This window comes from Populus alba, chromosome 10, assembly GCF_005239225.2.
Source record: "Populus alba chromosome 10, ASM523922v2, whole genome shotgun sequence".
NCBI lineage: Eukaryota > Viridiplantae > Streptophyta > Magnoliopsida > Malpighiales > Salicaceae > Populus > Populus alba.
Window position 1 is genome coordinate 8,714,349 of NC_133293.1, and position 142,321 is coordinate 8,856,669.

At 33.0% G+C, this 142,321-nt stretch overlaps 14 protein-coding genes and 1 non-coding gene across 18 annotated transcripts; 4 read left to right on the top strand and 11 right to left on the bottom strand.

Moving 5' to 3' along the window:
- The first annotated feature begins 6,389 nt into the window (after positions 1-6,389).
- LOC118048868 (phosphate transporter PHO1) lies at positions 6,390-14,086 on the top strand. Its single transcript, XM_035058705.2, has 15 exons — positions 6,390-6,717; positions 7,857-7,937; positions 8,133-8,352; positions 9,802-10,141; positions 10,359-10,407; positions 10,719-10,790; positions 11,061-11,190; positions 11,520-11,640; positions 11,968-12,217; positions 12,382-12,486; positions 12,590-12,634; positions 12,747-12,899; positions 13,049-13,339; positions 13,431-13,567; positions 13,681-14,086. Exons 1-15 carry the CDS (start codon positions 6,487-6,489, stop codon positions 13,769-13,771), a joined length of 2,316 nt encoding a protein of 771 aa, XP_034914596.1. The 5' UTR covers positions 6,390-6,486; the 3' UTR covers positions 13,772-14,086.
- A 5,528-nt stretch (positions 14,087-19,614) lies between these two features.
- LOC118048867 (long-chain-alcohol oxidase FAO1) lies at positions 19,615-23,390 on the bottom strand. The gene is made up of 3 exons (XM_035058704.2): positions 23,079-23,390; positions 22,612-22,884; positions 19,615-21,423 (listed from the first exon to the last, which is right to left on the bottom strand). The coding sequence occupies exons 1-3, from the start codon at positions 23,301-23,303 to the stop codon at positions 19,690-19,692; spliced, it is 2,232 nt and encodes a 743-aa protein (XP_034914595.1). The 5' UTR covers positions 23,304-23,390; the 3' UTR covers positions 19,615-19,689.
- A 10,132-nt stretch (positions 23,391-33,522) lies between these two features.
- On the bottom strand, positions 33,523-38,193 carry LOC118048866 (KIN14B-interacting protein At4g14310). The gene is made up of 3 exons (XM_035058703.2): positions 36,398-38,193; positions 35,311-35,927; positions 33,523-34,296 (listed from the first exon to the last, which is right to left on the bottom strand). The coding sequence occupies exons 1-3, from the start codon at positions 37,985-37,987 to the stop codon at positions 33,765-33,767; spliced, it is 2,739 nt and encodes a 912-aa protein (XP_034914594.1). The 5' UTR covers positions 37,988-38,193; the 3' UTR covers positions 33,523-33,764.
- A 6,664-nt stretch (positions 38,194-44,857) lies between these two features.
- On the top strand, positions 44,858-49,156 carry LOC118048865 (kinesin-like protein KIN-10A). The gene is given in 7 exon segments (XM_035058702.2): positions 44,858-45,209; positions 45,212-45,778; positions 46,421-46,576; positions 46,680-46,787; positions 46,874-46,984; positions 47,078-48,649; positions 48,749-49,156. Coding segments are annotated over 7 exon segments (2,892 nt in total). The 5' UTR covers positions 44,858-45,116; the 3' UTR covers positions 49,034-49,156.
- A 74-nt stretch (positions 49,157-49,230) lies between these two features.
- On the bottom strand, positions 49,231-51,277 carry LOC118048864 (uncharacterized). The gene is made up of 4 exons (XM_035058701.2): positions 50,983-51,277; positions 50,641-50,738; positions 50,268-50,358; positions 49,231-50,125 (listed from the first exon to the last, which is right to left on the bottom strand). Exons 1-4 carry the CDS (start codon positions 51,134-51,136, stop codon positions 49,635-49,637), a joined length of 834 nt encoding a protein of 277 aa, XP_034914592.2. The 5' UTR covers positions 51,137-51,277; the 3' UTR covers positions 49,231-49,634.
- Positions 51,278-53,869: 2,592 nt separating this feature from the next.
- Positions 53,870-57,384, bottom strand: LOC118048863 (glycolipid transfer protein 1). 2 transcript variants are annotated; one of them, XM_035058699.2, is made up of 7 exons: positions 57,079-57,384; positions 56,837-56,993; positions 56,182-56,237; positions 55,637-55,767; positions 54,999-55,134; positions 54,436-54,567; positions 53,870-54,088 (listed from the first exon to the last, which is right to left on the bottom strand). In XM_035058699.2, exons 2-7 carry the CDS (start codon positions 56,967-56,969, stop codon positions 54,053-54,055), a joined length of 624 nt encoding a protein of 207 aa, XP_034914590.1. In that variant the 5' UTR covers positions 56,970-56,993; positions 57,079-57,384; the 3' UTR covers positions 53,870-54,052. The 2 variants fall into 2 exon arrangements, with proteins under 2 accessions (XP_034914590.1, XP_034914589.1); XM_035058698.2 differs by having other exon boundaries at positions 57,201-57,383.
- Positions 57,385-59,026: 1,642 nt separating this feature from the next.
- LOC118048862 (uncharacterized) lies at positions 59,027-60,112 on the bottom strand. Its single transcript, XR_012170796.1, has 2 exons — positions 59,748-60,112; positions 59,027-59,362 (listed from the first exon to the last, which is right to left on the bottom strand). It is a non-coding gene; the product is annotated as an uncharacterized protein (transcript).
- Positions 60,113-62,387: 2,275 nt separating this feature from the next.
- Positions 62,388-71,988, bottom strand: LOC118048861 (cysteine-rich receptor-like protein kinase 26). The gene is made up of 7 exons (XM_035058696.1): positions 70,860-71,988; positions 70,384-70,491; positions 69,953-70,074; positions 69,203-69,413; positions 63,346-63,583; positions 63,024-63,174; positions 62,388-62,827 (listed from the first exon to the last, which is right to left on the bottom strand). The coding sequence occupies exons 1-7, from the start codon at positions 71,731-71,733 to the stop codon at positions 62,501-62,503; spliced, it is 2,031 nt and encodes a 676-aa protein (XP_034914587.1). The 5' UTR covers positions 71,734-71,988; the 3' UTR covers positions 62,388-62,500.
- A 1,378-nt stretch (positions 71,989-73,366) lies between these two features.
- On the top strand, positions 73,367-75,023 carry LOC118048860 (large ribosomal subunit protein eL14z). The gene is made up of 5 exons (XM_035058695.2): positions 73,367-73,526; positions 73,623-73,724; positions 74,265-74,394; positions 74,483-74,595; positions 74,824-75,023. The coding sequence occupies exons 1-5, from the start codon at positions 73,524-73,526 to the stop codon at positions 74,878-74,880; spliced, it is 405 nt and encodes a 134-aa protein (XP_034914586.1). The 5' UTR covers positions 73,367-73,523; the 3' UTR covers positions 74,881-75,023.
- A 335-nt stretch (positions 75,024-75,358) lies between these two features.
- On the bottom strand, positions 75,359-80,507 carry LOC118048859 (uncharacterized). Its single transcript, XM_035058694.2, has 6 exons — positions 80,373-80,507; positions 80,155-80,260; positions 77,683-79,048; positions 77,039-77,323; positions 76,042-76,298; positions 75,359-75,957 (listed from the first exon to the last, which is right to left on the bottom strand). The coding sequence occupies exons 1-6, from the start codon at positions 80,425-80,427 to the stop codon at positions 75,747-75,749; spliced, it is 2,280 nt and encodes a 759-aa protein (XP_034914585.1). The 5' UTR covers positions 80,428-80,507; the 3' UTR covers positions 75,359-75,746.
- A 2,760-nt stretch (positions 80,508-83,267) lies between these two features.
- Positions 83,268-85,890, top strand: LOC118048858 (putative protein phosphatase 2C-like protein 44). The gene is made up of 5 exons (XM_035058693.2): positions 83,268-83,514; positions 84,038-84,322; positions 84,700-84,952; positions 85,306-85,439; positions 85,537-85,890. The coding sequence occupies exons 1-5, from the start codon at positions 83,485-83,487 to the stop codon at positions 85,672-85,674; spliced, it is 840 nt and encodes a 279-aa protein (XP_034914584.1). The 5' UTR covers positions 83,268-83,484; the 3' UTR covers positions 85,675-85,890.
- A 151-nt stretch (positions 85,891-86,041) lies between these two features.
- Positions 86,042-94,574, bottom strand: LOC118048857 (COP1-interacting protein 7). Of its 2 annotated transcripts, none has more exons than XM_035058690.2 (13): positions 94,256-94,574; positions 93,659-93,832; positions 93,068-93,188; positions 92,952-92,991; positions 92,551-92,603; positions 92,408-92,463; positions 91,651-91,803; positions 91,301-91,521; positions 88,917-90,517; positions 87,742-88,695; positions 87,097-87,499; positions 86,434-86,496; positions 86,042-86,343 (listed from the first exon to the last, which is right to left on the bottom strand). In XM_035058690.2, exons 1-13 carry the CDS (start codon positions 94,312-94,314, stop codon positions 86,276-86,278), a joined length of 3,966 nt encoding a protein of 1,321 aa, XP_034914581.1. In that variant the 5' UTR covers positions 94,315-94,574; the 3' UTR covers positions 86,042-86,275. The 2 variants fall into 2 exon arrangements, with proteins under 2 accessions (XP_034914581.1, XP_034914582.1); XM_035058691.2 differs by having other exon boundaries at positions 91,316-91,521; positions 94,256-94,573.
- Positions 94,575-106,766: 12,192 nt separating this feature from the next.
- On the bottom strand, positions 106,767-113,018 carry LOC118048856 (casein kinase 1-like protein 10). The gene is made up of 14 exons (XM_035058688.2): positions 112,119-113,018; positions 111,951-111,991; positions 110,989-111,058; positions 110,737-110,885; positions 110,523-110,618; positions 110,044-110,114; positions 109,007-109,068; positions 108,845-108,908; positions 108,671-108,755; positions 108,373-108,499; positions 108,148-108,221; positions 107,991-108,051; positions 107,613-107,743; positions 106,767-107,482 (listed from the first exon to the last, which is right to left on the bottom strand). The coding sequence occupies exons 1-14, from the start codon at positions 112,192-112,194 to the stop codon at positions 107,201-107,203; spliced, it is 1,389 nt and encodes a 462-aa protein (XP_034914579.1). The 5' UTR covers positions 112,195-113,018; the 3' UTR covers positions 106,767-107,200.
- Positions 113,019-117,994: 4,976 nt separating this feature from the next.
- On the bottom strand, positions 117,995-120,063 carry LOC118048855 (uncharacterized protein At4g14342). Of its 2 annotated transcripts, XM_035058685.2 has the most exons (4): positions 119,891-120,063; positions 119,694-119,779; positions 119,475-119,598; positions 117,995-118,261 (listed from the first exon to the last, which is right to left on the bottom strand). In XM_035058685.2, the coding sequence occupies exons 1-4, from the start codon at positions 119,894-119,896 to the stop codon at positions 118,214-118,216; spliced, it is 264 nt and encodes an 87-aa protein (XP_034914576.1). In that variant the 5' UTR covers positions 119,897-120,063; the 3' UTR covers positions 117,995-118,213. The 2 variants fall into 2 exon arrangements, with proteins under 2 accessions (XP_034914576.1, XP_034914577.1); XM_035058686.2 differs by lacking the exon at positions 119,891-120,063 and having other exon boundaries at positions 119,694-119,785.
- A 3,938-nt stretch (positions 120,064-124,001) lies between these two features.
- Positions 124,002-135,134, bottom strand: LOC118048854 (uncharacterized). Its single transcript, XM_035058684.2, has 14 exons — positions 134,883-135,134; positions 133,488-133,903; positions 132,054-132,228; positions 131,708-131,791; positions 131,379-131,620; positions 131,059-131,278; positions 130,474-130,553; positions 130,311-130,395; positions 129,849-129,980; positions 129,628-129,741; positions 129,493-129,540; positions 128,540-128,624; positions 127,976-128,032; positions 124,002-124,417 (listed from the first exon to the last, which is right to left on the bottom strand). The coding sequence occupies exons 2-14, from the start codon at positions 133,706-133,708 to the stop codon at positions 124,314-124,316; spliced, it is 1,647 nt and encodes a 548-aa protein (XP_034914575.1). The 5' UTR covers positions 133,709-133,903; positions 134,883-135,134; the 3' UTR covers positions 124,002-124,313.
- Positions 135,135-142,321: the final 7,187 nt, after the last annotated feature.

The following is a 142,321-nucleotide window of genomic DNA, read 5'->3' on the forward strand; positions in this document are numbered from 1 at the left end:
TAATATAGTATTCAAGCTCCACTTTTTTTGTTTAAGATGCCACTTCCAATATATATTAATATTAAAGACATGTATTTTACTATTATAAGATAATAATAATACAGTTTCTTTTTTTTTTTAAGGAGCATTTCATGTTCTAAGCAGTTTTCTGATTTTAGCTAATGGAAAAAAAAAAAAAAAAAAACAATACATAGAGGTCTATCATCCACCTTTGCAATCTTTTTAAAATACGATTAAGCATGACTTTGAGAAAGAAAGCCTTTATGTTAGAATATAGTAGTGTTGTTAGTCTGTAATCATAACTAGGGCATCATTAAAGAAAAATCGAGATTCTACTATTTGATATTTGAAATACTGTTCAAGTTTATCATAATGATTTTTTTTCCTTATTGTTTTTGTTTTGATCACTCCATTAATTCTTTAAGGCCATATATCGAACGTGGTCTTCTCTTTCTATCTCTACCGTCCAAATTTATTGGATCAATATCGAATAAAATATAAAAGAAAGAAAGAAAGAAGAAAAACAAGGCGAGAGATGGCCTTTGGAATGATCGATGGGTCTTACGATACATTTCTCTCATTTCCACTAGAGAGCTCCATGGCTCATATGTAGCCGAAGATTTTCCCACTAAATGAGGACAACAACCTATAGTGCCTTCAATGTTTGTTACGTGTACGATTCCAAGATATAATGAAGAAGTTTAGCTAGGTATGATTTGGATCTTATTTTATGTATGTATAAATATATATTTTTTTCAAATACAAACGAGCGAATTATTTGGTTTGAAAGATAAAATGAAAATTTGTGAGATCGATCATAATTCATTTTTTATCCGCTACATGTAAGAATTATATACATCTTATTTCAATAGATAAATGTGTCGGATTAGCTATGTACGTATCTGTTAATGGTTTATCTAATCAATATTAAAGAATTATATATCGACATTTATTTGTGCAGGGTGTAATTGTTTACGTGTATCGTATACCATGCGTGTTGATTTATTAATGTAGAATGTGGTTGTTTACGTGTATCCCATGGAAAGCATATATACCCTACAAAATTGACTTCTTTGGCATGTAGACTTCAAGTTATTTCATGCACTAAAATTTTAATATTTTTTTTAATTTATATGGATGTTTGGTTCAGCTTTTACGAATCTCGACTAATCTTACATATTTTAAAATTAATGATTATGTAAGTCTTTAATAACTCTAAGATTTATGAAACTCGAACTAATGATTTATAGGGAATAAACTTAGAGTCTGACTAGTTGAGTTATACCTATTATGGTTACTAAAATTTTAAATTTAATTATATATGAATGTTGTTGTTGGAATTTGAACTCCTAATCATTCAATTAATTAGTTTTTAAATGGTTAAAAAGCTACCAAATTCAAAAACTTAAAACATTAACTAAGGTTCCAAAAAATATTTTGATACAATATATACACTTAAATATTTGCAACCTGTGGTATATTTTGAGCCAAGCAATCGCGCATTAATTATCCAATAACCAAAAGTAGTTCGGTTTATACTTTCATAGAAACCTAAATAAATCATAAAATTAATGGTGTAACACCTAATTAACGTCTGAGAAACGAGATTAGTCTTGCATTCAGATGGACAACAATTTTAGATAATTTATATTATTATCCTCTAGAAGAAATAGATAAACATAGAGCAGAGGAGATGACTTTTTAGAAAACATTAGGTTTTCTCTCAATTTCTTTATAATTTAGGCTGAAATCTTACGACGTCTGAGAACTTTAGCTTCTATTCATAATATACTTGGTGCCACGGTCCCTGAAAAAAATGTATAATTTTAAGAAAAAAATACAACCAAGATGATGAAAAACAAAACAGTAATCCCGGTTTAAACAGCATGCAGTAATCAAGAAAAGGTTGCCAGTCTTAGTAATCTACGTTCTTAATGGCCAACCCGACGTCTTGCACTATCATAATTAAAAGTTTAGCGTGTCATTGTTGATGTCTGCATTGATTGGTCATCTTTGTGATGAAGATAAAAGAAGAGGTTCCACTGAAGTGGAATTGGCGTTAATGTGCGCAAGCTAGACTTAAATTATCTGACAAACGCAATTCGTACAGATATTTACTACATCTTTTATTAAAGAATCAAATGCTACTTCATCTAACCCACTTCCCTTTTTGATCTAACCACGTTCACATGCTTGTGGAATTTGTATGTGAGCCAGATCAGAAAGATTGACGAGAATCATTTTGAGCAGCACATACCAATTAATATCCATGCAGCAGTGGTTTATCGACCAGAAAAGTGACCATGTTTTTCCCTAAAACAATACCTATTTAAGTACCAAAGGAAGCCATATAAGGCTGGTTAAATGAAGAAGTAGTAGAAGAGAACAAGGCGTCCTTGTAAACGCAATGAGGATTAATGAAATAAATAAAAACATATATTAGCAACTCCCAGTAGTGGGATATGCATTAATTTTCTTTTTTGTTGCAGAAAAATACGCACTTAAATGGAAAGGTGACCTAGAAAGGTCTCCATAGACTTAGACAAATATTATTTATACTTCTCTCCTCTCTCTGATGGTGGAAATTAAGGTCATGAGCACTCATGACCAGAACAAAGAGGGACATTGGAATTATTTTCTATTTTTTTCTGCACAGATTCTTTAATGTTACTTCGTTGGTGAAGGTGTTAAGCTACAGATTTATGGCTCTTACGGCCGGATAGGGTCATTTTCTCATCAATTAAAGATTCAAGGACAGGGTCCACCACGTTCAATTATGTACTGTTCTTAGCGACAGAATCTTGTATCTTCCCAAGAGGAACAGCACCTGGGCACTATCAAACTCAAAATTACGCTTAAATAAACAGGATACTTTCGGAAGTTGCTAGATAATTAATCTGTATTAATATTTCTGTTATGGCTGCATGCTGCACTTCGCAGCAGCTCTTTATGTAACTTTCCCTGTCCATTCTGGGATTTCTGCTACCTAATATATTATCCCTCGACTTAAAAGAACAAGAAAAAAAGGTTGGACATTCTAAATCTTCAGTCTCAATTGAAATATTCCGATTCCAACTGAAGTAAAGTACATTCTTTTTTAAACCCAAAAATGTTACTATGATTCAAGGACAACATTCTCACAAGTTTGACCTCCTGTTTCATCCAATTGCAGACAAACCTTAAATACTGCCCTTAAAAGGGCATGTAACCGCGTCCCAGGAATTTGATTTTTGCACTGCATGTCCCACGTTACGGGCAATCTTTTAAGGCTCAAGAGTCAAGCTTTGAATATGTTTTCTTCACCAAAAATGGGTTCCCTATCTACATACAGTCCACTAATCTGATAAAACGGGGGCTTGTTTTAGTGGGGGAACACAAAAAGGAATACACTGTTCCAACGTCACCAAACACTCAAAAAGAAAAAAGTTCTGGCAAATCTGGCTCCACGGCTTATTCATTTCATCAGCAAATCCCACTAGAACCATTGTTCTTGTCCCTTGCACTGTACAAAACAACTTCTCAGCAGTGCTCTTCAGATCCTACAAGGCCCCTCGATCATTTCCCAGTTGGCAAAACTGAATTTATATTCTGGCAAAGAATCTATCCACGTGTTTTAAACGCACTGAAAGAGCCACTGGTTGGTTTGTTGCTCCCCATACCATCAGATGCGATTCAAAATGAAAAAAAAAAAAGACCTCCAATTGTTTTTATTTTAATTGAGAAATTATAAAGGAAAGTTCAAGTTTTCAAGACCCCATTGTTTATATTTTAATGGAGAAATTAGAATAAGCTAGTTCCTTAATGGCAGAACCACTTGTTTAACGCTCAGCTTAGCTATGTTTTGATGACCCATTGCATCCTATATCACATTATCATGATAATTACCCATATCTTCTGTGTTGAGATGTTAGAAAGTCAAATTGAACTTTCCTGTTATCTTGTAGCTAGCATCTATATATGACATATAATTTATATTTTGATTCTTAATATGTCTAAAATGTATACCTTTAATATTGAATTTGAATTTGGTCACGAGATTCCATGCAAAAATTATATTTTGATTCCTATTTATGGAGAAGATGTACTCATATCCAAGCTATATTTTGAATTTTAAGATTTTCACAATAGGTCATCAATGTAGCTAGAGCTCTTTTTTACAGTTTAAATATTGACTAGATTTTTTGACTCAATTACTTTTTCTTATGTATACCGTGAAAGTAATAATTTGATAAATTATATAACTAAGCAAGGAGTGCGAAGACTAAATGATTTTATTGCTTGGTTTTAATCCTATCTATCATATTATGTTTATCAAACTGCTAAATATACTTCTCTTCATAGATCCAAATTTACTAGAGAGATGAATTGGAGACTTTTAGTAGTAATTTCCCCAAGATTTTGCTGTAATGGTTATTGTGTGTAGATTCCAATGTTGTTTTCTTAGGCTATATATGATGTTTTTGTTTTTTTTATATGGACCTTGCTTTGTTTGGTAATTTCTGCAAAATTGATATACTATACATGCTCTGTAATTTTACATGCCATCAGGTTACGATGTTTAATGAAATCATATATTTCTAAAAAAAAAAAAAAAAGAATCGCACTTATTTTTTTATAACTTTTTTTTTTTAAATCAACTATTATTTTAACATTATTTAATTCAATTTTTAACATTAAAAAAACCCAATATAACACAACACATTATGAAGCCTTTATCTTGAGACTGGACAGTGAGGTTTTCTAAGAAGAAAACTTTACAGTGCCGATGCATTGTTCCTTAACATATAAATCGCAAAACATGTACTTATAATCCTATTTCTCGGAAACTACAGGAATGATTCATATTAAACAATTGTTACTATTTTTTTTTTTTTTTGGGTTATAGTGATTCATTGTAAAGGGAAAGTAGAATTATATATTGACCTAGTTTACAAAAAAAAAAAAAAAAAACATTTTTTTACGGTCCTGGTATCTCAAATTTTGGGATTTAACTTGTTTTTTTAGCTTTATTTACATCATTTTCTCTGATTTAATCTAGTTGCATCCTTCAAATGAAATTTAAGATTTTTAAAATATTTTTGAATAAATTTTTTACATGTTAAAATTAAGTTTTTTTTTTTTTTAAAAAAAAAATTAATCTAATCACAGACGAGTTATCTATAACTCATGGTGCATTTATGAGAATTGTTTTCCTCTCAATTTCTCTGTGTGTATAGAATATAAGCATAAAAAATTAATAGTAATGCTATATAAAAGTTTGTTTTTAAATTATTTTCTTTAAAGAAATAATTAATAACTTAATACCCGAATTTATGAGCTCAATTCGTCATTTATATAATCAACCAGACAAAAATATCATATCTTCTTTTATTTTTTATAATGAAAATGGATGAGATTTTTTAAAGAGATTAACTCTTAATTTCTCATGTTATATATTGAGGGGATTCAACTAAGGGAGTTTTAAAGCATGAGATTAATGTGAGCGTACTTTAATACATAAATTAGATAAAATAATGTGAGTTTAATTAGAACATGAGATAAATGAGATTGTGCATATATTAATGTACAGATTACATAAAATAATAAGCACATACAATTTAATATTTCTTGTTTGATAAGATTGATTTTCCCTGTACTTATTCTTCCACTATACAATAAAAATATTTGAAATTGTTAGATATATTACTGTTAGATTTAATTCTTTGTTGTATTTGATATTTTGTCGGCCTGCTTTTTGACCGATCAATTCCTTCATCTATTGATATTTAGGTTTACTGATAATTTTTCCAGGTACTACATAGATTGATTTTAATATTGTTGAGTATAATTTTGTCTAAAATGTATCTTAATAATTTTAATTTAGTGTTGTTTTGTGGAAAATACCGTACTATTTTGATTGTTGATATATATATTAGTCAAATTAGGATTAACATAGGATTAGTTGTGAGTGTTTAAGAAGTGTGGTAATTTTTATTTTTTTTAATGTATTTTATTAAAAAATATCAAATTATTTTTTTAGTGTGTTTTATGATTTTGATTTGTTGATGTTAAAAATAAAAAAAATATAATTAATTTTAATATATTTTAAATTAACAAATATTTTTACAAAAGCATCATGAACCATGTTATATCAAACACGCGATATTTTATATAGACACCTAATACAAGTGCATATTTATTTATTTATTTTAATACAAATGCCCATTATTTTTACCTTATACACTGAAAACTTATTTAATTTTTATTTTCCAATTTTCACTTCTGGCTACCTAACTTAAGTGTGCAAGAAAAGATTGCCATGTTGTCCATGAATACTAACAAACAACCTCGCTTCATTTCCCCCTACGTTTCTCTCTTTCCCTCTTTTATATATATATATAAACCTCCTTAATCCCTCTCACACCCTAGGGCCTCCTCTCTCCTTCTTCTTCTTCTTCTTCCTATCTTTATTCTCTCAACAATTCCTTTCCATTTAGAAAGAAGAAGATGGTGAAGTTTTCAAAGGAGCTTGAAGCTCAACTAATTCCAGAATGGAAGGACGCCTTTGTAAACTACTGGCAACTCAAAAAACAGATAAAGAAGATCAAACTCTCACAAAAACCCGCACATACAATTGATCATCAATATGGTCTCTCGATTTTTGATCCCATTCGCTCCCTCGCCAATAATATATCCAGCAAGCTCTTCCACTCTGATACCATGGCCGAAATCATACAGGTACTTGTCAACTTAACATATATACACATACATGCATGTATATGAACACACACGTATATCATGTGCACATTGGTGTATGTATTATCCATGTCTTCACGTGTAATCTTCCATCTTCATTTGGGTGAAGTTGGGTTTTTTTTTGGGTACATAAATAGTTAAGCTGGGCTTTTGGCAATCAATTGGCTTTCCCGGTAAGTTCACAAACCGAGAAATCGGAGTATTTCGATTAGATTTTTGTTTTTGTTTTATGAGGCTAATATTATGGCGCAATTTGAAGTTATTGTGGTAGTGATTATTTTTTAAATATTTTTATTTAGAATAATATTAAAATAATATATATTTTTTTATTTTTTAAAATTTATTTTGAATACCGACATATTAAAAACAGTCTAAAATTAAAAAAAAATATATATATCAATTTTACAGCCATAAAGTATCAGGTTTTTCGGATGTATAGATACATGCGCCGATACATAAATTCCTCCACCTTTCGGTTTTCATCATTTTTGGGTATATATCCTCGGTTTTTGTTCCTCGTCCTCTTTCAGTCTATGCTGACGCACCATCGTACCAGAAAATAATAGCTTTCTCTACAAAACTCCAGGTGGTTTTTGGTTTTATTTAGGGTATTTTTGCTGTTCTCTTATTTTAAGAGTTCCCTTTAGTCGACACCCGACGTTGAATGAATGGGTCAGGCATCTTTACTACAGCATCTGTCGCCGTTCTTTTGAGGTCACAAATCTATTGTTTTACATATGTAAAAGTCACAATTCTCTCCACTAAATTAAATATTTAATTAATTTCTCTCGCTATTGCATAAGTGGAAGCTCTTCTGTTCCTCAAACCTCCACTAAAAACTGGTAATGATGATACATGGGACTCGAGGAAATGTTGTTATAATCCAGCAAGTGAGGCTTCTTTTTGTATTATTTTTTTCATCTAGCTTTGGTAGTTTTCCCATTCGCTCACGAAATCAAGGAAACGGTTATATAGGGTGTTCAATGTCACGATATTATTGTGAATAACATAGAGAAGAACAGGCCGGACTCCGATAAAAAAATATAAAAGAAAAAGAAAAAGATCAGCAAAAGGAAATTAAGGAGGTCGTTTAGTAAATATTTTTCGTTGGTTAATTATAGGTAAGGAGCAAGAGCATGGAGGATGGTGATGAAGAAGTGTACCAAACTGAGCTTGTTCAATTGTTCTCAGAAGAAGATGAGGTATATATTAAATAGTCGCATGACCTCAGATCAATGCTATAAAGCACTTGTTACTCACTAGGTTTTACTTAAAAAAAAAGAAGTGGATTAATTTTACTAACTTGTTTTATGATGTTCCTTACAATTATGAGGGGGAGAGACACATTTAGAGCTTTTGATTTCTTTGTCTTTGTATTTTTGCTCTTCATATTTTAGGTGAGGTTGTTTTTCGAGGGATTGGATGAGGAGCTAAATAAAGTGAACCAGTTTTACAAGACCAAAGAGAGTGAGTTTCTTGAAAGAGGAGAGATTCTGAACAAGCAGCTAGAGATTTTGCTGGACCTCAAACGGATCGTCAACGAACGCCGCCGTAAGCCGAACGCCGGGGTTCTTTCTCGTTCTTGGTCATCCTCACCTCGGAACTCTAATTTTTCTGGTTAGGGCTTCCTTTTCTTTTCTTATCATAAAATCATATAATATATATATATATATATATATAAAGAATGATTTAATTAGAGGCCTTGATGCATCTTATCATGGACCGCAATAACAAGTGAAGTGTTCTTGATTTAGGAGGAATTCTAATTTATGAGAGTTTTAATAGCAAACTAGTTTCATTAATAATATATTAATTTTTATAAAAATAAACATAAAATCAGTAATTACATAGGAACAATTGATATGTTTTTATTTATTCTTGTTCGGTTTTAAGTGATGAGAACACATATAACACGAACGTATTAAACTAAAACAATGGTTGTCTGATGTCATGCCATGATGTGATTGATTTCAGAAAGAGATGTGTTGATTCTAGCTATTTGTCTTACGTGGAATCTTTGAATTTTTTGTCAAATGTTTCTGTGATGCTGATTGTCGTATGGCGTCCGTGTATACACACACACACACACACACACACACACACACAGAGTCCAAATTGGAAAAAAAAAAAAAAATCCCATTTCATGCTCATGGAATAAGTAGAAAAAACTTACAAATTCCTTTCGAACGTTATTCTATTTTGAATTTTCCTTGATCCAAAATATCTACGTTTCTGATAATTAATTAGTTACTGTTCTTAATTACAATTTGGTTCTTGGAGGGTATGAGACCACACAGCAGGAGTATATCTCTTGTTTAATTCACGATTGTCAAACTACAGTCCATAGAACACTTTTCCAGGGATGGGAAGAGAGGGAGTACATCTAACACTAGTAATTAATGCATTAAAACAAAAGCTAAAAACTAATGAAGATTGTAAACAGAAATTTGGCAAGACTCGATTAGAACACACGAAAGAAGAGAAAATATTGGATGAAAAAAAATAATTAGTGTGTTGTAGTGGCATGTTTTCTGATGATAATCTTGTGCACGGAATATCATATCAGATGTCTTGTTTCTAAAAAGAGAGATTTTCTTGATGTTTGATGCTTAGCGAATCTAGTTTGATAGGAGTAGATAGATAGAAATGTTGTTCATGCGGAAGGCTTTGATGGATAGAAATGTTGAAAGATAAGGAATAAGATAAGAGGACAGCAGTTTTCTTGCTGTCCATGAGAAGAGAAACTGGTGTCCCTAATCTTATCAGCCCAGCAGCATCTAGCCACGACCCATCACATCTTCACAAATTTAATTCAGTTTCGTAAAAATTCTATACTCATTAGACCGTTTACACACGAAGTTGAATCTCTAACTTTTAGGCTTCTAGCATACGAGAGAAAGTGACAAGACGAGAAGCAAATTTCCACAAGGCCTGGAATTAATTTTGCATACGACTGTATTTGCTAGCTCCTTGCAAATTAGCTTGCTTTTATGAGCAATATATATATATATATATATTTGTTTGTATGCATAGTACGTGTTTCTGATAGTGCAATCATGCATGCAGAGAGTGGAACTGAATTAAATGAGATCTCGACAGATTCACAAACTGATGAAATCATCGCAGCACTAGAGAAAAATGGTATCAATTTCATCAATTCGGCGACAAGAACGAAAACAAAGAAAGGGAAACCTAAGATGGCAATGAGGATTGACATTCCGGCGACGACACCAACACGAACAATCACAGCCGTAACATCGATGTTGTGGGAAGATTTGGTCAATAATCCTAAGAAAGAAGGAACTGGTGATTTCATTAGTAGAAAGAAGATCCAGTGTGCTGAGAAGATGATTAGAGGTGCATTTGTGGAGCTCTATAGAGGCCTTGGTCTACTTAAAACGTACAGGTTAATTCCTACTCCAATATGTATTCCTGACCAAATCAAGTACTGGCGCCGCTGCTAAAATCCTTCATGCATGGACTGTCGTGTATAAAATATTTTCAAATGATTATATTTATGAAGTCTCAATTATTAAAATACGCACGGAGAGAGAGAGATGCAGCTTCTGAGGATTCTTGTATCATGAAATATCTTAATATATATGTTTCCCTATTCTTGGCAGCTCATTGAATATGGTGGCCTTCACGAAAATATTGAAGAAATTCGACAAGGTAAGGTGGTCCTATCTCAGCTCTTTCAGTACATGTTGGTATTATGATTGGTAATGGAAGGAAGAAATCGAAATATATTTTCCATTAGTTTGTTGTAATCTTATCTGAGCTCATTTCTTTTCTTCCTTTTTTTTTTTTTATGAATGAAAAATTATAATAATCAAAATCAAATAAACAGGGTAGAGCCCTATACAAAATCAGAACAAGAAGATTAGTGATGCAATTTTAAGATTTTCCTACTCTATATGTCATTTGCATAAACTTCGTTTGGTGTTTATAGAATTAAAACTGGATTTTTTATACATGAACAGGTATCCAATCAGCAGGCATCGGCAAGCTACTTAAAAGCAGTGAAGAGATCCCACTTTATTAGCTCCGACAAGGTAATAAGATGCCTTGATGCGCGCATGGTGCTCTTACATCCTTTGATCGATTGCACGTGATCATGCTTTGGTTCCTATATAATTCTTCTACCACTAACAAATGTCTGTGCATATCGAAATTAATGTCTGTGCCATCTTGTGGTTAGCTGATCTCCACAGTTATGTTATTAATTTGCGTTTTGTTTATTGGTTTTAATTAATTACATTTGGAGAGTGGGATTAATGGTTTTCTAATAAGCATTACGGGTGATAATATATTTCGTTGATAAGGTTGTTAGGCTAATGGATGACGTGGAGTCCATATTCACAAAGCACTTCGCCAACAGTGACAGGAAAAAGGCTATGAAGTTCCTGAGACCCCAGAGACAAAGAGAGTCTCACATGATCACTTTTTTTGTTGGTAACTAGTCTTTCCCTCTCCCCTCCTCTCTTATACTGGATCGTTAGTATTTAAGAGCAATATATCAGTGTAAGCATTATCTTCCATGATTGGTCCAATACGACTAATCACACTGCATGATATAAATGGAACTAGATTATGTAGCATCTCTGCTTTCTTTCAACTAATGACAGAAGCATCACCTTCTGTAATGGAGAAGAAAGGGTGCTGGCAACTAATCCCATTAGTAGAATATTTAACCCTCATCCATGCTTGTTAGTGCACTTGGAATTGGACTCTGTTTGTGTTTATCAATTGAAGTTTTCCCTTTTTGTTTTTGCTTGTTGCAGGATTATTTACTGGCTGTTTTGTATCACTGTTCAGTGTATACGCAATCTTGGCTCACTTGTCTGGTATTTTTAGGCCAAATTCTGAGAGATCGTATGTGGAAACTGTCTACCCTGTTTTCAGGTGACTATTATAAACATTATCTTTAATCCACCGAGTAATTCTTCACATACATTGTCTACATGATTTTTAACTTTTTGCAGACGATTTAAAAAAAAATCTTAAATTATGTACTAATGTTGCAATTAGCAGTCCATTTACTCTAAAATCTTTTTAACAAAAAAATGTTTGGCAAAGAATTGGAAGCACTTGATATGCTTTAATGGACTAGGTGACTAAAACGGCATTCCTTGTAACTGGATTGACAATTAGAACTGAAGGATTTATTAAGTAGGAAACGCAGATTGTAAGCAACAACGCCATTGATGAACCAAATGTGATCTTATGCAGTATCTTTGCCTTGTTAAGTTTGCACCTGTTTATGTATGGGTGCAATCTCTTCATGTGGAAGGGAACAAGGATCAACTACAACTTCATTTTTGAATTCCAACCCAGCACAGCCCTCAAGCACAGAGACGCCTTTCTCATTTGCACCACCTTCATGACCGCGGTGGTTGCAGCAATGGTAATCCATCTTCTCTTAAGGGCTAGCGGTTTTTCGCCAAACCATGTTGACGCCATTCCTGGGATTCTCCTCCTGGTAAGTGTTACTGGTTCCTGTTTTAAGTTTTCCTACGAGTCTGTATGCACCAGCATTGAATGCTTGCAAAAGTAGAAATCATTTTCCTTTGAAGGTCACCGGACCTGTAATTGGATGTGATACCCAACTAGAGATTGATGCTGATGTACGAACACATTTTTCAGATTTTTGTTTTCGTGCTCATCTGCCCATTTGACATCTTCTATCGTCCAACACGTTATTGCTTCATCCGTATTATAAGAAACACAGTCTGCTCTCCATTTTACAAGGTATGCTTGCTTGCTTATTTTGTTGAACATTATAAAAACTTGTCAGTGTAATAACACAAAATTCTGTTTTTTGGTTTGCTTGATTGAAACACCATATATGCAGGTTTTGATGGTCGACTTTTTCATGGCAGACCAACTTACTAGCCAGGTGATTTCTCTTATTAGCATATAACTTACTGCTTGAAGCCTTCTATATTTTCTTCTCTCTTGATTTTTATTAGTTTGCAGCCTGGATAATCCTCGTTTTGATTTTCATACAGATTTCATTAATGAGGCACATGGAAACCACAGCTTGTCACTTTCTAGCTGGGAGTTTCAAGACTCATAGATATGAAACCTGCAAGACGGGAAGGCTGTACAGCGAGCTTGCTTATGTCATTTCATTTTTGCCTTACTTTTGGCGTGCTATGCAGGTATAATATATACCCCTTAACAACTTTGCACTTTTTTGGCTGCAATTAACACATTTTTTATTGGGTATTGAAAAATCATTTAGTTTTTAGTCACTCATAGCCAACTCTTTTTTTGGCTCCAATTAATACATTTTTCTTGTTAATGAAAGTGTGCAAGAAGATGGTTTGATGAAAGTGACCTGGACCATTTGGCTAACATGGGGAAGTACGTTTCTGCCATGGTGGCAGCCGGTGCGAGGATTACTTACTCTAGGCAGGAATCTCTTCATGTGAACTACCTATGGCTAGGTATAGTCCTGGTTACTTCTGTGTTTGCTACCTTATATCAATTGTACTGGGATTTTGTTAAGGACTGGGGACTTCTCAACTCTAAATCCAAGAATCTGTGGCTAAGAGACGATTTGATTCTAAAGAACAAAAGCGTTTATTACATGTCCATCGTGAGTTCTCCCTCCATTTAAATCCTCCATGTCCTTCCTGTCAAAAGTTTAAATATGGAAGTTCTTAACAGATTGAGAAATTGAATTGCAGGCCCTGAACATAGTTCTTAGAGTTGCTTGGGTGGAGACTGTCATACGGTTCCGCCCTAATGTGGTTGAGTCAAGTATGTTAGATTTTGTCTTGGCTTCTTTGGAGGTAATTCGACGTGGCCATTGGAATTTTTACAGGTACATTTGATTTCAAACTGAAATAACTTAGGAATGTTGATGACAAGAACTTTGTGATCTATAGAGACGAGAATTTCCGATCTTCTAATATTCGTCAGAATGTGTCGAAACAGGTTGGAGAATGAACATCTGAATAATGTTGGAAAGTTCAGGGCAGTGAAGGCAGTTCCGCTGCCATTCCGCGATACTGATTCTGATGGCTGAGATGTTCTTCCATCAAAATGTATAGAGTTCCCTTGCAAGTTCATTCCAGGTGAAGTCCCTGGAAGGCGGACATAATTCATAAATGGGCCATATTCAGTACTTCTTATGATGACATATATGGAATCCGCATCTTATAAGAAAATGCGCGAGTATCCTTGTCATTCTGCACAGATCCAATTGATTCTGCGATTGTAAAGCTCCGAGTGTACTGAAGAAAGCGAACATCAAGTTTACTTTGTATTATCTTGTACAATATCTGGGAATTCTAACTTCGATTGGATTATATTAATGAAACTACCAAACATTTTCGTTTCTTGTGGTAATGACTCGAAGAACATCAATTGGTAGCTACAAAATCCACATTACTCCTCTGGTATGTTTTAAGTAGAAAATTTCAAAAACTTTCGCTGCCCTTTCAACAAAAATTTTACATGATATAACAAATAGTTGCGTTGAGTTGAATGAAGTGGATGTTAGATAACTATTATTGTTAACTCATCTAAAAGTTCAAATTTTTAGATAAAAATAGTTCTTTAATATGATAATTAAACAATTTCGAGTTTAAATCTTAGCACCATTCACTTAACTATTTAAGTTTTTGATTTGATAACTTTCAATTGAGGAAGTATGTTAAAAAGTAATATTAAACTATTTTTTGAACATTGATTAACATCTTAAATTTTTTAGTTGAGATAGAAGATCTCCCTTTTCGAAATGCTGAAAGTTCACTTCACCCAACTCTATACCGAGCTCTTTCTTCCCTGTTTCAGGATCGCTCAGAACAACTGGCTTCTTCACTCGTTGATTCCCAGATCTAAAATGCAAACCGGCTGCTTCGCGCAGTTTTTTAACGATTATTGCCAAAATGAATTTTAAGCATTTTGAAGATCAAAAAGAGACACGAAATTCCTACCGAAACAAATTAATTTTTTGGACAATATTGAAGATTGCTTAGGACTACCAAAAGTCCATGTTACTTTTCTTTTTTGTTTGCTTCAAATTTATTGTTTCTAGTGAATAAAGTTGTCCTAGTTTTTAGAAGTTATTATTTTGCTGGCAGATCATTGCATGATTTGTGGCTATTAGTTAGCATTTCATTTTTCTTTTAATATTATTTAATTGTAAGGATGTTTATTAAATAATAATAGTAATCAATTATCCCTTGTTTGTTGCAAATTAGTATTTTTATCCTTGCAGTTTTTAAATTTCTTGTGTTTCTTCCTTTACTTTGGAAAAAAAATCATCAATTCGTATCATAGCTTTCTTTTGAAGGGACCTATGATGGAAGTTAAAACCAACTTTTCTCAAATTGCTCCTCTTGTCTTTGATGAGAAAATTGCTAGCTTTGGAAGTGAAAATGGAGATACCTGAAGGCATTAGATCTATGAGAAGTGGTGGAAGAGGATTGTGAAGTTCCTCCATTGCCAAACAATCCAACCATGACTTAGATCAAAAGTCACAAGGAAAAAAAACCAAGAAGTCAAAGGCAAAAGAATGTAATGGATTTTTCTCTTAAAATTCAAGTTTGAAGTGGCTAGAGTTTTCTAGAAGTTCAAGAAAGCTTTGAAAGTGAAAATTGAGATACCTAAAGGAGTTTAATCTATGGAAAGTTGTGGAAGAGGATTATAAAGTTCATCCACTACCAAACAATCCAACCATGACTTAGATCAAAAGTCATATGGAAAGAAAAACCAGGAAGTCAAAGGCAAAAGAATGTAATGGATTTTTCTCTTGAAATTCAAGTTAGAAGTGGCTAGAGTTTTCTAGAAGTTCAATAAAATGATGGAAAATTAAAGTTGCTGCGAAATTCAAGTTGTAAGATCAGATAATGAAAAGGAGTACACCTCAACAAAATTTAATTTGTTTGATCAAGATGTTGGCATTGAGCATCAATACATTGTTCCCTACACTTCATAACAAAATAGAGTCAGCAAAAGAAGAAACAAATATATAATAGAGATGGCTAGATGATGTTACATGAGAAGGAGTTGCCAAATGAGTTTTAAGCAGAGGCATCTAATACAGTAATTTTTCTTTAAAATCAACTTCCAACGAAGTTTTTGGAAGATAAAACACCATTTGAAGCTTGGTGTGAATACAAACCTTCACTACACTTTCTTAAAATGTTTGGCAGTATGTGTTTTGCTCATATTCCACAGTTTAAGCGTGACAAACTTGACAAGAAAGCAATTTTTGACATCTTTTTGTGCTACAGTTCAGCCTCTAAAGCCTATAAAATGCATCATCTATAAACATAGAAGATGACTATCACAAGAGCTGTAAATTTCAATAAACATGAGCAATGAGACTGAATGATTCCTAAAAGAACAATCTTTTTGAAGATCAAAGAACACCTCAATGGCAGAATCAATTAGAAGATGATCTTTTAATAAAAGATACAAAGCCACTTTTAAACATCTATCAAAGATGTAATGTGGCAATATATGAGGTTGATGGACATGAAAAGGCTCTCAAAGACCTTAAATGGCACAAAGTAAAGGAGGAGGAGATGTTAATGATTCAGAAAAAGAATGTTTGGGAATTTGTTGACAGACCTGAAGATAGAAAAGTCATTAAAGTGAAGTAAGTGTGCAAAACTAAACTAAATACAGACAACTCAATCAACAAACACAAGGTCAGGCTTGCAGTTAAAAGGTATGCTCGGATTTTTGGTGTTGATTACTCTCTAACACTTTTCCTCCTATTGCTAGTTTACATACAATCAAATTGTTACTAGCGATAGCAGCATAAAATAGCTAGAAAGTGTTCCAGATAGATGTTAAATCAGCATACTTAAATGGTGTTCTACAAGAAGAAATATATGTGGAGCATCCAGATGGATTTATGATTCAAAGTGAAGAAGATAAAGTCTACTTGTTAAAAAAAGACTCTTTATAGACTAAAGCAAGCACCTAGAGTCTGGTACAGCAGGATAAATGATCATTTACTAAGCTTTGGTTTTGAAAAAATCTTATTCGAGGCCACTCATTATGTCAAGAAGAAGAACAATGATGTTCTTATATTTTTTCTTTATGTTGATGATCTTTTAATAACAGGAAGCAATGCATGGCTGATTGAAGAATTCAAACAAGAAATTATACATGTTTTTGAAATGACAGATCTTGGTCTTAAGAATTACTTTCTTTGAATAAAGGTCAAGCAAAGTCAAAATGAAGTATTCATCTGCTAGAAGAAATATGCAAAGGAAATTTTAAAGAAATTTCACATGGAAGAATACAAAGCAACAAACACACCAATGAATCAAAAAGAAAAGTTGAGCATGAAAGATGGTACTGATAAGGTTGATAAATGACATTTTATAAGCTTAATTGGTTGCTTAATGTATCTTGCTGCAACAAAACAAAATATTTTATTTGATATAAGTCTTTTATCTCAATTTATGCATTATGCTAGTGAAATGCATTTAGAAGTAGCAAAAAGAATATTAAGATATATAAAAGACACTATTAACTATGATGTTAAGTCTAAGAAGTGTCAAAGCTTCAAGCTATATGGATTTTTATATAGTGATTGGGCTGGATCCATTGATGACATGAGAAGTACTTCAAGATCCTATTATAGCCTGGGTTCAGAAGTTTTCTTATGGAGCTCAAAAAAGTAGTAGATTGTAGCATAATCCATTGTAGAAATAGAATTCATTGCAACAACAACAACAACAATAAATCAAGTTTTTCGATATGTGTGATCTACATATGGAGTAAAAGGACAACATAGAAATTCTAGTTGGTAACTAGGCAGCAATTACAATATATCATAATCTACTATTCCATGGGAAAACTAAGCATTTTAATATCAAGCTTTACTTCTTAAGGGAGGAGTAGAAAAATGGTGAAGTTTCATTAGTTTACTGCAAGTCTGAAGATTATTTAGCAAACTTGTTTACATAACCACTTTGATATATAGAAGATTGAAATTTTCAATTCCTAAAGCAAGGAGGAGTGTTGAAGATTAATCTAGGACTGCCATAAGTTCAAGTTATCTTTCCTCTCTGTTAGCTTTAGATTTTTTTGTTTCCAGCCAATAAAATTGTCCTAGTTTTTAGGAGTTATTAGTTTGCTATCAGTTCATAGCATGATTTGTGGCTATTAGTTAGCATTTCAATTTTTCTTACAACTAATTAATTGTAAGGATGTTTATCAAATAATAGTAATTAATTATCCCTTGTCTGCAACATATTAGTATTCTTATCCTTGCAGTCTTTTAATTTCTTATGTTTCTTCCTTTACTTTGAATCTCTGCATAATGACAAGTTTAAGATTTGTCACACCTGGACATCACAGCGACCAATTAAAAAATTATCACTCGATTGGAAAAGGAACAGATATCTGGCATCTTGTTCTTTTAGAGAAAAAGGTCTTATTCAAAGAGTCGTCACCTAGTGTTATGGTCACTAAAAACCCTAACTGATCAACAGAGATTCTATGATACGGAACTGGTTACGCAAAAGGGAAGATGCTATCACCCCTTAAACGTCCTACCTAAGACAAGTTGCATTGCTGGTTTTGTCTAAAATTGCTAAAAATTTGTTCTCCTTTTTCTCTTTTTTTATTCTTCTTTTCATGTTCCTGACTCTGGTGTCAGTGAACAATTCCTATGAATATTTCCAACTCTGGCGTTAGTAAATATCGCACAAATCCAAAAAATACGATACTCCTGACTCTGGCATCAGTGAATATTTTCGTAAAAAATGAATTTGAAGAAGAAATTTTCTATGTCATTTCAATTCTCCTTTTTCCCTTTTTTATTCTTCTTTTCATCTTTCTGGCTCTGGCATCAATGAACAATTTCTACTAATATTTCCAACTCTAGCGTTGGTAAATATCACACAAATCCAAAAAATACGATACTCCTGACTCTAGCGTCAGTGAATATTTTCACAAAAAATGAATTTGAAGAAGAAATTTTCTATGTCATTTTTTTTGTTTATCCTTTATTATTATTTTCCCTTTTAATATGGAAGTAAAAAAAAAAAAATTGCATGACATATTTGCATTTAACAGTAATAGTCCACAGATTGAGCACATCTACAAAAAATACAAACACAAAGAAAATAAAACAAAGTGCGAGGGGCTTACAAATAAATCAACGAAGGCCCCAAATATTTTTGAAATTTTCCGTTAAAAAGGGGTTCGTTTGGTCAAATATCAAATTAGAATTGGCATAAAAATTATGGCCAAGGCATAAGGGTGTGTTTTGCCAAGCACACCCTTAGCAAACACAATTTGAGTCGGTTAGGCCTAAAGTCCAGACCTGGCCCACTCTCTTTTATTTTTTTTTGGGTTGGATCTAGCTCAGCCATACGTGAAAGGTTCACACATACATGCAACAGTAACCAATCAATTATTTTAGCAAGGAAGGAAGGAAACTTACCTAGGCGTGCGGCTGCTGGAGGCGAAGTCGAGCGAGACTGGGCTAAAAAAAAAAGGTTGAGGGGGGCAGCGGCTAGTATAGGGTTCGCCGCCCCCTTCTTTTTTATGTTTCTTCTTTTAGGGTTTCTGGTAATAGCCTCCTATGGGGTCTTTTCTTTTAGGGTTTTTCCTCTCTCCTTTTTTCATACCTTAAGATCTGTATTTATAGTGTCAGAGTCCCTTCGCATGTGAAAAACTAAGTTTCAATCAAACTCATTCTCTTTTTTGAAGTTTGAATTTGATTAAGAATCAAATTTGAAAGCAGATAACTATCATTATCATTATCTTGAAGATAAAGATAGAATGATAAAAGCACATTATAGTTCTTAATTTTCACGCAAGCTCACAAATCATATTTTTCATCGAAATAAATCTTTGATCTATTAATTTTATATTTTAAACCCTATAAAAATTAAATTAAAAGCCAATAGACTAAATTTGGGTTACAACAAGATTAACAGGATTCTCTAAGCTCTAGAGGATTGTTCTTTAATCTCTGCATAATGACTCTGCAATTTTCTTCGACAGACAGTAAGCAGTGGACTGGATTGTGATCATAGGATTAACACCAACAGCACTCGGCAAAACACTAGCATCGCAAACAAACAGGCCCTCTGCTTCCCAACTCTCTCCGTTCTCGTCAACAGCGCCTTCTGTTTTATTAATCCCCATCCTGCAGCTCCCCATTTGATGGGCTGAGGTGTACAGCATCCAGTCCTCTACCGGTGACAGTGGCCCTGCAGTTGCATAAACTGTGTCCAAAAATCCCTCCAGATCCTCTTTTTTGATCCCTCTACATTTGATCCTCTGCCCATCACTTCGATGGGTACCCACTTCGACAGCTCCTGCTGCAACTAAAATCCTCAACGCCTGCCGCAGCCCTGCCTTGAGATTCTCTTTGTCCATTGCATCTAAATTATAGGATATCCTTCCCTCCGTCGTGACTTTTCCCGACCCGCTGTCTCTTATTATTGCTATGAGGTGAGCAGTTCTTGCATACTTCGCCATTCTGTCCTTCATGTCATGTCCAGACACCCAGGGACATAACGCAACAAATGACGAAGGCCCTAATGCAGGAGTTTCTATGATTGCCCTCGCGTTGGAGTCTCCTGTTGACACTTCATGAACTGCTGTGATTATTCCACCCTCGTATACTTTCCCCTTGAACTCTGAATTTGACTCTGGAAAGTATCCCCAGGCCATTAGTACAGGGTGTAGATGAAGGTTCCGGCCTATATTCTGATTCTTCAATCCACTGGATATCATTAAAGGGGGTGTCAAAAGAGCTCCGCATGCTGAGATTGTTACCTTGGCCTCAATTTGCAATCTCGTTCTGATATTGTTGTTTACAATTCTTGCAGTCACTCCCACGCATTTCTTTTTTCTCTTACTTCCACCCTCGTTCTTTTCCAACATGAATCTCTCTGCTTTGCATCCTGTTAAGATCACTGCCCCATGATCAACAGCATCGACCAGCCATGTACGATCAGTCCCTTTCTTCTCTCCTTTTAGACAACCATAACCGCAAGAGCCACAATAATGCCTCTCTGAGGAATTTCGTGGGACGGTTTTGACAGGAATACCAAGGGACTCGCACCCTTTCCGAAGTACTTGATTTTGAAATCCTTCCTCTCCGCAGCTCTCTGTGACTCCTATTCTAGTACAAACAGCATCCATGGCAGAAAAATATTCAGAACTTCCGAAAAGTGGGATTTTCTGGGTCCTAGTCCATTCCTGAAGCACAGAGTTTGGTGTTTTGATGGATGCTGACCAGTTGACAGCAGAACCTCCTCCGACTGCTGATCCTGCCATGATCAGGATCTCTGAGTCAGTAGTCGCAAGTTTTCCACCTGATTCATATAGTTGGTCCATGGAAGGGCCTTCCAAACCAGAATAATCGGTAGCAGTAAAGTAGTTTCCTTTCTCAAGAACAAACACCTTCTGCCCAGAAGCTGCAAGAACAGCTGCGGCAACTCCACCACCACAACCGGAGCCAACAATGACAACATCACATTTGATTTTATAAAGGTTCTTTCGAAGATCTTGAGTAACACTTAGTCCTTTCTCTTCAAGAGAGTGTAGAAGGGTGGAGTCAGTTTCTTGATTAGTATCTATCAATCCCTTCTGAAGGGGCCTCTCTTTAGGAACCTGGTCTGGATTTTCATCAGTGCCTGCATTATATTCAATGGCTTCCCATGCTGGGTTGTCACCTTTTTCATCAACCTGTAGAAGGAAATCTTGAGTTAAATCGCTTAGAAAGCTAATGGCCGGCTCATTCTCAAAATATGGTAGGAGAGGTCCATTTCTTGGTGGGGGATTCCAAAGTATAATGGCTTATAAAAATTCCCAGCTAATCCACATCCTCGATAAGATTATGATAACAATGTGTCAACCTCCATTGATTTTCCTTCATCTTGCGTGCAATTTTTGTTGTTTTAAAACTTCTTAGAATGATGACAATGCAACTCCAACTAATGATGATAATGCAACTCCAGCTACTCACTTCCTAACCGATACAAAGCAAAAAGCTCATTTTCAAGGGTGTTCGTTCCTAATTTTTATTGATAAATTACGGCCAAATCCACCATTACACTGATTCAAAATTTAGACTTCTTTTTTCCCTCCTTGACTCTAAGGATGGTGACCTTTCTAGCATCAAGTTAGATTTAGACGTTAACTATTTTATGATTTAAAAGTAGAAACACTTTACATCAAGTATTATTTCACTTAATACTCTATAATTTAAAAATATTTGAAAACGCTAGTCTCCATCGATAAATAATGTAAAGTATATTATGCTTTTTTCTATTAGACGCACATGTGAAATAAAAATATAATAGCCAAATTATCTCTGGATAAAAAATTACATTATAGAAATTAAATGATTAAAATTGAAAAATCCTACTTTATTTTAGACATCTAAAAATAAAGTAGATAATCACTCCAATGATTAAAAAAAAAAACAAAAAAAAAACAAAACAAAAACAAAAACAAAAACAAACAAAAAAAAAGGACAATCAATAACTGTATACTACAAAACGATAAGTACCATTGACGAAGACTATCTTTAACTTTGACTTTTATGTTTTATATTTAAGATTGTTTTTGTTTTTATCATACTAAATCATGACTTTTTTAATTAGACCATGGTTTCCGGCACATAAAAAAATGAAACTCATCATAATAACTATGGATAGGTTCTATTTTTACACGGAAAGGAAGCTTTACACGAAATATTGATAATCTTTCATATAAATAACCAAGTTATTAGAGAAGTTATTAATACACCTTGAACCTCTACTGCCCAGATAATAAAAAATAATAATAATAATTGTCTGGCATGATTATGAAAGATGAAAATACCAAAGAATAGAGAGCATGGAATCCTGAAAAGTGATCAGATGGCATTACCCGAGAGAAGAAGACGTAGAGGACCAAGATCTTGACATACACGAAGGCAGTTCTGATAGGTGTAAAAAACCTATGTTTGAACCACTTCTGCAAAACCCTCTCCCTCCTGTCCAAAGGGATGCTTGAAAAATTCTTAAAGTATGGCCATTTCTCCTCAAAACAAAGAGACCCACAAAGCAAAAAGGTACCCAACCTAGTGGATAGAAGCCATAGAACCAATCTTACCATGAACACAGCCTCTGGCAATCCCCTCTTCGTTAAAAGCTCTGCCATCTGTAAAAACATATATAAAAAAAAAAGTAAACTACCAATTTCAGTAAATTCCTTTACGAAATTGCATAGTTTTAACAGTTTTTTTATGTGGGTGGTGCTGTGCAATATCTAACAATGGACCAAGAAAGAGTAAATTAGCTGTGTGATAAGATGGAGAAATATTGAAGAGGGGGGAGAATATATCGATTCTATACCTCATCAGGCATGGGCGTTTGAGAGGCAGAGGCTCTGTAGAAGGCCTGCACGGCCTTGGTAGGTTGGTTTTGCTTCCCGTCAAACTTGGAAATCGGTGACAGAGAAGGCAATATAGTCTCGCATAGGCTAGAAAGCGATTCCATCTCAGCTGAAGAGAGCCCATGGTTGTATTTGCTCTCTCTATTTCTCCCTCCCCTCAACAAAGGATGGCACTCTTCTCTCATCTCTAGTCTCTAATATTTCTTCTCCTGCACATCATACTGTAATCAATGGCGTGCTCCTCTTTTTATAATGTTGAAGGTGAAAGACAGCATACTGTATTACTCCTACTTTTGATCATTTTCAAAAATAAAAACCAATAAATTTTAAGGAAGTGCAGTAATTAGTGTTGACTTTCACTGTTTGGAAACGCGGTGCAAAGCGCGTTTCATAAAAATTTAATTTTTTTTTGTTAAAAATTAAATATAATATATATATATATATATATATATATATATATTGGATCGTTTTTAATGCATTGATTTCATAAATAATTTCTAAAAAAAACATTATTTTAATGTATTTCGGTATAAAAAATATTTAATTTAAAAAACAATTATAACGAACGCTCAAATAATCATTTAAGTTGTTCCTTTTCGAATTTTAAGTTGCCTTTCAAAATGGTCAAATAAAATGGACAGCTAAAAATTATAAAAGCCAATAAAAATGGGACTTAGGGAATATATAAAAAAAATTTAAAATAATTGATGGGATTAACTGTCTTGCTTTAAAAAATAAGGGAATTACTTTTACGGAACATTTGGTATGAGAATTTTTAGATATCCTTTTGGAATGTGATTATAGAAAAAATGACTGTTGAAAAAATGATATTTGTGTTGAGTTGAAACTGAAAATGACTAGTAATGTATTTTTATTATGTTTGGTTCATCCATGGATATTTATGAAAAAATAAATAAATTTACTATTCTATCATTGAGATTTAAAATATATAATTTGTTATGGTATTTTTTTTCTAATTAATTAATTATGCACATAAACACATACGTAATGTATTAATTATATTTCAAATCAATATGTTGAATTGAATTCAACTATAATTTAATTTTATAAATTATAAATACCAATTCATTAAAAGAAAATACTATAACTACAAAAAAAGAAAGTTTTGTTAGAGTTAAAATACTATAACTATAAAAGTAAGGATATTTTAGTCCATTTAAAATTTAAAAAAAAAAAAAACTAAGGGTATTAAAATATAAAAAACAAAATCCGCATCCCCTTCCACTAAACAAATATAGAGAGTATAAGGTCTCGAGACATCTCAGATTCTTTAACATTTTTTACAAAACAAATACAAATAATTTAACATATAAAATTGCCTGAAAGAAAAACATCTGAGATATCCTCGTATCTGATGCCCTTAGTATGACGGGCCTAATCAAGCTTTCAAGAGAGAGAGAGAGAGAGAGAGAGAGAGAGAGAGAGAGAGAGACACAGTTCAAAGACCACAATAGATTAGATTTCAAGACCTAGAAAAAGGCGACAATTAATTAATGATCAATGGAGTTGTTTCCTACGGACCATGGACTTCAATGCCACAGCCTCCCTACATCTCTTTTTGGTAAAAGAGACAGGAACAGGGGGCTTCTTTTTTATAAGGTTTTGTTTTTTTCTCAGAAAACTCCGAAGAAATTTTAATCGGCGGTGCATGAAGGCACATGCATGCACGGTGTTTTTGCAGCAGTGGTTGAAGGCTACGCGCAAAATCATGTTTGTCTGCTTTGCTGTGATGTCTTTTTCTCTTTGATTTCCAATACTCCTTCATTTTAATTACTACTAATGTTTTAATTTGGCATCAGTTGAATATTGTTATTTAATTAATGAGGTGAGAGTAAATTAAGGGGAACTGTAATATTAGCGAAGGCATGCAGAAGGCAAGTCCAGGATGACCTCTCTGGTTTGTTTTCTTCTTGCATGTTTTCGTGGGCTGGTTTGTTTTATTATTACCGATATTCTGGGTTTTCTGGGAATTAATGTTGTTTGTTTCTTTGCTTCTCCTCTGTGCAGTTATGCAGCTACCATGCGGCTAAATCTCACCGGCGGCAAAAATAGGATTCCCCGTCTCAGTTTATTTCTCGTCATTTATTTTTATTATTATGCATTTTCGGGTGAGATTATATGTATCTTGATTAATTTTATAGATCCTAAACTTAACAGCTATATAAGTCTTAAATGACCCTGAAAAAACTTGAATTCATGATCATTGAAAAGCAAACCCAAAATCTGATCAGTTGAGTTACTCATCTATTTATTTATTTTATAGGTGTCGCATGTTCTTCAAATATAGTTGGTGTATCGCAGCTAATCCTTTTTTCTTCTTCATTCATTTCTTTCTTTTATCCTCATAAATACATTGTAGTACTCATTATTATAGTTATTTCAGATTCAAACCATTTAGTTTTGATTACTGCTTTTTAATCTTCTTTTTTTTGTTGAAGTTTTGTTTGTTTTCAATTTAATTCTTGGTGTTTAATTTGTATATATAAGGTATTTTGATTCGATCCTTCTACTTTAAATTTCTTATGTTTTTTCATTTTTTATTTTGTCAAAGTTTTTGTGGCTTTCAACTTTATCCTTCAAATCAAGTTTTTTATTTTTATTTTTTTCAATGATAGTAATGATTTCGTTTGGTCCCTTTTCTTATTGTTTTTCTTGGTTTTTTTATCAAAGTTTTTACAGTTTTCAACTCAATCCTTCAAATTATGTTTATGATTTTTCAATAATAATAATAATGACTATGCTAATGATGATGATGATAAAAATAATAATGAAAGTGAAAATAATAATAATATTGATGATAACAACTAGGGGTGTTCAAAAAAAACCGATCAACCGATTAAACCGAAAAAACCGAGAAAAAATTAACCGAAAAAACCGAACCGATAGAAAAAAACCGAATAAACCGATTAAAAAATTTTAAAAACCACTCGGTCCGGTTCGGTTTCGGTTTAAGAAGGCTTAAACGATTAAACCGGACCAAACCGAACCGGTTTAATTGAATTTAAAAAAATATATAAAAAGAAACACTAAACCTAATAATAAATTAACCCACCCCCCAACTAAACCTAATAATAAATTATTCCCCCCTCCCCCCAAAACTTTCCCGCCCCCCCTCCCCAAAACGTTTCCAGCTTTTCCCCATTTCCCTTTCCCTTTTCCCCATTTCCCTTTCCCTTTTCCATAATAAATTAACCCCCCCACCACTAAACCTAATAATAAATTATCCCCCGCTCCCCCAAAATCCCTTCTCTTTTCAGCAACCCCACCCATCCCTCCCTCCTTGCTCTCTCTCCCCCCTTCCCCGCTCTCTCCTTCCCTGCTCTCTCCCCCCCATTTTCCTTTTCCAGTGGCCTTACCCTTCCCTTTCTCCCTCTCCCTCTCTTCTGTGCACAAGAAAGACTTAAAGCAACTCATTTTCTCTTATATTGTTGCCTTTCTATTCTCTACTTTACGGGATGCTATTTGAAATCTTTGTTAACATGTAGTTGTTTTAATATGGATAGATTCAGTGATTATGATTCAATTAAGGGAGATCTTTCAGATCTCAACCGGAGAGCTTGGATTCAAAGGTTTCAACAAGGATTTTTTTAAATGTGATTCGGCCAAGTTTGTCAAGTGATTGTGATTGGACCAAGTTTTCTCTTATTTAATTGATTTCGGTTTTTCTGGTTTCTAAAGCTAAAAAACCGACCCGAACCGAACAAAACCGGTTCGGTTTGAACCGGTTCTCGGTTCGGTTCGGGTTATATTAACAAGTTATAGTATTTTCCGGTTCGGTTGAATTTTTATGTTAAAACCGGACCGAACCGGACCATGAACACCCCTAATAACAACAACAACAATTAAATTAGTAATGATGATGATGATGATAACATTATTATTGATAATAGTGATGATAATAATAATGATATTAATAATTCAAAAAAATTAGTGGTGATAATAATAATAGTGGTGACAGTGGTGGTGATAACAATAATATTTGTTGTTGTTGCTACTACAAGTAGTAGTAATAATAATGATGAAGAAGAAGAAAAAGAAGACAAAAAATTGTGATGATAATAATAAAAAAAATACTAATAATAGTTATTGTAATGATAGTGATAATGACTAACAGTAACAACAACAACAATAATAGTGATGATGATTGTTGTAATGGTTGTTAATATAGTAATAATATTAATAAGAATGCTATTATTATTACTAAAAATGATAATGTTAGCAATAGTTGTGGTGTTGGTGATAATAATAATAGTAATGGTAGTAGTAATAGTGATAAATAGTAGTAGTACTAGTAGTGATAGAAATAATGATAATAGTAATAGTGATGGTATTACTTATTAATAGTGATAGTGATAGTAGTAATGGTTATTGTAATGATAATGATAATGACAATAGTAATAGCAACAACAACTACAACAATAATGATGATGATGATTGTAGTAATGGTTGTTAATATAGTAATAATATTAATAGGAATGCTATTATTATTACTAATAATGATAATGTTAGCAATAATTGTTGTGTTGGTGATAATAGTAGTAGTAATGGTAGTAGTAATAGTGATAAATAGTAGTAGTACTAATAGTGATAAAATAATGATAATAGTACTAATGATGGTATTACTTATTAATAGTGATAGTAGTAATGGTTATTGTAATGATAATGATAATGATAATGACAATAGTAATAGCAACAACAACTACAACAATAATGATGATGATGATTGTAGTAATGGTTGTTAATATAGTAATAATATTAATAGGAATGCTATTATTATTACTAATAATGATAATGTTAGCAATAATTGTTGTGTTGATGATAATAGTAGTAGTAATGGTAGTAGTAATAGTGATAAATAGTAGTAGTACTAATAGTGATAAAATAATGATAATAGTACTAATGATGGTATTACTTATTAATAGTGATAGTAGTAATGGTTATTGTAATGATAATGATAATGATAATAGTAATAGCAACAACAACTACAACAATAAAGATGATGATGATTGTAGTAATGGTTGTTAATATAGTAATAATATTAATAGGAATGCTATTATTATTACTAATAATGATAATGTTAGCAATAATTGTTGTGTTGGTGATAATAGTAGTAGTAATGGTAGTAGTAATAGTGATAAATAGTAGTAGTACTAATAGTGATAAAATAATGATAATAGTACTAATGATGGTATTACTTATTAATAGTGATAGTAGTAATGGTTATTGTAATGATAATGATAATGATAATAGTAATAGCAACAACAACTACAACAATAAAGATGATGATGATTGTAGTAATGGTTGTTAATATAGTAATAATATTAATAGGAATGCTATTATTATTACTAATAATGATAATGTTAGCAATAATTGTTGTGTTGGTGATAATAGTAGTTAAGTAATGGTAGTAGTAATAGTGATAAATAGTAGTAGTACTAATAGTGATAAAATAATGATAATAGTACTAATGATGGTATTACTTATTAATAGTGATAGTAGTAATGGTTATTGTAATGATAATGATAATGACAATAGTAATAGCAACAACAACTACAACAATAATGATGATGATGATTGTAGTAATGGTTGTTAATATAGTAATAATATTAATAGGAATGCTATTATTATTACTAATAATGATAATGTTAGCAATAATTGTTGTGTTGGATGATAATAGTAGTAGTAATGGTAGTAGTAATAGTGATAAATAGTAGTAGTACTAATAGTGATAAAATAATGATAATAGTACTAATGATGGTATTACTTATTAATAGTGATAGTAGTAATGGTTATTGTAATGATAATGATAATGATAATAGTAATAGCAACAACAACTACAACAATAAGATGATGATGATTGTAGTAAATGGTTGTTAATATAGTAATAATATTAATAGGAATGCTATTATTATTACTAATAATGATAATGTTAGCAATAATTGTTGTGTTGGTGATAATAGTAGTAGTAATGGTAGTAGTAATAGTGATAAATAGTAGTAGTACTAATAGTGATAAAATAATGATAATAGTACTAATGATGGTATTACTTATTAATAGTGATAGTAGTAATGGTTATTGTAATGATAATGATAATGATAATAGTAATAGCAACAACAACTACAACAATAATGATGATGATGATGTAGTAATGGTTGTTAATATAGTAATAATATTAATAGAATGCTATTATTATACTAATAATGATAATGTTAGCAATAATTGTTGTGTTGGTGATAATAGTAGTAGTAATGGTAGTAGTAATAGTGATAAATAGTAGTAGTACTAATAGTGATAAAATAATGATAATAGTACTAATGATGGTATTACTTATTAATAGTGATAGTGATAGTAGTAATGGTAGTAATAGTAATAATGATAGTAGTAGTGGTAGTAATAGTGATAGTGATAATGATTTTGATCTTTATTTTTTAAATTGTTATTTTCTTAAATCCTTTTGCATGGTTAGAGTTTTTTGTTAATTTTATCTTTTAACATTTAATTTTTTAGGAATTAGACTTCGTGATTTTTGTAGAATTAATGCTTCAAATTTAATGATTTGAGTCACGAGTTTAAGAAGTTAATATATATATATATATATATATATATATATATATATATATATAAATTTATAATTATTTTTATTTTTAATTGGGTTATTTCAATCATATAATCTGGACCACGAGTTTGACGGAATGTCTTGTGTTAACTTAGCCCTAATTACCATTTTTACATATTTGTCATAAACAGTTTTTATATTTTTTTTATCCATTTTCATAAAAAAATAGTTTAGCCTTAAAGCGTAGCACAAGCACATTGGCTAGTCTCATCTATATTAATAAATCTCATGCTTTTGGATACATTTTGTACATGTTTTTTTTAAAAGAATTTCAAGAATTAATTTATTTGCATTTTTTTCTAAAGTTTTGGGTTTGATTTTGTTACTCCTGCTAGATAAATAAGAGATTATAAGTTAAAATAGAATGGTGCCTTCTGCGACACTGCAAGCGAAATTAAATTTTTTAATCTAACATTTTTTTGAAAGATGATTATGTTTTTAAAGAAGTAAAAGAAATTTGATAATCAAGTTAAATCTTGATTAATTTGATAATATGATAAAAAATAAATGAGGCAACAACAATAAAAAAAAATTATGAAAAAAAAAAATTCTTAGACAAAGCTAGGTTAACATGTGAAATTCGTGACTTTGACATGAGATGTGTCCAGATTACATGTATATCGTGTCTTATGAAGTCAAGATAATTTCATAAAAAAAGTAATCAACGATAAATAAAAATGAGACATGAAAAATTGAGAGACAAATATAAATCATGATATTTAACAGCACAACACGGGTCATTTACTCGATTGTATTTAATGAATTTTTTTATTAAAATCATTTTATAATAGAAACCGACACACTCATAAAATTTATTAAAAAAATAAAAGGAAACAAAATACTATGTAAAGACTACACACATTAAAAATATTATAAAAAATAAACTTTTTTAATTTTTAAAAATAAATTTAATCTATATGAAATATAAAAAAAAATATAGATAAATCATACTAATCTCATCAAAAATTCAGCACACTCAACATAATAATAATAATAATAATAATAATAATCATCACTATTCAAAAAAGGCTAAATAAGCCCCAAAGAAAGGTATTAATTAAAAAAAGTTAAGAATTATTTAAAGAACAAGACATATAAAAAAAGGAATTAATTAACAAAATTAAATATTAAAAAAAATAAAAAATGAAAAAAAAAAAAGGAAAAGCCCATGCCCACGCATCTATGCATGTTTATTTTTATATATATTTAAAGGGGTGAAAGATCTATCATCTACCCTTAATTTTTTTGGAGAAAAAAAAATAGATAAATGACATGTCGCCTACTTTGGCAAACAACGTGTCATTATCTAGCCTAAATTTTAATCAATACTATGGTGGCTAAAAAATCAAGGCTATGGGTTTTTTTTATCTAAAAAACTTGTTTTTTTAAACTCATTTTTTAACTCTTATTTTGAAATAATAAATTTCAATCAAAAGTGTCACAAATTTATTTTATATTAATGCCTATATTCTTTCAAACCAAATTATATATTCATATCCCTTATGCATCTATTTTTTTTAAAAAAAAATAGAACTCTAATTAAATTTACCTAACATCATGAGTGAATGATTATATATATATAAAAAGAAAACTTCAAAATCTAAAATCTTGATACAGCTGACCAGTTATAATTTTTTTTATTTGATAATAAGAAATGTTTTTTTAAAACAATTTATAAATCAATCAAGATTAATGGGTCAATGAATTATAACTTAATTGGTATTGATGTCTTCTCTTAAAAAGTGGTCTATAACAAAAATCAACCATAAAAAAAGGGCATGTTTATCGAACAAATCTTGGGTGTTTTGATGCGTTCTTTTCTTTTGGAACAAGCTCATGGATCGATGCCTTGGAAAAAAAAAAATGAAAACACGACACCGACGTTTCTCCCACCTTTCTTTTTGGAGGTCTTGTATTCATGGTCTTCGTTTCTTTACGTCTCCTCTTGTGGGTCTCTCTCTCTCTCTCTCTCTCACACACACACACACACACACACATATCTCCCACGTTCCTCCATTGAAGAAAAGGCATGGATCTCATGCTTCTGTTTTGTGAACACTCGTCTCCCACGTCCTGTTTTCGAGATCTTGTGTCCGTGTTCTTTGTTCGTCCACGCCATACATGCTCCAGTAATCATCAATGTTCTAACAGCAAATATGCTCCAGTAATCATCAATGTTCTAACAGCTCACGACATTAACTACTAGAGGGACCGATTTCAGTACAACTTTCTGACTTTGATGGAAAACAGTTCGCCGTATTAATGCACTCTTCTGGATTTTTCCCTTTGAACTTTAGTCACTTTCAAGAGAAATCAACCACCGCCCTGATGGATCAAAATTAACCTCCTAACACAGATACAGACCCGCGGATAATGACTCACTCTTCTCTTCTTGATTCATACTCACCTCCAGTGATGTCTCATTCCAAGCAAGTTTCTAAAGGCCCTGGCAAGCACCCATGCACGCAATCATTCTGCACACGCTCTGTCAAACACTTAGCAAGTGGAAATGGATGCGAGCATGGACCCAGGTGACCATCTGGCCTCATCAATGACTGTTTGGTGGCGACAAGTGCCTCTAATCTGAACTTTCCAAGCTGTGTAGAGCTCATTTCTTCAACCTAAATTTGTCTTCAAGTGTTTTAGGGCAAGCACCAAACTCGTCCCAGTCACCTTCGAGATGGGCTGGTGAAGAAATAGTCACGAATGCTTCGAAATCCAGTCTCCGTGTGATTAAGATAAGGGCAGTAATGACAGCCTGGTCTTCTTGTAAAACAATAATAAAGGACTTCGAATGAATATTGATCCCCTTCGTATTTTGAAAAATTATTATCCAAACCAGATCGAGACCTTCAAGATTAATTCATGTAAAATTAAATTGAACTAGAACTGAGTTTAAGTATTATATTGAGCTTCAATTTCGCTCAAGAACACAATAAAATAAAATAAATATGAATACTTTAATATAGTTATCTTTAATAGATTATTTCTTTTACCTTGATATTGTTGTATGTTAACCTCCATGTGAAGGCTAGAATCATAAGATGTATTTTATAACTGATTTTACTCACTATTTAATCAAAATATTGCATTTTAATGATATTCTTTTTAAAAATAATCATAAAATATGTTTTTTTTTTCATGAAAATAATCTAGCTTGTGATTAAACTTAATTTATTTAACTAACGATGGAGCTCGAAAGAATGTTTCAAATCAAACTCTAGAAGTTTGGTTTGTTTGAAATCTCTATATAAAACGAAATAACAAAAGGCACAAAATCAACTGCTAATCATATATTAGTGACTCGGTATCTTTTCCATATATTTCCCAATAGTAACTCATCATGTCGAGTCAGTTTTTAATTTTTGGATCAGAGAACTCAAATTCCTCTGATGGGGTTTGAACCCGGGTCTCTTGTTGAGAGCCGAGTATCCTAACCAACCAGACAACCCGGCTCTCTTGCTCTGGGTTTTTTTTATATTTCTATTTTTCTAAAGAGCACTCTCAAATCTCAACTAGTCTACTCGTATTATAAGGAGGAATCTGATTTGAGAAAGGGAAACGAGGGTATAATTAGATTATTAAAATCAGGATCAGCATCTGCAAGCAATAAAATGAGAGAAATTTTATTCTAATTTCAAATCTACTCAAAAAGATACTTACGTTGGCAAAACCAGACTACTCTTTGTCTGCAAGCAACTGAGTGGAATCCAATTACTACACATCAACAGCAAATGTGCTACTCTCAGACACCAAAGCTTATCCACTTCCATTAACCAACTTCTTGTTTACTCTCTTCGGGCTGAGGTGATAATGCTCCTTTTTTCCAAATATGCTTGTACAAAGATATAGTAATGAGACATGTCCCAAATGTATTCATAAGAAAACAATCCCAAATACATATCAAGCATGGCATGCAATAGATAACAAAACATGAACAACAGGGTGTTTTTACATTCACGGTCCTCTTTTTTAGACATGTTAAACCAGCTTCAGGCACGAGCAATACCTACAATAGATGCTTCCAAAGTGCTGGACGATCTCTTGATATAAGGAGAGCACAGGATGCCAAGTAATCGAAAGAAGGGGAATACAAGTCATCTGGTCCAATAACATCCTTAACCTTTTGAGTACTGCTAATATCGCCAGTGAAAGACTGCAGTGCATCATCCTTCAAGGCATCAAATGCAAATAGCCCCAGCCCACAAACACCCATTACAAGGTTTGAGTTTCCCCAAACCTGAGTTATGGCTGAGTGGTGCGAGTAAGCATTGGATTCTGGCAGGGAGTAAGTGTTGACAAGCCTTTGCTTGCGCAGTGAGAAATGTTGCACCTGTGAACAAGGATGTTTTTTCCCTGCAAGCCTCGTATTGGCGCAGCCAATGTAGATTGAATCTCCACGAGTGAAAACTGATTGCACACTGACACCTATTTTTGGTATCTTGAGACCTATACCAGATGGATTGCGAAAGTCTAAAACATTGATAGAATCAGGGGTGCAAAACACACCATCATTTCCCTCAGCTTCTGCTGAAGTTGCTCTGCATTCAAAAGCCAACATGAGGACTGGGAATAATTTTTCCAAAGCTCCTTTATATATTGACTTGAAAGCACAACGCGCATGTTATTGCATATATGGTAGTGCAGCTGTATTTATACATGATACAATTGATGAATAGTGAATGAAATAGTTCAACAAGAGATGCAAGCAATCATGAAAAGAGAAAAATGACCAGTGGCAGACAAATCATATAACCAGGGGTGCATAACATGCCATAATTTCCTTCAGCTCCTAGAAAGGTGATCCCCATTTCATCATTATCAAATACTTTGAGCCTCTTCACGCATGTGTTAACTAATTTCAACAGTTACTAGTGTGTTCAAACAACCCATTGCTAGTACTATTCCATGTGTGTGAAAGAGAAGTAATGTAAGAGAATGATCAGAAGACAAGCAATGTGAAAATGAAAATTTTTTCAGAATCAGGGTTTCACATACACCAAGAAGGATATGCCATGAATCAATAAAACCATGATAATTTCTGACAAAAGACAAAATTGCATTGAGGAAAAGTTCAGAGAAATCAAGGTGTTCATTCAGTCATGTGCAAGATAGATCTTCAGATGTGCCTGCTACAAAAAGCAACAACATTCAATTACAAATAATGAAAAGGGAAAAAGCTAAACCAAAGATAACATGAGGTGAACTATATGGAAATGATTGCATCCAAAAAATCTCTTAGTCATCTCAGAAAGCAATATGGCTTGGACATTTCGGTGAAGAAAAATACACAAATGGTTTATCTAAACATCACCTAATTAAGCACCGCTTGATTTGAGAACGAATGGTGAAATGCCATCACACTTCAGCTTTATGAATGAACTTAACAATTCATGAATCATGGCTTCAGAATTTACTGAAATCTTTTTTGTGAGCTTCTTTTTAAATGTTTTCATATGATACAGTATGCATATTTTGTGATATGTGTAGCTAGAGGGAGAGTATGATGACAAGACCAGCAAATAGAAATGATTTGAAGTTATCAGAGGTTTCACCTTTGCCTAACCCCACCACCTAGTTCAGCATCAGTGTTGATCACGTGAAGAGCTGAGATTTTTCGACCAGCCAAAGAAACAGACAACAATGGTTGAGGATTAAGAGAGTTCACATCCCACACAGAAATTGTTTCTGCCTCAGCCACAACCACTTTCCCTTTGTTTCTCCACTGCAAAGGGCTTGAATAATCCATAGCTAGCACAGGTTTCTGCACCTCCCATTTCATTATTTGTTCTCCATCTCGAATATCATGTATTTTGACTACTTTTTGAGAGCTGGCAGTAGAGACCATAAGAGGTCCGCATGGTTTATACCACCATTGTTGAGTTTCTGGTAACAATATGCTAGACAAAGCATTTCTCCTAGATGTGGTATTATTGGGTAGGGGACCAAGTACTGTTCTTGAGGCAGTTGTTCCTCCATCCTCAATGTGAAAAGCTCGCACATCTTTGGCGTAGAAATCCCATGAACAAAAGCCTGAATCGAGAGTATTCCCAGCAGATGCAGCCACGACATATCTCCCCGAGCAGCCATCAGCACCGGGTGCACGAATAATCCAGCAATCTCTCCATATATTAGGCGAGACTCCTGCTGGGGGCTTGTATACAGCCTTCTCCTGAAACAATTATTAATCATCAGTGGACAAACAATCTTGAAGAAAATGCAACTGGTTTGATTATTTCATATTGTGCATCAATCTGCTCATGAAGTTTATGACAATACACATTATCTGTATGTTACTTTGTTTGCACAAACATTTTTGGAGTTAAGTGACAGAGAGATATTAAACATAATAAGTGGTATTCAGTAAATTCTACAAGCTAGATAAATTGTCAAAGCGAATCTATCTTATCCAAAAAGAAAATCAGAAACAAATCAATTATATTCTTCATGGGAAGGAAAGGAAACATGCACGAGACACTCAAGACAGTTAAAAACTCATATTTGCTTTCTATCGAAGTCTTTCATTGAAAATTCAAAAATAAACAGACGCGTGTCAAGGAAAACTTGGGATGCTGATCTGTAAAAGCTCAAAGAAAAATGGAAGTTCAATGCCAAACAGAAATAAATAGTTCTGGTGCGTACCTCACAATTAGCAATATCGTAAAAAGAGCAGGACCCATCATCATGAGTAAGAACTGACTCTCCCTCTGACACAAACCATCCTCCTGTTGAACTTTTGGTGCCTATTTCATTCACCTGATAGACACAAGTATCTTCGGTTTCCTCGCCAATTATGAATGTATTTCTATTTTCCTGATCATCAAACTCATCAAGTGTTTCGTCAGTTGTAAGAAGAAGGTCCTCCTCGCACTTGGGATTGAACATGTTTGAAGAGTCTTGGTTTCCTGAAGCTGAACCATCACCCATTTCTTGAACCTCAAAAGACTCAAGATCTACCTTGGCATCCCTCACGATTACTTTACCATCCTCTTTACTAAGGGAATCCAAAAACTCGAGTGCTATTGGATTCTCTTCAATAGGGCTCGACAACTTCTCTTCCACCTTTAACTCACAGCTATACTCATCAGCATTAGATACATTATGACTTTGACAACTTGCCATCGGTGCCTTCAGCGATGTTCGGTTTCTAAGCAACTTATGATGAGGAATGAGTCTTTCTTCAAGTTCCTCAGTATTCAACCCTTTAGCTTGGCTCTTCACATTCTCAACTTTCTCAACTTCATTCTTCTCTACAACCACAATTGTTCCAGTATCATTCCCACTACTTTTTGATGAACTGCTACCCGCATCGTTTCCAATTGCCTTCTCAATACCTGAAATTTTATCTTGAATATTCAATAGTATCACCTTGGATGCATCAGGGTTATTCATATCCAACATTTCCTTGGTCTTTTTTATATCCGATGCAATCCTCTTCACTTTCCCTTCTAAAAAAGCCAATTTCTCATGAAGCTTGCTTGGATATTTAACACCAACATTGCTTCCTTTCCCTTCATCACTCAAACCCTTCTCTTTCAAGTTCTCCGAAACCATACCTTTACTATAAGATTTCTCACTAGAGTCTTTAAAGCTGTCAAATTTAACCTCAGACCCAGATTTATCAACATATACCTTAACAAATTTACCACCATTTGCAACTTTTGAATCTAAATTTGAGTCAAACTCTCTCGATTTTCGCAAGTTAACTTCTTTATTACAATTATCATTCAAAACCTTAAGCCCGCGTAACTGTTTTTTACTTTCTAATATTTTCAAATCATTTCCTTTGCAAAGTCCATTCCTTTTCTTCAATTCCCCACTAAACCCACCATTTTCTTTCATACCCCTAATCCCACTCTTCTCTGCTCTCGACACCACTCGATTATCATTCCCCCCTGTGGAAACCCTAGAATCCCTAAAAACCCTAAAAAATTCAGAAGGGCTTGGACTCCTACCTCTTGGGGCCAATGACGTCGACCGCCGCATGCGCCCTTCGCTGCCATATCCTACAGCAGCCTTGTCAACACGTGGCACTGGCCGAATTGCGGGCTTCTGGGCCCGAGAGTTGGATCTGGCGGGGTTCTCTTTGCCTGAGAGCGACCTTTTAATAGTGGAATTAGGGTTTTTATCTGAGATTGAGATTGGAGTTAGGGCTTTGGTTGGTTTTGGAGCTGCTGTGGAGTCGGCGACGCCATTTCGGCCTTTTAACCGACGAGCCGAGGAGGCCGACATGGATTGAAGAGGTTTGATAGATTAATTAAGGATGTTTAGGGTTATTTAATTAATTTTTGTGTGAGGAAGAGGATTTTATTAGACAAAAATGAGAGAGAAGGAATGGATCTACAAAATTATAATAATATGATTTAGATTTTATGGACTTCTCTCGCAGGGAGGTTGCTCTGAGCGGGAAATGCATCTAATTTAGATTTTTCAAAAAAACAATTCTTGGGGTTGTGCGTTTTATTTTATTTATATCATGGTTATAAGACAGGGACTTATTGATGAGTTTTTGGATTACTAGGTTAATAGAAAGTTATTAGATAAATTTAAGTCAGTTGTTTTATTTAAAGTAATATTATTTTATTTTTATTTTTTTTAAATTAACTCAATTGTATCTCACTTAAATTTAATAAGATCAATTGGTTTTTGAATCAATCCTTTGAGTTAATCATATTTAAATTTAATAAGATCAATTGATTTTTGAATCAATCCTTGAGTTAATCATATTTAATTGAGTGAAAATTTTAAATAATTCAAAATAAAACCCAACTTTAATCAAGTTTTAGATTCATAGTTTTTAGACCCGACTCGGTTCAAGGCCTTGGATTTCGGGTTTTGATCGGGTTATCAGGTTTTGACATGTTACTAGGTTGTTCGGGTCATTTTTTTAATTAAAACAATATTATTTTAGTAAAAATAAATTAATAAGTTGAAATTTGGTTTTGACCGGGTTTTACTGAGTCATATATAATATTTGATATTTTTTTTCTATATTTTTTTTTTAATTGACCTGATTGTAACTCTAAATCAATTGAATTTTGAGTCAACTCATCAAATCACATCAAGTTTGAAAATATGTAGATTCACTGATCAATGTAATAATTATTATTATTTTATAGTGATCTGTTTTGTTTTACTTAAAAGGCATTATTTTCAAAATTGAAATTTGTTTATGAATGAGAACATTCAACATTGTAATTAAAGGACGGTCGTGGGTGGTCTTCTTGGAGATGATACGAAATGATTGTGCTCTCCATGGAAGATTGAAGCTCGGATTGCTCTTCTTCTTCTTCTTCTTTTTTCTAATCATTCTTTTAAATTTATTTATTTTTTATTTTAAAATAAATTTTTATTTTAAAATTATTTTAATACATTGATATCAAAATAAATTTTAAAATTTTAAAAATATTTTAATATATTTTCAAGTAAAAATAAATTTTAAAAAATAATATTTACCATAATTTTAAACACACTTTAAAACAATAAAAAAAACTTTTAAATTAACTAGGAGAGAAGAAAAAAATACATTTAGTTTTTATATAAATGATATTTGAGAGTGCAATAATTTTTGTTTTTATGTGTGTTATAAAAGTGTATTTCATTTTAAAAAAAATTGAAGTTGTTGTTGTTGTTATTTATTTTTTAATACTTTTAATATATTTTTAAAAAAGTTCGATATACATATTTTTGAATTATTATCTTAGAAATTACTTTTGAAAATATATGATAGTTAAAAATGTAGTCACTATAAATATGATTTTTGTTTTTTGGTGGAAAATCAAATATTTTTTTAGCGTATTTTAATGTATTTGGTTTGCAAGAGGAAATTTGTGAAAAATCTAAAACAAATTTATTATTTCATCAAAGTATCTTTATTATTTCATCAAAGTATCTATATTCTAATATGATGTTTTTTTTTTAAATAATTATGTTAATAAGGAGATGCAAATTATATCAATTATGACTACAAGATAAAATAATTTATTGACAAACAAATTTCTTCACATGTATTTTCTTAAAATAAAATAAAAATATTATTCTAAAAATATCAATAACGAAAATAAAATACTTTTTATTATTAAAAAAAATAAAACCACGCTACTCCAACTAATATTAATTATAAGGATATTTTGATCAAGAAATAAGGATTTTCACAATCCTTGTCCAGGGAATGTGATTCACCTCATTTTATATATGGTTTGTTTGCAGAAAAATATATATATTTTTAAAATATTTTTTATAGAAAATAAATTATTTTTTAATGTTTGATAGTATCAAAAAAATAAATTAAAAAATATTTTTCAGTATTTGGTTAAGTCATAAAAAATAAAGCTAAACAATATTCTAAAATTTTATCAAAAGAACAAGGACTAGACGTGACATATAAAAAGTTGAAGAGGCTAAAATTGAAAAAAAGGTAAATTTCATAAATTATTTTTTAAAAATAACAAAAAAAAGAATAAATATCAAATCTGAAAAATTAAAAAACAAAAAAACAAAAAAATAATGAAATTTAAAAACAAAAATCAATTTTATAAAAAATTCAAATAAAATAAATAACAATAAAAAAATAAAGATTAAATCTGATAAATAAAAAACTTCTATTAAAAAAATTAAAAATTAAAAAAATAGACATCATAACTTGTATAAAAATTCAAATTAAATCAAATTTTAAGAGATGAAATTAAAAAAAAAATTGATGACCAAACTTTATAAATTAACAATTATTTAAAAAAAATGATGCCAATTTTTTATTTAAATGAAAAATATTTTTATTGATTAATTTTTTTAATAATAAATAAAAAATATTTTCAAAAAACACTTTATAAAAGTTTGTGGGAAATCATATTCCTTGATTTGCGAGGAAAGTGATGCATCCATATGACCAAACACGATTTTCATGGATGATGAGATTAGTTATATCAAAGTAATTGAAGGCATGGATGACTCAATAGTGGGTCCAATACCATCTATCTGTCGCCATCCAAGATCCCACGTGGCCCTTAGAACGAAAACATCACCGCCAAGCAATTTTTAAGTTGTTTGGTGCGTTATTTTAAAATTTTTAATTTTTAAATAAATTTTTAGTATTTTTATATTATTTTAATGTATTGATAGTAAAATTAAATTTAAAATAAATAATAAATAATATTATGTTAATAACATTTTCAAATAAAAAAACACTTTTAAAAAATAATTTATATACAAAATATAGTCCATTTAAATTACACATTATTAAATTATAATGATTTATTTTATTACTTAATTATCCTGTAATTATACACAGTAACAGAAATAGAAGAATAAAAATAGAGACACCTAATTGAAAAGAAAAAATAGACATATACTTCAATAAAAAAGAGAGAGAGAGAGAGACTTGATTAGAAAATTTGTATAGGTTGAGAGACCGAATTAGCTTTACCAAAGAAAACAAAAGCATAGAAAAAACAAGAATCACTTCTCTTCTCTTGCACAGACATGGTTGGTACTCGCTTACTTCTTTTCCTCCTCCTTTCTTCATTTGAGATCAAATTTTTTTTTTTTTGTAGTTTTAAATTTAAGCCTATGTAATTATTAATATGATAATTCACTGGAGGATTATATGATCGTTAACTTCAGGGTCCTGTGAAATTAATCGACGTTCGTATAAGCTGGTCTGAGATATCCATATATATATATAAAAATAAAAAGGCAGCTGGATGCTCTCCTACTTTACCCTTCAGCATTTCTCTCCTCCTCTTCTGTAAAATGTAAACTTCCCATCAAAATTCACACTGTAAAAAGTGTTAGAGAATAATATAAATTATATCCTGGGACCTCACCTAACAGCTTAAACTATTGGGTTGAGATGGTTCTTTGACATGATATCCGAGCCTTGATGACCAAGTGGTCACGAAGTTCGAATCTCACCATCCCCATTTATTTGATAAAAATTAACCACAAGGTAACGTCGGCCTTTGCAAGTTTCAAGCCCAAAGGGCTTTCACTTGAGGGGGTGTATTAGAGAATAATATAAATCATATCCTGGGACCTCACCTAACAGCTTAAGCTATTGGGTTGAGATGGTTCTTTGACAAAAAGAACTTCACTGACCCCACATGTAACTCAAATTGGACATGACGGTTCTTATATAAACCATCTACAGACAAGTGTTGTTTTGAGGTCAGCTCTTGATGAAGTTCTTGTTCTAGACCCAGGAAAACCAGCAATCTCATTTTCTCTGTGAATGAGAACTGCTAACCTCTGTTCTCTCTAGAATCAAGAATCTGAAACATACAAGTATCTTCACCTGCAACATTTTGCCGTGCAAATGCTATGAAATGGAAGCTGCACTGTAGGTCTTCCCCATAACATATGACATCTGCACGTTTCTCTTTCAAATTGGAGGGTTGTGAGATTCAAATATGTTAGTAGGAAAACATGATGGAGCTGTTGACTAGATGACTGCAGCTAGAAGAGACACTTAACAGGGAAACAGGGGCTGCTTGTGTCCTGTTAGGAGCTTCCAAAAGAATTTTATAATACTGGATGATGTCCAAAATATTTTTATTATGGTCATGGAACACGAAGAATAATTGATGTAAATGTTTAGTTCCTAGAATCTCTTATAGTTTTCGAACCCTCATGTTTTAGTCATTTTTTTGTATGCGTTCGTACCACCTAGTAATTTATTCTACGGCCTCATCTCTACAACATCTGAAATATTGGGCACAATCTTGAATCCCTTTTAATTTGGTACATGACAGAATCTTGAATCTTCCAAGTTATAAATGCTAGAATGCCAATGTGCCAATGTGGACAAGCAGAACTTATGTTCTATTTTTCTTGAATATTCTTATCAGAGTGCAGAGTGCTGTTTCTGGCCTGAACAGAGGTCTTGCTGCTAGTGAAGATCATCAACTGAAGGCAGATGTTGCTGCCAAGCAGCTTGAAGCTGTGGGAGGACTCGTTGATCTCTCAAATGATATATTTTTTTTTTTTGGATCGAGAAACCTTATCTTTTATTTTATTCCAGATGAGTGGGTAAAATGGTTGAGGCTTTTACAAGAAATGCACGCCCTGACTCGAACTCACCTGCTATGATCTCAAGATGCTACACTTGTATGATATCGATAAGCATGGATGCAAACCCGAGTCGTCCTCGTGGAAGCAAGGGCAACCTTGTCCTGGGCAATAAATATATAAATTTTTTAAGCTCTCAGGTTTTAATTTACACTTAAAATATAAAAATAAATTTGAAAGTACATAAAATTAAATGTAAAAATAAACTCATTATTAAAGATTCTCGAATATAATTCATCTACAATCAAATCTGAATCGATCATGTCAACTGGAAAAAATAAATTAAAGTCTGCTTTGCTTTATAAGTTTACATTCTCTCATTTTTCATGCTACGCCTTTTTTTTTTATTCTGCTTCTGTCTAGTCGGCAACATATGCTTATGTTGCAAATAAAATTTTACTCTTAATAAGTTGTTTTGCTTTTATTTGAATTTTTTTTGTTAGTACTACCAAGGTTAACAAGATTTTAAGGAAGCAATTTAATGGTCGGATTGAAAATTATAACGTAAAACTGATTAAATTGTGATTTTTCGCAAAAATTCTCAAGCTAAAACATCATATTAGAAGGTGAGAAGTCGTAAAGCCCACCTCTTTGACCTCCGCCACTGGAAGGCTGCTCCCCATAAGTCTGGTAGATAGCCTGCCACATGACAGGCTACTTCTTGCATGCTGTGAAGGCTCATCTACATTTGTTTGATCTAAAGTAACAAGGAAAGAAAAACTAACTCTGTATTAACTGTGATGACAGTCAAGTTGGATGTGTCAGAATCAACGTTTCTGCTGGATGCACAAGACTTACAAGGTGTAATCTGCCCTAAATTACTGGTCTTTGAGGGTTTTTTTCCTGGTTTTTAAATGGTTTCTTGATTAGGTATTCCAACGAATAGATGTCCAAGGAAAAGATTTCGACAACATCGTAGAGCTTGAATTAGGAGCTCCATGGCCCCTACAATCTGTTGAAGTGACTGCCACATTGACCCACTAATTTGAGCGGTTGGCCTTTCTCATTCACTCATCCCATTTGTATTTGGTTGTCACTCTCGTTACTGTTATTATTTCTTCTTTTCCTACGAGCTGGAAACCAAGACGAATGCTTCGAGAAAACAACTGGGAACTTGTCACATCTTCCGCCATTACAAGTACCTCGAATTCCAGATGCATTCAGGCCTCCATCTGATACTGGAAGCGGTGAGGTGGAAGTTACCTACCTTGATGCTGATACCCGTGTGACAAGAGGAGACCTTCGAGTTTTTGTGATCTCGTAAATTCTTTCTTGTGCAGTGTCTTAATTCATTCAAGGTTTCTGTACATGTAAAGTTGTCTTCCACATGTTAGTGCTTTCTGTTATTTTGTGAATACACGGACCACCGGGGGGGGGGGGGGGGGTGGAAGAGGCAGCAATGTAAGAAAGTAAAATCTTGATTTGTAAATTTACAAATTGTCATCTTACCCCCTATGTTTTAGATTTGATCAATTGACACCCAATCTGACAAAATGTGGGCCAATTGGCTCCGATGAATAACCTCCCCGATAAAGGGACCGAATTCATTTTCTAGAAATAAAAGAATTAACTCTATTTTATTTTTTTGGAAAAATTCCAAACAATAATTCTTAATTTTTTTTAAAATGTTGTGATGTATTTAAAGGATTGATTTGGTTATATGGGATGATTTGGCGGTGAGCAATACCAAGGCAGAGAGGAGGGATTTTTCAGGAAAAGTTCAATTCAGTCCTCATTTGGAAGGGAAAAAAAAATCATTTCCTATATAATTAATTGGGGTAAATTGATCAACATTTAAAGCTGATTGGGATTATGGTTATGGAAAATTTTAAAGTATTTTTATTTAAAAATATATTAAAATAATATTTTTTTATTTTTTAAAAATTATTTTTAATATGACTCAATTGAAATAATTTAAAAATAGTAAAATAATATTGATTTTAAAAAAATAATTATTTTTTAAATATTTTTAAAATACGAAAACGAATAAAAGGTGTTATGATGCAAAGGCTCATGCCTCTCAAGTGGTTGGGACAGTTCACAAGCGTCCCAGCACAGAAATAGACGTTAGAAACCATAACGGCTATATTCAACTTCAAACATGAAAAACCCTAATTTCAATTTCAACAACTCTTCTTTATCTCTCTCTCCCTGCATCTATCTTACAAGATCAAGATCGAATGTCAATATTTTCTCTATCTCTCTAAAAACAGAGCTCACAGTCTAGTCTTGAAAGAATACCCATAAAAAAACCAGCTGCAGACCATAAAATTCTTGTCTTTCCCTTGAAACAAACACAATGGCCCCTACACCCTCTTCTTCTTCTTCTAAATCGAATCAACCACACGTCTTAAAGACTCCTCAATCAAAACATAGGATAAATTTCTCTTCAACAAGAACTCCAAACCTAACCCATCTCCAAACCCTAACTACACCATCAAAGAGATCCCTCAAGACCACCCCATTGAAGTGATTAGCAGGATACGAGATTATCCTGAGAGAAAAGAGAAACCCACTTCGATCTTGCAAGTAAATCCCGAGAACAACACTCTTCGTGTCCGTGCTGACATTGGGTACAGAGACTTCAGCTTCGATGGGGTCTCTTTCTCTGAAGAAGAAGACCTCGATTCCTTTTACAAGAAGTTCGTGGAGTCGAGGATTAATGGGGTTAAATTGGGTGCAAAATGCACAATAATGATGTATGGTCCTACTGGTTCTGGGAAAAGCCATACAATGTTTGGTTGCTCGAAGCAGCCAGGCATTGTTTATCGGTCTTTGAAAGGTATTTTAGGAGAAGGAGAAGAGGGAAGTGAAGGGGGTGAAGGGGAGAAGCTACAACTTGGTACTTTTGTGCAAGTTACAGTTTTAGAGATTTATAATGAAGAAATTTATGATCTTTTGTCGACTAATGGTGGGGGAGGAATTGGAATCGGGTGGCCTAAGAGTGGCACTGGATACAAGGTAAACTTTTCAACAAGTTCCATTGAATTCTCTGTTAATTAGTTTGCTTCAGCTTCTGTGTTGTTGGGATTAAAATTCGGTTTTGATTTGCTTAATTTTGAGTAGATATTGCTGTTCATATTTTGATTAGGGTTTTATGATAGTATGCTACCATTAAGAATTTGTTCCTGGTTAGCTATTGCTGTTTGTTTTGTTCATGAAAATAGGTTCAATTGTATGCTTTATAAAAATTAAGAATAACTAGATCGGTTCTCTCTGTTAGTGTTTCAATTTCTTCTCTGCTGTCGTATCCATACCACCTCTTTTTTTTTGCCTTTCCTGAAATTGGTTTATCAACAAGAAATGAAGAATAACTCGATATATGAAAATTGTTCTGTCTGTTATTGTACCGGAAGAAGTCGGGAGTTGTTAGTACTAGATATTACATATAAACCTGTGACAGCTAAGCTGTTCTTGTATTTGTATTTTTTTTCCTTGGTTTGTGAACATTTAATTCGACACAATGTGTTTAGCTTATCTCTCTGTTGATAACCTGGGTGCATTTATTTTCCACGAGGACATTTTATGGGTTCATCACCTAATATCAGTTCTTGGTGGACAAGATGTTATAGTGGATTATGCTGCTGTCATCATTTTTTGCAGGTAAGACTAGAAGTGATGGGAAAGAAGGCTAAAAATGCGACTTTTATCTCTGGAAATGAAGCTGGGAAGATTTCAAAAGAGATTCAGAAAGTTGAGAAGCGAAGGATAATTAAGAGCACGCTTTGTAATGAGCGAAGTTCTAGGAGTCACTGCATGGTATGGCTCCTCTAAAACTGACTTGGATAAAAAAAGTGAAACCATTGAAAAGTATTGTTGTTTATTGAGTTTGACACAACATTTCAATTGCTTGTTTGCACAGATAATACTTGATGTCCCGACTGTGGGAGGCCGACTTATGCTTGTGGATATGGCAGGTTCAGAAAATATTGACCAAGCTGGGCAAAGTGGTTTTGAAGCTAAAATGCAGGTGAATTTTTGGGAATTCATTTCCCTCTTTTCTGTGTCCTGGCATTAAAAAGGAAAGCTGATTTTGTGCTTCTTTTGAAATGACAGACTGCGAAGATCAACCAAGGGAATATAGCATTAAAGAGAGTTGTTGAATCTATTGCTAATGGAGATTCTCATGTACCTTTCAGAGATAGCAAGTTAACTATGTTGCTCCAAGTAATGTCCTATTCATGTTGATTACAACTATGTTATGTTATGTAGCTTGTTTAAACTCTGCTTTATCAGGTTTTCCTGTTACTTATTTTCCAGGATTCTTTTGAAGATGACAAGTCAAAAATTTTGATGATTCTGTGTGCAAGCCCAGACCCAAAAGAAATACACAAGACAATCTGCACGCTTGAATATGGAGCAAAAGCAAAATGTATTGTCCGTGGTCCTCATACGCCAATTAAGGATAAACTTGGTGCTGAAGATTCTTCTGTGGGCATCTTAGGATCCAGGATAGCAGCTATGGATCAGTTTATCTACAAACTACAAATGGAGAACAAGCTCAGAGAAAAGGAGAGAAATGATGCCCACAAACAGCTGATGAAGAAAGAAGAAGAAGTTGCTGTGCTGAGAGCACTTGTTGAAGAGAAGGGATCTCAGGCAAGTGAAGAGGAGATAAACCTAAAAGTGAATGAGCGTACAGAGATACTGAAACTTCAGTTAGAAAAGAAGTTGGAGGAGTGCCAAAGAATGGCTGAAGAGTTTGTGGGGATGGAGAGGAGGAGAATGGAAGAGAAGATACTTCAACAGCAGCAGGAAGTTGAGATGCTGAGAAGGCGCTTGGAAGAAATTGAATTTGAGCTATGTTGTTCAAGGGATGAAAATGGTGGTGAGAATGGTCCAAGGGACATTGATGGCTGCAGCTTTGCCAGAAGGCTGCTGGGGGTTTATGCTGATGAGGACCCAGGGATGGTGAAATCAATGGATTTAGACATGGGTGATCAAGAAGCATTTGTTCGTGATGTGAGATTTGTTGGCACATCTGCTCATCAATCTAGCGTCATTGGAACCCAAAGCTTGTCTAGTTATCCTCATTTTAGTACTTTGAATCAGGTGGTTGATCATGGAGATAAAGTTTGTCTTAGCACTGTGTTTGAGGAGGAAGAGGTAGAAGAGGAGGAAGAACACAAAAATAAAGTAGAAGATGAAGAGGTGGAGAAAGAAGTAATAGAGGTGACGAAGATTGTTGACGTGTCTAGTCCAGGGATCAATTTTGGTGCTGGCTCCTTGATATCTTCTCCTCTGAAGTTTGAGGCACTCAAGGATGGTTCAGAAGATAGGCATTCAGTTTCAGGACCATTAAATGAGTATGAGAATGTGAAAGATAGGCCCTCAGTTTCAGGACCAGTAAATGAGTATGAGAATGTGAAAGATTCAGCCTCTTCCAGACGATTAAGAATCCAGAACATATTTACACTTTGTGGGAATAACAGAGAGCTTTGCCAACAATTCAGAACTCCAATACCTGCAAAAAAGAGGGTTGCAGATACTGATCCTCAACCATCTCCAATTTTGACTGCCAGCAAGGATTCTACTCAAAACATTTCGAACAAGGAAAACTCACCGCTCCAGAAAAATGTGCCTATGATAGAATGTGGGAAAAATCTGTCTGACATGATGGCATTGGCTTCAAAGGAGAACTACAATCCTTCAGTAAAAATTACTGATTCACAGATTGAAGTGCATGTGAAATGGGAAGCTTCTATAGGAAACAGTGGTAACTTCATCACCACACTTAAGGTGTTGAAGGATGCCACACTTGCTGACCTGCGGAAGCTGATCGAAATCTATCTTGCTGCAGACAATCAAGCATTCACTTTTCTTGTGCTTGGGGTAAGGTTTTATCCTCCTTTCCTTTAAACAAGATAACCCGCCTCTTTGTGTTTGCTTTTACTTGCTGCTGTTTTCTTATGGGATGCTATATATGTGCAGGATCCAACTGGAGCACCAGTTCCAAAAGAGAAAGAATCAACAGTACAGGCCATCAAACTCCCCATTTGCAACTACCAATCCCATGGCTATCTGGCTTGCTTGCGACCAGCCAAGGGAACCCAAGATTCGAATCATCTCCCATCAACCCCTCTTCCATTGACTCCATTGGAAAATAAGCTTCCACTCACCCCTATGCCTTGCTTGTCACATCAAGTTTCTGATTTATCTCCCAAACTAGCTGCACACCTGAACTCTACTCCCTTCGCTACTCTTCAAAGGCACTAGTAGCTATGGTGTGTGTGTATCTGATGCATTGAGTATATATGCATATGTACTCTTACTGGATTTTAAATGTGAATTTGTTGTCAATATGTGAGTTTGGTTTTCTGTCGGGGTATTTTTTGTTAATCATTCCTCTTCTTTGTTTCTGCTGCTCTAATTTTTTTCTCCTTTTCATATTATTTCTCAAGTAAGAAATGTGTTAATAAAATTAAATAGTATTTTATTTTAGGGTTTACAAGATTGGATAAAACTCATAATGAAACAGGAATACCTGAACAATGGTCTTGGGAGGCGGATTCTTTTTTAGCCACCGTTTACAGGGTACGCCAAAAGTATATCCATGTTTCCTTTTTTATATGCCAACAGGGAAAGTTGAGTTTGCTAGTTTTAGCTTTTCTTAACTGTAAGAAATTTTATTTTTTACGTGTAACAAATCAACAATAAAGCTGAAGCACAAGCTTTTGACTTTTCTCTATGCAAGATAGACATGTAACTAACTATATGAAGAGAGAATTTAAAAGCAAATTCAAGATAAATTGAATTATAGTTTACACTTTAATGCACATAACATTAAATCTCTAACATACATATCCTCGCATTCCTTTCATCGCTCTTCTTCATATGCTTCCAAAACAGAACTTAGTTGGCTTGCAATGTTCTTCCTTCCATGTATACTCTCAGACCCTCCAGGTCCAGGATCCGAGAAAGGAAGCGCTTCGTTTGAAGAGTTCTTCTTTTCTTTTGATCTTGATGACCCCTTAGACTTTCTTCCACGAGAATGCTTTGGGATGGTGGGCTGGTCTTGAATAGGCGATTCAGGACCAAGACTTGAGGTCTTGTGTCGTCTTGAGGTTCGACTGTTCCCTGACGATTCTTCCCTTGGAGAGTCCATTGATTTGTTTGAAGAGCGGTGACGCCTAGAACTCTTTGGCGCATCAGTGCCACTGGGGGAGTTTAAAGGTGAACCAGTACTACTAGATGCTTGGCGCCTGGAGTGCTTTGATGAGTCGGTACTCCTTCGGTCTGGGGAATTTAAAAGTGAGCTAGCACTACCCGATGAGAGCCTTGAACTATGCTTCGGCTTTTCAGTTTGACCTGTGTATATTAAAACAATGCAGAATTAGCAAACTACCTTTTTTCCATAACTCCACAGCAACAGAATAGAAGATTTGGAGAACATTGCACACGTCTTAATCCAAAAAAAACATAGATCCATGATCATTAGGGAAAAGCAAACCTTCCAAGGTTGAATCTGTTGAAAGGTTCTTCACATCTGTAGAATTTGAAGTCCCACTTAAAATTTCTGGAGGCGAGGTGAACTCATTCATCTGCACACGTAGGGAATTATTTCGTATCAAAAAGTCTATTTGAGCACTGGGATGGAGCAATACTTATCGTAGGTTCTTCAAGGGAGCAGGTTGGGGTCAAGATTTATGGTCTAAATCTCAATGGTGACTGATGGAATGGAGACATAGCTGTGAGGCAGGGTATATAGCAAAAGGAGCATCAAATGGGAGTGCCTATCTATATAGGAGACTTGAGCAACCAAGATCATCTTCGTAGATAACTACGACCTTAAGAGGCAAAGAAAAGGAAACTCATTGCCATACCCAGCTTGGTGCATTTGCAGACGGGCCATCCCATCCAATGTGAGCAACATGCTTTACATCAGTAGGCAATCCAATTTGCATTTCTTGTTCCTTTTCATCTGCAAAATTGGAGAAACGATTGGTGACAACAGGCATAGTACAGTGCTACTGCTGCTTATATATGTCCAATTAAATGTTGGAATACGAGCAATCTGAAAACGCTAGCAATATCTTTGGTGAGGACATAGCAGAATTAGAAGAATGCTGCATGCTGATATCAAATGCATATTGATGCAATATGAAGCTGCAATATCATTTGTTCTGAAACAATACTTTCTTTTAAGAGAGGAAAGCTGCTCATACCAAATATTTGTGAAATGTATCTTAGACCTCTCAAAAGACCTTTCACTTTGGTTGTCATTTTGGCCAGGCCAGGCAATTTAGCTGCGCCAGCAAGGTTGCTTCGTTTGTTGAAATATTGCTTCTGTGCTTGAAAAAAGGAGAAAAACAAGGACATACATCAGCAAAGCTGACAGAAGAAAATTCTTAAGCTTTTCCCCAATCTCAATATCTGTGTATTCCCATAAGAATTCACCGAAACAAGGAAGAATCTCCTCGCCATCTTAAATCCTTGCGAATTGAAATTAATTATCTGACATCTATTTATATTTCAAAAAACCATCTTTAAACATTTTAAAACTTGTTTCCATAAGGCGATATATATTCTAAAACAAACATCCCTAAAGCAAAATCCAAATCCATCAACTCACCAAGGATCGTAAGACAGACTCATGACAACTAGGAATAATCAAGGTAGTTAAGAACAAAATAAACATTAAGAAAACTTCAATTGAAACAAAGAATGTGGACATTCTATAGAGAAAACCGCACCTTGGGGGGGGGGGAAAAACGAAAAACAAGAAGTCAAGACGATCCCATTGCTGCAATGCCAGTGATCGCACATCAAACATTCTCAAACCAAAACCACACAGCTTGGGTCCATGGAAGAAGATGCCATCCCTCAACCCTGTCTGATATAAAATCCAAGTGGGCGGGATAGATGTAAAATCTTGATCGTTAACTTCTGTCTCCAATCAAGAAGAGAAGAGGGAGAGTATGAACTGGGAAATCTCCGAAATGTGTAGAGTCACACATCATTTTTTGTTTTCAAGGACGCGTTTTCAATTCCCATTGTCCGTCAACCAAAACCAGTAGATACCCTATTTTTCAGGCCAAATATCCAGAAAGGCAAAGCCGGCTAAATTTGGGTGGGTTTTTGTGACCTGTCTTGTCTTTTCATAAAACCCCGGGAAAAACGGTTATGGTTCTTACTTGCTATTGGTTCCTTCTGTTGCTCCTCTCTATTGAGACATCAGCATATAAATATAGTAGTGAAAAACAAAGGAAAAAATAATCAGGAACTCTATTTTTTTATTTTTTTTAGAATGCTCAAGAACAAAAATAAATAGTACAGTTATTTTTTAATTTGAAATCATTAATTACTTTTAATAGGACTACTTTTGTACATTGCCGAAGGCAAATAGGAATACAGATCAATTCAAATTAAAAGTATATATATATATATATACTAAGAGGTTCGGCAAAAGGCTTGTAGCACGAGAGAAAACAGTATGAATTATAATAATATTCATTCTCTCTTTTTTTATCTATTGTTTTATCTTTTACTTTTTCCCTTGATATTTTTATTTGTTTTTTTATATTGTATTTATTCATGATTAGACTTGGTTTTTTATTTTTTCTTTTAAGTTAGAGAAAAAAATTTATGTGACTTGGTCAATACTTACTTTGACTAAATTATATAAAATTTAATTAATTTAAAACGATTAAAGTTTTGAGAAGATTTGAAGATTGAATAAATACACAACCTTTCTTTTGTTTGGAATCAAAAACTGAATTGAATGGGTAAGAGAAAATATCCGGCCCTATTTTGTTATCACTATTATTTTTTTAATTTGATTATTTCATATCGATTTTATTTAAAAATTGAATTTAATGATTTGTTTGATTGCTTATATACAAGGATTTTGTAATGTTGAGAGAGAAAATTTAATGTTTTGTTAGACAAAATAAAATATAACTTTATTGATTTAAAACAATAAATGCTTGGAAGACTTAATTTAAAATTGAACCAAATGTGAACCCCGATTTTAGCAAGGTGAGGGATTGAAGAGGAAGGCAGGGGGATTGGTTCGTGCATGCAACCCACTCGCCAACATGTGGGGTAAGCCATTGCACTCTTACAATGCATGTGGCTTTCTTTAGTATTAAAACTAAATATTCTTTGATGGCTTTTACAGGGTTTTTTTTTTCAATTTTTTTTTTTTACTATTAGGTTGATTGATAATTGGATTTCATAATTTTTTTTTATTTACTTTTTTATAACGTGGTTTTAATTTCATGATTTAAGTCATGAGTTTGAAAGATTAACATGAATTAGCTAACGATTGTTTGGTTTCAATTTCATGATCTAAGTCATGAGTTTGAAAGATTAACATGAATCAGCTAATGATTGTTTTTTACTTTAAAAAAAAAAAAATTGTTTTGTTTTTCAATTTCGTTCAAGATTGGATTGATTGAGAATTGCATTTCGTAATTTTTTTTCAGTTAAATTTCCATTAGATCATCTCGTTCTCATGTCCCAGATCGTAGGATATGGTGGGTTTACAAGAGTTTACTTTGGTTTTTTTTTTTCTAGTCTCTTTTTTTATCAATTTCATCATTTTAGAGACATCTACTTTGTTAGGAATTGAGTTTTGTGTTTTTTTTTTTATATATATATAAGAATATATCAACCTTGTAATCTAAGTCATGAATTTGGTAAACTAACTCAGCTTGACTTAGTTTTTTTTTTTTTTTTTCATTTGATATTTTTCCAGGATTGAGCACCATAAAGTTATCTCTGCTCATGATGAATTTAGCATATTAATCCAAGTAAAGAATTATTTTTTGTCTAAACCTTTTTTTTTTTTACATTAAAAAAATAATTGGATGGCCCAGCAATCTAATTTAATCTAAATTTGGAAACTAGATTGTCGCCTTCTAAGAAGGTTATTCTTATTTTAATTGAAAAGGAGAAATACTTTTGAAAGATTAACTTGATGTGTTTGGATTTGTTCTCTACATTGCAATCCAGGGTTTAAATCATAAAAGTGGTCCAAAAAAAGTTCTCTACATTGTAATCAGACCAGAGCAGGATGATGAACCTTTCAGAAAGGTGAGGAGCAAAGACTAAATGAAAAGAGTGAGCATGTCATAACACGAGTTATACAGAAAAGGTTCAATAGAAGAGTTATATATAGCTGTAAAATTTGGAGTGGCTACTTATTTCTCCCGTCTAAAGTTTTTGAAGCCAAATCAATAGGGAGAAAAGGTAAACCAAAACCACTGGCAGGCATCAGAAGGAACTCCTCAATTATGAAGCTTTCATATCATCCAGACCAACGCTAGCCTGCATCAACAAATTAGAAGCGGTTAGCAAACGAGTATACGGTGACATTTTAGAATTATGGTGCTACAGCCTAAGGAAAACAAACAGAAAGCCTCCCAGCTAGCCCCCACTAGACTTTCCGGGCCCTTTCCACCTGCCTCGCGCCCCAGAAATTCCCAGTTTTCAGAGTGTGCCCATCAGAAAAAAAACAAAATAAAATAGAAAACACTTCATTATACTGGCAATGGCTTACTTGCATTTCAATTTGGCCTTTGTCACAAAGGTCAAAGGTGGAATTATCGCATCCTAGATTAAGCAGTTACAAAGACATTGGGTATCTCGGAAATTCAGTTACAAAACCATCTTACCAGGAACTTGTGATTCTCTTCAAGAAACGGAGGAAAGGTTGTACAAAATTCCTCCATGTCAGCAGCAACATCACCTGTGCCAGCTATTACTTCCATGAACTTCTTCCTATCTGGAGCAAGCTTCATGGCAATCTGTAATCCAGTATTCATTATGTCAATCAAGTCTCAAAAACTAATTTGGCTTGCCCTACACCAGAGTCTAACTAATTTACAAAACATGGACAATATTTTAGTGAAGCTATGGGGAATAAAATGACAGTCCAATTTATTGCCTAAGCTTCTGCACTATGGACTCAGAAAATCTTGCATAGCTGCAATAATGGCTTCCATTTTCTCATAAAACTGAGACAAACAAAATGCTCCCTCATTATATCCAGGGTTTGCTATAGTTTGCTATAGTCCAAGATAATTTTCAAAATTGTAATTCAAGAAACAATCAAATCAGTTCAGAGATTCCATCGTCTTGTTTAGGTCAACATGAAGCAAAGTACTTTGCATATAGTTTCCACTCATATAAAGAGAATATTAGGATAGAACTAAATAGATCAGAGACAAAGACATACAGTGAAACTTGAACTGGCAAGCCAGCCGTGAAATTTTTTCAGCGTCTTGCCATAGGAATCTGTACAGGCTTGTGACATTGTCCAATCTGGATGTGCAAGTAAATTCCGGAAAAGTTCCACCAGGAAATCCATTGCTCTGAGGATCACCAAGAATATTAAAACACATGAGTATACAATTTTAAATTCCTTAATCAAGGATTATAAGCAATGACTGCCATTCACAAAGAGCATATAAATTTCTTTTTCTGGTATGCCAAGATTGTTTTCTGGCAAAAACTCAAAAGCCCAAGATTATTTGCTTTAATCCTATTTCTTGTCCTGCATTTGATCTTACACACTTTCACCACTTGAAAACTATGCACCGAGGCAGTTCAATGAGACATTCAAAGTTTAAAATTTTCATATAAGATATGATTTTAAGGAAATCAGATGTATAAAGGTTCACAGTAATCTTTTCCACAATAACTTTCTAGCATCAAACTCTGTTATGATCAACATGCTCCAAAATTTCTTTGACTCTCTTGCAGAATAGTCCATTGTGACAATATGCGTGCCAATGACAAAATAAAATACAGAAAAGAATGGAGAAAGTAATTGTGTTGCCAATGACAAAATAAAATACATTATGTAGAATCTACCTGGTCAGCCAAAGAAGACCATTGGCACAACTTGATGATCCTTTTGCTGTTTTAGCATCAACCTCCTCTTGAACCATAGTGTAAAATTGGTTGTATTTAGATGGATCTGACAGATATTTGGTTTCCAATCTCTACAAGTGAAAACCAAGAATTATATAGTTTCAGTTAAATCAGTACTGAACAAGAACATAGAAAAGAGCCAAATCACAATCAAATGTGATAAAGAAAATGGTACAGTGATAGATGTATGAGCTGCACACTGCTCAAATGTCAATGACAGGCAAATTAAGAAGGAAAAAAAAACAGAGAGAGAGGGAGAGGGAGAAACAACAATTATGCTTCAAAATTTATTATCTATTTATTTGTTTATGAACCCCTCAAGTATACGAGTTTCATAGATATGCAAATCAACAGAAACAGTAGGGTAAATAGAGATCTCACAATTTTGTCACTGCCATTCATTATTATAAGACATATTTTATCAATCCACATATGCAGACAGCATAACTTATATAAACAAGCAGATAAGAAGCAAAAATGCTTACCGTTATGTTACCACCGATATCAGATTTTACAAGGGCCATAGCAGCTCCAAACTTATCTGTCATCAGAAGTAATGAAGGACTTCAATTTGCGACCAAGCATCTAGTAGTTGGATAATGGGAGAAGATATGATAATTCCAAAGAAATAAGAAATAAAATTATTATGGTGAAGAATCTCGCAAAGTAAATAAGAAATTAAGCAACCGCTTGGCATAACTTTTGCAAATTGATTCGAGTTGTGTTTTTAACTTCTGACTCCAAGAAAAGTCATACATATGTTTGGTTAGAAATAATTTTCGACTTAAATCAAAAGGTTTTTACAAAATTTTGACTTAAATTCTAACTTGCACAACCTTCCTTGTTCAAAAAAGTTACTATGAATCATTTTTTGACGAACATAATTCTAACTAAACTTTTTTCTTTTCACGAGTAATTTTTGAAAAATAGAAAAATAATTTTTGAATCATGACAAACAGACTCTAAATCTAACATCACAATAGGAAGTATATCTTTAACTAGGGATCAGTCTAAATTAATAACATATTAAACAACAGTTCAGTAACTTGTAAAGAGATCCAGAATTAAAAACACGAGAATGTGAAATCAATAGTAGTAATTAAATAATAATAATAATAATAATAATAAAAAGGAACGGACCAATAACAGGCAAAATCAATTTGCAGACATCCAAGAAAGGTTTAGTGAGCATTTCTCCGTTATCGGATCTGACATGCTTCATTCCTTCCAACGATGGTGCAAAAACAGTTCCTTGACCAGCTGAAGGCTCCATCTTCAATTTCTCTCCTCAAATTCACTGCAACAACATTCAATAGATAAATAAAACAGAGTTAGAAATCTGAACCTCATAAAAAATAGCATTTCATTTTAATCAGATCTACCTGCAATCACAGTATTACAGAATGATCTTAAAGGAATAGAAAGAGATTTATCAATTCAAGAACATAAAGAGAAGAGATGTAGTGTGATTGATTCGATTTTGAAAGGAAATGAAAGGAAATACCGGAGAATCTGATTCTACAGGTGGAAAGTGAGAGAGGTATTTGATCGTCGTTGATATTTTAAATATATAGCGAAAATCTAATCCCGTGGCGTCGGTTACTCGCTTTCACGTTTCGAATCCAAATCGTGCTTTTTTCAACTGCTTGCTGGCTTGATTGAGTGACTGATCACGAAGGACGAGGCTGATATTTATGAAAAAAATATTAAATATATAAGGAATTGTGTTTATTCGATATTATATGATCTTTACATAATATTTTAATTACTCTGTAAAATATTGGTAAATTTGGATTAATATTCTAATCCTTATAATTTTAAGATTAAAAAATAAAATGTTTTGAGCAGGTGATGTTATAATCTTTCCTATGTAAGAAATCTTAAAATATTTAAGAAGTAATTATTAAATATTTATTTTATGAGTTAATTTTTTTTTAAAAAAAAACAATAAATACAAACTAAAAAAGAAAGTCACATCTGGACAAATTAAAAAATAATAAAAATATTTAAACTTTTTTTTAATTTCTCTTATTTTATTGTTTTTCTTTTTAAAGTAAGTATCGTTAATTACTCTTAAATACTAAAAAATTAATTTATTTCATTTTAGTGTTTCTCTTCTATAAAATAAAATAAATATATTAGTTACGCACAAATACTATAAAATTCTCCAATTAATCCATGGATAGCAGCACTTCATGGATAACTAATTCCTTTGTACGTTAACATTACCAGAAACACGCAAATATAAAAGAAAAAATCATATCAATCTTATTAAAAATAATAAAAATATTTTAACCCAAATTCAAAAATATATTTTATAAAATTCTCTTTCCTCTTGCTAGTTATTTTTAAAGTATTTTAAAATTTATTTATTCCTGTAATGACTTAAATTCATAAAATACTTGAATAAGTGTAATTTATATCATTATATAGGTAAACTAATAAAATGTTTATAATGTTAATAAAATAATTAGTGGTATCTTATTAATTACTTTTTAAATCTATTTAAAATATATATATATATATATATAAAGATAAAATTTATGACTTGTTAAAAATAATAAAAATATCTTTATTTAGAAGTTTTCTTTCTTAATTTTATCTAATTTTTAAATAAATTTAAAATATAACTAATAAAATATCATTAATTATTATATATATATATATATGTATGTATGTATATGTATATGTATATGTAAACAGTAAAATATCTCAAGGTAAACTTAAAAGAATTCAAAATCTTTGTATTTTGTTTGTTTTTGTATTTTAAAAATATTTTTAAAAAATTTAAAAAATATATTTTTTTTTGTTTTAATTTAATATTTTTTTAGTATTTTAAAATTATTTTAATGTGTTGATGTTAAAATTAATTTTTTAAAAAATAAAAAATTATATTATTTTAATAAAAAATATTTTAAAAAATAATTATATTTAACACTGGCAATCAAGGCTAGACCAGTTCTTGCAGTCAGTAAATTGATGTATCAAACTAACGCGTGTTCTTCGTGGAAAGTCGGGTGAAGAGAGTGGTCATTTATTATATTATTTATGATTCATTCTTTTTATATATAGGATACGGGTCATTTTATTTTAGAAGTCCTTTTTCTAATTATATATTGCGTGAATAGAAATTAAAAAAAAAATGAGTTTTGATGAACCTTTTTCGTTAAATAAATCTCTCTCTCTCTCTAACACAAATCCTTTTGAGCGTAGGAGTCAAAGCAAGCAGAATTCAGAGTTTTCCTTGGGAAATTACCGAGGCCACCAAAAAATGAGCTCCCATGCAGCCTATGCTACAAAGCTCAAATCTAATCTCCAAAAGAGAAAAGCTCAATAAACAAAAAGGATAAGTTTACCATTCAGTCTCTACAGGGATTCCATCAAAATGATTGTTTCAAGCTAGCCAAACAAAGATCAGCACACTCAAATTAAACTAGTATTTTAGCCGGCCTTGGGTGGGTATTTGATAGTGTTCTTCACAATTTTTTTGGTGGCAGCATCACCAAGATCAATGCCACAGATATCAGACAATCTAATGAGGTAAAGCAGCACATCAGACAACTCTTCTGCTAGATGCTCCTTGTCAGATTCCTCCCAGTTTGGCAACCCCTTGTCCACCTCTCCTTTCCATTGGAATATTTCCGATAGCTCTCCTACTTCGCCAACCTGCACATCAAACAAGATATATATATATATATATATATAAAATAATCAATCCAATATTAGATGATGGAGAGATTTAGTCTGTCATACACACAGGATATAAAAAAAAGGATTTAATCCAATATTGTGGGTTGTCTTCTCTTTGTCATCATAGTGAACTGTGCATTAGCCCCCAGTAGATTCAAGAAACTAGTGAAAAGACATGTGGAGAAGAGGGAATGTTTCTACGATAGAACTGAGTCATACACACAGGATCATTCCAATACATAGCAAAGAAGAAAACATTCTGAGTTATGTGTGGCCTATGGGAACGGACACGAAAAACACATACATAAAGGATCTTCGCATGAATGCTCTGTACACATATATAAGGAGGATAGGACATTACCATTGCAAGAAGGAGATTTCTTGGAATATGGTACTTTTCCCAATCTCTGGCCTTGGCAAATTCTTCTAGTTTCTTAGCAAGGTCCTTGAGACTAATGTCCACTACTTTCTCTTCTGCAATAGAGATCTCTTCTGTTTCTTCCATGCTTTAGCTCCTTTTGAGTCTCTTTCCAGAGTAGAGGAGTTCTTATAGCCTCAAAAGGAAAGGACAAAAAAGAAAGAAAAAAGAATAAAAATCGATTGTACAGTGTTTCTCAAGATAAGTGCATCCTTTGTGCAAATAAAAAGGAAAGGAAAGGGAACGGAAGTAGGAAAAATGCCTTCCTCATGGTTTACACATGAGATTCCTAGCAGCCCACACCCCACCAAGCAAAATGGCCAACTTCAATACCTGACATTGAGAATATTCCATTTTATCCATGACTAGATCATGGTCTACTATGTTTTAAACAAAAATGGCAGATTGAGCTAACTATACTCGGTTCCAAGGTAAATTAGCACGGCTAGTCGGACAGCTTGTGAGATTTCCACCTGTATCATATGATGGGAATTTAAGGCCATTCATTTGGATATTTAACACACTTGTTCAGGTGGCTAAATTAGTGTGAAAACACAAAACCCCACAAAATGTGCTCTTGTTAGACGGGCATGCTTTGTATTGGATTCCACCTATGTATTTGTGCTTTATTTGCCACTACCAAGTGCTCGTTCCATTACTGCAATAGCCTAGGTTCATATAAGAGCTAGAGGTTCAAGCCATGTGAAGATGTGTAGCTGTTGCAAAATCGATGGCCGTCGCCGGGGAATTATTATTTCTAATCCGATTTGCCGAAGCCTATTGCGTTCCCTCCTACAATTTGCAACTTTCTAACGTTTCCAAGAAAAAAAATGTGAAGGAAAAGAAGACTAAAGAAGGCTAGAAATGCCTTAATCCAAATCTTCTGATTTGTGAAATGTGATTTGGACAACAGCAAGGCCCTCCTACCTCCACTGCTACCCAGTACCAATGTACAATGAATAAAACTATAAAGAGGTTAAGAGCATGGTTTGAATGATCCCAACATGTTTTTTCTCCAGTTTCTTATTCGTCGTGCATGATCCCTGGTTTGTGAGGAAAAAAACAAAGCTTAAAGGGGTAAGAAATCTGGCAGCTCCTTTTTTTCCAGGAGATGGCTGAATGCATAAAATAACAAAAACTTGCTTTTCCAAGTAGTATATTGATTAAATGATTCCGAAGTGTAAAAATCCTTATGATCATTGCGCCGAAAGATCGAAAAGGCTACAAGAATGTCACATATCATTCTATTAATCATCAAGCCATTCTAAGAAATCTGGCATTGCCTGAGTGAAAAATAGAAGAATTGCAAGCTAAAAGGGGAATCAATCCTCTTGAGTGTTGATATAAACAAGCAATTTAGCAGTCCTCAAAGAGAAAAACAGTCATTGAAGGGCATAATTCAAGTAGACAGTAGAATGCAGATGCTAGAAGATAATCTTAATAATGATGCCTCGGTCCCCTGCGATAAGAAGATAAGATAGATGCCAAGGATTCCCTTTCTTGGATGAATATAGAAAGGTTCTGAGATGTTGCATTGTGGTGGAGTATCTTAGTGTTAAAATAATTAAAGATTTTACTTGCTTTTTCAATTGAACATTTCTATTTTGTAGAGGCTTGCGTAGGCTGGGAGAGGTTGTCTAACAGGTTAACAATTGATGGGCCGTGACAACAAATGACCTCTGAATGTGCATCCATTGTCTGGTCTGCACTACATTTCTTGCCAAAATAGACAACCTACGAAATATGTCTGCTATTTTTTATTTTTATTTTCATATCTCAAGGAATCTTATTGTGTTAGAATATAATTAAAAAAAAAAACTGAAAGAGATGAAGAAATCATTATGCACACATACTCTATATGTACTGTGGACAGAATAGTATAATTACTATTTTGCTTTTCTTGAAAAAACTTATTTGACGTAGCCTCTAAGGTATAATTGTCATTATACAGGAATTAATCAGTCATTATCATTTTGATTAGGTCTAAGATATATATATATACAGGAATTAATCAGTCATTATCATTTTGATTAGGTCTAAGATATATATATATATTTTAATTGGTGAACAACATGTTGTCTATGGCTAAAGATGACGCAACGTTTAATTCACCTTCTTCCCTAAGTTTCCGATGACTAAAACTGGGAAATTGCTTGATGGAATCTAGAAACTGCCGCCAAATACTCAGGGGCATTGTTTTGGCCCTTTACAGTATTTTTGTTCAAAAACACCTTAGGATTATCCAAAAAAAGCGTTTAGAAATCATGCTCAAATCCATTATAAAAACCAAAAGATATCTAATCAAATTCAGAAACCATATTTTATGTTCGAAATCGATCTCTTGGTTAACATATATAAGGGTTACAAATTACGAAACCAATCATAACTTTCAAATTAGGCGCTAACTGGATTCTATTTAGTATCTGTTCTACTTGATCTGTTCATATCTTATCATTTCAATAGCACTCAAAGAGGATAGCTATGATACGGTCCAGTTCCTATCACAATCAATGGTGAGTTCACATCATTAGGATCCAGAGTTTACTTACAAACAACCATGTCTAGCATAATGCAATCAGAGGAGAGTTAACATCACTATGTTCGTTAGATACCATTCAACAAACCATGTGCAGCATCATGTCTTTCGAAATTGTATCAATTTTCAACAATGCAATAGACTGAGAGTATGTCTCAGTCTATGAAAATTTCAACAGATATGTTGTCCCTTGTGTGTTTTCTGTGGATTGGTCCCGCGTAGCAGTTCCTGTATCGGATTCTAATAAAGGCAAGCCTGTGTCTGTGTTACTGTCCAAAAGAAACGCAGGTCGTGAAGGTGATGGGAGACTCCAGGAGTGGTTATTGAGCATAGGAACAACAGCAGCCATGGTGGGTCTACTTGACACATTCTCTTGAACACACAATAAACCTATGTGTAAGCATCTCATTACATCACTTACCGGACTGCCCCTCAATGTTTCGTCAATCAGGTTCGTAGCTGTTCCTTCTCTCCAATTTCTCCATACCTGCAGGGTGTGAGATGCACTCATTGAAACTAACTCATCTGAGTGAAAAAGTACAGTTCTTCCACACAAAAACCAGGTCAATCACACGATAAATTGATTTTGATGAACGCACTTCTTAGGTATCCTTAACGGTTCCTGTCTACTCCAAGCATAAAGAAGGAAACACAAAGCTTGACTAAGATAAGAGCACACTTACATGGATTAGAAGGAGCTCTAGTTCCTCCGAATTGCTCAGCCAGCTGTTTTTCTTACCAGTTACTATCTCTAGAACCATCACTCCAAAACTGAAGACATCAGATTTCACTGAGAATCGATTCTGCAAGGCATATTCTGGAGCCATGTAGCCGCTAATCAACATCAACGACAGGAGGACAATGTCAATTCAAATGCTAACAGAGCTCTTTTGAAACTGAATTATTCCATCTCAGGTTTTATGAAACATAAAAGAGTTTTTTTTTTCCTAGTAGTTCTATGGAATTTCTAAAGAGTATAATCATTGAGTTGATTTTAATACTCACTAGGTCCCCGCAACTCTGCTGGTAATGCGTTGGGTTTGATCCGGTTGAAACTGCCTTGCCAAGCCAAAATCTGAAACTTTAGGATTCATCTCTTCATCTAACAAGACATTGCTAGCTTTCAGGTCACGATGAATGATCCTAAGACGAGAATCTTCATGAAGATAAAGAATTCCTCTAGCAATGCCACTGATGATTCTGCACCTTGTTTCCCAATTCAGTTGGGTGCTCTTGATTGGATCTACAATTTCATTCAATATATTTACCAAATCCTACTTGTGGATTGTTAATTATTGGAGACAAACAAGCCCCACCATGTGCAAGTGGGAATCCTAATCCCCCACTTTGCACATGGTGGAGGACACAAAGTGGAGGCAACGGTGGGCATAAATGATGATGTCCTTCCCTCATCCTTATATTTATGTGCTCTGTGTAGAGCTGTGTGTGGTGTGTGAGTATTGTGAGAATACTGAGAAGAAGAACAGACGAGTTGCAGTGTGAAACACAGAGAGAAGAAGAGAGAGCTTGAGTGTCGAGTTGAGTTGAGAAGATTCTCCTCCTCTTGTTGTTGTATTATTTCTTTGTAAGCTTGATTAATACAACCAGTAGCTCCGTGGAGTAGGCAAGTTGCCGAACCACGTAAATTGTGTGTGTTTGAGTTCTGGAAATAACCCAACAACTGGTATCAGAGCTTGTTCTTGACAAAGAGGGTGTTTGATCCAAACTCAAAAATCAATGTTCTCAAAACGTGTTTTTGACCATACCATCGTGTAGAGGACAACCGGACGAATCCACTGGTGAAAACCCGGCGAAGAACCGACGTCCTGCATGCCCGAACGCGCCAGAACGCGCCACCGCACAGCCTGCCCACGCGCATCAACGCGCCTCACGCGCGACACGCTCCTTCTTCACCCGTTTCTCTGAAAAACGGGTCGGGTCTGACCCGCCACGTCAGCAAGTCGCACGGTCAACGTCCACGTCATCTGCCACGTCATCGAAGACGCAGTAACTAATCGGCTGACACGTGGCTTAATCAAACCGTTTCTGAGTTTTGATCCAGTGCTCCTCAGACACTAATCTGTTGACACGTGGCTTAATCAGGACCGCTTCTGATTTATGATCCAGTGCTCCTCATGCCCTAATCTGCGGACACGTGGCTTAATCTGCACCGTTACTGTGTTTTGATCCGGTGCGACGCAGACTGTAATCGGCTGACACGTGTCTTCATCAAAACCGCTACTGAGTTTTTATCCGGTGTGACGCAGGCGGTACTCTGGCTGACACGCGGCTGCATCTGAACCGTCCGTTAATCCAAAACTTCGATTGCTAAAATCTGAGCCATCCGAAGTCCGATTGGGGTGATCTCAGTGTCATTTCCAAGGTTTTTGCCCACTCTGGACACATCTGTAAGGTCAGATTTGGAAAATTCGAATCGGAGAAGTAGTAAAAATGGCAGATGAAATAAAGGCTGCTGGAATTGAAAAATTTGACGGAACAGATTTTGGATACTGGAAAATGCAAATTGAAGATTATTTATATGGGAAGAAACTTCATCTTCCCTTATTGGGAAGCAAACCAGAAAAGATGGAAGCAGAAGAATGGCAACTTCTTGATAGACAAGTTCTGGGCATTATCCGGCTATCGTTATCAAGAAGAGTTGCTCACAATGTTACGAAAGAAAAATCCACTGCAAAATTGATGGAAGCCTTGTCTGGGATGTATGAGAAGCCATCAGCAAATAATAAAGTGCACCTGATGAAAAAGTTGTTCAACTTGAAGATGGTTGAAAACACTTCTGTGACACAACACCTCAACAACTTTAATACCATCACAAATCAATTGTCATCTGTTGAAATTGAGTTTGATGATGAGATTCGTGCACTCATCTTGCTAGCTTCACTTCCAAGCAGTTGGGAAGGCATGAGGACAGCCGTGAGCAATTCAGCTGGAAAATCCAAACTGAAGTATGATGACATTCGAGACTTGATTTTAGCTGAAGAAGTGCGAAGGAAAGACTCGGGTGAAAGTTCAAGCTCAGGATCAGCTCTCAACATCAACACTCGAGGGAGGAGACACGATAGAGGCTCATCCAAAGGCAGATCAAAATCCAGATACAGAAGTAAAAGCAAGTTTGGATCCAGAAAGCAGGTTGAATGTTGGAATTGTGGCAAACCTGGTCATTTCAGTAGGAATTGCACAAAACCGAAGAAACCTGAAGCTGACTCTGCAAATGCTACCACAAATGAGGTACAAGAATGCTTTAATTCTTGCTGTACATAGTCAAATTGATGAGTGGATTCTTGATTCTGGTGCTTCATTCCACTGTACGCCACACAATGAAATGCTACAAAATTATGTTGGAGGAGATCATGGTGTAGTTTATCTGGCCGATGGAACACCACTGAAGATTGTGGGTATAGGAGATGTGCAAATCAAGACTATGAATGGATCTATATGGACCTTGCAGAATGTAAGGCATGTTCCTGAATTAAAGAAGAAGTTGATCTCTGTCGGACAACTTGATGATAGTGGTCATTCAATACTTTTTGCTGGAGGAATATGGAAAGTATCAAAGGGAGCAATGGTTTTAGCTCGTGGAAAGAAAACCGGCACCCTGTATATGACCACAAGATTTGCAGACATCATCGCCTCAACTGAAGCAGAAAATCAAGCACAGTTATGGCATTGTAGACTTGGCCATATGAGTCAAAAGGGGATGAAGATACTTCAGTCGAAGGGAAAGCTGCCAGAGTTAAAAAATGTCGATCTAGACATTTGTGAAAGCTGTGTTCTTGGAAAACAGAAGAAGGTCAGTTTCTTGAAGGTTGGCAGGACCTTACGACCAAGAAAGCTAGAACTGGTACACACAGATTTATGGGGACCGTCTCCAGTAGCATCTCTTGGAGGTTCTCGATATTATGTGACTTTTATTGATGATTTCAGCAGGAAGGTATGGGTTTACTTTCTGAAAAATAAATCTGATGTGTTTGAAACATTCAAGAAATGGAAGGCTATGGTTGAGACTGAATCAGGTCTAAAGTTGAAATGCTTGAGATCTGATAATGGAGGAGAATACATTGATGGAGGTTTCAAGGAGTATTGTGCTGTCAATGGTATCAGAATGGAAAAGACTGTTCCAGGCACACCGCAACAGAATGGCGTTGCTGAACGGATGAACAGGACCATCAATGAACGAGCTAGAAGCATAAGGTTGCATTCTGGGTTACCTCAAACATTCTGGGCTAACGCAGTTCATACCGCAGTTTACTTGATCAACCGTGGACCATCAGTTCCTTTGGAATTCAGATTGCCCGAGGAAGTATGGAGAGGAAAAGAGGTACGACTCTCTCATTTGAAGGTCTTTGGGTGTGTTTCCTATGTTCACATAGATTCTGATGCTCGCAACAAGTTAGATGCCAAATCCAAGAAATGTTTCTTCATTGGCTATGGAGATGAAGAATTTGGATTTCGGTTCTGGGATGATCAGAATAGAAAGATTATCAGAAGCAGGAACGTGATCTTCAATGAGAAAGTTATGTACAAAGACAGATCAAGTGGAGAAACAGAGATGGCTGATTCAGATACAAGTCCACCAAGATCTGAATTCATAAGATTAGAAGGGCTTCCCGATGTTACTAAGCAGAACAACAATCAAGAGTCTTTACAAGAAGATTCAAGCACATCTGTGCCCACTTCCACACAAGAAGATGCGGAGCAACTTGAACCAGCTGTTCGCAGGTCTTCGAGGACGATAAAGCCCCCGCAACGGTTCACACTTTTACTGAATTATATTTTGTTGACAGATGGTGGTGAACCGTTATCTTATGAAGAATCCTTACAAGATGGAAACTCAAGCAAGTGGGAGTTAGCCATGAAGGATGAGATGAGTTCGTTGCTGAAGAACAAAACTTGGGAGCTAACAACATTACCTGAAGGAAAGAAGGCCTTGCAAAATAAGTGGGTCTACAGAGTGAAGACTGAGCATGACGGAAGTAAACGGTTCAAGGCAAGACTTGTTGTCAAAGGGTTTCAACAAAAGAAAGGCATTGACTACTCTGAGATTTTTTCTCCAGTTGTGAAGCTCACAACAATCAGAGTTGTTCTGGGGATAGTAGCTGCAGAAAATTTACATCTGGAACAGTTAGATGTAAAAACAGCATTCCTTCATGGTGACTTGGAGGAAGACATTTACATGCAACAGCCAGAGGGGTTTGAAATGCAAGGAAAGGAGAACCAAGTCTGCAAGCTACAGAAAAGCCTATACGGTTTGAAGCAAGCTCCAAGACAGTGGTACAAGAAGTTTGACAACTTCATGTGTAGTTCTGGGTATACAAGATGCCAAGCTGATCACTGTTGTTATGTCAAATATTTTGACAACTCCTACATCATTCTACTGTTATATGTGGATGATATGTTGATTGCAGGATCCAGCATTGAGGAGATTGATAAGCTGAAACAGCAGTTGTCAAAACAGTTTGAAATGAAGGATCTGGGAGCTGCTAAACAAATACTCGGCATGAGAATCATCAGAGATAAAGACAAAGGCATACTAAAGCTCTCTCAAACAGAGTATGTCAAGAAGGTTCTCAGCAGGTTTAGTATGGATAATGTTAAACCAGTAAGTACACCACTGGGGAATCATTTCAAGCTCAGCAAAGATCAATCACCAAGAACTGAGCTAGAAAGTGGATACATGGATAAAATTCCATACGCCTCAGCTATCGGCTCTTTGATGTATGCTATGGTCTGTACCAGACCAGACATTGCCCATGCAGTGGGAGTTGTAAGCCGATATATGAGCAATCCTGGAAAGCAGCATTGGGAGGCAGTGAAATGGATCATGAGGTACTTAAAAGGTTCATCGGAAACTTGTCTCAGTTTCACAGCTGGTGGTTTGAAACTTGAAGGTTTTGTAGATGTTGATCTAGCAGGAGATATTGATAGCAGAAAGAGCACTACAGGATATGTATACACTCTAGGAGGCACTGCTGTTTCCTGGAGTTCTACCTTGCAAAAGATCGTCGCTCTTTCAACAACAGAAGCTGAATATGTTGCAGTCTCAGAATCTGCAAAAGAGATAGTATGGTTGCAGAGTTTCTTGAAAGAATTGGGCAAGTTGAATGGAAAAGGTACTTTGTATAGCGACAGTCAAAGTGCAATCTTCCTTGCCAAGAATCCAGCATTTCACTCCAGGACGAAGCATATTCAGATCAAATATCACTTCATCCGACAACTGCTGGACGACGAGCAACTAATGCTAGAAAAGGTCTGTGGAAGCAAGAATCCAGCTGACATGTTAACCAAAGGAGTTACACTTGATAAACTGAAGTTGTGTAAAACTTCAGTTGGCCTTCAAGGATAAAAGATAATTTCATTGTTTGTCTCCAAGTGGGAGATTGTTAATTATTGGAGACAAACAAGCCCCACCATGTGCAAGTGGGAATCCTAATCCCCCACTTTGCACATGGTGGAGGACACAAAGTGGAGGCAACGGTGGGCATAAATGATGATGTCCTTCCCTCATCCTTGTATATTTATGTGCTCTGTGTAGAGCTGTGTGTGGTGTGTGAGTATTGTGAGAATACTGAGAAGAAGAACAGACGAGTTGCAGTGTGAAACACAGAGAGAAGAAGAGAGAGCTTGAGTGTAGAGTTGAGTTGAGAAGATTCTCCTCCTCTTGTTGTTGTATTATTTCTTTGTAAGCTTGATTAATACAACCAGTAGCTCCGTGGAGTAGGCAAGTTGCCGAACCACGTAAATTGTGTGTGTTTGAGTTCTGGAAATAACCCAACATGGATTAAAAGAGAGCTACTTTAGATATGCTACACAATTCCTTTAGTAAAAGGTAAAGCAGTGGTACCAAATATGAATTTATCAAGGCTGCCATTCCCCAAAAACTCATAAACAAGGATTCGTTCCTGTCCTTCAGAGCAAAAACCTACAAGGCTAACAAGATTTCTGTGTTGGAGCTTAGCCAATAACAGAATCTCATTCTTGAATTCTACTTCACCTTGAGAAGAACAGCCGGATAGCCTTTTGACAGCAATTTCTTGTCCGTTTGGAAGCACCCCCTGAAGATTAACAGAGTAAATAAAGACAAGTGTTTCATTTTTCTTTTTCCTTTTTGGTAATATCGGGGCCTAAGCCCAAAAGAAACAGAACCACAAGCGACTAGCAGCCCCGATCATGTCAGCATACAATAATGTAGACAGACCATTAACAGGATTATTAACATATGAACACCCAAGATATAATTATGACCAGGTTAGCCATGCAATCCCCACAGTGGTTGCCTTCTCGAAGAACACGAGTACGAACTACCCACTGCTTTGACAGTAGACCAGACAAGTGTTTCATGTTTGTTACATTAAAGCTTCTGGAACAGGAAAGTGTACAGGCAATCAGAATTTGAAGTCCACTGATTTCTTTCCCTATTGTTTTCTATTTTATATTTCCTTTCCTCCTAACAATTGTTGTTCACTGATATATCTATGTTAATAAGTCTAATACCAAGATGTTAACAAGCTGAGAAAAGATAATCTGCAACTAATTCAGCTTTACAGAAAAGAAAAAACCTGATGAAAGTGCGTTGTTATTACAAGAAGGTTACCTTGTAAACTGAACCAAATCCACCTTGTCCAAGCTTATTATCATTGCTGAATTCATCTGTTGCTATTTTCAAGGAACTGAAGTTGAATTCCAAGGATTCTAGCATTCTCATCTCATCATCATCTTCACAGAATAAAAAATCAAAATTAGCAAGCGGTGACATGATATTATCTAATGAACTATATTTAAGCTAATGTTACTTCCACCACAGAGAAAATGCTTGGAGGGGTTCCATAATCATTACTCTTCGTACAAACTCCATTCCTCGATTATCTTGCACATTGCAAAAGTTTTAGGCAGTTTTTTGGAGTCACTAGTCCAATGTAAACGAAAATGAACTTATGTAGTGCTTTTTAGGGCCAACATGTAGAAAACCTATTCATCTAAGTTGCAGAATAATGGCAAGCAAACACTAAAAATGTATAGACTTACTCTCATCTTTCTGCTTCATCCTTCTCCATAGGAAAAGAGCACAAATGATTGTGACACGGGTAACTAAGCTGGCTACAGCCGCAACAATGATAATAACAATCTTGTTTCCTGCATGGCACCGAGATAAGTACTGATTAAACACAAGTTGAATAAACGTTTCTGAGCTAATTATATATCCTGCATTTGATAAATATCCAAACATAATTATTCATGAGCATGGAGTCATCACAGGAAACAAAAAACTTGCCTGCACTAGTACCTGTACCTTTAATTGCCATGAGCATGCAAGTAACAAAATGAGTTGATTTCACTTTTATCCAAATGGACTCTAATTAATTACCAAAATCTCTTAAGTACCCACAAGAGCTAAAAAAATAATGCTCGTTTTAATACCATTCACGGTAGAATTCAAACTGCCTGTACACCCTAAAATTGATATCAACTTTCTACTTAAGCATGTAACACACGTTTCTTACTTGTCTCGTTGAGAGGGGATGCGTTAGCGGGACTTGGAGGAGATGGTGGCTGAGGAGGTAAGATAGGCCCCGCGCCTGGAGGAAATTGTAGCGGATCATCTACAGTACCAGCAGGAATGATATAAAAACGAAATAGCTCAAACCAAACTATGCAACTTGGACTAAGAATTCTTCCTCCTTCGCGTCCACCAGCACAGCTTTCCATTTCTCCCCTTCCCTTCTGTAGACAAATTCCGCAATCACGCTCTGATATATCAGGGGTACATTGCACCAGACCATATATCGGTTTTGTGAAGTTCACATATCCTGTTGCAAACTTTTTGGGACCCGAGGAAGCCTGAGTTATAAGTTCCGCCATCAAATCATGTAGTGTCTTGTTGAATCTAGCAACATCTCCAGAGAAATCATTCGGATTGGATACGCAGAAGGAAGATATTTCCTCCTCCATCTTGGCGAAAATATCACGGTTCGCATACCTTACCAGGCAATTAGAATCCGTCCACAAGAGTGCTTCTTTTTTACGAGGACACTGCTGTTTAATGTCTTGGCTAGCAGTGTTAACGCAACTGGAGCATTTTTCTGAGGGAAGATCTTCTCTACAAAGGGCCAGAGCATAGACTTTGTCAGGGCCTTGGCCTACTGTGGCGTTGTAGAAGAAACCATTCTCAGCTATGCTTGAAGGGAGAGAAGAGAGTAGGAGATCATTGAGATTAATGCTGTAGGTACTATTTACAGAATAGATTCCGTTGTTGGAACAAAATTGTTGCGGCTGCGCAATTCCAAAACAAAGGGTAATGAGAATACGAGAAAAGAGGGAAACCAAACTTGGACGGTCCATTGCAGTCGATGGATAAACTGTCAAAAAGCTACTCATTATGTTTTGAGCTCATCGAGAAGCAAAACCTTGGTAATGGCGGGTACAAGGGAGAGAGCAAAAGCACTGGCGACCAGTGCTTACACGTCAGGAATTAGCAATTGGTCTTCGCCACTAAAAGACTTTTAAAGTCTTTCAGTGGAAACAAATGGCTGGAAAGACTTGACTTTGTCACCTACCGTTTCCATTTCAAATAAAAAATATATTTTTTTTAATTTTATTTTATTTTAAATTAATTTTTTATATATATTTTTTAACACCGCTTTAATATAATAAAATTGAAAATAATTTTAAAAAATAAAAATATATATTATTTTAATATATTTTTAAATAAAACATAATTTAAAAAAAATATTATAACTACTTTATTAAATATCCCCAAATTATTATAAAAAAAAGGCTTTACTTTAACTTTTTGTATCATAATTGTTTTAATTATTAAACTCAATCTAAGATTTCATCCAATTTTATTTATAGTACAACTCATTATTTTCGATAAAAACTATAAAAAAAACATTTAAAATTATTGTTTGGTGAAAATCAAATTTCAAATTAATCCTAAATAAAATATAAGTAAAATTCTAAATTATTATCGGTTCAACTCTTCAAATTATATCAAGTTTACCAGCTGGTGGAAAGAAAGTACTATAGGGGTGATCATTTTCGGTTCGGTTCGGTTTTTACCTACAAAAAACAACCAAACCGGTTTTTTTTGAAAAAAAAAAACCAAAACCAAACCGAAACCGATTCAAACCGACCGGTTTCGGTCTGGTCCGATTCGGTTCTTGATTTCAAAAAACCGAGAAAACCTATGTCTCATTTCCTAATAATGTCATCCCTTTTCAACAGTTCTTCATCTGCCAACTAGTGGTTTTAATTACTGGTTGCACCCAAGGTGGTATAGGTCATGCCTTGGCACATGAATTTGCTGCTAACAACTGCCTTGTTGTGGCCCCAGCCAGATCATTAACTTCCATGAGAGAACTTGATCAAGATAACAGATTTTTTCTCCACTAATTGGATGTTTTGTCTGATAAAAGTGTGCGGAATGTTGTGTCGAATGTTGTTGAAAGATATGGCAGAGTTGATATTTTGGAGGCGAGGGAGATTAAGAGAGAGGGGGAGGGAGAGGGACAAGAAGAGGCGAGGAGTCATTCCCGTGTGAATTAAAAAAGAATAAAATTACCTCGGTGTCGGCTCTGCTTGTTGTCGGAGGATGAAGGGATCGGAGAGGAAGATTAAGAGGTGAGGGGGAGGTAAAGGGACAAGAAGAGGCGAGGGGGGGCCAGGGTTACTGGCTGGGGGTAACTTTTTCTATTTATAGTACAATTTTCTATTTATAGTATATTTTTTGAACCGGTTCGGTTCGGTTAACCGGTTCTTGCATTACAAAACGAAAACCGAACCGAACCAGGATTTTTTCTAAATATTTTAATTGGTTTGATCGGTTTTATTTTTCAGTTCGGTTTTTTCAGTTAATATTTTTTTAATTTTCTTGATTTATTCGGTTTTTTGGTTTCTTTGCACACCCCTAGAAAGTAGTGACCAATGCGTCCAGTCCAAATCCACCGAACTTATAAAGGCTCAATAATTTTTACCAGCTCGGAACCTATCCTTAAACCCAACCTCCTAGTAGAATGTAAACCCTAAATCCGACGGTCTAAAATCTTCCATAAGAACTAAATATATAACAAGACAAACAAACCCTAACCCCTTGTCATTTCTGCGTCGTCTTTAGCTGTCCGCCTCCCCCCTTGCTTTCACAGGGACGCACACCTCAAGAACCCAGCATGGTTAGCTACTTCTCTATTTCTCCTTGTCTCGACAACTCACTTATACCACTCTTAATCTAACATCATCTTGTTCTTGTATGTGATATGGTCTTGTAGCCTTTCAAGAGATACGTGGAGATCGGGAGGGTAGGTCTCGTCAACTATGGCAAAGAATACGGCAGGATCGTTGTTATCGTTGATGTCATCGACCAGAACCGCGTATGCTTCTGTCTCTTGTTTATTTTCCTTACCATATGCTTTCTGCTTCTTTTGTTTCTGTTATCTTCTTCTTTTTTTTGTCATAAAAACAGATAGTCATGCTTTTTTAGAGGCTAGTCAATCAAACTTGCCAGTGAAGAATACCGATTAAAAAATAGAGTTTGTGCTCCTTAGATCACTTAAATGTGAACAATTTCTTTGCTTACTAAAATTTTACCTCACTTCCTGGGTGATGCATACGCATAGTGGACTAGTTTGTGTTATGTAGCCTGTTGGCTTTTATGTGCGAAATTGTTCTGTTTCTTGTAAGCATTAGGCATTGAATGTTTATTGAGCTTAGGGTGTTTAAGATTAACGTCTCTGCTCTGAGGAAATCAGTGTTGATGTTTTTTTGTATACCGAAGTCTGTAAGGTTGTTTAGCGCTCATGAAGTTGTTTAGGATATGTTATTTTCAAACATCTTTTGATTCTATGATTTTTTGGGCATCCGAGGAATTGGTCAGCTTACATTGATTGCAATTCGTGACTTGTCTTTTACAGGCTCTGGTTGATGCCCCAGATATGGTGAGGAGCCAAATGAACTTCAAGAGAATCTCACTCACCGATATCAAGATTGATATCAACCGGGTTCCAAAGAAGAAGGCATTGATTGAAGCCATGGAGAAGGCTGGTAAGGGGGTAGTTCTTACTGAAAGTTGTGTCATTTGTGCTCTAAATACCTCCTCCCTTTATTGAGATGTATTGTTTCCCGATGATAGATGTTAAGAGCAAGTGGGAGAATAGCTCTTGGGGCAGAAGGCTGATTGTCCAGAAGAGAAGGGCAGCTCTCAATGACTTTGATCGGTTCAAGTTGATGTTGGCTAAGATCAAGGTTGGTTATAGTGCTTTATAAAAGATTGGCTCTTGAAATGTTTTTATGATTTACTTCCAAATTTAAATCCACTGACTTATTTTACTAGGTTTGGATTTTGAACTTCTATTTCTACTGTTTGATATTTATTTATGGCTTTCTAGGATTCCATCTTTATTTTTCATGATTTTGTAATTTTGATACTTTCTTTCTCAATCTAATATACATCTTGTTTACACGCAATTGTAGAGGGGTGGATTGATCAGGCAAGAACTTGCGAAGCTGAAGAAAGAAAGTGCTGCTTAAGAGTAATCTGTACAAGGACGTCCAATTTTGTTATCAACATGAAGCAAGTTGTTTTGGGATGTTTTTTCAGTTGGTTTTCTATGGACTCCCAGATTATGACAAGTTTAAGAAGATTTTTCATATATTTAAGATTTCGAGGTCAATCTTCTTGTGTTACCTTTTTTAATCCTGCGCACTAGTTACTTTTTATGGAGTGAAAATTTGTGTGTTTCTCATATATAGAATTCGCTTATGCTGCTACTATCCTTCAGGGGGGAAAAACGTCCAATTCCTACTTTCAACAATGTGTTGTTAAATATTGGAGACGACGCGACAGCCAAGTGCATTGATAATTTGCACCTTGCTTGACTAATTCCTGGAAGCGTTATCTTCGCGTTGGATTTAGCAGTTCCGTAATTATCAAAGATTAAATAAATAAGAAACTGTGTTCTTCCCATCGAAGCAAACTCGGTCGAATGCTTATTTCATCCCGGAGAAAAGTGTCTGAGAAATGTTCCCGTCGAAGAAGAAAACAATTATGCATGCTAGAAAGCCCGGATCCCGTTGGAACCTTAATTGAGTTTCTTCATCAAGGCATTGAATGCGATGGGGTTTTTAGTGCTATCATACATGAATTGGGGGTGTATTTGTGCTTCTGGTGCGTCTTTCTTTTCCAGTAAAGATTCTGGAAAAGCAGATGAATAGAAAAAAAGATTGTAGAGGATATAGCAACTGTTATGACTCTGAGATTTTCATTTTGCTAGTGACAGAGTTTATGTAGGATCATTTGACAACTGGCCTTGGCAAGTTTGAACTAATTTGCAACGTTATCAAAATTGGAAAGTTAAGACCATTGTACCTTACCATGAAATTCTCGCAACTACAATTCAAAGGCTATCGCCACAAACCCTTGCTGCCAGATTGTTTAATTCAGCTGTGTCCGTAGGACGCTCAAGTTTCTTCAAAAAGCGTTGCATTGATGTAATCACGTGTCTTCTTTCATCTGGGTGGTTCCAGAGGGCTTGCAAAATTATAGGAGGAAAGATGGAAGCAGGCTGAGCAACCCACCGGCTGCCATCCGCTTCCAATCCATTCAAACTGTATATACACGCATGAGTGTTCAGATTGTAAGCATAATTATGAAGTCGTAAATCAAAACACATGGGATTTGTTGAAAATTACCTATTCAAAATATTTAACATGTTAGGCCATTCATCAATCTTGAAATACACATCTGCAATGGTATCACGTCTGAGCTTCATCCTCCAGAGTTTCCCAAAAGATTTGCAAATCGTGAGGACATTAGAACGACATTGTGGATTGATATTTAGGATTCTTACGACTGTTGTTCTTGGTGCATCAACTCTGAAGATTGATAGCTGCTTTCCTGATACCTGTAAGAAATGTTTTGCTAGGGCCCTCTCTTTGGCCTCTTCACTCTGCAAAACAAATAGCATAAAAAAGATAGGGGAAAAAATATCAAAGAGGATGGAAACCGATACAAAGCATTGACTAAAGTGTGATACGCTGAGAAAACCACAAGAATCAAAATGGTCTAACTCACTAACTCGGAACTGATCAGATAAAAAAATTCTACTTGGACGATGTATTATTTTGCTACCAGGGCATTAGCTTTAATAAAAGGGCTGTTAGCAGAGCCCAGCCTGCCAAAAGATCATGACAATGTATCCCAATTTGGTATGAAGAAATAGATATGTTTGTGGATGATGTTTGTGAGAAGTCTACCGAGTCACTTTCTTCAACCTTCAACTCAACAGTGGGGTAATAAATGATTCTTTTACAATTTATTTCCATTGCAAAATAAAGTTGTCAGTGTACAAAAGTTTGAGATTAACCCATAACCTGAGGGTAACCCTAAAAGGTATAACTCAACTTGTCAGGTTTTAGATTTGTTTCCTAGAGATCACCGGTTCAAATCTCATAAACCTCAAGGTCATTGAAGGGTTACATGGTCATTAATTTCAAAATCCATGGAATTAATCGAGATGTGTGCAAGTTAGCCTAGACACCCAAGTTAATAATAATAAAAAAAGTCTACTTATCTGAGAAGAAATATTCAACAGGCATTCCAAAAGGCAATTGCTGATGACTACACACAAAATTAATGTAAACTCGGAAGATGCTTCATAAATAATGTGCCAAAAAGGTAAGGACTCACCTCAAACTCCACATAGGCATTGGAACTTGAAGCTCCCAAAAAGAAGCCATTTATGCCACTCCTACAGAAGAGGAGAGCTTCCTTCAGCTGATGTGAGCTAATATCATCAGTCAGCTGCTTTATCCTAACTGTACGGGTGGGATGTTTCACTAGGGCAACTGAAATGTCAATATCACCAATCAGGTTAGGAATAGAAATTCGGCTAGCTGTGTCATGAATGAAGGCGTTTGAATTCTTGATTAAGACCTCGGGCTTCTGGAGAGCTTTATGCAAACCTTGCCTTGTCTGCAACAAACCAGAGTAGTCAATAAGATTGTACACTAGTCAAACTGGATTTCTACAAGGTCAAGAATTTAATGCATTATTTCCCAACACCACAATTTGTTGATAAGCGAGAACAACCCATTCTGCCACCTTTACCATGTCATGTTACAAATATACCACTTTAAAGATTATAGCACAGGATATCACTAATTAAAAATGGAAAGTTTTAGTAAAATCTTTTTTTTGTGTGTATGTGATGAGGGTGGGGATAGGTGGTGGTAAACCTTTTGCAATTTAACGAGCCTCCATCCCCCCCCTCCCCAAAAAAAAAAATAATAATAATAATAATCTGCCCGGCTTGAAACTCATTAGGCACTGACCTCGAAATGTAAAAAAGCATCAAACAAATTGCTCCCTTTGACAGACGAAACCTTTTCAATCTTTGAAATAGGCCCGCAATTCCTAAAACAATAAATTATATCACCGTCCCCAACATCTTTGTGCAAGAATCTGAGCAATAATTTGTTTTCTGTATCTCCGTCTGCCAAAGATGTTAAAGGAGTTTGATTTGAATCTTTTTCGCTAGTTTCAAGAGGAGCTTGTGGAGTTTTTTCTAATTTAATGTGATCCTTTTCTGCAATATCCAAATTACCACCCTCGTCTTTTGTCATGGTTTTAGCACTCTGCTCTTTCTTTATTTTACTTCTCTTCTTATTATTCGTGCTAACAGCACGGTCTTTCAAAACAGTTTTTCTGCTTTCAGCATTGGACTTGAGAATGGCGTTGTCCTGAGCTGTAACCGGTCGCAGCATCTTAATGTGGCCATATAATCCTTCGAAATCAAATGGACTCTCTTCTTTTTTCAGTGATTTTCCATCATGATTACTGAAAGATATACTCGGTGTAAAAAGATCACCATTAACTCTACCCGTTTCTGCTGCTGTTTTATTACTCACTGACATTTTAAACAAGTTCACTAATCCATCATCCTCTTGAGAAACATCAGATAACGGAGGTCTTTCATCCAATTTAGAGCCATCTATGTTCACTCTTTCTACAAGTGTGGCTGTTTTCTTCTCAAGTTGACATTTTTCCTTTCTAATTGAAGCTGATTTTTTTGCACTTTTGTTCTGCCTTGTATCAAAAGCATTATCAAATAAGTGATCTGACAAAGAAACTAGGTTCCCAGCCTCCTCCTCCTGATTATTGTTTGATTCAACAACTGTTCCAAATGTCGCCTCCTCAAGCAGCCTCTTCCCATTTTCAAGCATGACCTCCTTTGGATCATCTGAAATTATGGCACTTGCTGCTTGAACAATAGTACTATCATGCTCATCATGCTTAATATTATCAAGAGATCCATGTATCTCCATAGCATCAGAAGCTGTTGTATTAACCGCATCTTCGAGAGGTGTCTCCCTCGTAAATGAGATGTTGCATGTGTTGAAATACTTTCTTCTGCTGTTGGAGTCTGTTGGGATTTCTGATGACTTAAGCGCATTATCAGACCCCCCAGATTCAGCAATATGTTTACTAACACCAGTTTGTGTTGTGATAACCTCAGATGCAGCAGAGTCAACTGCAGAAAGTGTTGTATCTCTGCTAATTTGCTTGTGACTTTGAGGATTTCTGAACATTCGGTCGCTAAAATTAGTAAAGATGTTTTTCAGAGAATTCCATGATCCACCCACTTTCATTTCAACTTCTTTCACTTTTGGCAGGTCTTTCAGATGCATTTCCATGTGTCTGTATAGTAGTAGTATGAAACAAAGGGAAGAAGATCATTGATCTTTCAACTAGCTGAGAAAACAATGCATTTTACTAAATATAAAAGCATCAGTGAAAATTAATGTAAAACACACCGACAATGATCCATGAGTGCAACCAACCTTAGTAGCCCCCGAAAATAAATTTGTCAAAGAAAACTTTAATATGAAATCATATTTATTTAGCTTTTTCTTTTTTTACCCATTAGAGAATAAAAGCGGCACTGGATTTTTCAAACTTTAAGGAAAACAGAATGAGGAAACAGAGCAAGAGGAGTGCAAGGTTGGTCAAAGAGAGATGAGGTGAGAAAGAAACATGGGAGATAGGAAAAAGAAAATGTTTCATTGCATGTTGAATTTTGTCTAAGAATAAATAGAAACAGGATGAACTATTTTCATTTTCTACCCATTAGTTTTTTGGATGATTCTATTAATAGTAATTTTCTCATCATTGGTTAAGACAACCAAACATTCCAAGAGCGTGGCAGTTTAGGAATTGAGTATCCACCTACAACCATAAAGCTGAAAGTGTATAACACATACAATTTGTAAAACCAAAATCATCTCACAAGAGGCACAATAATACAAATTCCAGCAGGATACAACTGTGGCCCTCCACCTTTTTGAAAAAAAAAAAAAAACAGTTTCCAAAGAATTTCTTGTGAAAATTATCATCAAATCGTCCCTTTGATCAGTTGAACTAAGCTTCCACTGTTAATAGTCAAACCATTTGCAACCCACAAGTAGAAACTAAATCCAGAGAATGGGTGCGCGGGGAACTTAAAACTCTATAGGTAAGTGTGGAAATTATAATGCCCCAATAAATTCTGCAGCAAGACTCACTACTGAACTCAATCTTTTAGGCTAGTTAAACAGAAATGACAGTGTTAACAATGATATCAACTAGTAATCAAAACCTCAAAAATAATTAAAGTCCACAGCTAAAAAAACCTCAATTACAATACTAGAACGAAAATGCACCAATTGTTGGTTTCGACAAAACTAAACAAAAAAGTCGAAATTTTGGTAATTTAAAGTTGAGTACAAAGAAAAATGAGTGTTTAAAGAAGTGAATAAAATACTCACTCATTCTCCTTTCCCCCCTCCACTCCCTTCACGCGTGATAAATATTGGGTCCCTCCGTTTGAAGAAGAAGAAGAAGAAGAGAGCCATCTTGTTGATTTCGCGATTCCTGCAAAAACCAGTCAGTACGGGTAAAAAAAAAACATATTTTTTTCTTCGTTTTTGAAAAAAGAATAACATAATTGTAGAGAGAAAAGACGATAATAGAAGTGAGTTTTTACCACTTGCGTGGAAATGCAAGACTGGTTTTGAGAGTAGGAAACGAGAGAGAGTCATTTCCGGTGCACTGTGATTAAGAGAGGAAGAAAGGAGAGAGGGTTTTATGTGGGTTTTTGAGTCACAACTCACACGTTTGTTATTTTTAAAACAAAAATAATAATAATAATAATTTGAAGGTGAATGAACTTTGGGCTAAGTTGAGGATGGGCTTATCGAGCTGACCTTAGCTCAGGGCTTAGGTTTTGAAGCTGCCCTTACCTTTTGGGCCCGCCTATATACTTGTTGATTTGTTAATAACTACGGGCCGGGCCTTGTTAGGTTCCTTCTGGGACTGGGACAAGTTCGAATATAATCCTGCGATGAAACAAACCCTATTTAAAAACACAGTGTAAATCATGTTTTTTTTAGTTTAAAAAAAAATATTTAAAATATAAAAATTATGTTTTTTATTTTTATGTTGTGCTGATATCAAAAATAATTTTTAAAAAATAAAAAATCTTATTTTTAATATATTTTTAAGTGAAAAACACTTTAAACTACCACTACTATCATAATCTCAAACACACTTAAAAAAGAGATGAAGGGAATGAAGCAGTTGAGAATTAGGGCCTCTCGAAATGATTTCAACTTCAAATCATGTTGAGAAGGCATAAATTAATTAAATATTTAAAAAAAAAAAAAACACAATTGTTATCACAAACTCAAACTCGAGTTAACTTGTCAAACCAGCAATCAATATCATGAGGTTATGATAACCTCATAGAAAACAAATCAAAACAAATTATGAAGCCTAATGTTTGATAAACTCATTGTTGGAGGTTGAAAGTTTTATAAAATCAATCTAAAAAAAACACAATAAAATGACTTGAGTTTCCTCGGGTTAACCCGCAAAGTACATGATCCGAGTCATAAAACCAGGATAATCTTATAGAAAGCAAATCAAAATAATTCATGAAACCTATTTTATAATCAACTCCATATTGAAGGATGAATTTGAAAAAAAAAATCAATTAAAAACAACAAAAAAAAAATCAAGTGAACTAGATTAATCTACCAAACTCGTGAACTAAGTTATGAGTTCGAGATAACCTCATAGAAAACAAATCAAATACATCATGGAGTCTAATTCTCAATTAACTCAATATTAAATGATAAAATTAAAAAAATCAATTTAAAAAAATAAAAAAATAACATGAGTCAACCGAGTTAACCAATCAAACTCATTATATGTGTTATAAAACTGAGTTAATTATATATAAAACAAATCATAATAAATTTTAAATTTTAATTTCTAATAAATTAAATGATAAAGTATAAAACTAGAAAAAAAAATTATATTATTAAAATAAAAGGTATTTTACGAGGTGATGTAAAATAAAAACCACGTCATTTAGTTTACGCTAATATAATAGAACAGCAAAGGAGTACAGGCATGGGATTTAATGATGATGACAATTTAGTATTTCACCGAGCCCAGTTTTAGTGAAGCTGAAATCATGGCTGGAACAACAAAGGTGCCCTAAATTTACAGCTCACCACAGGAGCCTCAAGAGAAGTCATAAAAAAGATTTAATTGAAGACATGCACGCCTAACCCTTTTCAAGTCTTGGAGAATAAAATCAACGAGGTTTTTCCTTAATTATATGCTTAACACACTTGCCAAAAGTAATTAGTTCCTTCGTAGATTTTTTACCTAGTTAAGATATAGTGATTTTAGCCGGTCCAAAAACGTGTGAAGTAGATGCTGCGTGTTTGGCAGTGTGGTAGCGGTTGATTTTCAAATAGCTTTTCGTGCCGAAATACATGCCAATGATGTTTTTTTATTTTTAAAAAATTATTTTTGACATCAGCACATCAAAATGATCCAAAAAGTACAAACTGCACTCAATTTTAGCAAAAAAAAAAAAATTAAAATTTGATGAAACGCAGGTACAAACGCAATGTCAAACGTTGCCTTGAATATGTTTGGAAGTACAATGCATGTCGTGTTTTCAAAAATTTTAAATATTTTTTTTATTTTAAATGAATTTTTGTATATTTTTGGATTATTTTAATGTATTTATATCAAAAATAATTTTTAAAAATTAAAAAATATTATTTTAATACATTTCTAAATGAAAAATATTTCAAACAACCGCTAGCACTATAATCTCAAACATAATTTAACATTCCTGCCATCCTTTTCGAAACCTCATCCACGCCATTAATGGGATAACAAAATTAAGGACTAATTGCAAGTCTGTTTGAAATTTGAAATGGATAGAGTATTTAGTATTTTATCTTCCCAAGCAAACAAACTAATCAAGAGTCGCCTCCAGTGAGGTGAATATTATTATAAGTTTAATATCTTGTTTATTTTTTTATTTTATAAGTATTTTTTTATTTTTTAAAAAAAAATTATTTTTTATAAATATTAAAATTACTTTTTTAAAAAAAAATTATTATTTCAATACATTTTTAAACAAATATCAAACAAACTATAACCCAAATAACAAAAATTATAAACCGGTTGACCATACAATAGCAATTGACGAGGAGCAAGAATATCTTGACAATGATTGTTGCCAAATAAGAAGGGAAAAAAAAAAAACAGAAAGATATTGCGCTGTTAATAGTTTTTGAAAGGGAAAAAAAAGCATACAAGAGAGAAAAGTAAAAATAGGATTTTTGTTAATATCTTAGTATTTTTTAAAATATCTCTTTTAATATTAATTTGAAAAGAAATTATTATAGTAAATTAAAGTGTCTCGCTCTACTTTATTTTTATATTTTTTATAAATTAAATTCTATTTAAAATTTAAATTAATATCCTCAAAATATTTTTCAGGAAAAAAGATTCATTTAATCCTATGAATTGACAGGGTTCGAAAACAAGTTCCAAACCGGCTGATGACTGGCTTCAAACTCTTCTTTCGATACATTTCCAAAGCAAACACTGAAAGCTTTTCCTCTGCCAAGCACTCCCCAGCCACTCCCTCCCTTCCCCCTTTCTTGCCATTTCCAACAAAAAAAATCCCTTTTGATTTGCTTATACTCTATCTTGCCCTTCAAATACTACATATTCAAGGGTTTTTCTTAAAGGGTCTCTAGCTATCATCAATATCAGGGAGAAACATGGGACTCAAAGATCATCTAAAGCTCAAGGTATGCCTACAAGTTTCATTTTGATGTTTTCATATTTCTTAGCAGTTCTTGACGTTCAAAAGGTTATGAGAAATGAACAAGGGATGGTGGAATTCATGACTGCTCTGTAGTTCTTACGCGTTCCACATGCTATGTATCCTTTCCATTTTGATTTATTTTTCACTTCACGAGGATCATATTCAACAGGACGGGCAGGGTATAATCCTCTCATCTCGAGTTCTTGAACAATCACATTAAGAGCGTCGCGTAGATTTCTTGCTGTGTTTATGGCTACAATTCCACAAGAAAACAGTATCAAATAATAAAAAAGACTCAAGGACTGCTATGATCACAATCCATAAATATTTTGCTTGTCTAACAATGATTCTTGTATTTCTAAGATTTTGAAACTTTGTCAAGGAAAGGCAAAGTGTGCAAAAGCAGTCTTTTGGTATTGGTAGGCTTGAGATGTCGGAGTTTGCCATTGAAACTCAAGTTATATCACCATGGTCATTTTATTAATGCGCTTGTTTAAATTTGCCAGGCATTTCGGCTAAAGCGCTTTCTCCTTGGAAATGGGCAAAAGAAAAGAAAGGCTCATATGGCTAAGAAGGCTTCATGGATGATGCCAATATCTCATGGATATCATGTTGTGGAGGATCAGTCATTTAAAGGTGGTGCAGATGAGTCAGACTCTGACTGTGTTGTGGTTCAAAGAGAGCAAATAGAGGAGCTAGAGTTGTGGTTCTTCGGAATTTCAGATGCACAAATTGGACATGGAGTCATCAAGTATCTGCAATCCCACCTGCTTGATAGGAACCCCAAGGAGGTAATCAAGACTGCCCCAAATGCTTCCTCTTTCTCATGCTTTCTTTCGGACACATAAATCATAGTACAAGAAACATTAAAAAAAGTATCAATCACTGACTTGGAAGCTATGCTAATGCATTGACCTTCACAGCTAAAATTATGGCCAAAAGAAAAGATGCAGGTCATTTTCCTGTGCAAAAGCGTGCAAGGGAAAAAGCATGGAAACTTCTCCTTTACAATTTTGTCATTTAAGAACGACAACCAATAAATCTGCAAAGCAGAGTCATTATGCATATAATTGTAATCTTAAAAGAATACATGAGATCTACTTGTTTCACTCGCTAGTCTTTTTCTATAGCTACGTAGCATTACTTACAAGGTGGCTTGCATTCTCAGATAAGGAGAAAGAGTAAGGAGATGATGATAAAAGCCTATCTTGCTGCAAGAGCAAAGATCAGGGAGACACAGAAGTCAGATGAAACAAGGAAAGCAGGTTCAGCATCTGTTATAGTGTTCAACAGAGAGAAACTTTTGACGGCCAACATGGGTGACTTTAGAGTTGTAGTGTGCAGAGACGGTGTGGCTCATCAGATGAAAAGCAAGCACCAGCGAACAGCCAAAAGGCTTTGGTCTCATAGGCTCCTTTCCGGTACGGAGCACGCTCTACTCCAGTCTTTTTACATTTGGAGTCGATGTGTTTGCTATTAAATTCTCACGAGACACCGTAGTCCGAGTGATTTTCAGATTTCGGTTTTTCAAAAAAGGAAAATGCATGTTAGAATCAATTATACTTAGTTGCTGGAGTGGTGCCACGGAAAAATTAAATAAGCTGCTCACTCTACGTTGTTTCCCCATAAACTTTCAAAAGTGTTTTGTTGTCCAGAAGGAAAAAAAAAAAAAAAAAACTTGATGGGATGGGAGCCTACAAGCAATAGAAAAGCAATCTATTAATGATTTATGTACCTCCATGATCTGATACCGGGTGCTATTTTGTGCATCTAGGACGCATATTATCATGGAAATCCAGCAACGCAGCAAGCACCAAGCAATCTAAAGGCTCTGAGCTTCTTGTTGGCGGTGAAAGGATTGACTCTGATACTGAGTTTGTCATCATAGGAAGCACTGGCATATGGGAGGTAAGATGTATCTAATTACCATAACATACAGTCCATCTGTCCCAGTACCTCTCACATACTTGAAGAGATTCCCTTAACTTCTCTGATATTTATCCAGGCTATGAACAATCAAGAAGCAGTAAATCTCATCGGACACTTGGAGGATCCCCGGGAAGCTGCCGAGTGTCTGGCAAAGGAGGCTCTAACTAGAATGAGCAAAAGCAACATTTCATGCATTGTTATTCGCTTTGATTAATACATGTTTGTTTTCTCCAGAGTCTTGATCTGGCAGGCATGTATGCAGTGAACTCTTTGAAGCAATAGGAATATAAAAAGTTTTCCATTACAGAAAAATACTGTTTTTAGCGTTGTATGATAACGCAACAGCCACCTTGTCATTTCCCACTCTGCCATGGCAGAGGACCTATAGCATGTGATAGACTGAGCTGTAATTTCGAATTTCACTGACATTGAAACTCCAAAGTACTTGTTGTTCGGCTAAAACATCGAATTTCCACTCTTGATTCAGTCAAGTAAGTCTTTAACGTTGCGTACAAATTAACCAGATGCCAAGAGGTGCAGATTCCACAAGATATCCTATTCCTAGTGAGCTATGTGAAGACTTGTACCAATCTATGAACATTATCACACTTCAATCAATAAGAAGGGGAGCAACGAGTCAGCCTAATACATCAAACGAACTTCGGAAATTGAAAGTGAATGTACACTGACCGATATACATAATGTAATTAACATACCTTTCTTTTAAATTACAAGACAGGAAAATCAACAAAGCACAACCACAATGGTGCAAAACAAGACCAGCTCTCTGCTTTGGTGCATCCACATATCAGCTATCAAGTAGTCATCTTCTTTTCACCTGACTTGCTTCGGAAGGGCGATAACAATGAGAAATGGCGAGAAGCTGCAACCAAGTTTTTTCATCTTAGTGACAACTAAATCTATGAACAAGAGTACACTATGATGAGTTTGATGAAAACATAGGAGAGCTTACTCTTTTGATTGGGGCCAGCAGTAGGGGTCTCATCTTGAGAGATTAGATTCTTCAATGTATGCACTGGTGCAACAACCAAAAATTGATAGTCAGTTTGTGGAAAGCACATAAGACTAATAATGATCAAGGCTTTCGCTTAAATTTATTATCTCCATAAAACTCATCCTTGAGACTAGTTAGTTCTAACCATCACCATTTTATAGTCAATCAATTAACACAACCTGTGGTTTGCAATATGAATGATTTATAAATTATACTGACAAGAGACACGGCCTCAGATGGTAATATTAGAGAATACACAATGTGTTACTGTTGTGATATTTCTGGTATTACTCTGTTTGCAAAGTATTTCTTCAAGATATTCACTCTGCCGACCAAAAAATTAAACTCAATAAGGTTCCTGTTCGCACAAAAGTTTTTTGAGTGATTTCAGATATCAAAAGACAATATAGAAGTTGATGCAATGATTTTTTATTTAGAAGAATGAACTATGTTTCTTTCAAACTAGACTTGGCTGTAAGCATTTCAAGATTCTAGGCCATTTGTTTACTGAAATTTAAACTTTTCCTGGATAGTCACATTCAGTGGAACTAATAAGCAATGGAAGGAACTCCAGATTTCACTATTGACTAAAAGCAGGGGGCAAAAGTATAGTGCCTTTACCTTCACTAGAAAAAGCAGCATTATCATCCATCTCGGAACCATTCAAACTAACATTATCCAATTCTACATTACGTTCACCAGCAGTTTGGCTCTTTCTTCCAAACTTCAGCAATCGTCTAAACCCTTTAGATGATTCCTTTGTCTGAGGCTTCTCCAATGCTTCAGGGATCTGTTCTAGTTTCAAGCTTTTTAAATCAGATACATGAGCTTTAATGGTCTCTGCACCTGCTGAATGTGTCTGTAAGCTTGTTGGAGTTGCTTTGCCATGTTCAGAATTTTCAGTACAAGGATCTTCCATAGAAGAGACCCGAGCATAAGGGGCATGGTAGGGCTTCTCAGCAATATGAGTGCTTGAAAACTTTGGTAATTCTTTCTCTGCATGACTTGCATGTTCAGATGCAGCCTGAGAGCAGAAGATGTTACATAATAAAAATCAACTCATGAAACAAATTTCCAACACTGCCAAAAAGAAAATGAAATACTTCCAATTTTATGCTACTATGATCATTTCAAAACCACTGCCTACATAATCTAAGTCTTAAAACAGCAAGATGAATCTTACATGCCAATTCTTTTAGGTGTAAAGCACATCCGTAAAAGTACAGTAAAAGCAGCCATAAACATTTCTAGTTCTCACTCACTTACCTCATGAACCCCGGGGTGCTTTGGTAATTGATGCTCAGTGTGGTTTCTATCAATCCCATCCATGGTAAATGGTGAAACTGGCGCTCGGAAATTAGCATAATCCACCACAGTCTCTGTTTTCTCCGGTGTTTTATAGTTATTAGAGTGTCCATCTTGTACTTCTATATTCTGTTCTGATGCGTGTACAGAGGGAATGGTGGGCTTCTCACACTCAAGCACAACAGTTTTCTCAATTATTGGGTTGTCATCCCCATCACTATGATGTGAAATTTTGTTGCCATTCTGTTTCAATTCAGTGCTTTTAGAAGTTGAAATAGACTTACTTTTGTTCATCTTCTGTGGAATTTCTTTTGCTGCTGAATTGCCAGGCACAACATCATGTCCTTTAGTGGTTTTAGTTTTCAGTTCTGGAAGAGATGCCACCTTGCTTTTATCATGGTTCATCAATGCAGATATTTTCTTGCTGTCAGCCCCACTGGATAATTTTGGTTTTGATACTGATTCAGTGTTTCGTGGTTTAATTGAAGAAGTATGATCACTGCTACTTATTTTTGGCTCTGATAACCTCCTAATCCTGGCCACGGATGCCTTTGAATCAGGTGTCACACCACTGTTCTCTTTCTTTGGTTCAGACAATGATGATACTGACTGAGTTAACCTATTTCCAACTGTGCTAGTTGTTCCAGTGCTCAATTTGCTGGACCTGGAGACTTTCTGAGAATCACCCGATCCTGCAGAAACAGTTTTGATGGAGAACCTTTGTAGAGGTGATGAGGATCCAGGCTCTGAATCACTGAATTTTGATCCTCTATGAGAGCCTGGCGAAAGCTTTATTGGCAATTGTTTACTGGTTCGCTTTGATGCTGACTGAGCGGTAGTGGAACTGCCTCGGGCAGCAATCCTCTTTTGTCTCTCTAACTTCAAAGCTTCCAGTCGTTTAATCTCTTCTTCTTCCTGAAAAGAAAAGAGAAGAAATTCCAAATCTGAGGATAACTCCTAATGAAGCTAGCAGGTAAAGGAGACAAATTATCCCCAATGGGAAGATACAATTTAACCCGTGCATATGGTAATACAAAGTACACAGGTAGGAGCCAAGATCGATACCCCACTTTGCTGTAAGTTTTCCGACTTATAATGTTGAGTTGAATGCTCATTAAAAGGACAAGGGAAAGTACCTTCTCTTTCTTCATTTTCTGGAGATCAGCTTTAAATGTTCTTAGCCTCTCAGCACGTGCCTTTGCTTCATCCAAAGGACTCAACTTCGAAGGCTTTCCTTTCCTTATCGGTCCTACTGTCTTCTTCCTATCTGAAGTATCTGGAATGAGTTTTGATTTCCGGTCCTTGTCTGACTTCTTAGAGCCTTGACCAGCTACAGCCTCATTACTTTTCTTATGCAGCGAAGCCTGCATATCATAATCTAAAGCAGGATCATAACCAATTGACCCCTTTTCTATCCCACGCTCAGGCATCAAACTTAAATCATCCGGTTCATATTTGACTTGGCTCCTGTTAGATAAGCTCTCTGTCCTCTGAACTGTTGATGGAAACTCAGAGTCCATGTCGATAGTGTTTCTCCCCTCAGTTCCAGCTTGATCTAGTGACAATGACCTTAGTGAAACTATGTATGAATCATCATCCATGTTGACAGATGACCTCCTGTCTAGATCATTTTTTGCAGTCTCAAATCCATTAACAGCCAGAGGATCTGATGCTAAACTTCTATAACCTGACTTGTTTTCTTGTCCATGAATTAAAAAATCATCATTTGCATTCATCCTATATTGACCTCTCCTCCCATCTATTTCTGCAGACTGTAGATCCATTTGACCATTTATCAACCTTCTATCCTCGTTAGGCTGACCCATTTTTATGGATAGCAACAATTCATCTTTTGATGCCTTAGTCATGCGGGTCAAGTTTCCACTAACTTTCTGCATAACTGTCACATCCCCTTCTTGATTATCAACTGGATCTCGTCCATCAAAAACTAAAGGATCATCACCCATTGTATTTTGTCGCCTTTTTGCTCGAACATTCTTTTCCATTGCAAACATACCTTGGTCAACAACACGTTCAGCTTCTTCAGCATCTTTCAGCAAATAATTTTGAAATGCTTTCCAGTGTCCACCATCCTCCTCCTTCCCGTAAGATGTTCCAGCCATATCTGATAAATTCGGTTCATCTGTAGATTTTGTATGGCTTCCCTTCCTTTTTGAGGATCTCAGAGAGTTCCTGTGCTTCACATTCGGAGCTGTGTCTGATAAAATTTCATCTTCCTCATCATTTTCAGAACCAGAAGCTGATCGTGATTCACTACCAGATGAGTCCTGCCTCTTTGAAGTGATGTAGTTGATGTTCCGAATAACAACCGTGCCTGATTTTTTTTTACCTGAATGACTTCCCTTCCTCCCTCGTCCTCGACCTCTTGAAGTTTCCTTCTCCAATTCTGCCTCATCCTGAGATCCTGTTCTCAAAGCATCCACATCCCAAGCTTCAGTTTCAGTGTTGCTATCCATAGAATGCCTTCTTTGCCTCATCCTTTGACCAGCATGGATTCTAGGATCCTCGCCTAATGGATATGGTGGCTGAAAAACTGGGTTATTTCCCGGATAATTCTGGTAGTAAGCAATGCCTTGCATTGGATACCCTGGAAAGACAGGCACTGCTCCAGGTGGCGAATGAATGGGCCAGGGAGGGAACATAAGATGCGGAAACTGGGCTTGAAAATATTCCTGTTGGCCTGGTGATGGTTGTTGATCTGTTGGAGGCCTCTCATCTAGCAGATTGGTCGAAAATCATCTTCAATTGAATTTTTGAAGAAAAGAAAGGCATAAATGGAATATAATGCCACAAATAAGTACAACAAGGACATTCCAAGTTCAACGATCCGTGGTCTTGCATGCTTATAAGAAAATCTTAACCTAGAGGACCTGTCTTTTAGTTCAACTAGTTTTTAGCTGCTATTGGAACACCCTAATTGATGTTGACCCCAACATCCACACCTTCATTCTTATACAAAGACATTTCTGTAAAACAAAAAAAAAAAGGACGCACAAGAACAAAAAGACAATAGCATTTCCCTTCTAGCATGCAATGAGCTCAGTATCAAGCACTTTGGGTCACTAGTGACTTCAAGTGAAGTAAACAGAACCTACATTTCACATGTTTAGGAATCTAACTAAAAGTCACGAGATAAAATAAAGGTATCATCTTTGCACAGACCTATCCATGTTCTGATATTTTGAGGAGGCATTGCTGAGGAGTAGAATTCCTCCAATCATTGACAATGCATATCCATGAGCGCTTAAAAATGTACCAAGATGTCCATGAGCCCTTGAAGTTAGCCAGCCCAGCAGATTACATTCAGTTGCTTGTTTTAGGTGATAGTAAGGTTGTGGTCTTTTCTTAGTGTTTTCCACTCCTTAAGTGGGTTCCTCAGATCAGATTAGTTGCACTCCTTTCCCACACCCCGTGACATTTAATTTCCATCAGATAGCGAGACATGCATTTAAGTGGCAATGATAATAGAGTAACTCTTCTTTTTTAGGGAACTTCTTACATTTTAAGTTCATACCTGCATTTGGGTCAACACCTGCTTTCCTGTTACTATCAGGAGTTTCGGGCCACTGCTTGTTGATTGTATTAGAAAGATCAATGCCTGATGCATTCATGGCTGAAAAATCTGTCCTGCTAGACATTGCTTCAGCTGCTTCAATTTCAACCCACTGGCCGGTTTCATGTTTTCTTTTCCATAATTCCATAAATCTTACACAAGCATCTCTGTTGACATTGATGAACGAAACCACAATAGAGATTATCCTCTAAGAAATATAGATATACCACAGACCAATTTGAGGCCAACATGAAAACAAAATAGAGAGAATGATATGTATAAAGAAAGCTACTTACATCAAGCGTAAGGCTCCAAAACTTTCAGCAAATGACATTAAATGTGCCATGTGATCAATGTCAAAACCAGCAGCTACAGCACGTGCAAAGGCCATGCCCTGCTCTTTCTGCAGTGAAGTTTTTCGTGTCTCCAGAACTTTCAGAAGCTGAACCCTGGTATAGACAAACCAAATGCAGTATTTGATTAAAACTCTAGCTTGCACTGTTGAATCTGCATAACCAATGGATTACACTAGTAGAGATGCTAGCAGTCATCAAATTTTGACATGGTACTAGTCTAGCCACTCATAATCAACTATACATTTCTAATTTTACAATTATTATTATAATTTCAAAAACATGAAGAAAATGCTCCTTAACAAACTTTTTGGTATTCTGTGAATCTGCGTGTCGATGACTGAAAATGAAGTCAATATAGAGGTTATGCAGAACAAGAAAGTAAGTAACCCACAGTATGATTCGACTCTTTGCACGTGTCTTGAAAATCATGGGTCGAAGACAATGATGATGAAATTTGCAGTAGGGAATTGAAGTGGATTTGGTAATACCTATAACTGCAATTTGCCCCCTGAACTTCTAGGGAAATTGAAATGAAGAGTCACACGGAGGATTGTGAAGTTTGAGTAAAATTTAAGCAACTATTCAAAATTATTGACTTCTTTTTCATCATAATCTTGTTATTTGTCACTCATGACAGCAATGAAGTTTGTGAATTTCTTGTTCCCTATCCAGTTACTCAAGGTACAAGGATACATACTTGGAATTTCCTTCCTGCACAGTCGACCCATTTGCTTCTGGTGGATGTGAACCAGGCTGCCAGGAAGCAAAGGGACGCTATTAGAAAAAGAAAATGCCAAAAACTCATAATGTGATCAGGATTATTTAGAGGCCAATTATTACCTTGTAAAGGACAATGGCTTTTTCCTCACTAGAATCTGTTGGAGGCCTGCTACCTGTCAAAAATCATCCAATATAATCCAAAACCAACAAAAAACAGCACCACAGAAAGACAATTATATCTTAATCATTTAGTTCGTAGGATAAAAAACTTGATCAAACATTTTACTAGCATTGAAGCAGCTACTTAACAGCAAGAATAAACTAGAAAAGGAAAGAGTACTAGGTAGAGATACAAAAGAGAGAAGAAAAGGAAATTGTGTTCCCTCTCCTCCTACCCACAAGAAAGGATATAAATAAACCAGTTCAGAGCATAAATTATGAAAACAAGAAGCACAAGACAACCATAAAAGAGTTTTTAATACAAAGAGGAACACAATGCCAAAATCATTTTGCAATAGTACCTTCAATGCACTCTGCAGGTTTTGCTCGATTATCTTCTACCTGTGAATAAAAAAAACAACTAAAACCGAATTCGACCCTGACTATACATCACAAGGTACTTCAGGATTCTACTTACCGAGCTCAATCCTATATCATTGTTGCTTTGAATTGCAATTCCCTTCTCGATCTGCAAGATCTCAGATTCTAAATTGTAAACTCGTTCCAAGACCTCTGGTGTACTCACAAAGCGAACAAACCTACAAGAGAAAAGAAATTAGTTTGCAACACCAATTTGGAGGCAATTTAAAACCAAGATTAGCGTCAATTACGCTTGAGAAGCTCAAAACTTAACTCTGATGAAATAAAACTGCCAATCTAATCGTGATTAAGAAATCAAACCAATTACATTATTAAATATGAAGTAAAGCAGCAAGTGACATAAAGTTCAAACCCTCTATCACAAAATAGTCATTTGGCAATAGGAGTGACAGGAATCATCTCTATCATGTTATTGTTTTCTTAACCATTCTCGTTCAAATATAATCATTACTCTCGATCATTCCAAACTCCCAATTAAACTTTTTTTTGCGACAAACAATCAGATGCATTTTCTTTATCAAAACTGAGAAAAAAAAATTAAAAAAAAAGATCAATACCACCACCACTACAGCAATAATAAATAATATATAAAAACAATTAGGGAGTAGCACTGGAAAACAGTGTGAACCTCTCAATTGTTCCTTTCGTGAACCATGCTGCATCAGTTGCAGGCTCAAGAATAATTGAGTAGCCCCCCTTGGCCAATTGATCTTGAGCAGTTTTCAAGTGGTCAAGAAATGGTTGTGCCAACCCTGAAGCTATTTTCTCTGTCTTACCATTCACACATATAATCAAATCACACCTAATAAATAACACAATAAAACTCAAGTTAATTTTCTCCAGCAAAATTACAACCCAATAATCAATGAATTAAGCTCTAAAATGTCAACTAGTAAAGCTTCAAAATTTGAAAATAATTAGCAGCTAAATGGTAACATGAAATGCAACATTAGCTTTATCATCTACTCATAAAACCAGATCTTTTAAAGAAGCAAATGGTTTCCAATGAATATAGAAATCAACTCAGAAACCCAAAAAAGAAAACTGGTTTATGCTGTACTCAAGCATTGAGTGAGTTATATTTTGCTGAAAAGAAATAAAAGGTAATAATATATATATATATGAAACTACTAAAAGTTACACAAAACTGTTACAGGTACTGGAACAAGCTAGCTAGCCACACACACGTGCAAAGAAAGTAAAGTGAAGGAAGAGAGTAAATTACCTGGTTCGAGTTGGAGTGAGTTGAAAAACGGCCGAGTCAAGCCGAGTTGAAGACTTCATTCTTGACAAAAACTGATCTTTAATGGCCTAAGAAATGAGATCAAAGGAGGGAGGGGGGATGCAACAGAGAGAGAGTCTGTTTAAGAAAGAAAGAAAGAAAAGAATAATTTGCTAAGAACTCAGTAATACATAAAGGTTTGGCTCAATGTGAAAAGAAGAGAGCTAAAAGAAGAAGAAAAGTTGCTGCAGAGAACCCAACAGAGAGTAAAGAAGGGAGTGGAGAGAGAGCGCTTGCTTTGGATACCAACTGGGTAGTGAGAAATTTGTCTGCAAGAGAAAAAAGTATGACGTTAGCGTGGCAGGTGTGAATAAAGGAAATGTTCAAGGGTAATTTAGAGAAATCGAACTATGCTGACGTATTGATAACGTTTGCTATTGTATTAGCTATTAAAAATTATTTTTATTTTAAAAATATTAAAATAATATTTTTTTATTTTTTATTTTCAATATTAAAATGATTTAAAAATATATTTTTTTTAAATAAATTTTATGAAACACCGAATAGGACCGTAAAGTGACAAAACAGTAACAGGGTTGGAATTTGGACACTGATGTCTGAGATTTTTAGATTTGAAATTACTAATGAGGCCTCCGTTTTCAACGCTTTGCCGTTGATGCTTGATGGTGATGGACGACGGCTACTTGTTTTCCTGTATATGGGTGGAGCTAGTCAAGAAATGGAAAAGGAGAGAAAAACGCACGCGCGCAAAATACTCTTATACACTTGCCCAGTAAAAATTATTTTTAAAAATATTTTTTTATTTTAAAATATATTATAATAATATTTTTATCTTTTAAAAATTATTTTTAATATTAATACATCAAAATTCTATAAAATTATTTAAAATTTTAATTTAAAACAGTAAAAATTTATATTTTAAAAAATATAGTTTCAACTCCATTCTCAAACTACCCTAAATCCTTTTATTTTGTGATTAAATAATTGTTTAAGAGTTCAATAGCTTTTCTCATTGAAAAAAAATATTAAATATTTTTTTATTAGTTTTAATGTATTAATATTAAAAATAAAATAAAAATAATACAATATTTTAATATATTTTTAAATAAAAAAAATATTTTTAAAAAGTATTACATGCAAAATACACGGTATACAGTAAACATTCAAACTTTCCACCAATCCCTGGAATGTGCCCAACAAGGTCAAAAATAAGCTTTATTATAAATGCTAATTTGTTAATATCTATCTCTCTTTAACCTCAAGATTTGGAGTTGTTTAAAAATAACACGCCATTAACTTTTGTAGCAGCAGAATATGAAATTTATAATTCTGTCCCATATATACATTTTGTATCAGCAGATAACTGTTTCCAAGCAAAATCAAGAGGATATTTGAAAAATAATAGTGATTATTATTTTTTATATTAAAATGATCTAAAAATATTAAAAAAATTAATTAAAAAATTAAAAACACAAAAATATAAAGTGACTAGCAGTAGGGTGGAGATGTTCAATGTACGAAGTGCAAGTGTGTCATGTTGTAATTAATAAATATAATAAGTAGAATATTCTTGCAATTATCTCATTAGAGTTTGGAAAAATCATGTTCTTGTTGTGGTGGGGCTCTAATTTGTCAATCATGTCTCCTTGGTTCATTATTTGGAACTGCCGGCCCTCCACCGTTCCTCTCCCCTCGACTTCCTTGCCATGTTAGTACAAAGAAATAAATTAATATTATTCTAATTTTGTACCAATACAATGTTATAATTAAAAGATATATGTTTTGCTTATATATATATATATATATATATATATATATATATATATATATAATTTTCTCCAATACCAAAGCTCCTCTCCTTTCCTACCCTCTTCTTGGTAGCATCTATCCCACCAACCCAGCCCTGGCTACAATATTAATTTTATTTATTTATTTCTTAAATTGGCAGCCAACCTGGATGCTGGACCTGCTTAGGTGAATGGGGTTTGGACACAACTAGACGAGGTTTTTTTAAATATTTTAAAAAATATTTTTATGTATATATATGATAAATAAGACCTTAACCAATATTCATTTGATAAAATATAATTACATTCAAGACTTCTTTCACTCAAGTGAATTCCGTTTGTTTGCAGGAAAGTTGTTTTCTTTTGGAAAGTGAATTCCGGGAAAGTATTTTCCGATGTTTGGTAGTGTTATGAAAAATGAACTGGAAAACGCTTTCCAGTGTTTGTTTATGTTATGGAAAATGAACTGAAAAATAATTTATTAATGAATGAATTTTTTTTTCAAGTTTATCTAATATATATATTTAATATAAAATATTTAATCACTTACAATAAAATGTTTCTTTTGCCTCTTTTGTCATAACCTAATTTTTAAATAAATAATACAAAATGAATGGATAAAAATATATTTGAGAATGGGGTTTAAAACAACACAAATTCAGAGTTCATGGATGAAATTATCAGATTTGAGAGTAAATTGGTGAAGAATTATTAAATTTGGAAATTTAGTTAAAATCTAGATTAGTTTATTTAATGAAATTAGAAGAATTAATAAGTTTGTGGACTTTAATTAAACTTTGATTTAATTAATTAAATAAATTCAGGGACTTAATTGAAATTAATTCAAGGGTAAAATTAAAAATTTAATTGGTTAAGGGACCCGATTGATACATTTCAAAATGCTAGGGACCAAATTATAATTTGTCATTTTTCTTGCCAAATGACGCCGTTTTGGGTCCTACTGTTCACCATCTGTTTGTTGAAGACCGATTCAACAGGGGAGAAAAATCCAATAAATTCAACAGGGAAAATCCAGTAACTCAAGGCCATTGCACAACGTCTCTTGCCCACGATCTCGTTCGTGGACTACATAAGAGTCCTGCAAAGAAAAACAGAGCAAATCACAGGAAAGAAAAACAGAGAAATAAACCTAGAAAAGGGAACACCAAACAAACCGAAAACGAGAGAGAAGGCCACAAACCGAAAACGAGAGAGAAGGCCACAAACCAGTGGGGAGAACACTGGGAAACAAAAAGGAAAACCCAGCATAAAACAGGAACCCAGAAAAAACCCAGGACAGGAGGCAGCAACAAGAAGGCAAAAAAAAACCAAGGGGGGTCAGCAACGTAAGGGGACAGAAGGGAACAACAGAGAGCATACAAAGGAACCGAAAACAAGAGGAAGAAACAGAACCCCAATTGAAAAGCACAGACCGGAAGCTTTCTTCCGAAACACAATCTCAAAGAAAAACAAGAGGACTGGAAACAGGGAACGCTAAAAACCAGAGAAGAAAACAATTGATTTTTGCCATTATAATAAAAACAAATTAAAAATAAAGAGGATGAAAACATATAAGATAAATAAAGATATTTGAGAAAAAAAAAATTTACCTGGAAGATGAGAGATGCATCTGCGTAAATTATTTGTTAGGGGAGAACGACAATTGGGACAAGAGACACTTTTTGTTAATAAAAAAAAGGAAAGTGTTTTCCTTAAAATGAAGAAAGGAAAACACTTTCCTGCCGTATAGCTTCATTTTTTTCATTGATTGGAATTGAGTTTTCTTTGATCACTTTTCCTTATGCTTGCCAAACATGGGAAAGTGAGGAAAATGGTTTTCAGGAAAATGAATTTCTAGAAACAAACAAGGCATTATGTCATATACAGGGGAAAATTATGCAAGTAGCCTGCTTTTTCCTTTTTCTAAAGCATATTCCCTGTTTTGAAGCAAAGCCGCATGTAATCAAAAAATTTGTGTCTTATTTGTTTTTTGTTTTAAAAATATTTTAGAAAAAAATAAAAAATATATATTTTTTATTTTAAATTAATATTTTTTTATGTTTTTAAATTATTTTAATGTGCTATATTAAAAATAATTTTTAAAAATAAAAAAATATATTATTTTAATATATTTATAAGTACAAGTTATTAAATCTGAATATTCATGGCTGGCCTCTTTCACCTACTTTTTGCCGACCGTCCATGCCATACCGTTACGTGGAAGAAATACACCCAGCCACTGAACAATATAAGCAAAAATCAAAAGGTTATATGTTCTGCTGCACTGCTTATATAAAATAGAATATTTAATAATTATGAAGTTGTTAATTTAAAAATTAAAAAGGACCCCCCATGCTTATAATACAAATAGTGACACTACAACCAACGATAAAAACATATCATATGGTCATCCATACGAGGTCGGACACTGTGTGATGCGGACAATGAATATGTTAACAATTAACAATTAATATTCATGTCATCTACCAAAAATCTTCAATTCGAATTGTTTAAAATAGAAAGTTACCGATGGGAGAATACTGAAGACTGAGTTTTCCCTTTTGAATTAAGCATTACTCTAAAAGGCTTGGTTTTTTTAATGTGTAAGACTCCACTGTTTATTTTTTCACATGTTATTATGAATAAGCTGTGTAAAATTTTGAGTTTTTTTAATTTGGTTTTCAAACATATTTTTTTTGATGATTTGATTCTAATTGAAGATCAATTAATTTTGATTTTCTATTAAAAAATAGAATTAAAAAAAAAATCCAAAATAAAAAAGGTAACAAATATGGGTGCCATACTATAAATTTTGTAAAATATACACTTTCACAAAAAAAAAAAATTAAATCAAGAAAAAATTAAGTGCTCAATCATATTAGTCTTGACAAAATAGGCCTAGTGGGCTGGACTGGCTTGTTAAGTCTAACAATGTTTGGCATTTGTTTTTTTAAAAAAATTTAAATTAATGATTTTGGTTTAGTCTTTATTTTTTAATATATATTTAAATTAGTATCTTGTTTCCTTTTCATTTTGTTTAGAGAGTCTTTTTTAAATGATGATTATTTTATTAGTTATGCATTTAGATTTAAAAAGTTTTTATATTCATCTATTTATTTTTTATAGGGATAAACTTTATTTTTTAAAATAAAAAAAATATTTTCAGATAATATTTTTAATATGTGCAGCCTTGTATGATGTTTTTCTCTCATTTATTTTGTTCGATCAATTTAATTTGTGTCTTTATTTCTATTATTGTTTGCTTAAATAAAACATTTATTTTCATAAATAAATTTAGCAAATATAATCGGGTAAATATTTTATCTTTTGAAATTAAATATCTTGATCTACACATGTCTCATGATTTTTCAAATTTTATTTTTAGATATCGTGAATAACTTTTTATTTATTTATTCGCATATATAATTTTTTATTTATTTAAGTACATGGATGCATAAAAAAAAATTATTTGAATTTATATTTTTAAACTACATAAATACATTACAAAAAAAAATTATATATATATAATATTTTTTATAAAAAATAAAAATATTTAACCCATTACATATCACGGATTATATAACTCGTTTAAGTCTAATTTGTATAGCAATATTGCGCAACGGCATGCGTTGGGCTTGCTAACCCATAACACGGGGAAAGAGGTAGAGTCCGATAAAGCAAATAAAGCCTTCGTCATTTTTTATTGCCACAGAGTTTTAGTAAAGGAATCTCTCTACATGTTGATTTGATTTCTAGATAATTATATTTTATTTATTATTTACTAGATTAAAAAATTAAATATTTATAAATTATTTATTGGGATTCGGGTATTCACTATTTATTATAATTTATTAATCAATAAAAAAATTAAATAGTTATTGTGCTTGTATTCAAAGTATATACATAAATATTATTCACATATATATATATATATGTGTGTGTGTGTGTGTGTTTTGTGTCAATATTAAGATATAAAAATATATATTAAAAAAATATTCTATAAATATATTCTATATAATATATATATATATATATATATATATATATATTAAGTCACATTCGAGTGGATTTCAAATAAGTTATGATAATTAAAATACTAAATTATAGGATATCTTTTAAAAAAACAAAATATATATGAGTATGTAAATATTTAACACCCGCTTTTATTTCAAAATTGTAAGATTTTATTTTTATTTATTTTAAAAATTATTTTTTATCATCAAGAATAAATATTTTTTTTCAAAAAAAAGCGCATCATACAAATATACAGTTTATTTATATCAATATAAAAAATAAAAATAAAAATAATCTCTTTAAAATATTATAAAAATATAAGAAAATTTCAAAAAATAACTACTATTTAAAAATTTTAACAAAAGAAAGAGAGGATATTAATTTAAATTTAAATGTTTAATTAATATAAACTAAAAAATACATGTAAAAAGGAGGGTGTTAATTAAAAACTTTGCAAAGAAAAAAAAAAAAAAAAAAAGGAAGAAGTCAGGTGTTGCTGGGCTTGTTCTACTACTCGAGTCTGGGTGTGCTTAAGCCTGTAAACCTAGACTCACACGCATAAACATTTTTTTTTTCTCTGTAATAAGGTTGCATGTCCCTTTTATTTTCAAAAAAACTCAAAGCAGAAGAATCATTGTTAGAGCAACAGATTACGTGTCGTATGCTGGCTAATTTCCAGGCATCTCAGGTGGTAAAAAACCTAATGGAAAGTCAGGTTTTTTACTTTTTAATAAAAAAACTCATTTCAGCCAATTTTTATATAAAAAATACCTAATAAACATCATAAAGCTTTAATAAACCATTTGTTCATTTGATTTTTTTAATAAAAACATGTTTTTTATTTAACTTTAAAAATAGGTCGTTTGATCATCATGTTTTTTTTTTTTTATTTGATACAACAAAAGTTCCATTCACTTGGTTGTTGTGTAATTAAATAAAAAATAAAAAGTTATTAGATCCAAAAGATGTATTACTTGAATTGTGAGCTTAATATATTAATATATTGACCTAAGATCACGCATGTTTTTTTTTAAAAAACTTGTTTTTAATTAAGTATTTTTATATCTATTTTTTTTTATGGGCAATCACATGATAGATCCATATGCCTAACCTGATTGTTTTTTTTTTAATGATTATTTTTTACTTAATTCATTTCAGTCCTTTTAAAGTTAAGAAAATGAAAATAGTTATTTAAATTTTTATTTTTTTTATTTGACTTAATTTTTTAATTTAACTTAATGCTTGTCATGTTTGTTCCTTTTTTATGTTTTTTATTTGATACATAAGGAGTCCCACCCGCATAAGTAATAAAAAATAATTCAAAAAATAAAAGTTTTTAAGTCTAGTGGAATGCATGACCCAGATCATCGGTTTAGTATATTGACCCGGGTTCATTTATATATATATTTTAATCTTTTTATTATTTTTTAATTTTATCCTTTAACATTGAATTCCTTTAAAATTAAACATAATTATTTATTTCAATTTTTTTTTATAGGGTTGTTATAGTTATATAACCTAGTCACAAGTTTTATTGTTTAACTCGAGTTTATTCAAATTAATTCAATATATTGTTGTTCTAATGTTTTTTAAAATAATATATCACCATTTTAGTATTGAAAAAGATGTTGTCTAATATACATTAAATTTTTTATTTATAATTAAATATTTTTCTTTAAAAAAACATAGTATCAAATATTTGCCTAGATTCTTTTTTTTTATGGAAAAAAAAAACCTCCAACCCACTTTACATGACAAGACAATGTATTATAGAGTGTTTATGAATATAATAGTTGTTTTTTTCAAAGTATTTTTTGCTTAAAAATACATCAAATAATATTTTTTAACATTTTTATTTTATCTTTTTAACATTTAATTGCTTTGAGATTTAACATCATTATTAGTTTTGATTTATTTTTTATAGGGTTGTTATGGTTTCATAACTCCGTCACGAGTTTTATTGTTTAAACCAAGTTGAGCTAAATCAATTCAATATATTACCTTTCTAATATTTTTAAGAAAATAATATATTATCATCTTAGTATTAAATAAAATATTATCTAATATGCATCAAATTTTCTATTCATAATCAAATATTTTTCCTTTAAAAAAACATGGTATCAATACCTATATTCTTTTCTTCGATCAAAAAATACTCCAAGACACGTTGTGCAGCAGGAAAATGGATGAGAGTATGATAATTATTGTTTTTAAAGTGTTTTTTTTATATATAAATATATTAAAATAATATTTTATTATTTTTAATATCAACATATTTAAAAAATTTAAAAATATAAAAAAAAATACAAATATTATGAAATAGGGCAGTAGGCAACCAGGAACCGCAATAAGCCCTGGAACCAAAATTTAGAGATTTAGAGATTTTTAACATCAAGTAAAACAATAAAATATTAGAATTAATCTATGTAGGGCGGCCAGTTGTGGAATAAAGAGTTGTAAATTCTAAATTTGAATCATTTCATTCACAGATTCATCGTGAATCTGTAGCTATCCAACCATAAAAGGCTTATCGAGCACTATCTGCTGTAAATGAGTTTCAACTTTTTTTTTAATTTAAATTAATTTTTTAATATTTTTTAAACTGTTTTGATGTGTTAATATTAAAAATAATTTTTTAAAAAAATATTTTGAAAATCAACCGGCACTATACTCTTAAACATCTTCAAAAATATGTATTGTGTGTGATAGGTGAAGAAACTCATACATAATTCTAGATTTTCTGTAAGCAGTTAAAAACGTTTTAGAATTTTTTTTTTATATATTTTTTAAAAAAGAAAATTTAAATTGAAATTTTTTGTGCTTCAAATTATTTTTTGATGTTTTCAAATAATTAAAATGTGTTGAGATTAAAAATAAATTTTTATATATAAAAAATTATTTTAATGTATTTTTAAATAAAAATATTTTAAAAAGCAATTGCTACTACAATATTAAATAAACTTAAACTCGGGTTATAAATTGGATGAATAAATTTAATTAATTTAATAATATAATTAAAAATAATATACATATAATTTTAAAACCTAATTCAAAATTCAGGAGTTGATATGAATCAAGACACGGGTCACAAGGTGGATGGATGAACTCGAGTTGTGGCATCTGAAGTTTTGATCTGTCACCTACTAGCCAAATTATGCTCTCGGGTATCTCAGTTTCTCCTACTTATTGAGTATCAAAAGTTTTGACAAAGAGCCTTGGTAGTGGAGAACCATCTCAATTTTCGTCTAAAAAAGTCAAACTTTTGGGCTCTCCAATCTCCATTCCTTTATAAGGTTTCGAGCTTTCGGCGAGTGGTGTTTTCAATCCTCTGCATGTTCTTCTTTGATGCTGTCAAATTTATCTCTCTGTTTTTATATATATATATATATATATATATAAATATTCGAATTAATTTGTGTATATCTCAATTAATCCTATAAATTTTAAAATTAATAATTATATAAATATCCAGTGACCCTAAAAAAACTCAAACATGTAACTATTAAAAAGCAAACCATTAAATTTCTCTTTTACTTATTTTTTGTGTTGTTTATTTACAATTTTCATTATTGTTGCTCTATTTTTATTTGATTTGAGAATTGAAATTTATTTTTTAACCTGTTCTTTCTTTACACGGGTGTCCTAATTTTGACTAGGTGGGTCGAGTGAATTCCTTAACTCATGTCTACCCAAAAATCACATCTTTTTGTAGTTAGAATTTATCCTCGTAGAATAAATTTCTACCCAAAAATTATGAAACAAAACTTAGATTAATTTCCATTATAGTATATATTAAAACATTCATGACAGGAGCGCATGGAAAACAAGAAGATGGAAGTCCTCCTCTGTATAATGACTGAAATGAGAAATATAATTAATTAATTAAAGCGAAACAAAAATAAAATATGGTATGAACAATCATTCGATCGAAGGAAAACTGTCGTTTTTTTTTTGGCAAGTGAAATTAAGTGAAATGCATGAATGTCCTGATTTTGTTTTTGGCAAGGGCATATTCCCCCCTCGTCAAGTTCTACAGCTTCAAAGTCAAATCCACCGTCTCCACTTGTGATTTACTCCTATGGTGACCACTGCTTTCTTGGAATCTGGCTTTGGAGGAGAAGGGTCTCTCCAATTGTTGAAGAAACGGCTTGGTGAAGTCAATATCGTGAGGTTCATCGATCACTTTGGGCTGTGCTGGAAAGGTTAAGGGTACATGTTGTGACCCAGCACTTGTGTACTTGTTCTTCCTGGGCACCCATGAAAGGTACTGTGCTCGTGGAGTAAATGGCTTGGCGCCTGAAACAAGATTTTGCGGGGTCCTCCTGTCACCGAAGACAGGGTTTCTCTCCGTCAAAGAAGGAAAATTATAGCGATTTCGGCCGAGTGGCCCAGTTTGTGGCCGCCGAGGAGGAGTCGGAAGGCTAAAACTGAAAGGGCCGGCGAAAGGCTCTGTATGGGAGGAGGAAAAGAGGTCGACGCCATTCTGTCTTCTCGAGGCAGTTTGTTCCTCGACCGAGTGAGATTCGATATGGTCTATGAGAGCTTGTGTGCTCGTAAACACATGATCACATATTCGACAAGCGATCTGGGAAGGAGGTAATGGCCTTTTAGACCCATTTCCACACCTCAAGCTCCACCCAAATCCAGCCATACAATCGAATATTATGACAGTAAACAGAGGCTGTACGCTATGAAGAAACTTGCAAGGAGGAAGAAAGACAATCCAAGTACATCTCGGATCATAGGGTTGCATGCACTTACTTATATTGTTCTGTCTCTGCAAAAGGAATACAGCATAGATTCGAGTAATTTAATGCTATTTAAATTCTCCTGTCATGATAAAATACAGAGGAGGGAGGGAGGGGCTATTTAAGGGAAGGGAATTATGAAAGCAGGAATGGTCTGAGAGGGACGATTTCACAACTCTGTTGAAGAAATCTACGCGCAAAGGCTACAAATGGAATTAAAATCGAGAGAATTAAGGAAAGATTATAAATTAATATAATTACATTTATTGAGAATCTTCTGTGAAAAACACAAGAGGGCATCGTCCGGTCATAACATGGAAAGGCACAAGTATTTATGTCACTGACGATGACCAAGATTTTATGAAGTTTCCTTTTCTTTTCAGATTGTTATCATATCTTTTCTTTTCTTTTTTGGTAAAGATAAAAGGAGAATACCGTGTGCTAAAATTTTTCATTTTTTTTTATTTTAAAATGATTTTAATGTGTTAATATTAAAAATAATTTTTTAAAAATAAAATAATATATTATTTTAATATATTTTAAAATAAAAAATATTTTAAAAAACAACCATTAACTAGAAAAGAACAAAAAAACTGAAAAACCGATTAAACAGAGAAAACCAGAAAAACCAAACTGTGAAAAAAAACAGATTATAATTTTTTAAAAACCAACTAGTTTGGTTTCGGTTTTATAAGCATGAAATCAAAAAAACCGAATCAAACCGAACCGGAAAAAAACCAAGTTAAACCGGAAAAAACCAAGCCAAACCAAAAAATTCGAGCCAAAATGATTTGAGCCGGCTCTTTTTCCAAAATAACCGAATCAAAATTGATCGGTTTGAACTAGTTATTTCAATTTTTTTTTAAAAAAATAAAAAATTAATTTTATTATTTTTTTTATAAAAACCAAACCAAATAAAAATTAATCACCCAAACCACTGACATACTTTCAGTCATCCTCAAAACCACACTCGCTATTTCTTTCCCTGTCCATGACAATTAATGCCTGGAATCTACTCTTCCGATTTCCTTCCAATAATGAAATCCAATCACTGATTTTATGATCAATAAGACTTTATAACAGAAGGAAGAATTCAGGGATTCTTTTTCCGAACAAGGACTTTAGGAATTGTTGGCTCTTCAGGAACATATACAGAGTTCTTAATTAAGAATAAAACTATATGCATTCTCAAGATAATAAAAACATATATGTATATTAAAAGAACAGACATAACATTTAACGCAGTAAATTTCATTTAATTGCTCAGACACTCGCCACATTGTGATTATTTTTTTAACCATTTATTCACAGCAGATAATGTTTGCTAATATCGTTGATTGCATTAATTAGCACGCAAAAGCAATTTAGTAACCATAGTTAATTAAATTTTGTAAAATTAATTTGATGCCAGTTTTGGCAAGGTTCTCAAGAATCAATAACTCCTTATCCTGCCTCTTCCAAGTTAGAACCATTGCATGAGTACCTACCTGGGTAACAATATCCAAACAAATCATAAAAATAAATTCAAATATTTAATCACATGCTACGAATTGTTGGCATTTGCGAGACTAGACAACATCATTTTATGCTTTACTTTCTTATATTGAAATTTAGAAAAGCCATGCCATTTTTAACTTCTCTCAGCTTTCACACCGAGTTTTTAAAACCAGCCAGACTCACTCAGTTCAAGGGATTTGATCAAATCATCAAATTAATTTTAATTTTTTATTTATAAATCAAAATCAAATTATTTTTGTAAAAATAAATACCCGGTTTTTACAAGTCAGCCTGGATTTTTAATTAAGTTTTTGACCGAATCTTTGCCTATTTCAACCCCTAATCAGTCTGCCAAGGCTCATTTCAATATAGATGACTTTAATATAAATGATTTTAAGAACATAGAAACAATATATAAGAATTATAATAAGAATCAGACCACCATCATCAATCAATATGTGTTCTAATTTAAATGGATGAAGTAGAGCGTGATTAATACCAACCATCCAGGAGGATGGCCAAAGTTCATCTTAGTCTATGAGGCAAGGTTTTCTTCTTTTGCATAGAAATACAAGTATTTATTAGAGCTACAAGCATCTCAAATATATAAACAATTCCTACCGCGAAATGATTCTTCTCTTTTATGAATGAGCTCGCTTGCCTTCGAATGGCAAATCCCCCGGAGAGAGATAGAAGATGAGTCCCCGTCCTCCAAGGAGAGAGGGTTCACTGATCTTTTGCATGTAAGGGAACCTGATAGAGGGTATGAATATACAGAGCAACAGGCAACACAACCATTGCAGTCCCGACCCTGATAGAAATACACAAGGGAATTCTGACTCCTCACACAAGCAAATCTTCGTGCCAGACAGGTGTAGAGATTATTTCCTCTTTCCTCTTCCAAGAGACAGGAGTTCAAAGCTCCTGAGTGTATCATCACGACCACCTCTTGTGGCTGGAGCACGAGTAAAGGAAGATGATTTTGACTCAAACCCAGGTTGAATCCTTTGGGTTGTTGACAGGCGACCACTGCTCGAGGCCAGCCGGCTTGACCGATTCTCGCTAGGCTCGCCTGAAGAGCTTGGCCGGCTGCTTGAAATTACAGCCCTCTTTGAAGTGCTGCCATTTCGAGAAGATGACCGTGGCCTTTCTGAATCAGGATGCTGCAAAAGGGAGGGGAATTGGTAAAAAAACAGCAGGCAGTTGTGAAGTTAAAATTTTGGAAAAAGGGTCAAGAACCTCAACAAAGTTAAAAGATACATAACTTCTCTTAATTTCTCTAGCACTACTCACCACATCCTTTGATGATGGCACATCATCCGAGGACCTGTGCCTGGACCGATCGCCGTGCATAGCATGTCCAGAGCTATTCTTTCGAGCAAATGCTTCAACTGCACCAGAGAATCTGTCTCGGATTTCCTGGCCTACTTGACAGAAATAAAATTGTGTCAAGTCAAACATGAGAGACTAGCTAAGGAATCTTCTCTCTTTTTTGACAGAGGTGAGGGGGTACAAAATAGCACCACAGGTAAATACCAAACAGAGCAGAAAATTAATTACCCATTAACACTTCAGATAAATAGCCTAGACATTCATCTGCATTTCACTTGCACAAAAAGAACAAAAAAGAAAATTTGTTTTCAAAATTCTTAACAAAAAATCAGAACAGACCTGAAGGCCATTCTACTCTTTCTGCGGATGGTCCTGGGTTTACAGCTGGTTTTCCACTTAGCTGTTAAGAGAAGAAAAGGAATCAAGAATATAAGAAAGACACATTAAAAAATATTGTTCTACATAAATGAGCCACAACAAATTATGGGATACTAACTCGTAATCTAGAACTGGAGCCAATCTGTGGGTACTTCAATATAGTCCAGTCAAATACATAATCAAACTGATAACCTGCAACAGTTTAGAAACCTAGATTAGGTTCTAAAATTTGGCAGAACTCCAAACTAACAATTGAATTTAGAATTCCAGCAACATATTTAAAATCATAGATAACAAGTGAACAATAAATAAAAGCATCAAATATTCAGGAGCATCAGTAAACCTTCTCGAATAAACAAGTCACGGAATAGTCTCTTTAGGTATGAATAATCTGGTTTGTCTTCGAATCGCAGTGAACGGCAATAATGAAAGTAAGATGTAAATTCTGAAGGATAGTTTTTGCAAAGGACCTGCAAAGTAACCATTAATACTTCATATCCTGCAAGCATGATGACCATTTAATACTTAGATGAAGACAAGCTATTGTTTACATATTTCTTCCATTTTGATCATAGACCGTATACTACATCATAAGAAACCAGTGCTTGGAGCAAGCAGCTTGCAAAAGCGAATGACGGTACCTCTATGGGAGTAAGCATCTTCTTTTCACTGATCCTGTCATATTTCTGTTTTTTAGTGCCAGCTTTCAAGCCCTGCCATGGAAGGCTGAAACAAGGAAATCACCAAAGAAAAAGGATCAAACATATATTAAGATTTAAAATAGGAGCATAAAGCAAGTCAATTAAGTTCTTCACCTTCCCCTCAAAAAATACATAAGCACGTAACCAAGAGATTCCAGATCATCTCTTCTGCTTTGCTCTGCAAGAATGGCATAATAATAAGATCATCAAACATAAGGCACGGTATGTTCTAGCAACATCCAACAGCCATCTTATAGCTATAATCAGTTCACTCACCAACTCCAAGATGGGTATTAACACTAGCATAGCGAGCCGTGCCTGTGAGATTCTTGTTTTCCCTGTAACAAAATATATATTCATGACAGATAATGGAATGAGGATAGAAAAGTGGAGGAGAAAATGTCATTATCATGCATGTACATGCAGAAAAGAGGTCACAAAATGGACATTAACATGTGCAGATAAAAACAATGATACATGGAGATATTGAATGCTCCCAGGCAAATGGGTTTGAAGGCATAAAAAATCACAAGCAAGAAAAGGTTGCCAGAGCCCACTCTACAAAAGCAAGCATCTTTGGCACTAGCTTTTTTAAAGAACAAGATACCAAGCAGAAGATTTCCTGAATAGCAGCTTCGTAGCGTAAATAATAGAACCCATCTGAATATGCATGGACAACTAAGCTGTTTACCAGCAATAATAATGCTAGATTCAACTCAAAACACCCTTTTTTTCTGCACATTTTTTTTCACCAAAATTTTCAAGCTTCCATTCACAGATAATCTCTTTGTCATAAAAACTAATTGGAATTTTATGATCATAATTTTCAATCACAACAACTGATCAGACAAAGCATGCATAAATGGATTAGAAACACAGTAAACTATTCATGTATGATCCTACTCTAAAGACGTGTTGAACATTCAAAGTCTTTGTTCCAAGACCTCCATTTTCTTCTAAGAAGAAAAACGACAAAATGCTATCTCTTTCCTGACCTTTTTTTTTAAAAAAATAGATTAAAACATGGCTTGGTCCCAGCCAGTAAAGGAATGAATCCTCACAAATAATTATGAATCTTCATAAATGAATCCTAGATAAGCATGTCCTTTGTAGTCCTGGATACCACATCATAACTAAACCACGGGTATGCACATTAAAACATAAAATACTCCATGTTTGCTGCACCAGGCTATAAGTGAACATTTGAACAAAAAGCATGAGCTTGGAGGGAGAGTAAATTTGCATAACCAAACCAGTGGTTAAAAAATGGTAATGATACAGGATGAAAGAACATAAGAAATACAAAACTTCACCTATATGGTATATGCTTGTGTGTTTGCAGATCCCTATACTTTTTTCCAAGGCCATAGTCAATGATGTAGATCTGTGTTGCAGAGGGGAATGTAGCAAGTAAATGATCAGCAAAAACTATCAGGGCATCCAAAGATATAATCTAAGTAATAAACCAGGCTATACATGCATAACAGATATAAGAACTAGGTTTTCAGACATTCAATAGCACAGTGCAAGATTGGATACTGCTTTAGTGATTCAACCTTATGTGAGCTTCGTAAAATGACAAGTGCCACTCAAATAGCAAAGGCCTCATTTCTCTCCAAGGTTCTCTATGCTTTACCCAACAAATTTCAAATTAAAACCTTAAAATTACAAAAAAGTTTTCCCAGTTGAATATTCACACTGTCCCTTCAATTCTGAATTAGTAAGTTTACACATCACTTTATCTAAAAATTCTATTTAAATTGATAAAAATAAAAAGAGGAAAAGAACATACCTGATTTGCTTTGCGCCCTAAACCCATCAAAAAGTTGTCAGGCTTGATGTCACGGTGAAGAAAACCCCTTGAGTGCATGTATTCAACTCTATTTATCTACATTATAGAGTGATGAAAGAAAACTGAGTATACCAGCTAATAGAATGGACATCTTTCTTAACAAACAGTATGTTGTTCAATGAGGCAGGCCTTTCTTGAAAATGGGCATACTTACTAATTGATCTGCAAGCATCAGCACCGTTTTCAAAGATAACTTTCGATTGCAATAATTAAACAAGTCTTCGAGGCTTGGTCCAAGAAGGTCAATAACCATGACATTGTATTCACCCTCAACTCCAAACCATTTGAGATGAGGAATACCAGCTTCAAAAGGAAAAAAAGGAAAGAAAATAAATCAGTTGACTTTAGCTCAAGACAAAAATAAACATATCAGCTAACAACAGAAGAAAAGAAAGAAGAAACTTACTTCCTCCTTGAAGTAGCATGTATAGTTTTGATTCATAATGAAGCTGAGGGTGCTTGGTTTTCACAGATTCCTGGGGAAATCATAAGAATATGCATCAGCTACAAAATCAAAAGTGCAAATTGCACTATATGATAACATAAAAAAAATGCAAACATGAATCTAAATGATTACATGGATTTAAATGAACAGAAAAGGCCAGATTTTCATATTAAACATCCAGTCAAAAAAATTCCCGGGTAGGCTCAACACCACGGCATGCTTTTTCCCTCAAAAGTACAACATGCAAAGTCCCAAAGCTCAAGAACACACCAACTGCAAACTCAAAACTCTTTCCAGTATCTTTTGTTCACCATAACAGTACATAATCAAATGAAAAGAACCATTCTTCTATTCTTCTGATCATTACACATTAAACCTCCAATGAGCAGATTCCAACACCTAAAATACAATATTTGACGTTTCCAAACAGTTCAAATAAACCTCAGTATGAAGCTAGTCAGAGCAGGGTAAAAGGAATCACCAACAAAAACAGAAAACTTAACAATTTTTTATTCATGGATCCTTGGGGTTTTAAAAACATAGGATAGAGCAACATTCAGCATGCTGCTGAGAGAGTCATTCAGTAACATAAACATAACAAAATAATTGAGGAAAACATTAACCAGCTATTATGACACCAAGAGAAGCCCCCCGCTTGAATAATCAAATTCATAAACTCTCTTAATTAAATAACCATCTAAAATTATCAAAAATAAAAGGAACATCTAGGAAAAGAGAAGGAAAAGCAAACTCCCTATCATGAACTATAAATGACCGCTTCTAACAGATGGAATCAAACATAATCATCAGTCATCCAGTATAACAAAAAATGAAAGTCTAACTATTATCCAGCAATACATGAATCAAGAAACAACAATCTATAAAACAAGATAGCATATAATTTCTAAGAAGGTAACACCTACCAACTTAACAGCCACTTCCTCTCCACTCTGTACATTAATACCTGCAAAGAAATAGAGAAAAAAATAACAATAATTAATAAAAATAATAAAAACCCAACTAAAGACGCAAAGAGGAAATAGTGGTCAAAACAATTTGAATGCTACTGAATAAACCCTAAACTTGCATACCTAAATAAAGTTCACCAAAGGATCCACTACCGATCTTCCGGCCAAGCTTAAACTTGCCACCAATCACATGATCCATGATCTAAGAATCTCAGACAAAAATTATAATCCACCAAACAAATAAGGAAAAAACAAAAAAGAGCGCCCTTTATTTTTTAGTTCACAATCAAAATTCACCAACCAAAGTGACCTAAAACTCTTCCCTTGTTGAAAAACAAAACGACTCCCGGATCACTAAATGACCACTCTCAATGATTCAATAAATCCCTCAAAACTGAAAAGAAAAGATTTTTTTTGCAATCCAATCTACTTAGTAACCAAGTAAAGTAAGATGTTACTTAAGAATCTAAGAAAAACCCATTAATCAGTGAAGGGTGTTCAGGGTTTGGGAATCACGAAACTGCATTATCTCGATAAAGTGAACAGAAAAGACGAGAGACAAAAAGGAGGAGGTAATGGGTTTTTCAAAAGTTTACGAAAGATCAGCGGGCAAAAAAGAAAATTTATTTTTTTTTTGGAGAGAGAAAGAAGAATAATAAGAATAAGGGGGGAAAGAGAGAGAATATGGAGTGACAACGATACGTGCGGCAAGAATTTGGGAAGTTTAAGGTGTGGTTTAAGGACAAAGATTGAGTTTTCTCGGGAAAATTTTGAGATTCTGGGAAGAGAATAATACTCTACCCCCTATAAGAGAGGGAAGGGAAGGGAAAAAGGTGATTGAGAAAAAAATGGATGATGATGTAAGAAGGGATGGAAAAGTTTCTATGTATTTTGGTATTGGATTTTTTTTTTCTTTGTTTGTAGTTATTTAGTAGTGGTAATAATGATCTTTACTTTGCTTTGTTGTTTGGTACTAACAAAAGATAACGAGGATATTTTTGTTTGGTTGCCAAGAAAGTTAAGGAAAGAATGAAAAGGATGAATTAATAAATTTCTTTCATATATTTTTTTTAATACAACTATAAACACATATTTTTAAAAGAAAAATATTTTCAAAAATAATTCTAATATAAATTTTAATTAATAAAATAAGATTTTTAAATGGTATTCCTGCCCCTTGCTTTCTTTAACAGCAAAATAATTGAGTGAAGGTTTTGCTAGGTCATTTTCCTTATCCCTTGTTCTCTCTCCTTCATCGTATTTTTTATTGGTCCTAGATCCTATCTACATTTGGATATGGTTCTTTACATATGTAAATATCCATTTTATTTTTTTAATATATATTTGTTTTCATTAGTCAAATTAACTAATATATAATTTTATGGTTGTTTATTTTAAGATTATATTAGTTAAAAAATCCCGTTTTACAAAATATTATTCTTTAAGGCAGGATTTCATTCTCCCAATTAAATTATATTGTGTTATAGTATGGATGCTTGGTAATTGATTATTATGTTTTGGAGCAATTATATGTTTTTATATTAAAAAATAGCATACTTTTTTTACTTTTGTCTAAAGCATACCTATTTTTATTTCTTAAAGTGGCATTTCGTTATTATTTATTTTACTTTGAAAACACAGCAAGTAACGCTTGAAAAAAAAAGGTTTTTTCTTTTACATTAAAGCATAGTACCATGCTTTTAAAAAAAATAAAACAATTGTATGTATCATAAGATCCATTATTTATTTCATAAAAATATATTTAAAAAAAACAACAAATAATTACTGAATAATACTTGTAATCGCATTAAAGCAATACAATGCACTGTGATTTTAAAAAATGATTTTTACTTTAAAAAATATTAAAATAATTTTTTCATGTTTTTTTATATATTAATACATTAAAATTATAAAAAAATTAATTTAATAATTTTTTAAATCATACATTTTTAATTTTTATAATAATATATTAAAATAATATGAAAAAATTTAAAAAAAATAATCAATTTCAACGTTCCCGAACACCTCAGTAATCACCTCAGGGCTGCTGTAATAGCAACAGAGTTGTGGAATCCAATGATGACAAGGACTAGGCAGGAGCTACTTTGCCTGCCAGCCAGCCTGCCCTGCTTTTTTTTCTTAAAAAAAAGAAAAGAAAAAAGAAAAAATCAGAACAGCCAAGATATAAGAAACGTGCAATCCATTTCCGAGTCCTCACGATAAAAAAGAAATGAGAATGATGAGGTTCTCCAATAACGTCTTCTCATGAACAGAGGGTCAAATATTTTTAATTACTGTATGTTTCTAAGTCCTGTTTATTTTTTATTTTAAAAATTTTAATTTTTTTTCTTTAAATTAATATATATATTTTTTTATTTTTAGATCATTTTGATGCGCTAATATCAGAAATAATTTTTTTAAAAAAAAAAAATTTAATATATTTTTTAGTGAAATGATTTTAAAAACCAATCACAACCACACTCTCAAACAAGTTCTTTAGTTTCTAGATAATCTAAAAGCTCCTCCATCATTGGCTGCTAGGGATAAGCAAAATAATCAAAAAATCGATTAAATAAAAAAAACTGAAAAAAAAATAAAAACACCGAATCGTGAAAAAAACTTATTAGAAAAATTTAAAAACAGGCCGATTCGATTTTAGTTTTAAAAGGATAAATCGAACCGAACCGATTCAAATTAAAAAAATAAGTGATACTATAAATACCTACCTTTCTAGCTTTCCCCATCTACTTTCTAAACCCTAGTTGTCACTCATGTTTCTTAATCTTCATCTCTCAGCATAGGTCCCCCATCTTCAACTCTCATTTCTCGACCTTTCTTTAAGGTTTTAAGCACAATCCCCTCCCCCTACCTCTAAACCGATGCCCATATTTCTCAATCTTCATCTCTCAGCGCGCACCCTGTCATCTTCATCTATTGACCTTTCTTTAATGCTTTAAGTACAACCCTCCAAAATAAATCTAGTGAACGAACAATCTTTATCTCTTATCTCCTATCTCTCAATCTTTTTGTCCGTTTCTTTAAGTATAACCGACTAAGCCCATGGAAAGATCTTTTTGTTTCTTTTTACTTTTCTTTTGATTTCTATAAATCTATTATATATTCATTTCTCATATTTATTTACAAGGTTGTTGACTTATCATAGTATAGTCATGTTACAATTACTGTAATGAATGTTGTGAGAATTATTTTTTTCAAATTTTCATTTGACGCTTGTTTTTTCTAGCTTCCTTATTTTCAATTTTAGAAAACTTGTTCAATATGCCTGGCTAAGATGAAATCAGTTTTTTCCCATTTCTCCTTTCAATTAACCAAACCAAACTGAAATTAGTTGGTTTGAACCGGTTTTAGTTTTGATTTAAAAATAAATAAATAAATTAGTTTAAATATTTTTTAGATAAAAATCAGACCGAACTGGAAATGCTCACCGTACTGGCTGCCTTTCAAATTCTCCAATTAAGCTTCCATTAGCTTACAAAGACATCAGTAGTAATTGGATATTTTAGATTGAGTTTGTTTTTGTGGTATAATTATATTTTTTTAAAATGGTAAAAATAATATATTATAATATATTTTTAAATAAAAAATACTTTAAAAAATATATTTCATCAAAATCTTTAAACATGATATACAAGTATAAAACGGGGTCCGGATATGAACCCCTTTTTGCCTTGCTTTCTACGCACCGTTTCAGTCCAGCAACCCCTTCCATATTGGGCAGGTCAGCTACTTTTTATCATTCTAACTTTGTTATTGGGTGTTTGGGAGTGTGGTAACGGTTGCTTTTCAAATAGCTTTTCGTGCTGAAAAGCATGTCAATAATATTTTTTCATTTTTTAAAAATTATTTTTGATATCAGCACATCAAAACGATTTAGAATGTACAAACCACACTTAATTTTAACAAAAAAAAAAATTAAAATTTTGCAAAAAACAGGTTGGACCGCAGTCCCAAACAGCCTAAGAATCCTCCCATCGTGTTCATTAAATGGCAATGATTTAATATTAATTAGAAATTAATTATGGGTTTGAAACATTACCGATCAAAGAACATAAGAGATCCTTTGTCTTTAACACAGTTATTTAACAAAATATAAAACTTGGAAACGTAGGTTTGTCTTTCTTCTTTGGACAGTTTGTCGTGATTTTTTTTTTAATTTATGGTTTTATATTTTTAATTACTTATTTTTATCCCTGATCTTTTTATACAAGTTTTTTATATTTTCAATTTAATTCTCAAATTATAATTAGTGATATATTATTTTTTCTAATTCACTCTTTATTTTTTTATTTTAATTTTTTTCTTGGTTTTTATTATTAAAATTTCATTAGTTTTAAATCTCATCATTCAATCAATGATTATCTTATTTTATTTTTTTAATTTATACCTCATTATTTTGATTTCTTTTTCATTTTGTTAAAGTTTTTTTTTTCCTTTTCAATTTAACCCTTAAATTTAAATTTTTTTGATGCCATATATTTTATATTTTATTTTTATTTTTATTTTCATCCTCATTCTTTTAATTATAATTTTCTGTGCGGTTAATTTTTTTTTTCCAGTTTCATCATTTGGTATCTAATTTGTTTGGTATTATGTTTTGTGATTTTTTTATTTGTCGTGCTTCTAATATAATGATATGAGTCATGAGTTTTAAGGGTTAATACAATCAAATATTTTTATCCTCATTTTCTTTTAGAATTTTATTATTCTATATTAATTTTTTATATAAAAAAATAATTTTGTAGTTATCTTCAATTTCTTTTCTATTAATTTTATGACCTATGCCATGTTTTTACAGGCCTTTTTGGATAGAGACTTAAAAAAAAAATTATTTGTTTTGTTTTGTATTTAATTTTTGAAGATTTTTGAAGATTTTATATAGGTAAGCTTTATTTTATAAAAAAAATGGTTATTTTGAAATAATTTATTTTAATATGCCTGGTTTTGCATAATATTTTTTTTTATTCATTTAATTTCATATGTGTTTTTATTTCCATTATCTTTTTTTGATTTTGATAAAAAAATTTAATAAGCATAAAGAGATAAATATCTTGTTTTACAAAATTAAATATCTTGATATATATTCATCTTTTGATTTGTTATGCTTTTTTTTTTTTGGTTTTATTAATGATTTTTATATATATAAATAATTATTGATTTATTTAATTAAAGACATGAATAAACTTATTGACTTATACTTTGAATTTTTTATATAAAATACATATTAAAATAATTTATATGCTCAGAGTTTTTTTTTTTTAAATTATGACCGTTATAAAGCATAATTCAAGCAATTCGTGCAAAATAGAAGGGGAATGGGATTGTGGTGCTTGTGAGCGCACAGCCATATAATTATTCACAATAGAGTATTTTCTTCAGTACTTTTCATATAGAAAATCACGTAATGTATAGAAGCTTTCCGCCTTTTCTTTTCTCAACGTCCAATGTCAAGGATGGTTAGTGGTTATCCCGCCACATTCCCCACCCTTTTCTTTCCTTTACAGGGTTTTTTTTTTTTTTTTTTTTTTTTTTTTAAACTTCTGGGTAAAAGCTAATATTTGAGAGTGGCCTAGGGTTTTGCATCATCCTCACCAGTCACCGGAAATTCTAAGAATGGCCTTTTGAAAAAGCCAATACAGGCTCCCTAATGCAGAATAGCATTATATACTTGAAACAAGTTCCGTAGTAAAACCCAGCAAACTCAACAACAACAAAAAATCAACTAGACGATCAAGACCCTAATGGAAGTGCATGCATCACAAAATCAGCATTCAAAATCATCCTTGCAAATGAAACTGAGATGTTCAAGCGATGGGATTTACACATTATAGAAGGCCATGTCATTTTCAGAGGGGACATGGCAACAGATATCTCTTCTATCATTTTTGCCTCAGCAATCACCAGGATCAATAAAAAACAATAACAATGGTGTTCTGAGAAATTTGGCCCAAGCAACAAACATGTTGAAAACCAACTAGACGTTGAAAAAGGGAAGCTTATCATATATTAAAAGAAATCACAAATTCAACCACTCACTCCAATCTCAAACCATCCTTAAAAACAAAAGATAATAGTTTTACAAGTCCACGATCACAGTCGATAATCACTGTTACAAAAAGGCCACTATTCCTTCAGTAACACACAAGCATGAGCATATCAATCAGCTAGCCACCGCTGACACAGGTTGAGCTGAACAAGTCTCAATCATCTTCTCTTTCTGGGGGTAGACCACAAGGCAGAAGCATTTTCTGCACCACGTTAAAAAGAATTATTAGCTGACATCACTAAGACATATCATTAAGCATGGAAGAGAAAATCACAAAACTTTGTGGCAATATCTTCATACAATCAAGATTCTAATATACAAGCCAAACACATTATCAGTCACCGAGCCATTTTCCAGTGATCGCCAAGATTAACACAAGAAGGAAATTATAGTTCAGAAACGTTTCCAACAGCAATTGAATTAACAATAAACTTTTGCATCTCATACTCCTCCAACTTATAGAATGGCAGGTGAAGCTTATATTTAACAAAATCTTCCAAAATTCCATTGTATTTACAAGGTGCTCATTCAAATTGTCACAGCTTTGGTTACACACTTTTAATTGCAGATCTTAAGGATCATCATGCATGAATAACTGGGATATAAAAAACTAATCTGGGACCAAGTAAAATAAAACTATTAAAAGGGTTGCCTGAGATCATCGAAGCTTAAAGTGAAGTTAAGGCATACAAAAAAACTAATCTTCAAACACTGTGTTCAATAACTGGATGGTTACTATCATGTCAAAGTCATATAGCCCACCCAAAAAAACTAGGATAAGGTTTCGCAAGTTGAATTAATGCAGCAGCATATTGAAAGAAAACCCCTAAAGAATGCATTCCTGATAAGAGCACCTGATTCTCACAAACATATGGGTTCCCCGCTGCAGGAATATTGGCATGTTCCCATGCAATGCCATGGATATAATGCTCATAGGGAAGCCATAGTAGCACCACCAAGGCATCAACTACTTCACGAAACTTTTCATCCCTTCGGTTCCATTAAAAAAACATATCTTTTTTCTTAAAAATCCATTCACCAGAACACTCTTGCTACTGCAGCGATCAATTTCTACCACGAAGAAAAGGGTTCCATTAAAAAGAAAAATCTTTTTCTTAAAACCCCATTAACCAGAACACTCTTGCTAGTGCAATCAATTTTTATCAAAAAGAAAACGAAAGAAAAACTAAACTACATTTAAACGAACATGAAGATTATCCCTAATATCAACTTCCTTTGTCAAACACCGAATTAAAAAAAAAAAAAAACAACAACAACAACCATCGAACTCTAATCCATCCTCCATTATTTAGTACAAAATAAGTAATGGCAAGTTAGAAAACAGAAAATAAAAAAGTGGATCAATGAGCAGAAGAACATATAAACAAAGGGAAGTAGGAGGTTATAAGAAGAACCTGCATAAAATTGTAGCGTTCCCTTCCAATAGACTCATTCTCTGCTAAAGCAAAGTAAGCAAGCATAGGGTAGTGACCCATATATGATGCATAGCTGTCACGTTGAATATTCACTGCCCATTCGCTGCGTTTATTTACAAATCATAATCAATACACACACACCAACAAATTATATATATTGAAGTGATTAATAAAGAAAAAAAGAAAGAAAAATCTCACAATCTGTTTAAATCAGCGTGGCCAGTCCCAACATATTTGGCCTGGAGATGCTCGAGCTGTGAATTGATGTTAAATCTATCGCTAGCCTGCATAGCAATAATAAATCCAACCGGAAGTGGCAATTAGGGTTTTGAGAAAGCAGGGCATGTTATGGAGGGTAAACGAAGGAAAGAGAAATGAAGAAAGATTGACTTTACCTGCATCTTGGATTAAGCAACCACAATATCCGCTAACAGGGAGCAGACTGGCTGCTATTTAGGAAGACGGAGGAGAGAACTGGAAGAAACAAGTCCTTTAGTTGGCTCCCTGCTTTCTCTTTGGTTACAGTTTTACCATCTGCTATAATTTCTTTTCTACGAATATTCTGACGACGAAATAATTTTTTGTTATTTATTTGGATGACAGTTATAAAACCTTACATCCCTCTTGACCCGGAGTGGGTTCCGGTCCATGGATTGTTCAGGTTAATTTGAATTAACCTGGGCTATTTTTGTTTAATCTAAAATGACATTATTTAAAAAAAAAATAAAAGAAATAGCTATATTTCACCATGTTTTAAACCAGAAAAAACCTAAAGTTAAATTATGAAATAAAAAAAATAAATAATATCAAATATTAAGGATGGAATAGAAAAAAAATCAAACATACAAAAAAATAAAAAAGCAATTGTAAGCTAAAAAAATGCTTGAGTCTGTCCGGATCAATTTGTCAAACTTATAAGTCAGTTTATAAGATTGGAATAACCCGACATAAAAAAAATAAAGAAAATCATGAAACTTAATTTGTTTTTAAAAAAAGAATCAATGTTGAATCCTGAGATGGAAAAAAAATAAATTCTGAAAAAACTTATGACTACCCTTGTCCGAAGCCATTTAATTAGTAATATCAAATATAGAAAAACTATGAAGGTTAATTCTTAGCAAATCAAATATTTTAAAATATATTTTTGAAAAAAATAAATCACACAAATGGACCCAAAAGAAAAAAACAATAATTAAAAGTAAAAATAAAAGTTACGAATCCACCTGGGATAACCCGTCAAATACACGAGTCGGGTCATAAAATTATATTAGCCCTGTAAAAAAAAAGAAGAAGAAAAAGAAGAATCATATTTTTTTCACTAATAGAATGTTTTTTGGTTTTTTAAAGGAAAAATAGGTATTCCACCCAAAGTTTGAATAAACCACTCATTCCTGTGTTTTTCACTTTTGATGCCTTGGCTTCTAATCTCATCATTCCTTGATGAATCAGTCTAAATTGGCCTACAATTTCACCCAACAAAGGATAAATGAGGAAAAAAATGCGATGAAAAAATAAGACACCATAAACAGTGCACCCATAGTGTCTTATGAGTGCACGCACAACATAATCTCTGCATTAGAAATGTCACGCCTTTTTGTATCACCAACTAGATAAACGATAAGGTCAGGTTGATTTTATTTTTTTATCAATGTAAAAAAGAATATTTATGTGATATCAACAATTTAAAACGAGTAAAAAAAATCTAAGATTTTGTAAACTAAAAAAAAAATATACATGTTATCAGAACAATGATCCAAAAAGCAAACAAAAACAAAAAACCAAGAATTGAGCATCTTATGTTTACTCCCACATAATTAATCTAATTTAATTAAATTAAAAAAAAAAATCTTTTTTAAAAAAACTAAATTCAACAAAGGTCGGAAATTTTTTTGAATTAACCTTATTACTTTCAAAACCACAAAAAAACCAATGAAAGGCGAATACATAAAAATAACAAAATATTGATGGATAAAACCAAAAAAACAATTATTAAAAAAAGAAAGAAAAAACCAAGTAAACTTAAGTGAACTTTGTAAATTTGAGTTAATCTTTTAAATTCATAGTCCGTTAAATTATATATCTAGGTTAAACTAAGAACTAAGAAGCTCAACACTTGCTAAATTAAATATTGGAGGATGGAATTAATAAATTATATTTAACTAAAAATAAAATTCTTTTTTTAAAAAATTCATTTAACAAAGACCTAAAAAAACTCGAGGCAACCCTTGATATTTTAAGGAAAGATAAATCTCATAGAAAGTAAATTAGAAGAATATCGGAGGATAAAATCGAAAAAAAAAAGCTTAAAAAGAGAGGAGATGGAGAACAAAGCAAGCTTAAGTAAACCTTGTAATGTAAGTTAAACTCTTAAACCTGTAACCAGTTAAATTAAATGTTAAAGGAAGAAATCAATTAAAATCGAGGCAAACCTGTTTTATTTTTTAAACAATTAAAAAATCCAATAGAAAGTGAAGGAAAAAAATAATAACATATTGGAGGATGGGAAGAAAAAACAGTAAACCCGTGTCAACTTTGTAAACTGAGATTAATCACTTAAGCCCACAACGTTTTAAATTCAAGGCCCAAACTCAACTTAGAAGCTAAATACCCTGTTAATTAAATGTTGAATGATGAAATGATAAAAAAAAAAATCAATTTGAAAAAAATCTTGCAAGGCAAAAAATTACAATGATAAAAAAAGATTAGATTTGATAGGAAAAAAGCTAAAGAATGATGAAATTACAAAAAAAAAAAATTGCAAAAATATCTGAAATAAAATAAATAGTAATAAAAGAATGAAAATTAAATCTCACAAATAAAAATATTTATTAGGTATGGAGTTGAAAAAAAATCCATAACTTCATAAATAATTCTCAATAAACAAAATTGTAATAAAGAGAATATGGATGAAATTAAAAAAAAATAATCTTAATTTATGAAATTATTCTAAATAAAGAAAATTATAATAAAGAGAATATAGATGGAATCAGAACAACAAACCTCATGGATTAAATTGAAATTTTTTCAAGGCCAACATGATAATCGAGTATGAGAAAGGAAAAAAAAAACAAAAGGCTACACGCATTTCCCTTTCATGAAGGGGAAGCCGGGACATTTTGGCCGCTGCTCTAGAAGCAAAGTTTTGGTCATCACAGAGCCGCAAGCACCTTCCAAACTCATTGGTTGTTGCTCACGTATTTCCAGACCTTTTTTATTTTGCTTATTTATTAAATTATTTTATTGTTCTTTATAACACTCAATAACTATCAAATACAAAATATAAAAGAACCCCTCTATCAAAGACAGTTTTTTACGTTCCAATGGCAATTATATAACTTAATTATTTTTCCAAAGATCAAGAAATCGTCTTGGTTCAATCTATAAAAAATTTAGATCATGGCTAGTGTTCGATGGAGTTAAATTTTGATCAAACGCTTCTAAATAAAATTCTGTTAAAGAGATATTGTGGAGACCAATTTTTCAGACCACGTCCTCTCTCATGTGTTTCTTGTCTCATAGTCTCCCTCTAGCTTCACAACATCCTAAAATATTCTGACATTTGTCAAGCTATTAATGAAACTCAACAATTTTATTGCTGTCGAATATAGTACCTATCATTAATTATTAATTAATCAATTTAAGAAACACTGTATTACGTGTTTAAATCATTATAATCACATTTATAAAATATTATATTGAAATAATATTTTGTTTTTTTCTATAATTTTACGGTTCACTGATCCGAGACGGTTTTTCGTTAGTTTTTTTTTTTTTTTTTAATTTATCTTTTAATATTATATTATTTAGGAAAGTATGTTTAATAAGGTTTTTTTTGTATTCTTTTTCATTAAGTTATTTGCCTGTCTTATGAATTTAATGTTTTTAAAAATTTTTAACTTTTAATATTAAATTTACTAAAAGTGAGGTTATATTTTTTTCTATTGCTTTTCATGAATTTATTTTAATTTCATAATACAAGTAACAAATTTAATAGGTTAATTCGAGATGACTCAAGTTATTTTTTGACCCATTTTTTCTAATTAATTTTTTTCAATTTCATCCTTTAATATTATGTTAATTAAAAATTAAATTTTATAATATTTTTTTTAATTTTATTTTTACTAGGTAATCTCTTTCTCATGAATTATTTCTATCTCATCTCATAATCAAAGTAACAGATTTTATAAGACCTTTCATTTTTCAAAATGAATACCATATTTAATTCCATCCAGCCACCATCAATTTCATCATCATGTCTCTCTTCTCTAAAATCAACAACCCGCATCAATTTTATCCTTGAATTCAAACCCCATTAACATTCAACCAATGCGAAATCCGCCGTTATGGTGGTAGTGGATGTCATGAAGGTAGCGAAAGTTGCAGCCACAGTACCAGCTTAAAGTTCCGTCCTGGGGCGAGAGGGGAGGGGAATCTTTTGCTCTTTTTCTCCATTTTCCACAGTATAAATGACGTACCTTTATCAACTCAACAATGATTAGTTACAACTTACAAGAAACCCACAGTGCTGGCATGGTATAGCAAATTTCTCAGAGTTTTGACGAAAGGGGGTAAAATAAATACACATCGATCTCAAAAGAATATTTACTATGAGATAATTTTACAAAGATTAACAATCTATCTAAACGAGCCAATTAGTAACCTCAAACCACTCAATTTTGGGGTGCCCTTGCCCCTGAAACTTTAATTTCAGCAAACACAAAATCCAGGAGCTATTCATCGAGAAAGTGATCCCTTCTCCATTTTACCTCTAATCGAATGTTACATAACCATCTGATGGTATAATGAGATTAGCACAGCTTACTTGGATTCACATGATTGCTCCGAAGCATCTGGTTTGGGAGGCAAGAGGCTTAGGAAGCTCCCTTTAACAGGTTGATTGGGAGCCTCGGCTGACTCATCTTCTGTTATATTATGAACCACCATAATAAGAAATAAAAAAGGGAACGCAGCCTGATCAAGCTACAACAATGTTCAATAATATATACATCTATTATTCTAAGAACATGATAGCGTTAACTTGCATCATCTACAGGCGATTTTGAAAGAATTCTCTTAAAAAAAAGTGCCAGTGATATGAATGAAATTCTGAAACTCGAACAAGGATTTTGCACTTGCTTGTTTCAGAGAGAGCTAAAAGACATCACCCGATAACTTCAAGTAACACTAACCATTACGCGCTAACCAAATTTCGGCACTCTCATAAATAAATGATAGTTTGATCTGTCGGTTAATAATGAACCAGAAAGAAATATCACCATAAGCATAAGAAATATTTTTAGGTTTTCTTTTGGTGTGGGATTACGAGATTAGAAATTTGGGAGTATGTTATGGGGGTAGGGTTTGAGAGTCGAGGTAATTGAACAGTGTTTTGCCGCCAGTATAAATTTTTTTAGTGAAAAATAAAACAATTAATATGCAAGTTTATCAAATTTATATTTTTTAAAATTTTTTAATTATAAATCAAAAAGCCTATGGAAATTATTTGTATTAATAAATACAAAAAACAAAATATTCACGTGGCCATTCAACCCATCTAAATGCAAGTCAAATATTTTTTTTTCCAGCACAAAACAATTAATATGTAAGTGTTATTAACGCAACTTTTACATCAAGTAAAAAATATAACCGTGAATTACAAAGCCAACACTTATATATAATAAAAAATTAAAAATCATATGCATTAATAAAAATATATAAGATCTTAAACTAATTTTTAACACAGCCAAAAAATAAAACAATGTTGCCCATTTTCTTAATCTGTGTAGAATAAATTTCCAAAAAACAAATTACAAAAGAATAAAAAAAATATAGTATAGATAGAACAAGTGTAAAGAATAAAAAAAATATATTTTTTCAAAAAATGTAAGGAAAAAAAAGAAAAACTAAAAAAACATTAAAATAATGAATTTGGCAAGCAAGTTAATTTTTTTTTAAAAAAACAAATACCAGGTATGCAAGCTACTCCAACTTCTTTACATGAAAAATTAAAAGTGTCATTTGAAAAGCTTATCCAATCATTTAACTAAATAAATCAATAACCATTTATGTAAATAAAAAAAATAATTAAGAAAGAAACTATAAAGATAGATATTTGTCTCATTATGTTTACCAAAATTTTTTATTTAAATAAATAAGAGATGAATCCACCCTAAAGAAGTTATGGTTTAAATGATAAATGCAAACGAAAATGACTGAATAAACCCACACCATAAAAAATATTATGAAATGCCAAACACATTAGAAAAATATAAAGAATGAACACCTATTGATATGATGAAAATATATAAAAAAAGATTAAAAAAAAGCCTAGAGTGAATCCAGCAGCCAACCTAGGTAAACAAATTAAACACATAACCTAGAACATGAAATTCAAATGACCCCATAAATAGAAAAGTGAAAAAAATACTGGCAATTTTTTTTAAAAAAAATGCTTTAAAAAATTTTCAAAGTTGACCCGGGCTAATTTTTCAAATCTATGACCCGAGTCATGAGACCAGAGTGACCCTATTAAAGGCAAACCTGAAAAAAATAAAAAAATAATATTTTTAACCAAACAAATATTGAGGGATAAAATTGAGGAAAAAAAGTCAATAAAAAAACAATGCAAAACAAAACAAATAACAATTAAAAGAATTAAGACTAAATTCAACATAAAAACCAACTAAAATTAAATGTTAAAGGAAAATTTAAATGAAATTAAATGTTTAGGGATGGAATTGAAAAAAAAAACAAATCAATTAAGAAAATAATTAAAAAATAACAATTAAAAGAATTAAAACCAAACTTGACATAAGATTCAATGAAAAGAAATGATCAAGGATGAAATTGAAGAAAAAAAATAAATCAAGGAAATAACTAAAAACCAAAAAATAATAATTAAAATAATGAGGACCATATTTGATAAAACAATTAACAAAATCAAATAAATAGAGACGAAATCAAAAATAAAATCCAATTAAAAAAAATTAATGTAAATAAAACAATTGCAATTAAGAGAAAAAGAATTGAATCAAAAGAAAAAAAAATTGAAGGGCTAGTAAATTTTTTTACATGGCTAACATGCAATCTAAAGAAGAAAGAGAAGCAAAACACAAAAAGAAAAAAACCAATTGGTGTCAAACCAAACCTCACTACCATACACATACCACCCACATGAAGGACGAGGATGTCGTGACCACTTTTCAAATGATATGGTGAAAGCTTGATTTGAACCACTGTCTTCAACAACTTTTTTTTTAACCCACAAAATAAAAAATACCCCTATAACTAAATAACAATAACAAAAAAAAACCCTTATGAAATTACAATCACATCCTTAAAGCCAAAGCTAAGAAATTTGAATGGTAAGGGTAATTGAGTAATTCAACTCTTCATAAAATTATATATAAAAAAAAATGCCCCTAAAACTAAACAAAAAAAAATTATTAGAAAATAACAATCAAGCTTCTAAAGCCACAATTAACAAATTTGCATAGTTGAGGTACTTGCGCAATTCAATTGTTCATAATAAAATTAAAATTATCATACGACCCCTGGACCAAAGGTAATAATTGTTTACTCTCTATAAGCAATACGATAATTGCATTGTTATTTAAAAAGTAAAAAGGCAATAATGCCCTTAAACAAATTAAGAATGACAAATTGACTGTATACAAAAATCATTCTACCCCTTAAGAACCGCTTTAAAAATTAAAGGATAAAAAGTAAAAAAATAATTTCGATATATTTCATTATGAATGGACTAAAAAAAACACATGTTTTAGTATTTTTCTTAAGGGATGTTAAAAAATATGATTGTGATTGCTTTTTAGAGAGTTTTTTATTCGAAAATGTATAAAAATAATTTATATTTTTATTTTTAAAAAATTATTTTTAAAATCAGTATATTAAAATAATCTGAAATACTAAAAATATTAATTTAAATAAAAAATAAAAAAATTAAATTTTGATAAAATATTTTTAAAAGGTTAATATTTGATGAGACCTACGTTTTAAAGCTGACGGATTTGATAAAAAAGGGCTGAGAAGAGACACGATAAGGACCGAAAACTTCCCATGCTTGGAGGGCAGCACTTCACCCCAAAAGTGGGATGAGGTGTCACCCTCCATAACTACTCATCCTCTCAAAAATTGTGCGCCAAATAGGGTAAAAAGGGCCAGTAGCTTCTCACTCCCTTTCGGGCTTTTCCCCTCGTAAGAACAGTATCTTCATAAAAATATGGGAGAGCTTCAAAATATGGGAACTTGTATAAAAAAAATAAAAAACTACCTCCATTAATCAAAGCAGCAAAGAATCAAACAAACTACATAGGTTCAAAACGAGTAAGATCATGTGAACATAATCTCAGAGCACATTTCAATTGTTTTTGGCTTGACATGGACTTTGTATTAGATTACCCCACCCATTCTAAAAAAACTAAAAACAATTAATTTTTTTCTTTTAAAATAAAACAGCTTACCAAAAAGCGACTTGATGGAGGGCCTCTTAGATTTTGTGCTCCTTTTCTTTAATTCAGCTGCATCATGGATGTAGAAAAAGAATCACCAATAAGGATCATGTGAAAGTGGATTGTTGCAAAAAAATAAAACTTGTGCTCTTTACATGGGTAAACTTCCATATTGCACCTGCATATTTGATTGAAATTTCACCTCTACCTATAGCTTATATTTTCTCAATGATACCCTTCTAGTTCCCAAAAAGTTCTAATGCAACCATTAGCCATCAGATAGCCTACCTTTTGAATTTGGTTCTTGAGTTTTTTTTTTGTTTTTTTGTTTTAAGACTCTTCATGAAATGCTATAACATGTATAGTTCCTGTGGTGCATAAAAGTTAAGGGTGATGCCTTGCCAAACACTTCCATTATTAACAATCCCATTCCTATCTTAGGTGCGCAATATTATTATTATATATATAAAAAAACAGATAAAATATTCTGTATAATGTGGAGACAAAATACTAATTAGGATAGTCGAATGGAGAGGATACATTAGATACATATAATTGAAGAGAAGGAAAATATACCGATTCCAGGTAACTGATGATCATTTACAATTTCAAAGTTCTTGTATGTATAGCCAACAAAGTTAATATCTTTAGATGAAAGCATCTGCAGAAAAGACAGAAAAAAAAACATTTAATCAACATCTAGACTCCAGAAACATTATTTATCACCAATTAATTAAACTTTTAACTTGCAGGCTATATAAAGCAAATAGCTTTTGTGTTGGTGCTACAACGCTCCAATTAAATTCACAGGCCAATCTAGCACCAAAGAAAATCTTAAGCCAAACTTGAATTGTTATAAAGCAAATAGCTTTTGTGTTGATGCTAGCAATGCTCCAATTTAATTCATAGGTCAATCTAGCACAAAAAAATTCTCAAGGGGTAAAAATAAGTAACATTTTCATGCATGAGTGTCCACTTCCCTCAGAGAAAGGAATACTGTAAATATGTGAATATGGAAAAGTGGAAAGTTCCCCACGATCCCAAATTTCTGCTTTTCTGAATGGTTTTCCTGTTTTCTGAGACCGCAGACATGTGTATCCCTAACTCCCTGATTATCTTATTTAGATTCTAGTTAGTTCCCATCTTGACCACTCCGAAGAACATAAATATATAAATTAATAAAGGAAACTAAAAGAGAAACTCTGCAGATGGTGGTTTTAATTCCGATAAACTGTTGCTGGGAAAGAATCATCTATGCTTCTGGCTTGTGGAATTGGAGTTTCACAAGGTCTTATCATTAGTTGATGCTCATTTGTTTTGATGTAAATCAGTTGATAGCATTACAGGAGATATTAATGGTATATTGATTGGGATTGGCCTTCCTACGGAATTTGTCTTGGAAATGAAATATTCATTCATAAAAAAAAATGAAATAGAATGAACAGAAAAATGCACATTCTCTGGTGGAATACTAATCAAAATACCCCAAAAGTAACTCAACATAAACAACAGAATTCGTATGCACCAACCTTTCTCCATGGACCAGATTTTGCTGAAGTTTGAATTTGGTCATCAGCCTAAAAGAATAACACGAATGATAGAAAAGTTACCAAGACAAAAGTATCTAACACAAGTGATTAAGATTTTTAGACCAATCAATCTACCTCTTCAAACTTCTCAAAATTTTGAGTATCCAACTCATCATTGACCTCAGGAATAAATGCAGCTTTCATTTGATATAATGTGTCCCACTCAATACCTTCAAACCATGGGTGAGCCTGAAAATAACACAGTAAACAAGTTAATTTTATCAATCTCGATTTTATCTGGAGCGTAGCTAATAGAGAAAGAAACCAAAAAAATTTAGAACAGAACACCACAACACCTTTATTTCATCCACGCCTTTTGTTCCAAGCCTCTGGTCAACATTACATAAGAGTTTGCTAATAAGGTCTTTCGCCTCGGGAGATAACTTTGCTTCTTCTGGAAACTTTAAATGATTTCTCCAATATACTATCTGCAGAAAATGAAAACAGTGGAACTACTAAGGGGTGATGATATTGGAGACAAGGAATGGGATGAAATGCTCCAGAGGTTAACACTGAAAAAGGAAAAGAACTTAGAAGCCAGTGCTGACAATTAAAGGTTTATTAACATTTGGGCAAAGTTTGAGAAGTTACCAGCTACAAAATCACAATTGAACTGAATAGCATGGTTTTGAGTAGGTAAAGAGATCAGAAAAAATAACGAGTTAACATGTTGGCAAGGCTCATTTCAACATGCATTAATCACAATCAAGAAAAGCACAATTTTCTCTTGACAAATAAGTACACAATCACAAGATTACCTTCCTACAAGTTGACATGGGATCGTCTGAGTAAAATGGCGGGTACCCCACAAGCATTTCATACATAATAGCACCAATGGACCACCTGGATGTAAGAAACTAAGTCACACCTGAATGGGTCTCAGAAAAGAAAAATACTAAGGGCCATTTTCAGTATACCAACCAATCACATTCCATTCCATATCCTTTCTTCAACAAGACCTCTGGGGCAATGTAGTCAGGAGTTCCAACAGTGGAATAAGCCTGCAACATTATAATATTGAAGGTTTAAACAATAGAAATCCCAGTGGAATTACCACGGATACTACAGATACCTCAGTGGGAAGAGAAGTTTGACAGGAAAATGATAGGTTAAAATAACTATTAAAAACAGATTTTTTGTAGTGAAAATAATTACTAAAAACAGAAAGAAGGTTGATAATTGTGAAGGAGATGAAAACATCCTCCTGAGAAACAAAAGAAACCAAGAAGAAAGAGGCTAAAATAACATAGTTTTCCAGTCTCTCTACATATCCACTAAGAAAACCCAATTAAACCCATCCAAAGAACAGTAACATGAAGAAGCTGGAAAGAGTATTTTATAATTCTAGATAAAATGCTTACTGCCTGTAAATTATAAGCGAAATAATGAAACCAAGAATTCAGCATAAAGCAGCAGCCATGGCATCAACAGCAATAATGCCTTGATTAACAATGTTAATCCTACGGAATGAAATGTCATTCCGCTACATGACAGTGGGGAACTTACAAGCATCCTCCTGTTCCTCTGCCAGTGTTGCAATTGCTCCTGTTGTGTACGTTTTGGTGCTGCAGCGCATCCATTACTTTGAAGAGCTCCACTAAGATTGTTTGCCACAGAAAAATCCTTTTCTTGGAGATTACTGCAGTCTAATGGTTTACATAGTCCAAAATCTGATAATTTCATGTGACCATTTCTATCAAGTAGCAAGTTGTCAGGCTTAATATCTCTGCAACATGAAAACACAGAAAAGATAAGTTCACTATTACAATATCAGAAGTACATGATAAAGAAAGCACATCGACAGTTCAAGACAAATATTGATTTACCTATGAATATAATTATGTTTATGGATAGACTCAATAGCCAGGACAGTTTCCCCAACATAAAACCTGGCCTCATCTTCAGTTAGTGTGTCCTTGCGCATCAATAAAGTCATCATATCTCCACCAGGTAGATACTCCATGATTAGATACAGATACTCTTCATCTTGGAAAGAACAATACAGTTTGACAATGCAATTGCTATCAACCTCCGCAAGTAGATTCCTTTCTGCTTTCACATGTTCAACCTGAACATTTTAGATCCAGACTGGAAATGAGCATAATGAAGAAGAACTCCGATAAAATTGTTAGGAAGGCTTAACAAGACCACATACCTGTCCTCGGCGAAGCATCTCTGATTTCTTAAGCTTTTTCATAGCATACACATGACCTGTTGACTTTTCCCTACAGATTCTAACCTGCAATCTCAAAAGGAGAAGTTCAAAAAACAAATCACTCAATAATTGATGAATTGGTTAAAAGAGCATCACCGCTATAAACACCCAAAAATAAATTTCAAGAAAGAGATCCTGGCTATCAAATAGAGATGCGACGTATAAATGCAGAAACAGTTTAGTAAGAATGTCTGTGTTTCTTCTTTCTATATACTAGAATGTAGTAGGAAGAAAATAGCAACAAGGTCTGTCAAGCTGGAATAGAATATGAAAAGGACATACTTACCTCCCCAAATGCACCCTTGCCTATCATTGTCAATGGCTCAAAATCATCAGCACCCATTTTATGCCTTTGAAGGCGCATGTATTCAGTTTCCTTCTTCTCTAAATACTTCAGTAAGTTATCTTGTTCTTCCTCAGAGACCTCAGCATCAGCTAACTTCTTCTCCAGTACATTACGTCTGCAAGAAATCATAAGCGCCAAAATACCATCACCATCAACTTACTAAGAGTGAAAAGATCTCATGAGTGAGATGGTCTTTCAGAAAAAAATGATGAGTTTTATTCATTCGATGACCACTCTGAAAAGAAACGGAAAAATTTCCATGCACCCTTTGAGCTGAAAGAATCAATCATAGTGTTAGCATCTAATGGTCAGTAAGAATGCAATGCTCATGAACTCATACAATACACATGCAGAAATAAGAATCAATCATAGTTTTAGCATCCATATTGATTTCTAAGAGGGCACCAGAAAGCCATCAGATTTGTTATGTATACTTTCACCCCATTCAGATTCTACCCTATCCCCATGCATATTCTTCTGTTATTTTACTTCCATAAACACCATAAAATCTGTAGTAAAAGGAATTATACACAAATAAATTGCTTTGCTTTTAAAGATCCATATTTTACAATAAAGCAATAGACACAGTGTTAAGACATCCCAAAACCACCCAAAATAGATTTTGAAACAGAAAATAGGAGTGAATGTTATAGGGTACGATGTCCATCTTCTAAACTTCAATTTGAGAATGAATCATCATTAAATGCTGCTTTCCTTAATAGGGAAACTGTTTAGGAATAAGGATAAAGCCAAACAAGCGTTACTGGTGAATAAAAGTATTACTATAGGATTTTATAGCAACAGGTAAAATGACTGCACCCTAACCACATCAGATAAGTAGATTACCCACCTTCATTGATAAGGTCAGACATTGGAGACTTTGAAGTCAATCTGACTATGTGGGCCAAAGAATAATTCCTAAGGCTGGGCCTTAGCTAGGGTTAGTACTCTTCTAGATAAATTGGGCCTGTCATCACATATGACGCCACACTAGTCTACCTCCAAAAACTTGATAAACCAGTACAAAGACTCGCCAAACTATCCATGTCAAATTCATAATCTCGTTTTCTTTATTTCTTTATTTTTTATAAAACAAGAAGACGAGAGTATCCAACCATTGTTTTTCATAATTAAATTAGAAGCTGCCAGAACAATGCATTTGCTATTATCTAGAAGTTATATACAAAATAAACCCTTAAGTGGCACCAAAGAAAAAGAAAGGGTAATGTACTATACTAGGAAAAATTAAAATAGAAACCAGAGGATCCTTAGAGGCCAATTCAAACGGATAAGCCAAAAGATGAAGTATGAATATTAACAGGAAAGTAATTTTACTTGAACATCATTGCTATAAAAAGATGCATTAAATCATACCGCTCCTTCCTCTCTTGCAGGTCCTTCATTTGCTTCTTATAATGGTTCTCAATATACTGCTTTGCAGCAGCAACCTTCTGCCTTGTTACATTTGATGGTGCTTCTTCACTGTTTGGGGCTTTTGATCCCTCCTTCTCATTGCCTGCAGTGTCTTTCTTTTTTGCAGACTTCAGCTTACCCCTTGACTTTAACCTATTGAAACAACACCCTGTAGACTCCATATGTTTCACTTGACAATTATTTCAAATTTTGTGGGAGACAGAGCCCTCTTGTCACAGGCTCACAGCCCTGCACTCTTAAATATATGCATTTGATTTCATAAGTTACTGAAGATGCACCCTTTGGCTTAGGAATTCATTTGACAGATGAAGCAGATTCTTATGCTCCACACATTACCAGGAATTCAAGAATTTCCTCTGTATCAAAAAGACACAAACAACTTGAATTAGCTTGTGGCATAATCATCATTGCATTCTCTGCAGACATGTGTCCAAGCAATTGCAAGAAATCAGAACTACAAACATATAAACCAGCATACATTTAACAACTTTAGACAACACAATATCATATCTCCCAAGAATCATAATCTCAAAAACATAAGATGCCTGCCTCAATAATGAAATTTCTGCATCGCTTCTTTTGTTTTTCAAAATCAGTACAGTATGTTCCTCGATTTCATTAACAAACCACCCCCAGAGTTCTAAACCTTAAACATCAAAGCACGAAACTATAGAGCACAAATGTTGCCTCCCTCAACAACTTTGACTTCTTGACAAGACTCATCTCGAGCACTTAATTACAAGCCAATTCTCAAATTAGCAATCTATCTACATCTCCTAACACTAACAATTATTCGATCAGTCTAATTCATAAATACCAATCAACTTGAGTTCCCTCACTAATTCAAAATATTTATAGCCAGACTCTTCCTAAAATTTTCTCACCAACAAAACAGAAAATCATAATTAAAAAGCAGACATTGTATTTTACTAATTCAGAAAATAAAAATAAAAATAAACAAACAACTGTGACTAGACCTAATACTAAATTTACCAATTCTTCCTACATTCTTCCACAAAACAACAAACTCAAGATCCTAAAAATCCTAATCACGCAAGCCCCCCCCCCCCAACATTTTCCGTAAACAAACAGAAATTCAGAACTAAAAAAATCGAAACCAGACAAATCCTAAAGAGGTTTTTTTTTTAAATCAATAAAGCAATAAAATCCAAAATCTCAGAAAAGAATCACTGATGTTTCCTACATTTTCTCACTAACCACACATAAATCCAAGTCCTCAAACTCGTAACAGGAAAATTAACTTCTTAACAAAAAAAAAAACTAAATTCCGATTAAAAAAACAAGATGGAAACAAATTAGAGAAAGAGTAAGTACCGTAAGGTAAGGATTGAAGAGGTAAGACTAAAGAAAGAGAAGAAGCCGAGATGTCGGAGAAGAAGAGAGTGAAGAAGAAAAGAGCACTTTGTCTTCATGATTTTGATGACCCGTTCTGTTTGTGTTGAAACTTTAAGCGCGCGCTCTCTCTCTCTCTCTCGATTTTCTTCCTTTTCTTTTCCTTCGCTTTTCTATTTCTATCATACTATCAATGCATCAATTCTTTCTTTCTTTTCTTTTTTCGTTTTTCTTTTTTTTCCCCCGTGTTCTCAACGTTCCATTCTTTCCACGTATTAGTTACGAGCTGTTTTCTACTTCCAAGAAATTTACCCCTTTTTTTTCTTTGCATTTTCTTTTCTTCTTCACATTTTATTCATGGTTATGAAATTTTGTTTCTACGCCAGAGATGTTGTTTTTAAGAACTTTAATTTTTTTAAAAAATAATTTTTTTATATATTTTTAGATTGCAAGAAAGTGATAATGTTGAAAATGAATTTTTTAAAAATTATATTTTATTTTGATGTATTTTCAAACAAAAAATAACTATTATCACAATATTAAAAATATTTTATATGTGGGTCGAACGAACGCAAGACCTGAAACACAAACAAGTTAAATTTATCTAAATTGATTTGGATTAATAAAAAGTTTAAACAGTATTAAAATGATATTATTTTAAAATAAATAAACAAATAATAATGATTATAATCATATCACGGAGAAACTGCTAAAAACAAATCAAGATAAAACTACAGCACCTTCGAATTTTGATGTTGTAGTATGTTAGCAGAAGCATTGTAAATCTAAATCCAGCAATCTAACGATGATTATACTAAATAAACATTATAGTCACATGTATGTACACGTGACATGGATGAAAGCAAGACTTTTAAAACGTTTAATTTTATTTATTTATATTTTTATTTGTCAAAAGTTTATTACAACTGTTACACAAAACAAAAAGGCCCTAATAATATTGAATAAAAGAAAAAATAAAAAAATATTCATGGAAATAGAAACGCATTATAATAAAGAACGAGATGCATGCCCACGCACTGCCGTGGGCTTATAAAATAAATATATTTAATAGTGTTATAATTGTGAACCAACGCTAGATAAGTAATAGAAACTAAAGATATGATAAGCTAATATTTCATGACGGGAAAAAAAATTGTGTTGGTGATCAAAACTTAGAGACTGAACAAAATAATTTGTAGCAATCCATAATGTTTTGGGAGGAAAGATACATTGCTTTTGCCACATGATTTAGCTTTTCTGTTAATAAAAAGAAAATAAAATTACAAAGCTAAATTTTCTACCAACTTAATATTAAAAAAAACCAACAAAGATAATTTTGGAAGGAAAAAAACCTATAAGAAAAAACATTGTAGCAATTGATAATGTTTTATGAGAAAAACTACAGTGTTTTCCCCAATAAAATAAAATAAAAAACCATTTAGATAAATACTGTAGCAATCCTTATTGTTTTGTAAGAAAAACTATAACGCTTTCCCTATATGATTTAACTTTATTGTAATTATAATTCTCAACCAACTTAATATTTTTTAAAAATAAACAAAGATAATTTTGGAAAAAATAATAAAAAAATCATATGGAAAAACACTGCAATAATTCACAGTGTTTTAAAGAAAAAAAATTATAAAGCTAAATTCTTAATCGGCTCAATATTAAAAAAATATTAAATCAACAAAGATAATTTTAGAAAAAAAAAATATTAAAAGAAAACACAAAAAATGGAAAAAAAAAATCATGTTGGAAACACTGTAGCAATTCATGATATTTTGTAATGAAAGCTACAGTGCTTCCCCACATGATTTAACATTATTTATAATGACTTTTAATAGTAATTTTCAACAATGTTTTGTGAGGAAATCTACAGTGTTTTCCCCACATGATTAAGCTTTATTACAAAGTTAAATTCTAACCAGCTCGATATTAAAAAAAATAAAATCGACGAAGATAATTTAAAAAAAATATTACAAAAAAGAAAAACACAAAAGAAACTGGAAAAAAAACCATGTAAGGAAAAATTGTATCAATCCATAGTGTTTTGTGAGGAAAAACTTGTATTTATTTGTAATTGCAATTATTAAACAGCTTAATATTTAAAGAATAAAATTGACAAAGACAATTTTAGAAAAACAAAAACATAACAAAACAGAAAAAAACCACGTAAGAAAAAATACTATAGCAATCCACAGTAATTTGCAAGGAAAGTTATAGTGTTTTCCTCACATATTGTAACTGTAATTTTTAACCAGCTCAATATTAAAAAATAAAATAAAAAAAGATAATTTTGGAGAAAACAAAAACAAAAACAAAGAAAACCATGCAGAATTACAAAACACCGTAGCAATCAACAATGTTTTAAAGAAAAAAAATTACAAAACTAAATTATTAATCAACTCAATATAAAAAAATTTAACAAATATAATTTTGAAAAAATAGAAAAATAAAATAGAAAAACTAATTGAAAAAACACCGTAACAATCCACAATATTTTAAAGGAAAAAAATTACAAAGCAGAATTTTTAACCAGTTCAATATTTAAAAAGTAAAATCAATAAAGAAAACATTTTAAAAGAAAATTAAATGGAAAAAAAGAAAAAAAAAAAGCAAAGTTGGAAAAAAAGAAAGAAAAGGAAAGCAATTTCAAAAAAAAAAAAGAGAAAAAAAAACGAAAAAAAAAGAGGAAAGCACTATGGATTACTGTTGTAATCCACAGTAATTTAGGTGTGGGGGAATAATGATTCCCCCACACCATTTAGATATTGTTAATAGAAAAATATTTTTTTTCAAAAAGCTCTTGCATCAATCATTTATGGTTGGAAATCACTCCGTTTGGTCTTTAATGAAAAATCATTTTTTATCAAGAACATCATTTTATATATGAGTCATGCAAAGTGGCAACACAATAGTTTTTTGAGTGTCTATTTCATGATGAGAAAATTTTTCGTCTTGTCTTACATTGGCATGTTTTATTTTGCAATCTCTTCCGATCATGTCTATTTTATAACACACAGCAAAGCAAAATAATCATTAAGGATTGTTAGACTTTCTTTAAATCATGTTTATTTTGCAGCAATGTAACAAGTAATGATTATCGAGCTCTAATGCCATTCAACATGGATAAAAACAAATGATAAAAGGGGTTGTTACATTTCAAAAATCTCAAATACAAAAGAAAATAATATATAAAAAAATAATCATAAATATGAAAAGACTCTCAAAATACTTAATTAATTTTATGCATTCATGTCTTCACTTGTCAAAATCCTATTATAATGGTTATATATAACAAGCTAAAAATCTGTAATAATAATGAATATAAAAAAATAAAGTAGAAAAATAAATCTTAATAATAATGAATATTTAAAAAAAAACTCCTGCATCAACATGCTAACTTGATTAAAATAAATAATAAATCAACTTAAAAATTAATATATTGGTAATTTAAATTGTTAATTTTATATATACAAGCAGGTATAGTTCAGAGTATCCATTAACTTCTTTTACGAAAACAAGTTTAAATCTCAATCGTTATAGTTTGTTTAATTATTTTAATTATTATACAACTGAAGAGGACAATCCTCGTTGTATAATCTTAAGATCTAGTGGACTTTTTGATGCGTAAAAAAGAAAAAAACTTGTTAATTCGATAGCCTGTGGACACAGAGGCGGAATTAGGGGGGAGGCAAGCAGAGCCCCGGCTCCTGTAAAACATTTAATTTTTTTTATTTAGTATTTAAATATAAAATAAAATAATATTTTTTATTTTAAATAAATAAAATTTTTAATTATTTTGTTATATTAATTTTGATATTTCCCTGAATGGACATAACTTGTTAACTACTGCGTCCGTCATCATATCTCCAACATGCATTCATCAAAATCATCTCAGTAGTTAAGAATTAGTTTAATAATGAGTGATGAAAACGAAGAGGAGAAGAATTATTCGTTGTATATCAATGAAAGAAGCCTGTACAGTGTACTGTCCCGTCAGAAGAATAAAAAGCAGCTTGCACCAGATTGGCTACGATTGAACACGTTTAACAAAAATATACAGTACGCGGTTTTTTTTTACCGTTGCAAAAGACATAAATTATTGTATTAAATTATTGTTTTTAGTGGGAAAAAAAAATGAAAACCTTTGTGTTGAAGGCAACTTGGTAATTTATAATGACCTATTGGGCATTAAAATATTGCTAAAGGATACACACACACACCCGTGTGTGTGTTTTTCAAAAATTCTAAACAGTAAAATAATTTATTTACCTCCAAAATTAAAGAATTTATAATTATTGACAAAGGTTTTTTTTTTTTTATCTTTTCGTTTCTTATAGTACAGTAAAAGAATATTTATGTCAAGAGAAATAAATAATAATAATAATAAGGCATGTTTTTAGGAGCATTTTCATTCACATGTTTTTTTTTTTTTTTGTAAATTCTAGACTCATGGAGGCATTATGGTCTTTTTAAGTGTTAGTGTATGCTCATTAAACATGTGTTTGAGCCATTCGGATAACTCATACGACCCTTCTCAATGATCAAACCTATCCTTTTATCATGTCGTTGAAAGCGCCGCCATGTCTTTTTCCTCCTGGTGCGACACATGGTGGTAGCAGATAAGTGATTTGTCGTTGATTGTCATTTTTTTTTCCCTTCTTTTCTCTCTCTTGCCCAAAAAATTCACATTTGTCCTTGTTTTTGGTATTTCAATTTCAATCCATATTCTTTTAACTTATGATTTTTGTTATTGCTCCCTTTCTAAAATTTGGTTGTTTTCAATTTAATTTTTCAATTACAATTTGTCATATGTAATTCCTCCAATTAGATACTTATTATTTTTATTTTTTTCCTTTGGTCTTTTTGTTAAAGTTTTATTTGTTTTCAACTTTATCACTTAGTTAAAGTTTATGATGTATTATGTCTTTCAATATGCCCCTTATTCTTTTGATTTGTTTTTTTTTTTGTTATTTTTTTTCAATTTAACCCTCCAATTGAAATTTTTTAGTAGCCCTCTAATTTATTTGTTATTTCAATTTTAACCATCATTCTCTTAATTACAATTTTTTTGTTTTAGATTATTTTATGTAATTGATTTTTCTTTCTCAATTTTATATTTCGATATTTGATTTGTTGAGGATTGAATTTCATAGTTTTTCCATCGATGGTGCTTTTCGATACAATGACTGGGTTTGAAAAGTTAACATGGTTCGACATTATTTTTCTTTTGCTCATTTTCTTTTTCGATTTCATTGTCATACATTATTTTTTTTAAAGACTGGTTTTGTGGTTATATTCAATTCTTTATCAGTTTATTTTAGTCTTATGACCTAGGACATGAGTTTTGTAGACCTTTTTTTAATGTAGTTTTTTTTAAAAAAAATATATGTGTGTATTTAGTTTTTTAAGATATTATTATGATCCATCTATATATTTTTTTTCTTTATACATATGAACTTTGGTTTTTTTTAAAATATATTTATTTTTAGATAATATTTCTAAGTTCTAACATGTTCGGTCTTGCATAATATTTTTTTTTCTCTTTTGATTTATTCAATCAATTTCATGTGTGTTTTTATTTATATTATTTTTTATTGATGTCAATAAACAAATTCAGTAAAGACAACCGGGTAAATATTTTATTTTAGCAAGATCAAAAATCTTGATCTACATCTATCTCTCATTTTTTTTCTAATTTATCTTTTAATTATTGTTAACGATTTTGTTTTTGTTTATTTACATAGATAGTTATCGATTTATTTAATTATATGTTTGTATAAGCTTTTTTAGTTACACTTTTAATTTTTTTATGTAAAAAATACATCAATATAGAATGTATATCCATTTTAAAAAAATCAAATATACAACCAGCAGTAGGGCACACGTCAAATACCTAGTAAATTAAGAAAGGATGTAATTGGGGGGCGGGGGTGTCGGAGGATGGACAAATGGAAAACAATATGAGGATATTAATTTACCAAAAATAGAAGCAAATTTAGACAAGGAACTAGTTTACAGTTCCAGGCTACATTGTGAGTCAATTTTCTTTTTTTTAACATGGCAAAAAATATCCAGGTTGTAAAGAAGATCCTGACATTGTTATTAAATCCAACATAGTAGGTCAACTTTAAGATCCTTTAATCCAACTCCTTCCATATCCTATGTTTAAAATCAAATCATGTGGATGTTGTCCCGACATGACCTGATCAACTTAACTAGTATAAAGACAACTCAATCAATCGATAGAAAAAAACACGAAGATGAAATTGACAAAAAAAACTTCTCGACCCAACTTCTTGTCTAACTCAGGTTTAAAATTAAGCCATATGGAAATCACCCCAACATGACCCAGTCAGTGTGGTTGGTCCAAAAGCAACTCGACCAACCAGAAAAAAAAAATCTTATGACAAGATTTAGAAGAAAATGATAAAATTGAATTTTTTTTTCCATATAACTTTTTTCTCAACTTAATCCTTTTGTGTTGATCTGTTTTGGAATTGAACTTAGTATTTTGTTTCATTTTCTCTTTATGGCCTCTCGTGTAGTAAAAAAATATCATGACATGAAGTTTGTTTGATCATTGCATTATGAATTCACACAACATTGAGTTTCTTATTATTTTGTCATGTAACTTTTTTTTTTCTATTCAATCCTTTTATGTTTATTTGTTTCATGAAAAAACTTGATATTTTTTTTATTATTTTTCTCCGTGGCCTTCTTGAGTAGTCATAAAATATCTTGGTATTAGGTTTGCATTCGATTGTTGCACTATGGATTCAATGGTGCAATTGTTTGAATTGACATGTAACTCTTTTTTGTTATCCTTTTTTTATTTGTTTCACAATTGAACTTGATATTTTATTTTCATTTTCTTTTTGTGATCTTTTTGCATGGTCAGAAAACATCTTGACATTGGTTTTGCGTTCGATCATGCAAAAATTTGGTTAGATTTTTCATTTTAAAGAGATTTAAATAAGAGGGAATGAGATTGACAACAAGGAAATATAAAAGGCTATGACAAAAGAAGAAATCAAATTGTAGAATCCAAAGGAGAAGAGAGAGAGAGAGAGAGAGAGAGAAGAATGAGAAAAAGTTCATCGATGCCATGCCATAAATAATTATCATACACAGGTCATTTAAGGAGGGCGAGGACACCAAGACAGTTTTAGGGACACTAAACAAGAATGTCTTTAGAGGTGGCAAGGGATTACACGCAACACAAAAAATTATCTTACATGCTAACACATGCATCGAAATCTCTTTTTTCTTTTTTTAAAAAAACTCTGGTATCTACTTATATAATAACTCTTTAATTAAGCCCTAAATTCCATTTAACTCATTCTATATAATCCATAATTTGATAATAACTCTTCAATCAGATTCTAACTTTTATTTGATTTAATTTCTAATTC

Coding starts and splice junctions, on each gene's coding strand:
- LOC118048863 (XM_035058699.2), bottom strand. CDS start 56,969: ATGGAGCCTTCAGCTGGTCAAGGAACTGTTTTTGCACCATCGTTGGAA. Junction 55,135..55,636: donor GGTCTTCTTTGGCTGACCAG/GTAGATTCTACA, acceptor GGTGATCCTCAG/AGCAATGGATTTCCTGGTGG. Junction 54,568..54,998: donor TTGCCAGTTCAAGTTTCACT/GTATGTCTTTGT, acceptor ACTGGATTACAG/ATTGCCATGAAGCTTGCTCC.
- LOC118048860 (XM_035058695.2), top strand. Junction 73,725..74,264: donor ATGTCATCGACCAGAACCGC/GTATGCTTCTGT, acceptor TGTCTTTTACAG/GCTCTGGTTGATGCCCCAGA. Junction 74,596..74,823: donor TGATGTTGGCTAAGATCAAG/GTTGGTTATAGT, acceptor ACGCAATTGTAG/AGGGGTGGATTGATCAGGCA.
- LOC118048856 (XM_035058688.2), bottom strand. CDS start 112,194: ATGGATCATGTGATTGGTGGCAAGTTTAAGCTTGGCCGGAAGATCGGT. Junction 109,069..110,043: donor CACAAGCATATACCATATAG/GTGAAGTTTTGT, acceptor ATTTTGTTACAG/GGAAAACAAGAATCTCACAG. Junction 108,052..108,147: donor GCTCCAGTTCTAGATTACGA/GTTAGTATCCCA, acceptor TTCTCTTAACAG/CTAAGTGGAAAACCAGCTGT.
- LOC118048854 (XM_035058684.2), bottom strand. CDS start 133,708: ATGGAGTCTACAGGGTGTTGTTTCAATAGGTTAAAGTCAAGGGGTAAG. Junction 132,229..133,487: donor CTGCAAGAGAGGAAGGAGCG/GTATGATTTAAT, acceptor GATTTCTTGCAG/ACGTAATGTACTGGAGAAGA. Junction 130,554..131,058: donor AGAGGAACAGGAGGATGCTT/GTAAGTTCCCCA, acceptor ATAATGTTGCAG/GCTTATTCCACTGTTGGAAC.
- LOC118048857 (XM_035058690.2), bottom strand. CDS start 94,314: ATGAAGTCTTCAACTCGGCTTGACTCGGCCGTTTTTCAACTCACTCCA. Junction 93,189..93,658: donor ACGAAAGGAACAATTGAGAG/GTTCACACTGTT, acceptor TTTCTCTTGTAG/GTTTGTTCGCTTTGTGAGTA. Junction 87,500..87,741: donor AGCACCCCGGGGTTCATGAG/GTAAGTGAGTGA, acceptor TTCTGCTCTCAG/GCTGCATCTGAACATGCAAG.
- LOC118048858 (XM_035058693.2), top strand. CDS start 83,485: ATGGGACTCAAAGATCATCTAAAGCTCAAG. Junction 84,323..84,699: donor TTGATAGGAACCCCAAGGAG/GTAATCAAGACT, acceptor TTGCATTCTCAG/ATAAGGAGAAAGAGTAAGGA. Junction 85,440..85,536: donor GAAGCACTGGCATATGGGAG/GTAAGATGTATC, acceptor ATATTTATCCAG/GCTATGAACAATCAAGAAGC.
- LOC118048864 (XM_035058701.2), bottom strand. CDS start 51,136: ATGTCCTTGTTTTTCTCCTTTTTTCAAGCACAGAAGCAATATTTCAAC. Junction 50,359..50,640: donor CTGCAAATGCACCAAGCTGG/GTATGGCAATGA, acceptor CTACGTGTGCAG/ATGAATGAGTTCACCTCGCC. Junction 50,126..50,267: donor AACAGATTCAACCTTGGAAG/GTTTGCTTTTCC, acceptor TAATATACACAG/GTCAAACTGAAAAGCCGAAG.
- LOC118048855 (XM_035058685.2), bottom strand. Junction 119,599..119,693: donor CACGCTGATTTAAACAGATT/GTGAGATTTTTC, acceptor AAATAAACGCAG/CGAATGGGCAGTGAATATTC. Junction 118,262..119,474: donor AACGCTACAATTTTATGCAG/GTTCTTCTTATA, acceptor AACGTGGTGCAG/AAAATGCTTCTGCCTTGTGG.
- LOC118048868 (XM_035058705.2), top strand. CDS start 6,487: ATGGTGAAGTTTTCAAAGGAGCTTGAAGCTCAACTAATTCCAGAATGG. Junction 11,191..11,519: donor CATGATCACTTTTTTTGTTG/GTAACTAGTCTT, acceptor TGCTTGTTGCAG/GATTATTTACTGGCTGTTTT. Junction 11,641..11,967: donor ACTGTCTACCCTGTTTTCAG/GTGACTATTATA, acceptor GATCTTATGCAG/TATCTTTGCCTTGTTAAGTT.
- LOC118048866 (XM_035058703.2), bottom strand. CDS start 37,987: ATGTCGGCCTCCTCGGCTCGTCGGTTAAAAGGCCGAAATGGCGTCGCC. Junction 35,928..36,397: donor ACGATATTGCTAATTGTGAG/GTACGCACCAGA, acceptor TAATTGTTTCAG/GAGAAGGCTGTATACAAGCC. Junction 34,297..35,310: donor GGTGGTGGGGTTAGGCAAAG/GTGAAACCTCTG, acceptor TTTTGAATGCAG/AGCAACTTCAGCAGAAGCTG.
- LOC118048859 (XM_035058694.2), bottom strand. CDS start 80,427: ATGACTCTCTCTCGTTTCCTACTCTCAAAACCAGTCTTGCATTTCCAC. Junction 76,299..77,038: donor ATGCCTATGTGGAGTTTGAG/GTGAGTCCTTAC, acceptor TTTGTTTTGCAG/AGTGAAGAGGCCAAAGAGAG. Junction 75,958..76,041: donor ATGTTAAATATTTTGAATAG/GTAATTTTCAAC, acceptor GTGTATATACAG/TTTGAATGGATTGGAAGCGG.
- LOC118048861 (XM_035058696.1), bottom strand. CDS start 71,733: ATGAGTAGCTTTTTGACAGTTTATCCATCGACTGCAATGGACCGTCCA. Junction 63,584..69,202: donor CCTTGATAAATTCATATTTG/GTACCACTGCTT, acceptor ATGAAATTGTAG/ATCCAATCAAGAGCACCCAA. Junction 62,828..63,023: donor TAGAGCTCCTTCTAATCCAT/GTAAGTGTGCTC, acceptor CACACCCTGCAG/GTATGGAGAAATTGGAGAGA.
- LOC118048867 (XM_035058704.2), bottom strand. CDS start 23,303: ATGAGAGAAGAGTGCCATCCTTTGTTGAGGGGAGGGAGAAATAGAGAG. Junction 22,885..23,078: donor AAACGCCCATGCCTGATGAG/GTATAGAATCGA, acceptor ATGTTTTTACAG/ATGGCAGAGCTTTTAACGAA. Junction 21,424..22,611: donor TCTACGTCTTCTTCTCTCGG/GTAATGCCATCT, acceptor TTCCTTCTACAG/GTTGATGAAAAAGGTGACAA.